Below are 142503 nucleotides of genomic sequence, written 5' to 3'. Positions count from 1 at the left end.
AATGCACTGTCTGAAAGTGTGGTGGAGGCAGGTTCAGTGAGTGTTTAGGATCTGGAATGCACTGCCTGAGAGTGTTGGAGGCAGATTCAGTGAGTGGTTAGGATCTGGAATGCACTGTCTGAGAGTGTGGTGGAGGCAGGTTCAGTGAGTGTTTAGGATCTGGAATGTACTGTCTGAAAGTGTGGTGGAGGCAGGTTCAGTGAGTGTTTCGGATCTGGAATGCACTGTCTGAGAGTGTGTTGGAGGCAGGTTCAGTGAGTGGTTAGGATCTGGAATGCACTGTCTGAGAGTGTGGTGGAGGCAGATTCAGTGAGTGGTTAGGATCTGGAATGCACTGCCTGAGAGTGTGGTGGAGGCAGGTTCAGTGAGTGGTTAGGATCTGGAATGCACTGCCTGAGAGTGTGGTGGAGGCAGGTTCAGTGAGTGTTTAGGATCTGGAATGCACTGTCTGAGAGTGTTGGAGGCAGGTTCAGTGAGTGTTTCGGATCTGGAATGCACTGTCTGAGAGTGTTGGAGGCAGATTCAGTGAGTGGTTAGGATCTGGAATGCAGTGCCTGAGAGTGTGGTGGAGGCAGGTTCAGTGAGTGTTTAGGATCTGGAATGCACTGTCTGAGAGTGTTGGAGGCAGATTCAGTGAGTGGTTAGGATCTGGAATGCAGTGCCTGAGAGTGTGGTGGAGGCAGGTTCAGTGAGTGTTTAGGATCTGGAATGCACTGTCTGAGAGTGTTGGAGGCAGGTTCAGTGAGAGTTTAGGATCTGGAATGCACTGTCTGAGAGTGTTGGAGGCAGATTCAGTGAGTGGTTAGGATCTGGAATGCACTGTCTGAGAGTGTGGTGGAGGCAGGTTCAGTGAGTGTTTAGGATCTGGAATGCACTGTCTGAGAGTGTGGTGGAGGCAGGTTCAGTGAGTGTTTAGGATCTGGAATGCACTGTCTGACAGTGTTGGAGGCAGGTTCAGTGAGTGTTTAGGATCTGCAATGCTCTGTCTGAGAGTGTGATGGAGGCAGGTTCAGTGAGTGTTTAGGATCTGGAATGCACTGTCTGAGAGTGTGGTGGAGGCAGGTTCAGTGAGTGGTTAGGATCTGGAATGCACTGCCTGAGAGTGTGGTGGAGGCAGGTTCAGTGAGTGTTTAGGATCTGGAATGCACTGTCTGAGAGTGTTGGAGGCAGGTTCAGTGAGTGTTTAGGATCTGGAATGCACTGTCTGAGAGTGTTGGAGGCAGATTCAGTGAGTGGTTAGGATCTGGAATGCAGTGCCTGAGAGTGTGGTGGAGGCAGGTTCAGTGAGTGTTTAGGATCTGGAATGCACTGTCTGAGAGTGTTGGAGGCAGGTTCAGTGAGTGTTTAGGATCTGGAATGCACTGTCTGAGAGTGTTGGAGGCAGTTTCTGTGAGTGGTTAGGATCTGGAATGCACTGTCTGAGAGTGTGGTGGAGGCAGGTTCAGTGAGTGTTTAGGATCTGGAATGCACTGTCTGAGAGTGTTGGAGGCAGGTTCAGTGAGTGTTTAGGATCTGGAATGCACTGTCTGAGAGTGTTGGAGGCAGATTCAGTGAGTGTTTAGGATCTGGAATGCACTGTCTGACAGTGTTGGAGGCAGGTTCAGTGAGTGTTTAGGATCTGCAATGCTCTGTCTGAGAGTGTTGGAGGCAGGCTCAGTGAGTGTTTAGGATCTGGAATGAAGTGCCTGAGAGTGTGATGGAGGCAGGTTCAGTGAGTGTTTAGGATCTGGAATGCACTGTCTGAGAGTGTGGTGGAGGCAGGTTCAGTGAGTGGTTAGGATCTGGAATGCACTGCCTGAGAGTGTGGTGGAGGCAGTTTCAATGAGTGGTTAGGATCAGGAATGCACTGTCTGAGAGTGTTGGAGGCAGGCTCAGTGAGTGTTTAGGATCTGGAATGCACTGTCTGAGAGTGTGATGGAGGCAGGTTCAGTGAGTGTTTAGGATCTGGAATGCACTGTCTGAGAGTGTGGTGGAGGCAGGTTCAGTGAGTGGTTAGGATCTGGAATGCACTGCCTGAGAGTGTGGTGGAGGCAGGTTCAGTGAGTGTTTAGGATCTGGAATGCACTGTCTGAGAGTGTTGGAGGCAGGTTCAGTGAGTGTTTAGGATCTGGAATGCACTGTCTGAGAGTGTTGGAGGCAGATTCAGTGAGTGGTTAGGATCTGGAATGCAGTGCCTGAGAGTGTGGTGGAGGCAGGTTCAGTGAGTGTTTAGGATCTGGAATGCACTGTCTGAGAGTGTGGTGGAGGCAGGTTCAGTGTGTGTTTAGGATCTGGAATGCACTGTCTGAGAGTGTGGTGGAGGCAGGTTCAGTGAGTGTTTCGGATCTGGAATGCACTGTCTGAAAGTGTGGTGGAGGCAGGTTCAGTGAGTGTTTAGGATCTGGAATGCACTGCCTGAGAGTGTTGGAGGCAGATTCAGTGAGTGGTTAGGATCTGGAATGCACTGTCTGAGAGTGTGGTGGAGGCAGGTTCAGTGAGTGTTTAGGATCTGGAATGTACTGTCTGAAAGTGTGGTGGAGGCAGGTTCAGTGAGTGTTTCGGATCTGGAATGCACTGTCTGAGAGTGTGTTGGAGGCAGGTTCAGTGAGTGGTTAGGATCTGGAATGCACTGTCTGAGAGTGTGGTGGAGGCAGGTTCAGTGTGTGTTTAGGATCGGGAATGCACTGTCTGAGAGTGTGTTGGAGGCAGGTTCAGTGAGTGTTTAGGATCTGGAATGCACTGTCTGAGAGTGCGGTGGAGGCAGGTTCAGTGAGTGTTTAGGATCTGGAATGCACTGTCTGAGAGTGTGTTGGAGGCAGGTTCAGTGAGTGTTTAGGATCTGGAATGCACTGTCTGAGAGTGCGGTGGAGGCAGGTTCAGTGAGTGTTTAGGATCTGGAATGCACTGTCTGAGAGTGTTGGAGGCAGGTTCAGTGAGTGGTTAGGATCTGGAATGCACTGTCTGAGAGTGTGGTGGAGGCAGGTTCAGTGAGTGTTTAGGATCTGGAATGCACTGCCTGAGGGTGTGGTGGAGGCAGGTTCAGTGAGTGTTTAGGATCTGGAATGCACTGTCTGAGAGTGTTGGAGGCAGGTTCAGTGAGTGTTTAGGATCTGGAATGCACTGTCTGAGAGTGTTGGAGGCAGATTCAGTGAGTGGTTAGGATCTGGAATGCAGTGCCTGAGAGTGTGGTGGAGGCACGTTCAGTGAGTGTTTAGGATCTGGAATGCAGTGCCTGAGAGTGTTGGAGGCAGGTTCAGTGAGTGTTTAGGATCTGGAATGCACTGTCTGAGAGTGTTGGAGGCAGATTCAGTGAGTGGTTAGGATCTGGAATGCACTGTCTGAGAGTGTGGTGGAGGCAGGTTCAGTGAGTGTTTAGGATCTGGAATGCACTGTCTGAGAGTGTGGTGGAGGCAGGTTCAGTGAGTGTTTCGGATCTGGAATGCACTGTCTGAAAGTGTGGTGGAGGCAGGTTCAGTGAGTGTTTAGGATCTGGAATGCACTGCCTGAGAGTGTTGGAGGCAGATTCAGTGAGTGGTTAGGATCTGGAATGCACTGTCTGAGAGTGTGGTGGAGGCAGGTTCAGTGAGTGTTTAGGATCTGGAATGTACTGTCTGAAAGTGTGGTGGAGGCAGGTTCAGTGAGTGTTTCGGATCTGGAATGCACTGTCTGAGAGTGTGTTGGAGGCAGGTTCAGTGAGTGGTTAGGATCTGGAATGCACTGTCTGAGAGTGTGGTGGAGGCAGATTCAGTGAGTGGTTAGGATCTGGAATGCACTGCCTGAGAGTGTGGTGGAGGCAGGTTCAGTGAGTGGTTAGGATCTGGAATGCACTGCCTGAGAGTGTGGTGGAGGCAGGTTCAGTGAGTGTTTAGGATCTGGAATGCACTGTCTGAGAGTGTTGGAGGCAGGTTCAGTGAGTGTTTCGGATCTGGAATGCACTGTCTGAGAGTGTTGGAGGCAGATTCAGTGAGTGGTTAGGATCTGGAATGCAGTGCCTGAGAGTGTGGTGGAGGCAGGTTCAGTGAGTGTTTAGGATCTGGAATGCACTGTCTGAGAGTGTTGGAGGCAGATTCAGTGAGTGGTTAGGATCTGGAATGCAGTGCCTGAGAGTGTGGTGGAGGCAGGTTCAGTGAGTGTTTAGGATCTGGAATGCACTGTCTGAGAGTGTTGGAGGCAGGTTCAGTGAGAGTTTAGGATCTGGAATGCACTGTCTGAGAGTGTTGGAGGCAGATTCAGTGAGTGGTTAGGATCTGGAATGCACTGTCTGAGAGTGTGGTGGAGGCAGGTTCAGTGAGTGTTTAGGATCTGGAATGCACTGTCTGAGAGTGTGGTGGAGGCAGGTTCAGTGAGTGTTTAGGATCTGGAATGCACTGTCTGACAGTGTTGGAGGCAGGTTCAGTGAGTGTTTAGGATCTGCAATGCTCTGTCTGAGAGTGTGATGGAGGCAGGTTCAGTGAGTGTTTAGGATCTGGAATGCACTGTCTGAGAGTGTGGTGGAGGCAGGTTCAGTGAGTGGTTAGGATCTGGAATGCACTGCCTGAGAGTGTGGTGGAGGCAGGTTCAGTGAGTGTTTAGGATCTGGAATGCACTGTCTGAGAGTGTTGGAGGCAGGTTCAGTGAGTGTTTAGGATCTGGAATGCACTGTCTGAGAGTGTTGGAGGCAGATTCAGTGAGTGGTTAGGATCTGGAATGCAGTGCCTGAGAGTGTGGTGGAGGCAGGTTCAGTGAGTGTTTAGGATCTGGAATGCACTGTCTGAGAGTGTTGGAGGCAGGTTCAGTGAGTGTTTAGGATCTGGAATGCACTGTCTGAGAGTGTTGGAGGCAGTTTCTGTGAGTGGTTAGGATCTGGAATGCACTGTCTGAGAGTGTGGTGGAGGCAGGTTCAGTGAGTGTTTAGGATCTGGAATGCACTGTCTGAGAGTGTTGGAGGCAGGTTCAGTGAGTGTTTAGGATCTGGAATGCACTGTCTGAGAGTGTTGGAGGCAGATTCAGTGAGTGTTTAGGATCTGGAATGCACTGTCTGACAGTGTTGGAGGCAGGTTCAGTGAGTGTTTAGGATCTGCAATGCTCTGTCTGAGAGTGTTGGAGGCAGGCTCAGTGAGTGTTTAGGATCTGGAATGAAGTGCCTGAGAGTGTGATGGAGGCAGGTTCAGTGAGTGTTTAGGATCTGGAATGCACTGTCTGAGAGTGTGGTGGAGGCAGGTTCAGTGAGTGGTTAGGATCTGGAATGCACTGCCTGAGAGTGTGGTGGAGGCAGTTTCAATGAGTGGTTAGGATCAGGAATGCACTGTCTGAGAGTGTTGGAGGCAGGCTCAGTGAGTGTTTAGGATCTGGAATGCACTGTCTGAGAGTGTGATGGAGGCAGGTTCAGTGAGTGTTTAGGATCTGGAATGCACTGTCTGAGAGTGTGGTGGAGGCAGGTTCAGTGAGTGGTTAGGATCTGGAATGCACTGCCTGAGAGTGTGGTGGAGGCAGGTTCAGTGAGTGTTTAGGATCTGGAATGCACTGTCTGAGAGTGTTGGAGGCAGGTTCAGTGAGTGTTTAGGATCTGGAATGCACTGTCTGAGAGTGTTGGAGGCAGATTCAGTGAGTGGTTAGGATCTGGAATGCAGTGCCTGAGAGTGTGGTGGAGGCAGGTTCAGTGAGTGTTTAGGATCTGGAATGCACTGTCTGAGAGTGTTGGAGGCAGGTTCAGTGAGTGTTTAGGATCTGGAATGCACTGTCTGAGAGTGTTGGAGGCAGATTCAGTGAGTGGTTAGGATCTGGAATGCACTGTCTGAGAGTGTTGGAGGAGGCAGGTTCAGTGAGTGTTTAGGATCTGGAATGCACTGTCTGAGAGTGTTGGAGGCAGGTTCAGTGAGTGTTTAGGATCTGGAATGCACTGTCTGAGAGTGTGGTGGAGGCAGGTTCAGTGAGTGTTTAGGATCTGGAATGCACTGTCTGAGAGTGTTGGAGGCAGGTTCAGTGAGTGTTTAGGATCTGGAATGCACTGTCTGACAGTGTTGGAGGCAGGTTCAGTGAGTGTTTAGGATCTGGAATGCTCTGTCTGAGAGTGTTGGAGGCAGGCTCAGTGAGTGTTTAGGATCTGGAATGCACTGCCTGAGAGTGTGGTGGAGGCAGTTTCAATGAGTGGTTAGGATCAGGAATGCACTGTCTGAGAGTGTGGTGGAGGCAGTTTCAATGAGTGGTTAGGATCTGGAATGCACTGTCTGAGAGTGCGGGGGAGGCAGGTTCAGTGTGTGTTTAGGATCTGGAATGCATTGTCTGAGAGTGTGGTGGAGGCAGGTTCAGTGAGTGTTTCGGATCTGGAATACACTGTCTGAGAGTGTGGTGGAGGCAGGTTCAGTGAGTGTTTCGGATCTGGAATGCATTGTCTGAGAGTGTGGTGGAGGCAGGTTCAGTGAGTGTTTCGGATCTGGAATACACTGTCTGAGAGTGTGGTGGAGGCAGGTTCAGTGAGTGTTTCGGATCTGGAATACACTGTCTGAGAGTGTGGTGGAGGCAGGTTCAGTGAGTGTTTAGGATCTGGAATGCACTGCCTGAGAGTGTTGGAGGCAGATTCAGTGAGTGGTTAGGATCTGGAATGCACTGTCTGAAAGTGTGGTGGAGGCAGGTTCAGTGAGTGTTTAGGATCTGGAATGCACTGCCTGAGAGTGTTGGAGGCAGATTCAGTGAGTGGTTAGGATCTGGAATGCACTGTCTGAGAGTGTGGTGGAGGCAGGTTCAGTGAGTGTTTCGGATCTGGAATGCACTGTCTGAAAGTGTGGTGGAGGCAGGTTCAGTGAGTGTTTAGGATGTGGAATAAACTGTCTGAGAATGTGGTGGAGGCAGGTTCAGTGAGTGTTTAGGATCTGGACTGCACTGTCTGAAAGTGTGGTGGAGGCAGGTTCAGTGAGTGTTTCGGATCTGGAATGCACTGTCTGAGAGTGTGGTGGAGGCAGGTTCAGTGAGCGTTTAGGATCTGAAATGCACTGTCTGAGAGTGTGTTGGAGGCAGGTTCAGTGAGTGTTTAGGATCTGGAATGCACTGTCTGAGAGTGTGGTGGAGGCAGGTTCAGTGAATGTTTAGGATCTGGAATGCACTGTCTGAGAGTGTGGTGGAGGCAGGTTCAGTGAGTGTTTAGGATCTGGAATGCACTGTCTGAGAGTGCGGTGGAGGCAGGTTCAGTGAGTGTTTAGGATCTGGAATGCTCTGTCTGAGAGTGTGGTGGAGGCAGGTTCAGTGAGTGTTTAGGATCTGGAATGCACTGTCTGAGAGTGTTGGAGGCAGATTCAGTGAGTGGTTAGGATCTGGAATGCAGTGCCTGAGAGTGTGGTGGAGGCAGGTTCAGTGAGTGTTTAGGATCTGGAATGCACTGTCTGAGAGTGTTGGAGGCAGATTCAGTGAGTGTTTAGGATCTGGAATGCACTGTCTGAGAGTGTGGTGGAGGCAGGTTCAGTGAGTGTTTAGGATCTGGAATGCACTGTCTGAGAGTGTTGGAGGCAGGTTCAGTGAGTGTTTAGGATCTGGAATGCACTGCCTGAGAGTGTTGGAGGCGGATTCAGTGAGTGGTTAGGATCTGGAATGCACTGCCTGAGAGTGTGGTGGAGGCAGGTTCAGTGAGTGTTTAGGATCTGGAATGCAGTGCCTGAGAGTGTTGGAGGCAGATTCAGTGAGTGTTTAGGATCCGGAATGCAGTGCCTGAGAGTGTTGGAGGCAGATTCAGTGAGTGTTTAGGATCTGGAATGCACTGTCTGAGAGTGTGGTGGAGGCAGGCTCAGTGAGTGTTTAGGATCTGGAATGCACTGTCTGAGAGTGTGGTGGAGGCAGGTTCAGTGAGTGTTTAGGATCTGGAATGCACTGTCTGAGAGTGTGGTGGAGGCAGGTTCAGTGAGCGTTTAGGATCTGGAATGCACTGTCTGAGAGTGTGGTGGAGGCAGGTTCAGTGAGTGTTTAGGATCTGGAATGCACTGTCTGAGAGTGTGGTGGAGGCAGGCTCAGTGAGTGTTTAGGATCTGGAATGCACTGTCTGAGAGTGTGGTGGAGGCAGGTTCAGTGAGTGTTTAGGATCTGGAATGCAGTGCCTGAGAGTGTTGGAGGCAGGTTCAGTGAGTGTTTAGGATCTGGAATGCACTGTCTGAGAGTGTGGTGGAGGCAGGTTCAGTGAGTGTTTAGGATCTGGAATGCAGTGCCTGAGAGTGTTGGAGGCAGGTTCAGTGAGTGTTTAGGATCTGGAATGCACTGCCTGAGAGTGTGGTGGAGGCAGGTTCAGTGAGTGTTTAGGATCTGGAATGCACTGTCTGAGAGTGTGGTGGAGGCAGGTTCAGTGAGTGTTTAAGATCTGGAATGCACTGTCTGAAAGTGTGGTGGAGGCAGGTTCAGTGAGTGTTTAGGATCTGGAACGCACTGTCTGAGAGTGTGGTGGAGGCAGGTTCAGTGAGTGTTTAAGATCTGGAATGCACTGTCTGAATGTGTGGTGGAGGCAGGTTCAGTGAGTGTTTTGGATCTGGAATGCACTGTCTGAGAGTGTGGTGGAGACAGGTTCAGTGAGTGGTTAGGATCTGGAAAGCAGTGCCTGAGAGTGTGGTGGAGGCAGGTTCAGTGAGTGTTTAGGATCTGGAATGCACTGTCTGAGAGTGTGTTGGAGGCAGATTCAGTGAGTGGTTAGGATCTGGAATGCACTGTCTGAGAGTGTGGTGGAGGCAGGTTCAGTGTGTGTTTAGGATCTGGAATGCACTGTCTGAGAGTGTGTTGGAGGCAGATTCAGTGAGTGGTTAGGATCTGGAATGCACTGTCTGAGAGTGTGGTGGAGGCAGGTTCAGTGAGTGTTTAGGATCTGGAATGCACTGTCTGAGAGTGTGGTGGAGGCAGGTTCAGTGAGTGTTTAGGATCTGGAATGCACTGTCTGAGAGTGTGGTGGACGCAGGTTCAGTGAGCGTTTAGGATCTGGAATGCACTGTCTGAGAGTGTGGTGGAGGCGGGTTCAGTGAGTGTTTAGGATCTGGAATGCACTGTCTGAGAGTGTGTTGGAGGCAGTTTCAGTGAGTGTTTAGGATCTGGAATGCACTGTCTGAGAGTGTGGTGGAGGCAGGTTCAGTGAATGTTTAGGATCTGGAATGCACTGTCTGAGAGTGTGGTGGAGACAGGTTCAGTGAATGTTTAGGATCTGGAATGCACTGTCTGAGAGTGTGGTGGAGGCAGGTTCAGTGTGTGTTTAGGATCGGGAATGCACTGTCTGAGAGTGTGTTGGAGGCAGGTTCAGTGAGTGTTTAGGATCTGGAATGCACTGTCTGAGAGTGTGTTGGAGGCAGGTTCAGTGAGTGTTTAGGATCTGGAATGCACTGTCTGAGAGTGCAGTGGAGGCAGGTTCAGTGAGTGTTTAGGATCTGGAATGCACTGTCTGAGAGTGTGGTGGAGGCAGGTTCAGTGAGTGGTTAGGATCTGGAATGCACTGCCTGAGAGTGTGGTGGAGGCAGGTTCAGTGAGTGTTTAGGATCTGGAATGCACTGTCTGAGAGTGTTGGAGGCAGGTTCAGTGAGTGTTTAGGATCTGGAATGCACTGTCTGAGAGTGTTGGAGGCAGATTCAGTGAGTGGTTAGGATCTGGAATGCAGTGCCTGAGAGTGTGGTGGAGGCAGGTTCAGTGAGTGTTTAGGATCTGGAATGCACTGTCTGAGAGTGTTGGAGGCAGGTTCAGTGAGTGTTTAGGATCTGGAATGCACTGTCTGAGAGTGTTGGAGGCAGATTCAGTGAGTGGTTAGGATCTGGAATGCACTGTCTGAGAGTGTTGGAGGAGGCAGGTTCAGTGAGTGTTTAGGATCTGGAATGCACTGTCTGAGAGTGTTGGAGGCAGGTTCAGTGAGTGTTTAGGATCTGGAATGCACTGTCTGAGAGTGTGGTGGAGGCAGGTTCAGTGAGTGTTTAGGATCTGGAATGCACTGTCTGAGAGTGTTGGAGGCAGGTTCAGTGAGTGTTTAGGATCTGGAATGCACTGTCTGACAGTGTTGGAGGCAGGTTCAGTGAGTGTTTAGGATCTGGAATGCTCTGTCTGAGAGTGTTGGAGGCAGGCTCAGTGAGTGTTTAGGATCTGGAATGCACTGCCTGAGAGTGTGGTGGAGGCAGTTTCAATGAGTGGTTAGGATCAGGAATGCACTGTCTGAGAGTGTGGTGGAGGCAGTTTCAATGAGTGGTTAGGATCTGGAATGCACTGTCTGAGAGTGCGGGGGAGGCAGGTTCAGTGTGTGTTTAGGATCTGGAATGCATTGTCTGAGAGTGTGGTGGAGGCAGGTTCAGTGAGTGTTTCGGATCTGGAATACACTGTCTGAGAGTGTGGTGGAGGCAGGTTCAGTGAGTGTTTCGGATCTGGAATGCATTGTCTGAGAGTGTGGTGGAGGCAGGTTCAGTGAGTGTTTCGGATCTGGAATACACTGTCTGAGAGTGTGGTGGAGGCAGGTTCAGTGAGTGTTTCGGATCTGGAATACACTGTCTGAGAGTGTGGTGGAGGCAGGTTCAGTGAGTGTTTAGGATCTGGAATGCACTGCCTGAGAGTGTTGGAGGCAGATTCAGTGAGTGGTTAGGATCTGGAATGCACTGTCTGAAAGTGTGGTGGAGGCAGGTTCAGTGAGTGTTTAGGATCTGGAATGCACTGCCTGAGAGTGTTGGAGGCAGATTCAGTGAGTGGTTAGGATCTGGAATGCACTGTCTGAGAGTGTGGTGGAGGCAGGTTCAGTGAGTGTTTCGGATCTGGAATGCACTGTCTGAAAGTGTGGTGGAGGCAGGTTCAGTGAGTGTTTAGGATGTGGAATAAACTGTCTGAGAATGTGGTGGAGGCAGGTTCAGTGAGTGTTTAGGATCTGGACTGCACTGTCTGAAAGTGTGGTGGAGGCAGGTTCAGTGAGTGTTTCGGATCTGGAATGCACTGTCTGAGAGTGTGGTGGAGGCAGGTTCAGTGAGCGTTTAGGATCTGAAATGCACTGTCTGAGAGTGTGTTGGAGGCAGGTTCAGTGAGTGTTTAGGATCTGGAATGCACTGTCTGAGAGTGTGGTGGAGGCAGGTTCAGTGAATGTTTAGGATCTGGAATGCACTGTCTGAGAGTGTGGTGGAGGCAGGTTCAGTGAGTGTTTAGGATCTGGAATGCACTGTCTGAGAGTGCGGTGGAGGCAGGTTCAGTGAGTGTTTAGGATCTGGAATGCTCTGTCTGAGAGTGTGGTGGAGGCAGGTTCAGTGAGTGGTTAGGATCTGGAATGCACTGCCTGAGAGTGTGGTGGAGGCAGGTTCAGTGAGTGTTTAGGATCTGGAATGCACTGTCTGAGAGTGTTGGAGGCAGATTCAGTGAGTGGTTAGGATCTGGAATGCAGTGCCTGAGAGTGTGGTGGAGGCAGGTTCAGTGAGTGTTTAGGATCTGGAATGCACTGTCTGAGAGTGTTGGAGGCAGATTCAGTGAGTGTTTAGGATCTGGAATGCACTGTCTGAGAGTGTGGTGGAGGCAGGTTCAGTGAGTGTTTAGGATCTGGAATGCACTGTCTGAGAGTGTTGGAGGCAGGTTCAGTGAGTGTTTAGGATCTGGAATGCACTGCCTGAGAGTGTTGGAGGCGGATTCAGTGAGTGGTTAGGATCTGGAATGCACTGCCTGAGAGTGTGGTGGAGGCAGGTTCAGTGAGTGTTTAGGATCTGGAATGCAGTGCCTGAGAGTGTTGGAGGCAGATTCAGTGAGTGTTTAGGATCCGGAATGCAGTGCCTGAGAGTGTTGGAGGCAGATTCAGTGAGTGTTTAGGATCTGGAATGCACTGTCTGAGAGTGTGGTGGAGGCAGGCTCAGTGAGTGTTTAGGATCTGGAATGCACTGTCTGAGAGTGTGGTGGAGGCAGGTTCAGTGAGTGTTTAGGATCTGGAATGCACTGTCTGAGAGTGTGGTGGAGGCAGGTTCAGTGAGCGTTTAGGATCTGGAATGCACTGTCTGAGAGTGTGGTGGAGGCAGGTTCAGTGAGTGTTTAGGATCTGGAATGCACTGTCTGAGAGTGTGGTGGAGGCAGGCTCAGTGAGTGTTTAGGATCTGGAATGCACTGTCTGAGAGTGTGGTGGAGGCAGGTTCAGTGAGTGTTTAGGATCTGGAATGCAGTGCCTGAGAGTGTTGGAGGCAGGTTCAGTGAGTGTTTAGGATCTGGAATGCACTGTCTGAGAGTGTGGTGGAGGCAGGTTCAGTGAGTGTTTAGGATCTGGAATGCAGTGCCTGAGAGTGTTGGAGGCAGGTTCAGTGAGTGTTTAGGATCTGGAATGCACTGCCTGAGAGTGTGGTGGAGGCAGGTTCAGTGAGTGTTTAGGATCTGGAATGCACTGTCTGAGAGTGTGGTGGAGGCAGGTTCAGTGAGTGTTTAAGATCTGGAATGCACTGTCTGAAAGTGTGGTGGAGGCAGGTTCAGTGAGTGTTTAGGATCTGGAACGCACTGTCTGAGAGTGTGGTGGAGGCAGGTTCAGTGAGTGTTTAAGATCTGGAATGCACTGTCTGAATGTGTGGTGGAGGCAGGTTCAGTGAGTGTTTTGGATCTGGAATGCACTGTCTGAGAGTGTGGTGGAGACAGGTTCAGTGAGTGGTTAGGATCTGGAAAGCAGTGCCTGAGAGTGTGGTGGAGGCAGGTTCAGTGAGTGTTTAGGATCTGGAATGCACTGTCTGAGAGTGTGTTGGAGGCAGATTCAGTGAGTGGTTAGGATCTGGAATGCACTGTCTGAGAGTGTGGTGGAGGCAGGTTCAGTGTGTGTTTAGGATCTGGAATGCACTGTCTGAGAGTGTGTTGGAGGCAGATTCAGTGAGTGGTTAGGATCTGGAATGCACTGTCTGAGAGTGTGGTGGAGGCAGGTTCAGTGAGTGTTTAGGATCTGGAATGCACTGTCTGAGAGTGTGGTGGAGGCAGGTTCAGTGAGTGTTTAGGATCTGGAATGCACTGTCTGAGAGTGTGGTGGACGCAGGTTCAGTGAGCGTTTAGGATCTGGAATGCACTGTCTGAGAGTGTGGTGGAGGCGGGTTCAGTGAGTGTTTAGGATCTGGAATGCACTGTCTGAGAGTGTGTTGGAGGCAGTTTCAGTGAGTGTTTAGGATCTGGAATGCACTGTCTGAGAGTGTGGTGGAGGCAGGTTCAGTGAATGTTTAGGATCTGGAATGCACTGTCTGAGAGTGTGGTGGAGACAGGTTCAGTGAATGTTTAGGATCTGGAATGCACTGTCTGAGAGTGTGGTGGAGGCAGGTTCAGTGTGTGTTTAGGATCGGGAATGCACTGTCTGAGAGTGTGTTGGAGGCAGGTTCAGTGAGTGTTTAGGATCTGGAATGCACTGTCTGAGAGTGTGTTGGAGGCAGGTTCAGTGAGTGTTTAGGATCTGGAATGCACTGTCTGAGAGTGCAGTGGAGGCAGGTTCAGTGAGTGTTTAGGATCTGGAATGCACTGTCTGAGAGTGTTGGAGGCCGGTTCAGTGAGTGGTTAGGATCTGGAATGCACTGTCTGAGAGTGTGGTGGAGGCAGATTCAGTGAGTGGTTAGGATCTGGAATGCACTGTCTGAGAGTGTGGTGGAGGCAGGTTCAGTGAGTGGTTAGGATCTGGAATGCACTGCCTGAGAGTGTTGGAGGCAGGTTCAATGAGTGTTTAGGATCTGGAATGCACTGTCTGAGAGTGTTGGAGGCAGATTCAGTGAGTGGTTAGGATCTGGAATGCAGTGCCTGAGAGTGTGGTGGAGGCAGGTTCAGTGAGTGTTTAGGATCTGGAATGCACTGTCTGAGAGTCTTGGAGGCAGGTTCAGTGAGTGTTTAGGATCTGGAATGCACTGTCTGAGAGTGTTGGAGGCAGATTCAGTGAGTGTTTAGGATCTGGAATGCAGTGCCTGAGAGTGTGGTGGAGGCAGGTTCAGTGAGTGTTTAGGATCTGGAATGCACTGTCTGAGAGTGTGGTGGAGGCAGGTTCAGTGAATGTTTAGGATCTGGAATGCACTGTCTGAGAGTGTGGTGGAGGCAGGTTCAGTGTGTGTTTAGGATCGGGAATGCACTGTCTGAGAGTGTGTTGGAGGCAGGTTCAGTGAGTGTTTAGGATCTGGAATGCACTGTCTGAGAGTGTGTTGGAGGCAGGTTCAGTGAGTGTTTAGGATCTGGAATGCACTGTCTGAGAGTGCAGTGGAGGCAGGTTCAGTGAGTGTTTAGGATCTGGAATGCACTGTCTGAGAGTGTTGGAGGCCGGTTCAGTGAGTGTTTAGGATCTGGAATGCACTGTCTGAGAGTGTGGTGGAGGCAGATTCAGTGAGTGGTTAGGATCTGGAATGCACTGTCTGAGAGTGTGGTGGAGGCAGGTTCAGTGAGTGGTTAGGATCTGGAATGCACTGCCTGAGAGTGTTGGAGGCAGGTTCAATGAGTGTTTAGGATCTGGAATGCACTGTCTGAGAGTGTTGGAGGCAGATTCAGTGAGTGGTTAGGATCTGGAATGCAGTGCCTGAGAGTGTGGTGGAGGCAGGTTCAGTGAGTGTTTAGGATCTGGAATGCACTGTCTGAGAGTCTTGGAGGCAGGTTCAGTGAGTGTTTAGGATCTGGAATGCACTGTCTGAGAGTGTTGGAGGCAGATTCAGTGAGTGTTTAGGATCTGGAATGCAGTGCCTGAGAGTGTGGTGGAGGCAGGTTCAGTGAGTGTTTAGGATCTGGAATGCGCTGTCTGAGAGTGTGGTGGAGGCAGGTTCAGTGAGTGTTTAGGATCTGGAATGCACTGTCTGAGAGTGTGGTGTAGGCAGGTTCAGTGAGTGTTTAGGATCTGGAATGCACTGTCTGAGTGTGTGGTGGAGGCAGGTTCAGTGAGTGTTTAGGATGTGGAATGCACTGCCTGAGAGTGTGGTGGAGGCAGGTTCAGTGAGTGTTTAGGATCTGGAATGCACTGTCTTTGAGTGTGGTGGAGGCAGGTTCAGTGAGTGTTTAGGATCTGGAATGCACTGTCTGAGAGTGTTGGAGGCAGGCTCAGTGAGTGTTTAGGATCTGGAATGCACTGTCTGAGAGTGTGATGGAGGCAGGTTCAGTGAGTGTTTAGGATCTGGAATGCACTGTCTGAGAGTGTGGTGGAGGCAGTTTCAATGAGTGGTTAGGATCTGGAATGCACTGTCTGAGAGTCTGGTGGAGGCAGTTTCAGTGAGTGTTTAGGATCTGGAATGCACTGTCTGAGAGTGTTGGAGGCAGGCTCAGTGAGTGTTTAGGATCTGGAATGCACTGTCTGAGAGTGTTGGAGGCAGGTTCAGTGAGTGTTTAGGATCTGGAATGCAGTGCCTGAGAGTGTTGGAGGCAGGTTCAGTGAGTGTTTAGGATCTGGAATGCACTGTCTGAGAGTGTGGTGGAGGCAGGTTCAGTGAGTGTTTAGGATCTGGAATGCACTGTCTGAGAGTGTGGTGGAGGCAGGTTCAGTGAGTGTTTAAGATCTGGAATGCACTGTCTGAAAGTGTGGTGGAGGCAGGTTCAGTGAGTGTTTAAGATCTGGAATGCACTGTCTGAATGTGTGGTGGAGGCAGGTTCAGTGAGTGTTTTGGATCTGGAATGCACTGTCTGAGAGTGTGGTGGAGACAGGTTCAGTGAGTGGTTAGGATCTGGAATGCAGTGCCTGAGAGTGTGGTGGAGGCAGGTTCAGTGAATGTTTAGGATCTGGAATGCACTGTCTGAGAGTGTGTTGGAGGCAGGTTCAGTGAGTGTTTAGGATCTGGAATGCACTGTCTGAGAGTGTGTTGGAGGCAGATTCAGTGAGTGGTTAGGATCTGGAATGCACTGTCTGAGAGTGTGGTGGAGGCAGGTTCAGTGTGTGTTTAGGATCTGGAATGCACTGTCTGAGAGTGTGTTGGAGGCAGATTCAGTGAGTGGTTAGGATCTGGAATGCACTGTCTGAGAGTGTGGTGGAGGCAGGTTCAGTGAGTGTTTAGGATCTGGAATGCACTGTCTGAGAGTGTGGTGGAGGCAGGTTCAGTGAGTGTTTAGGATCTGGAATGCACTGTCTGAGAGTGTGGTGGACGCAGGTTCAGTGAGCGTTTAGGATCTGGAATGCATTGTCTGAGAGTGTGTTGGAGGCAGTTTCAGTGAGTGTTTAGGATCTGGAATGCACTGTCTGAGAGTGTGGTGGAGGCAGGTTCAGTGAATGTTTAGGATCTGGAATGCACTGTCTGAGAGTGTGGTGGAGACAGGTTCAGTGAATGTTTAGGATCTGGAATGCACTGTCTGAGAGTGTGGTGGAGGCAGGTTCAGTGTGTGTTTAGGATCGGGAATGCACTGTCTGAGAGTGTGTTGGAGGCAGGTTCAGTGAGTGTTTAGGATCTGGAATGCACTGTCTGAGAGTGTGTTGGAGGCAGGTTCAGTGAGTGTTTAGGATCTGGAATGCACTGTCTGAGAGTGCAGTGGAGGCAGGTTCAGTGAGTGTTTAGGATCTGGAATGCACTGTCTGAGAGTGTTGGAGGCCGGTTCAGTGAGTGGTTAGGATCTGGAATGCACTGTCTGAGAGTGTGGTGGAGGCAGATTCAGTGAGTGGTTAGGATCTGGAATGCACTGTCTGAGAGTGTGGTGGAGGCAGGTTCAGTGAGTGGTTAGGATCTGGAATGCACTGCCTGAGAGTGTTGGAGGCAGGTTCAATGAGTGTTTAGGATCTGGAATGGACTGTCTGAGAGTGTTGGAGGCAGATTCAGTGAGTGGTTAGGATCTGGAATGCAGTGCCTGAGAGTGTGGTGGAGGCAGGTTCAGTGAGTGTTTAGGATCTGGAATGCACTGTCTGAGAGTGTGGTGTAGGCAGGTTCAGTGAGTGTTTAGGATCTGGAATGCAGTGCCTGAGAGTGTGGTGGAGGCAGGTTCAGTGAGTGTTTAGGATCTGGAATGCACTGTCTGAGAGTGTGGTGGAGGCAGGTTCAGTGAATGTTTAGGATCTGGAATGCACTGTCTGAGAGTGTGGTGGAGGCAGGTTCAGTGTGTGTTTAGGATCGGGAATGCACTGTCTGAGAGTGTGTTGGAGGCAGGTTCAGTGAGTGTTTAGGATCTGGAATGCACTGTCTGAGAGTGTGGTGGAGGCAGGTTCAGTGAGTGTTTAGGATCTGGAATGCACTGTCTGAGAGTGTGGTGAAGGCAGGTTCAGTGAGTGTTTAGGATCTGGAATGCACTGTCTGAGAGTGTGGTGAAGGCAGGTTCAGTGAGTGTTTAGGATCTGGAATGCTCTTTCTGAGAGTGTGGTGGAGGCAGGTTCAGTGTGTGTTTAGGATCGGGAATGCACTGTCTGAGAGTGTGTTGGAGGCAGGTTCAGTGAGTGTTTAGGATCTGGAATGCACTGTCTGAGAGTGTGTTGGAGGCAGGTTCAGTGAGTGTTTAGGATCTGGAATGCACTGTCTGAGAGTGCAGTGGAGGCAGGTTCAGTGAGTGTTTAGGATCTGGAATGCACTGTCTGAGAGTGTTGGAGGCCGGTTCAGTGAGTGGTTAGGATCTGGAATGCACTGTCTGAGAGTGTGGTGGAGGCAGATTCAGTGAGTGGTTAGGATCTGGAATGCACTGTCTGAGAGTGTGGTGGAGGCAGGTTCAGTGAGTGGTTAGGATCTGGAATGCACTGCCTGAGAGTGTTGGAGGCAGGTTCAATGAGTGTTTAGGATCTGGAAAGCACTGTCTGAGAGTGTTGGAGGCAGATTCAGTGAGTGGTTAGGATCTGGAATGCAGTGCCTGAGAGTGTGGTGGAGGCAGGTTCAGTGAGTGTTTAGGATCTGGAATGCACTGTCTGAGAGTCTTGGAGGCAGGATCAGTGAGTGTTTAGGATCTGGAATGCACTGTCTGAGAGTGTTGGAGGCAGATTCAGTGAGTGTTTAGGATCTGGAATGCAGTGCCTGAGAGTGTGGTGGAGGCAGGTTCAGTGAGTGTTTAGGATCTGGAATGCACTGTCTGAGAGTGTGGTGGAGGCAGGTTCAGTGAGTGTTTAGGATCTGGAATGCACTGTCTGAGAGTGTGGTGTAGGCAGGTTCAGTGAGTGTTTAGGATCTGGAATGCACTGTCTGAGAGTGTGGTGGAGGCAGGTTCAGTGAGTGTTTAGGATGTGGAATGCACTGCCTGAGAGTGTGGTGGAGGCAGGTTCAGTGAGTGTTTAGGATCTGGAATGCACTGTCTTTGAGTGTGGTGGAGGCAGGTTCAGTGAGTGTTTAGGATCTGGAATGCACTGTCTGAGAGTGTTGGAGGCAGGCTCAGTGAGTGTTTAGGATCTGGAATGCACTGTCTGAGAGTGTGATGGAGGCAGGTTCAGTGAGTGTTTAGGATCTGGAATGCACTGTCTGAGAGTGTGGTGGAGGCAGTTTCAATGAGTGGTTAGGATCTGGAATGCACTGTCTGAGAGTCTGGTGGAGGCAGTTTCAGTGAGTGTTTAGGATCTGGAATGCACTGTCTGAGAGTGTTGGAGGGAGGCTCAGTGAGTGTTTAGGATCTGGAATGCACTGTCTGAGAGTGTGGTGGAGGCAGGTTCAGTGAGTGTTTAGGATCTGGAATGCACTGTCTGAGAGTGTGGTGGAGGCAGGTTCAGTGAGTGTTTAGGATCTGGAATGCACTGTCTGAGAGTGTGGTGGAGGCAGGTTCAGTGAGTGTTTAGGATCTGGAATGCACTGTCTGAGAGTGTGGTGGAGGCAGGTTCAGTGAGTGTTTAGGATCTGGAATGTACTGTCTGAAAGTGTGGTGGAGGCAGGTTCAGTGAGTGTTTAGGATCTGGAATGCACTGTCTGAGAGTGTGGTGGAGGCAGGTTCAGTGAGCGTTTAGGATCTGGAATGCACTGTCTGAGAGTGTGTTGGAGGCAGGTTCAGTGAGTGTTTAGGATCTGGAATGCACTGTCTGAGAGTGTGGTGGAGGCAGGTTCAGTGAGTGTTTAGGATCTGGAATGCACTGTCTGAGAGTGCGGTGGAGGCAGGTTCAGTGACTGTTTAGGATCTGGAATGCACTGTCTGAGAGTGTGGTGGGGGCAGGTTCAGTGAGTGTTTAGGATCTGGAATGCACTGTCTGAGAGTGTGGTGGAGGCAGGTTCAGTGTGTGTTTAGGATCTGGAATGCACTGTCTGAGAGTGCGGTGGAGGCAGGTTCAGTGAGTGTTTAGGATCTGGAATGCACTGTCTGAGAGTGTGTTGGAGGCAGGTTCAGTGAGTGTTTAGGATCTGGAATACACTGTCTGAGAGTGCGGTGGAGGCAGGTTCAGTGAGTGTTTAGGATCTGGAATGCACTGTCTGAGAGTGTTGGAGGCAGGTTCAGTGAGTGGTTAGGATCTGGAATGCACTGTCTGAGAGTGTGGTGGAGGCAGGTTCAGTGAGTGTTTAGGATCTGGAATGCACTGTCTGAGAGTGTGGTGGAGGCAGATTCAGTGAGTGGTTAGGATCTGGAATGCACTGTCTGAGAGTGTGGTGGAGGCAGGTTCAGTGAGTGGTTAGGATCTGGAATGCACTGTCCGAGAGTGTGGTGGAGGCAGATTCAGTGAGTGGTTAGGATCTGGAATGCACTGTCTGAGAGTGTGGTGGAGGCAGGTTCAGTGAGTGGTTAGGATCTGGAATGCACTGCCTGAGAGTGTTGTGGAGGCAGGTTCAGTGAGTGTTTAGGATCGGGAATGCACTTTCTGAGAGTGTGGTGGAGGCAGGTTCAGTGAGTGTTTAGGATCTGGAATGCACTGTCTGAGAGTGTGGTGGAGGCAGGTTCAGTGAGTGTTTAGGATCTGGAATGCACTGTCTGAGAGTGTGGTGGAGGCAGGTTCAGTGAGTGTTTAGGATCTGGAATGCACTGTCTGAGAGTGTTGGAGGCAGGTTCAGTGAGTGTTTAGGATCTGGAATGCACTGTCTGAGAGTGTGGTGGAGGCAGGTTCAGTGAATGGTTAGGATCTGGAATGCACTGCCTGAGAGTGTTGGAGGCAGGTTCAGTGAGTGTTTAGGATCTGGAATGCACTGTCTGAGAGTGTTGGAGGCAGATTCAGTGAGTGGTTAGGATCTGGAATGCAGTGCCTGAGAGTGTGGTGGAGGCAGGTTCAGTGACTGTTTAGGATCTGGAATGCACTGTCTGAGAGTGTTGGAGGCAGGTTCAGTGAGTGTTTAGGATCTGGAATGCACTGTCTGAGAGTGTTGGAGGCAGATTCAGTGAGTGTTTAGGATCTGGAATGCACTGTCTGAGAGTGTGGTGGAGGCAGGTTCAGTGAGTGTTTAGGATCTGGAATGCACTGTCTGAGAGTGTGGTGGAGGCAGGTTCAGTGAGTGTTTAGGATCTGGAATGTACTGTCTGCGAGTGTGGTGGAGGCAGGTTCAGTGAGTGTTTAGGATCTGGAATGCACTGTCTGAGTGTGTGGTGGAGGCAGGTTCAGTGAGTGTTTAGGATGTGGAATGCACTGCCTGAGAGTGTGGTGGAGGCAGGTTCAGTGAGTGTTTAGGATCTGGAATGCACTGTCTTTGAGTGTGGTGCAGGCAGGTTCAGTGAGTGTTTAGGATCTGGAATGCACTGTCTGAGAGTGTTGGAGGCAGGCTCAGTGAGTGTTTAGGATCTGGAATGCACTGTCTGAGAGTGTGATGGAGGCAGGTTCAGTGAGTGTTTAGGATCTGGAATGCACTGTCTGAGAGTGTGGTGGAGGCAGTTTCAATGAGTGGTTAGGATCTGGAATGCACTGTCTGAGAGTGTGGTGGAGGCAGTTTCAGTGAGTGTTTAGGATCTGGAATGCACTGTCTGAGAGTGTTGGAGGCAGGCTCAGTGAGTGTTTAGGATCTGGAATGCACATTTCTGAGAGTGTTGGAGGCAGGCTCAGTGAGTGTTTAGGATCTGGAATGCACTGTCTGAGAGTGTGGTGGAGGCAGGTTCAGTGAGTGTTTAGGATCTGGAATGCACTGTCTGAAAGTGTGGTGGAGGCAGTTTCAATGAGTGGTTAGGATCTGGAATGCACTGTCTGAGAGTGTGGTGGAGGCAGGTTCAGTGAGTGTTTAGGATCTGGAATGCACTGTCTGAAAGTGTGGTGGAGGCAGGTTCAGTGAGTGTTTAGGATCTGGAATGCACTTTCTGAGAGTGTGGTGGAGGCAGGTTCAGTGAGTGTTTAGGATCTGGAATGTACTGTCTGAAAGTGTGGTGGAGGCAGGTTCAGTGAGTGTTTAGGATCTGGAATGCACTTTCTGAGAGTGTGGTGGAGGCAGGTTCAGTGAGTGTTTAGGATCTGGAATGTACTGTCTGAAAGTGTGGTGGAGGCAGGTTCAGTGAGTGTTTAGGATCTGGAATGCACTGTCTGAGAGTGTGGTGGAGGCAGGTTCAGTGAGTGTTTAGGATCTGGAATGCACTGTCTGAGAGTGTGTTGGAGGCAGGTTCAGTGAGTGTTTAGGATCTGGAATGCACTGTCTGAGAGTGTGGTGGAGGCAGGTTCAGTGAGTGTTTAGGATCTGGAATGCACTGTCTGAGAGTGTGGTGGAGGCAGGTTCAGTGAGTGTTTAGGATCTGGAATGCACTGTCTGAGAGTGTTGGAGGCAGGTTCAGTGAGTGTTTAGGATCTGGAATGCACTGTCTGAGAGTGTTGGAGGCAGATTCAGTGAGTGTTTAGGATCTGGAATGCACTGTCTGAGAGTGTGGTGGAGGCAGGTTCAGTGAGTGTTTAGGATCTGGAATGCACTGTCTGAGAGTGTGGTGGAGGCAGGTTCAGTGAGTGTTTAGGATCTGGAATGTACTGTCTGCGAGTGTGGTGGAGGCAGGTTCAGTGAGTGTTTAGGATCTGGAATGCACTGTCTGAGTGTGTGGTGGAGGCAGGTTCAGTGAGTGTTTAGGATGTGGAATGCACTGCCTGAGAGTGTGGTGGAGGCAGGTTCAGTGAGTGTTTAGGATCTGGAATGCACTGTCTTTGAGTGTGGTGGAGGCAGGTTCAGTGAGTGTTTAGGATCTGGAATGCACTGTCTGAGAGTGTTGGAGGCAGGCTCAGTGAGTGTTTAGGATCTGGAATGCACTGTCTGAGAGTGTGATGGAGGCAGGTTCAGTGAGTGTTTAGGATCTGGAATGCACTGTCTGAGAGTGTGGTGGAGGCAGTTTCAATGAGTGGTTAGGATCTGGAATGCACTGTCTGAGAGTGTGGTGGAGGCAGTTTCAGTGAGTGTTTAGGATCTGGAATGCACTGTCTGAGAGTGTTGGAGGCAGGCTCAGTGAGTGTTTAGGATCTGGAATGCACATTTCTGAGAGTGTTGGAGGCAGGCTCAGTGAGTGTTTAGGATCTGGAATGCACTGTCTGAGAGTGTGGTGGAGGCAGGTTCAGTGAGTGTTTAGGATCTGGAATGCACTGTCTGAAAGTGTGGTGGAGGCAGTTTCAATGAGTGGTTAGGATCTGGAATGCACTGTCTGAGAGTGTGGTGGAGGCAGGTTCAGTGAGTGTTTAGGATCTGGAATGCACTGTCTGAAAGTGTGGTGGAGGCAGGTTCAGTGAGTGTTTAGGATCTGGAATGCACTTTCTGAGAGTGTGGTGGAGGCAGGTTCAGTGAGTGTTTAGGATCTGGAATGTACTGTCTGAAAGTGTGGTGGAGGCAGGTTCAGTGAGTGTTTAGGATCTGGAATGCACTTTCTGAGAGTGTGGTGGAGGCAGGTTCAGTGAGTGTTTAGGATCTGGAATGTACTGTCTGAAAGTGTGGTGGAGGCAGGTTCAGTGAGTGTTTAGGATCTGGAATGCACTGTCTGAGAGTGTGGTGGAGGCAGGTTCAGTGAGTGTTTAGGATCTGGAATGCACTGTCTGAGAGTGTGTTGGAGGCAGGTTCAGTGAGTGTTTAGGATCTGGAATGCACTGTCTGAGAGTGTGGTGGAGGCAGGTTCAGTGAGTGTTTAGGATCTGGAATGCACTGTCTGAGAGTGTGGTGGAGGCAGGTTCAGTGAGTGTTTAGGATCTGGAATGCACTGTCTGAGAGTGCGGTGGAGGCAGGTTCAGTGTGTGTTTAGGATCTGGAATGCACTGTCTGAGAGTGTGGTGGAGGCAGGTTCAGTGAGTGTTTAGGATCTGGAATGCACTGTCTGAGAGTGTGGTGGAGGCAGGTTCAGTGAGTGTTTAGGATCTGGAATGCACTGTCTGAGAGTGCGGTGGAGGCAGGTTCAGTGTGTGTTTAGGATCTGGAATGCACTGTCTGAGAGTGTGTTGGAGGCAGGTTCAGTGAGTGTTTAGGATCTGGAATGCACTGTCTGAGAGTGCGGTGGAGGCAGGTTCAGTGAGTGTTTAGGATCTGGAATGCACTGTCTGAGAGTGTTGGAGGCAGGTTCACTGAGTGGTTAGGATCTGGAATGCACTGTCTGAGAGTGTGGTGGAGGCAGGTTCAGTGAGTGTTTAGGATCTGGAATGCACTGTCTGAGAGTGTGGTGGAGGCAGATTCAGTGAGTGGTTAGGATCTGGAATGCACTGTCTGAGAGTGTGGTGGAGGCAGGTTCAGTGAGTGGTTAGGATCTGGAATGCACTGTCTGAGAGTGTGGTGGAGGCAGATTCAGTGAGTGGTTAGGATCTGGAATGCACTGTCTGAGAGTGTGGTGGAGGCAGGTTCAGTGAGTGGTTAGGATCTGGAATGCACTGCCTGAGAGTGTTGTGGAGGCAGGTTCAGTGAGTGTTTAGGATCTGGAATGCACTGTCTGAGAGTGTGGTGGAGGCAGGTTCAGTGAGTGTTTAGGATCTGGAATGCACTGTCTGAGAGTGTTGGAGGCAGGTTCAGTGAGTGTTTAGGATCTGGAATGCACTGTCTGAGAGTGTGGTGGAGGCAGGTTCAGTGAGTGGTTAGGATCTGGAATGCACTGCCTGAGAGTGTTGGAGGCAGGTTCAGTGAGTGTTTAGGATCTGGAATGCACTGTCTGAGAGTGTTGGAGGCAGATTCAGTGAGTGGTTAGGATCTGGAATGCAGTGCCTGAGAGTGTGGTGGAGGCAGGTTCAGTGAGTGTTTAGGATCTGGAATGCACTGTCTGAGAGTGTTGGAGGCAGGTTCAGTGAGTGTTTAGGATCTGGAATGCACTGTCTGAGAGTGTTGGAGGCAGATTCAGTGAGTGTTTAGGATCTGGAATGCACTGTCTGAGAGTGTGGTGGAGGCAGGTTCAGTGAGTGTTTAGGATCTGGAATGCACTGTCTGAGTGTGTGGTGGAGGCAGGTTCAGTGAGTGTTTAGGATGTGGAATGCACTGCCTGAGAGTGTGGTGGAGGCAGGTTCAGTGAGTGTTTAGGATCTGGAATGCACTGTCTTTGAGTGTGGTGGAGGCAGGTTCAGTGAGTGTTTAGGATCTGGAATGCACTGTCTGAGAGTGTTGGAGGCAGGCTCAGTGAGTGTTTAGGATCTGGAATGCACTGTCTGAGAGTGTGATGGAGGCAGGTTCAGTGAGTGTTTAGGATCTGGAATGCACTGTCTGAGAGTGTGGTGGAGGCAGTTTCAATGAGTGGTTAGGATCTGGAATGCACTGTCTGAGAGTGTGGTGGAGGCAGTTTCAGTGAGTGTTTAGGATCTGGAATGCACTGTCTGAGAGTGTTGGAGGCAGGCTCAGTGAGTGTTTAGGATCTGGAATGCACTGTCTGAGAGTGTTGGAGGCAGGCTCAGTGAGTGTTTAGGATCTGGAATGCACTGTCTGAGAGTGTGATGGAGGCAGGTTCAGTGAGTGTTTAGGATCTGGAATGCACTGTCTGAAAGTGTGGTGGAGGCAGTTTCAATGAGTGGTTAGGATCTGGAATGCACTGTCTGAGAGTGTGGTGGAGGCAGGTTCAGTGAGTGTTTAGGATCTGGAATGCACTGTCTGAAAGTGTGGTGGAGGCAGGTTCAGTGAGTGTTTAGGATCTGGAATGCACTTTCTGAGAGTGTGGTGGAGGCAGGTTCAGTGAGTGTTTAGGATCTGGAATGCACTGTCTGAGAGTGCGGTGGAGGCAGGTTCAGTGTGTGTTTAGGATCTGGAATGCACTGTCTGAGAGTGTGGTGGAGGCAGATTCAGTGAGTGTTTAGGATCTGGAATGCACTGTCTGAGAGTGTGGTGGAGGCAGGTTCAGTGAGTGTTTAGGATCTGGAATGCACTGTCTGAGAGTGTGGTGGAGGCAGGTTCAGTGAGTGTTTAGGATCTGGAATGCACTGTCTGAGAGTGTGTTGGAGGCAGGTTCAGTGAGTGTTTAGGATCTGGAATGCACTGTCTGAGAGTGCGGTGGAGGCAGGTTCAGTGAGTGTTTAGGATCTGGAATGCACTGTCTGAGAGTGTGTTGGAGGCAGGTTCAGTGAGTGTTTAGGATCTGGAATGCACTGTCTGAGAGTGCGGTGGAGGCAGGTTCAGTGAGTGTTTAGGATCTGGAATGCACTGTCTGAGAGTGTGTTGGAGGCAGGTTCAGTGAGTGTTTAGGATCTGGAATACACTGTCTGAGAGTGCTGTGGAGGCAGGTTCAGTGAGTGGTTAGGATCTGGAATGCACTGCCTGAGAGTGTTGGAGGCAGGTTCAGTGAGTGTTTAGGATCTGGAATGCACTGTCTGAGAGTGTTGGAGGCAGATTCAGTGAGTGGTTAGGATCTGGAATGCAGTGCCTGAGAGTGTGGTGGAGGCAGGTTCAGTGAGTGTTTAGGATCTGGAATGCACTGTCTGAGAGTGTTGGAGGCAGGTTCAGTGAGTGTTTAGGATCTGGAATGCACTGTCTGAGAGTGTTGGAGGCAGATTCAGTGAGTGTTTAGGATCTGGAATGCACTGTCTGAGAGTGTGGTGGAGGCAGGTTCAGTGAGTGTTTAGGATCTGGAATGCACTGTCTGAGTGTGTGGTGGAGGCAGGTTCAGTGAGTGTTTAGGATGTGGAATGCACTGCCTGAGAGTGTGGTGGAGGCAGGTTCAGTGAGTGTTTAGGATCTGGAATGCACTGTCTTTGAGTGTGGTGGAGGCAGGTTCAGTGAGTGTTTAGGATCTGGAATGCACTGTCTGAGAGTGTTGGAGGCAGGCTCAGTGAGTGTTTAGGATCTGGAATGCACTGTCTGAGAGTGTGATGGAGGCAGGTTCAGTGAGTGTTTAGGATCTGGAATGCACTGTCTGAGAGTGTGGTGGAGGCAGTTTCAATGAGTGGTTAGGATCTGGAATGCACTGTCTGAGAGTGTGGTGGAGGCAGTTTCAGTGAGTGTTTAGGATCTGGAATGCACTGTCTGAGAGTGTTGGAGGCAGGCTCAGTGAGTGTTTAGGATCTGGAATGCACTGTCTGAGAGTGTTGGAGGCAGGCTCAGTGAGTGTTTAGGATCTGGAATGCACTGTCTGAGAGTGTGATGGAGGCAGGTTCAGTGAGTGTTTAGGATCTGGAATGCACTGTCTGAAAGTGTGGTGGAGGCAGTTTCAATGAGTGGTTAGGATCTGGAATGCACTGTCTGAGAGTGTGGTGGAGGCAGGTTCAGTGAGTGTTTAGGATCTGGAATGCACTGTCTGAAAGTGTGGTGGAGGCAGGTTCAGTGAGTGTTTAGGATCTGGAATGCACTTTCTGAGAGTGTGGTGGAGGCAGGTTCAGTGAGTGTTTAGGATCTGGAATGCACTGTCTGAGAGTGCGGTGGAGGCAGGTTCAGTGTGTGTTTAGGATCTGGAATGCACTGTCTGAGAGTGTGGTGGAGGCAGATTCAGTGAGTGTTTAGGATCTGGAATGCACTGTCTGAGAGTGTGGTGGAGGCAGGTTCAGTGAGTGTTTAGGATCTGGAATGCACTGTCTGAGAGTGTGGTGGAGGCAGGTTCAGTGAGTGTCTGGATCTGGAATGCACTGTCTGAGAGTGTGTTGGAGGCAGGTTCAGTGAGTGTTTAGGATCTGGAATGCACTGTCTGAGAGTGCGGTGGAGGCAGGTTCAGTGAGTGTTTAGGATCTGGAATGCACTGTCTGAGAGTGTGTTGGAGGCAGGTTCAGTGAGTGTTTAGGATCTGGAATGCACTGTCTGAGAGTGCGGTGGAGGCAGGTTCAGTGAGTGTTTAGGATCTGGAATGCACTGTCTGAGAGTGTGTTGGAGGCAGGTTCAGTGAGTGTTTAGGATCTGGAATACACTGTCTGAGAGTGCGGTGGAGGCAGGTTCAGTGAGTGTTTAGGATCTGGAATGCACTGTCTGAGAGTGTTGGAGGCAGGTTCAGTGAGTGGTTAGGATCTGGAATGCACTGTCTGAGAGTGTGGTGGAGGCAGGTTCAGTGAGTGTTTAGGATCTGGAATGCACTGTCTGAGAGTGTGGTGGAGGCAGATTCAGTGAGTGGTTAGGATCTGGAATGCACTGTCTGAGAGTGTGGTGGAGGCAGGTTCAGTGAGTGGTTAGGATCTGGAATGCACTGTCTGAGAGTGTGGTGGAGGCAGATTCAGTGAGTGGTTAGGATCTGGAATGCACTGTCTGAGAGTGTGGTGGAGGCAGGTTCAGTGAGTGGTTAGGATCTGGAATGCACTGCCTGAGAGTGTTGTGGAGGCAGGTTCAGTGAGTGTTTAGGATCTGGAATGCACTGTCTGAGAGTGTGGTGGAGGCAGGTTCAGTGAGTGTTTAGGATCTGGAATGCACTGTCTGAGAGTGTTGGAGGCAGGTTCAGTGAGTGTTTAGGATCTGGAATGCACTGTCTGAGAGTGTGGTGGAGGCAGGTTCAGTGAGTGGTTAGGATCTGGAATGCACTGCCTGAGAGTGTTGGAGGCAGGTTCAGTGAGTGTTTAGGATCTGGAATGCACTGTCTGAGAGTGTTGGAGGCAGATTCAGTGAGTGGTTAGGATCTGGAATGCAGTGCCTGAGAGTGTGGTGGAGGCAGGTTCAGTGAGTGTTTAGGATCTGGAATGCACTGTCTGAGAGTGTTGGAGGCAGGTTCAGTGAGTGTTTAGGATCTGGAATGCACTGTCTGAGAGTGTTGGAGGCAGATTCAGTGAGTGTTTAGGATCTGGAATGCACTGTCTGAGAGTGTGGTGGAGGCAGGTTCAGTGAGTGTTTAGGATCTGGAATGCACTGTCTGAGAGTGTGGTGGAGGCAGGTTCAGTGAGTGTTTAGGATCTGGAATGTACTGTCTGCGAGTGTGGTGGAGGCAGGTTCAGTGAGTGTTTAGGATCAGGAATGCACTGTCTGAGTGTGTGGTGGAGGCAGGTTCAGTGAGTGTTTAGGATGTGGAATGCACTGCCTGAGAGTGTGGTGGAGGCAGGTTCAGTGAGTGTTTAGGATCTGGAATGCACTGTCTTTGAGTGTGGTGGAGGCAGGTTCAGTGAGTGTTTAGGATCTGGAATGCACTGTCTGAGAGTGTTGGAGGCAGGCTCAGTGAGTGTTTAGGATCTGGAATGCACTGTCTGAGAGTGTGATGGAGGCAGGTTCAGTGAGTGTTTAGGATCTGGAATGCACTGTCTGAGAGTGTGGTGGAGGCAGTTTCAATGAGTGGTTAGGATCTGGAATGCACTGTCTGAGAGTGTGGTGGAGGCAGTTTCAGTGAGTGTTTAGGATCTGGAATGCACTGTCTGAGAGTGTTGGAGCCAGGCTCAGTGAGTGTTTAGGATCTGGAATGCACTGTCTGAGAGTGTTGGAGGCAGGCTCAGTGAGTGTTTAGGATCTGGAATGCACTGTCTGAGAGTGTGGTGGAGGCAGGTTCAGTGAGTGTTTAGGATCTGGAATGCACTGTCTGAGAGTGTGTTGGAGGCAGGTTCAGTGAGTGTTTAGGATCTGGAATGCACTGTCTGAGAGTGTGGTGGAGGCAGGTTCAGTGAGTGTTTAGGATCTGGAATGCACTGTCTGAGAGTGTAGTGGAGGCAGGTTCAGTGAGTGTTTAGGATCTGGAATGCACTGTCTGAGAGTGTGGTGGAGGCAGGTTCAGTGAGTGTTTAGGATCTGGAATGCACTGTCTGAGAGTGTAGTGGAGGCAGGTTCAGTGAGTGTTTAGGATCTGGAATGCACTGTCTGAGAGTGTGGTGGAGGCAGGTTCAGTGAGTGTTTAGGATCTGGAATGCACTGTCTGAGAGTGCGGTGGAGGCAGGTTCAGTGTGTGTTTAGGATCTGGAATGCACTGTCTGAGAGTGTGGTGGAGGCAGGTTCAGTGAGTGTTTAGGATCTGGAATGCACTGTCTGAGAGTGTGGTGGAGGCAGGTTCAGTGAGTGTTTAGGATCTGGAATGCACTGTCTGAGAGTGCGGTGGAGGCAGGTTCAGTGTGTGTTTAGGATCTGGAATGCACTGTCTGAGAGTGCGGTGGAGGCAGGTTCAGTGTGTGTTTAGGATCTGGAATGCACTGTCTGAGAGTGTGGTGGAGGCAGGTTCAGTGAGTGTTTAGCATCTGGAATGCACTGTCTGAGAGTGCGGTGGAGGCAGGTTCAGTGTGTGTTTAGGATCTGGAATGCACTGTCTGAGAGTGTGTTGGAGGCAGGTTCAGTGAGTGTTTAGGATCTGGAATGCACTGTCTGAGAGTGCGGTGGAGGCAGGTTCAGTGAGTGTTTAGGATCTGGAATGCACTGTCTGAGAGTGTGTTGGAGGCAGGTTCAGTGAGTGTTTAGGATCTGGAATGCACTGTCTGAGAGTGCGGTGGAGGCAGGTTCAGTGAGTGTTTAGGATCTGGAATGCACTGCCTGAGAGTGTTGGAGGCAGATTCAGTGAGTGTTTAAGATCTGGAATGCAGTGCCTGAGGGTGTTGGAGGCAGATTCAGTGAGTGTTTAGGATCTGGAATGCACTGTCTGAGAGTGTGGTGGAGGCAGGTTCAGTGAGTGTTTAGGATCTGGAATGCACTGTCTGAGAGTGTTGGAGGCAGGTTCAGTGAGTGTTTAGGATCTGGAATGCACTGTCTGAGAGTGTTGGAGGCAGATTCAGTGAGTGGTTAGGATCTGGAATGCACTGTCTGAGAGTGTGGTAGAGGCAGGTTCAGTGAGTGTTTAGGATCTGGAATGCACTGTCTGAGAGTGTTGGAGGCAGGTTCAGTGAGTGTTTAGGATCTGGAATGCACTGTCTGAGAGTGTTGGAGGCAGGCTCAGTGAGTGTTTAGGATCTGGAATGCACTGTCTGAGAGTGTGATGGAGGCAGGTTCAGTGAGTGTTTAGGATCTGGAATGCACTGTCTGAGAGTGTGGTGGAGGCAGTTTCAATGAGTGGTTAGGATCTGGAATGCTCTGTCTGAGAGTGTGGTGGAGGCAGGTTCAGTGAGTGTTTAGGATCTGGAATGCACTGTCTGAGAGTGTGGTGGAGGCAGGTTCAGTGAGTGTTTAGGATCGGGAATGCACTGTCTGAGAGTGTGGTGAAGGCAGGTTCAGTGAGTGGTTAGGATCTGGAATGCACTGTCTGAGAGTGTGGTGGAGGCAGGTTCAATGAGTGGTTAGGATCTGGAATGCACTGTCTGAGAGTGTGGTGGAGGCAGGTTCAGTGAGTGTTTAGGATCTGGAATGCACTGTCTGAGAGTGTGGTGGAGGCAGGTTCAGTGAGTGTTTAGGATCTGGAATGCACTGTCTGAGAGTGTGGTGGAGGCAGGTTCAGTGAGTGTTTAGGATCTGGAATGCAGTGTCTGAGAGTGTGGTGGAGGCAGGTTCAGTGAGTGTTTAGGATCTGGAATGCACTGTCTGAGAGTGTTGGAGGCAGATTCAGTGAGTGGTTAGGATGTGGAATGCACTGTCTGAGAGTGTGGTGGAGGCAGGTTCAGTGAGTGTTTAGGATCTGGAATGCACTGTCTGAGAGTGTGGTGGAGGCAGGTTCAGTGAGTGTTTAGGATCTGGAATGCACTGTCTGAGAGTGTGTTGGAGGCAGGTTCAGTGAGTGTTTAGGATCTGGAATACACTGTCTGAGAGTGCGGTGGAGGCAGGTTCAGTGAGTGTTTAGGATCTGGAATGCACTGTCTGAGAGTGTTGGAGGCAGGTTCAGTGAGTGGTTAGGATCTGGAATGCACTGTCTGAGAGTGTGGTGGAGGCAGATTCAGTGAGTGGTTAGGATCTGGAATGCACTGTCTGAGAGTGTGGTGGAGGCAGATTCAGTGAGTGGTTAGGATCTGGAATGCACTGTCTGAGAGTGTGGTGGAGGCAGGTTCAGTGAGTGGTTAGGATCTGGAATGCACTGCCTGAGAGTGTTGTGGAGGCAGGTTCAGTGAGTGTTTAGGATCTGGAATGCACTGTCTGAGAGTGTGGTGGAGGCAGGTTCAGTGAGTGTTTAGGATCTGGAATGCACTGTCTGAGAGTGTTGGAGGCAGGTTCAGTGAGTGTTTAGGATCTGGAATGCACTGTCTGAGAGTGTGGTGGAGGCAGGTTCAGTGAGTGGTTAGGATCTGGAATGCACTGCCTGAGAGTGTTGGAGGCAGGTTCAGTGAGTGTTTAGGATCTGGAATGCACTGTCTGAGAGTGTTGGAGGCAGATTCAGTGAGTGGTTAGGATCTGGAATGCAGTGCCTGAGAGTGTGGTGGAGGCAGGTTCAGTGAGTGTTTAGGATCTGGAATGCACTGTCTGAGAGTGTTGGAGGCAGGTTCAGTGAGTGTTTAGGATCTGGAATGCACTGTCTGAGAGTGTTGGAGGCAGATTCAGTGAGTGTTTAGGATCTGGAATGCACTGTCTGAGAGTGTGGTGGAGGCAGGTTCAGTGAGTGTTTAGGATCTGGAATGCACTGTCTGAGAGTGTGGTGGAGGCAGGTTCAGTGAGTGTTTAGGATCTGGAATGTACTGTCTGCGAGTGTGGTGGAGGCAGGTTCAGTGAGTGTTTAGGATCTGGAATGCACTGTCTGAGTGTGTGGTGGAGGCAGGTTCAGTGAGTGTTTAGGATGTGGAATGCACTGCCTGAGAGTGTGGTGGAGGCAGGTTCAGTGAGTGTTTAGGATCTGGAATGCACTGTCTGAGTGTGTGGTGGAGGCAGGTTCAGTGAGTGTTTAGGATCTGGAATGCACTGTCTTTGAGTGTGGTGGAGGCAGATTCAGTGAGTGGTTAGGATCTGGAATGCACTGTCTGAGAGTGTGGTGGAGGCAGGTTCAGTGAGTGGTTAGGATCTGGAATGCACTGCCTGAGAGTGTTGTGGAGGCAGGTTCAGTGAGTGTTTAGGATCTGGAATGCACTGTCTGAGAGTGTTGGAGGCAGATTCAGTGAGTGGTTAGGATCTGGAATGCAGTGCCTGAGAGTGTGGTGGAGGCAGGTTCAGTGAGTGTTTAGGATCTGGAATGCACTGTCTGAGAGTGTTGGAGGCAGGTTCAGTGAGTGTTTAGGATTTGGAATGCACTGTCTGAGAGTGTTGGAGGCAGATTCAGTGAGTGTTTAGGATCTGGAATGCACTGTCTGAGAGTGTGGTGGAGGCAGGTTCAGTGAGTGTTTAGGATCTGGAATACACTGTCTGAGAGTGTGGTGGAGGCAGGTTCAGTGAGTGTTTAGGATCTGGAATGTACTGTCTGCGAGTGTGGTGGAGGCAGGTTCAGTGAGTGTTTAGGATCTGGAATGCACTGTCTGAGTGTGTGGTGGAGGCAGGTTCAGTGAGTGTTTAGGATGTGGAATGCACTGCCTGAGAGTGTGGTGGAGGCAGGTTCAGTGAGTGTTTAGGATCTGGAATGCACTGTCTGAGTGTGTGGTGGAGGCAGGTTCAGTGAGTGTTTAGGATCTGGAATGCACTGTCTTTGAGTGTGGTGGAGGCAGGTTCAGTGAGTGTTTAGGATCTGGAATGCACTGTCTGAGAGTGTTGGAGGCAGGCTCAGTGAGTGTTTAGGATCTGGAATGCACTGTCTGAGAGTGTGATGGAGGCAGGTTCAGTGAGTGTTTAGGATCTGGAATGCACTGTCTGAGAGTGTGGTGGAGGCAGTTTCAATGAGTGGTTAGGATCTGGAATGCACTGTCTGAGAGTGTGGTGGAGGCAGGTTCAGTGAGTGGTTAGGATCTGGAATGAACTGTCTGAGAGTGTGGTGGAGGCAGGTTCAGTGAGTGGTTAGGATCTGGAATGCACTGCTTGAGAGTGTTGTGGAGGAAGGTTCAGTGAGTGTTTAGGATCTGGAATGCACTGTCTGAGAGTGTGGTGGAGGCAGGTTCAGTGAGTGTTTAGGATCTGGAATGCACTGTCTGAGAGTGTTGGAGGCAGGTTCAGTGATTGTTTAGGATCTGGAATGCACTGCCTGAGAGTGTTGGAGGCAGATTCAGTGAGTGTTTAAGATCTGGAATGCAGTGCCTGAGGGTGTTGGAGGCAGATTCAGTGAGTGTTTAGGATCTGGAATGCACTGTCTGAGAGTGTGGTGGAGGCAGGTTCAGTGAGTGTTTAGGATCTGGAATGCACTGTCTGAGAGTGTTGGAGGCAGGTTCAGTGAGTGTTTAGGATCTGGAATGCACTGTCTGAGAGTGTTGGAGGCAGATTCAGTGAGTGGTTAGGATCTGGAATGCACTGTCTGAAAGTGTGGTAGAGGCAGGTTCAGTGAGTGTTTAGGATCTGGAATGCACTGTCTGAGAGTGTTGGAGGCAGGTTCAGTGAGTGTTTAGGATCTGGAATGCACTGTCTGAGAGTGTTGGAGGCAGGCTCAGTGAGTGTTTAGGATCTGGAATGCACTGTCTGAGAGTGTGGTGGAGGCAGTTTCAATGAGTGGTTAGGATCTGGAATGCACTGTCTGAGAGTGTGGTGGAGGCAGGTTCAGTGAGTGTTTAGGATCTGGAATGCACTGTCTGAGAGTGTGGTGGAGGCAGGTTCAGTGAGTGTTTAGGATCGGGAATGCACTGTCTGAGAGTGTGGTGAAGGCAGGTTCAGTGAGTGGTTAGGATCTGGAATGCACTGTCTGAGAGTGTGGTGGAGGCAGGTTCAGTGAGTGGTTAGGATCTGGAATGCACTGTCTGAGAGTGTGGTGGAGGCAGGTTCAATGAGTGGTTAGGATCTGGAATGCACTGTCTGAGAGTGTGGTGGAGGCAGGTTCAGTGAGTGTTTAGGATCTGGAATGCACTGCCTGAGAGTGTGTTGGATGCAGGTTCAGTGAGAGTTTCGGATATGGAATGCACTGTCTGAGAGTATGGTGGAGGCAGGTTCAGTGAGTGTTTAGGATCTGGAATGCACTATCTGAGAGTGTGGTGGAGGCAGGTTCAGTGAGTGTTTAGGATCTGGAATGCACTGTCTGAGAGTGTGGTGGAGGCAGGTTCAGTGAGTGTTTAGGATCTGGAATGCACTGTCTGAGAGTGTGGTGGAGGCAGGTTCAGTGAGTGTTTAGGATCTGGAATGCAGTGTCTGAGAGTGTGGTGGAGGCAGGTTCAGTGAGTGTTTAGGATCTGGAATGCACTGTCTGAGAGTGTTGGAGGCAGATTCAGTGAGTGGTTAGGATCTGGAATGCACTGTCTGAGAGTGTGGTGGAGGCAGGTTCAGTGAGTGTTTAGGATCTGGAATGCACTGTCTGAGAGTGTGGTGGAGGCAGGTTCAGTGAGTGTTTAGGATCTGGAATGCACTGTCTGAGAGTGCGTTGGAGGCAGGTTCAGTGAGTGTTTCGGATCTGGAATGCACTGTCTGAGAGTGTGGTGGAGGCAGATTGAATCATGGCTTTTAATGGATAAGCACCTGAAGAGAAAGTTTGCAGGATGATGGGGAAAGGGTGGAGGAGTGGGACGAGTTGACCTGCTCTCGCAGAGAGCTGGAAGGGACACGGCATGCTGAATGGTCTCCTGTGCTTTAACCATCGAGCTTAATAAACATGAAAAAAATATTTTGCGGTACACTACTCGTCACACCTGCCAACCTGAGAATGACCCGTTTATTTCTACTCTGTTTCCTGTCTGTTAACCAACTCTCAATCCACACCTGTATATTACCCCCAATCTCATATGCCCTAATTTTGTTTACTAACCTCTTGCATGGGACCGTGTCAAAAGCTTTCTGAAATTCCAAATACTCCACATCCACTGGTTCTCCTTTATCTATTTTCTAGTTACATCCTAAAAAACCTCCAACAGTTTGTCAAACATGATTTCCCTTTCATAAATCCATGTGGACACTGCCCAATCCTACCATTATTTTCTCAGTGTCCAGTTATCACATTCTTTATAATCGATTCTAGCATTATCCCTACTACTGATATCAGGCTAACAGGTCTGTCGTTCCCCGTTTTCTCTCCCTCCATTCTTAAATAGTGGGGTTGCATTTGCTACCTTCCAATCTGCAGGAACCATTCCAGAATGTATAGAATTTTAGAAGATGCGTCCACTATCTCTACAGCCACCTCTTTTAACACTCTAGGATGCAGATCAGGCAGCCCAGGGGATTTATTGACTTTCAATCCCATTAATCCTACCAATACTACTTTTTTAAAAGAACAATTCTAATTTCTTTCTGTTCCTCATTCTCACTGGTCCCTTAGTTCTCTAGTATTCCTGAGAGGTTTTTAATATCTTCCTCTGAAGACACAGGGAAAGTAATTGTTTAGGTTCTCTGCCATTTCCTTATTCCCCATTATAAACTATCCTGTGGACTCCCATTTGTTTGTGACTTTTTCCTTTTCACATCTATAAAAAGCTTTTACAGTCCATTTCTATGTTTCACTAGTTTACTTTCATACTCTTTTATGGTCACTCTTCCTGAGAGCTTCCTTTACAATGAGATTAGCCTTTTTCTCATTGCACAATACTAGATCAAAAATTGTATTTGAAAACATGAATCCAGAGCCTTCTGGACTCTTGCTCTTGGCTGCAGAGAACAGTCTACCCCACCCCCTCCCCCTCCCCCCCCCGACTATACTGTCCCCTACTACCACTACATTCCTAGTTACTCCCTCCCCTCTTTAATGGCTCCATGTACCCTGCTGCTATGGTCAGTTCACTCATTCATTCTGCTTCATCCATGCAAGCTGCAAGAATCTCAAACCTCTCCAACAATTGCAAGAGCTGAGGCTCCTCCAGTTCTACCTTCTCACTCCCTATACCTGCCTCACTCGCGGTCACACCCTCCTGTCCCTGTCCACTGACCAAATTAGATGACCTTATGGTAAAGGGTGTGACTACCTTCCGGAACAATGTGTCCAGGTAACTTTCCCCCTCCTGATGTCACTGTCTGCAACCTGGCCTCCAGTTCGATGACAGCCATTAGTAAAGGTGAGGGATAGCAGTCAACCTGCTACCAGATAATGTCAAGTATCTGGTGTCATCTCTGATCTATTACAGCCGAGCCCCAAATCCATATCCCAAACTCCAATAATCAGGAATACAACATCATGATTCAATCATTTATTAGCACAAGGCAAACACTTGGAATCCATCACACGGAAAATAGAAAAAATAAACATTTCTACAAATAAATTAAACCGTTTTCATGGAAAACTGATGTCATTATTAGACCACTGAACAGGATGAAGAGCAGGGTACATATTTTAAAAATAAAACTTTACAATAAATTATTTGATATTAAATACCATATTGCAATAACATACAGTAGTTGGTCAGACTAACATGTAGCACCATGTCCTGGGCTTTCAGCCCCATGCACTGCCCGGGTAGAGTCTCCCTGTCCCCGGGACTGTCTACAATGCCAGCAGGGTAGGAGAGCTGAGCGAGTCGGTGGAGTGCTCGCTGCTGAAGCCGCACGCAGCCGCCTCCGGGTAGCTGAAAGCCGGGGAAGACGAGAGGAAGCCCCCGGGGCTGGCGGGGAGGATGGGGGTACACAGCGGCTCACAGTCTGCAGGCAGCGAGGAATAGAGCGGCTCCCAGTCGGCCAGGCTGATCAAATCCACATCGGGGACCGACCTCCCCGTGTCCAGGCTGCTCAGTAACTCGGCGCTGCTCCCCCGGTCCCGGTCCAGGTCCCGCTCCCGGCCAGCGGGCTCCGAGGCTCCGCTCTGGCTGCTGTCGAGTGGCCGGGGCTCGGGCTCGGGCTCGGGGATCCGGCAGAGTGGCCGGTGAGCGGCCAGGATAAACTGCAGCTTCTCCCTCTCCTTCAGCAGCTCCGCGATCTCCGTCTCCAGAACGGATTTCTCCCCCTCCAACTGCTCCGTCTCCTGTGGACACAAACTGGTCTCAGTCTCCAGTCTCCAGTCACAGTGTCAGTGTCAGGCCAACCCCAAAACTAAATCCCCTCCCCCCCCTCCAGACCCCAAAACTAAATCCCCTTCCCCCCCCCCCACTCCAGACCCCAAAACTAAATCCCCTTCCCCCCCCCAACTCCAGACCCCAAAACTAAATCCCCTTCCCCCCCCCCACTCCAGACCCCAAAACTAAATCCCCTTCCCCCCCCCACTCCAGACCCCAAAACTAAATCCCCTTCCCCCCCCCCACTCCAGACCCCAAAACTAAATCCCCTTCCCCCCCCCCACTCCAGACCCCAAAACTAAATCCCCTTCCCCCCCCACTCCAGACCCCAAAACTAAATCCCCTTCCCCCCCCCACTCCAGACCCCAAAACTAAATCCCCTTCCCCCCCCCCCGCTCCAGACCCCAAAACTAAATCCCCTTCCCCCCCCCCACTCCAGACCCCAAAACTAAATCCCCTTCCCCCCCCCCCACTCCAGACCCCAAAACTAAATCCCCTTCCCCCCCCCCCCCCCAAGACCCCAAAACCCCGGACTCACCGTCTGCAGGCTGTCGGTCAGTTCCCTCCTCCGGTTGCGGCATTTCGCTGCTGCTAGTTTGTTTCGCTCCCTCCGGACCATCCGCTTCTCCTCATCCTCGGGGCTCAGCTGTCAACACGGAGAGAGGGAGTGAGTGAGTGAGTGAGTGAGTGTGAGAGAGAGAGAGAGCCCGACCCTCCCCACCTCCCCAGGGTGCAGCCCCGGCGACAGGGTAAATACAGCCCGGACCCCCGCACACACTCACCTGCTCAGCTTTGCCCCTCCGGCCCGAGTGTTTGGCGATGCCGGCCCGGGGGTAGGTGCCCTGGGCCGGGTTATAGGGATGAGTCCGGCCCCGGGACGGGGCGTTGGAGTACAGGGTTGTCGGCTGCACCATCCACTGTAGCTCCTGGCTGCTGCTGATCGCCGTCACCGTGGGAACGAATGAGCCGCTCAGGTCGGAGCAGAAATCCTGCAGAGAGAGAGAGAGAGAGAGTGTGTTAGACAGAGAGACAGACAGACAGACAGAGAGAGAGAGACAGGGACACACACACACACAGAGACAGTGTTACAGACAGAGAGAGAGAGAGAGAGTGTGTGTTAGACAGAGAGAGAGAGAGACAGGGACACACACACACACACACACAGAGACAGTGTTACAGACAGAGAGAGAGAGAGAGAGAGAGAGTGTGTTAGACAGAGAGAGAGAGACAGGGACACACACACACACAGAGACAGTGTTACAGACAGAGAGAGAGAGAGAGAGAGAGAGTGTGTTAGACAGAGAGAGAGAGACAGGGACACACACACACACACACACACAGACACAGAGACAGTGTTACAGACAGAGAGAGAGAGAGACAGGGACACACACACACACAGAGACAGTGTTACAGACAGAGAGAGAGAGAGAGAGAGAGAGAGAGAGTGTGTGTTAGACAGAGAGAGAGAGACAGGGACACACACACACACACACACACAGACACAGAGACAGTGTTACAGACAGAGAGAGAGAGTGTGTTAGACAGAGAGACAGACAGACAGAGAGAGAGAGACAGGGACACACACACACACAGAGACAGTGTTACAGACAGAGAGAGAGAGAGAGAGAGAGAGTGTGTTAGACAGAGAGAGAGAGACAGGGACACACACACACACACACACACAGACACAGAGACAGTGTTACAGACAGAGAGAGAGAGAGACAGGGACACACACACACACAGAGACAGTGTTACAGACAGAGAGAGAGAGAGAGAGAGAGAGAGTGTGTGTTAGACAGAGAGAGAGAGACAGGGACACACACACACACACACACACAGACACAGAGACAGTGTTACAGACAGAGAGAGAGAGTGTGTTAGACAGAGAGACAGACAGACAGAGAGAGAGAGACAGGGACACACACACACACAGAGACAGTGTTACAGACAGAGAGAGAGAGAGAGAGAGAGAGTGTGTGTAAGACAGAGAGAGAGAGACAGGGACACACACACACACAGACACAGAGACAGTGTTACAGACAGAGAGAGAGAGTGTGTTAGACAGAGAGACAGACAGAGAGAGAGAGAGAGAGACAGGGACACACACACACACAGAGACAGTGTTACAGACAGAGAGAGAGAGAGAGAGTGTGTTAGACAGAGAGAGAGAGAGACAGGGACACACACACAGAGAGTGTTAGACACACACAGAGACAGGGACAGTGTTACAGACAGAGAGAGACAGAGTGTTAGACACACACAGAGAGACAGTATTAGACAGAGACACACACAGAGCTCGGAGCAGAGACAGAGACCCCCTGGGGTAACCTCCCCTCCCCCCTGTTTACAGCCAGAGTTTGTGAATGGAACGCGTGTCACCGCCCCGCCCCGGGCCATTAATAGACCCACGCTGATTGGTCCAGAGCGAGCGCGTCACCAACTCCCAGACGTCACGTTTTACGCAGAGCCGCGTTCGGAGTCTCCATGAATGGTGCAGATTTATCAATGAAGCGGTTACAACCCGCCCGGGGGCAGCCCCGGGTTTGAGGGGAGGGGGAGTGGGGGAGGGGAGGGGAGGGGAGGGGAGGGGAGGGGAGGGGAGGGAGTGGGGAGGGGAGGGGAGGGGAGGGGAGGGAGTGGGGAACAGTCCTGCTCCTCCAGACACTCACATACCTGGGCGCTGCTGGCGGGGCTGCCGATACTGGAGAAGGAATCTCCGGGTGAATAATAATGTGGGTCCCCCATGGAGGGAGAGTTACTGCAGCGAGAAACAGAATCGTAATCGGCAGCAAATCCCTGGTACATGGTGCAGACTCCGGGTGTCGGTGCTGATCCGCGTTAACTCCGGGTGTCGGTGTTACTCGGTGCTGAGTCCGGGTGTCTGTCACTCCGGGTGTCGGTGTTACTCGGTGCTGAGTCCGGGTGTCTGTCACTCCGGGTGTCGGTGTTACTCGGTGCTGAGTCCGGGTGTCTGTCACTCCGGGTGTCGGTGTTACTCGGTGCTGAGTCCGGGTGTCTGTCACTCCGGGTGTCGGTGTTACTCGGTGCTGAGTCCGGGTGTCTGTCACTCCGGGTGTCGGTGTCACTCGGTGCTGAGTCCGGGTGTCTGTCACTCCGGGTGTCGGTGTTACTCGGTGCTGAGTCCGGGTGTCTGTCACTCCGGGTGTCGGTGATATTCTGCTTTGCCTTTCTGTGGTTCTGAGCTCTGGCTCGGCGCCTTTTATAGAGGACGGGCTGAATGACGTACATTGGACTCTTCCATCCGTGCTGGGAGGGTAGGGGGGAATCTCCGCCATATGAACAGCGGCTAGAGCAGCGGCAAAGAGCGGGTCCCAGTCCGAGAGGTTCATGTATAAATTATAACTCCTTATATCAGCATACAGCTGCCATAGCGCCGGGTCTGCCTGCTATTGTCAGTGAAGAGGAGTCAGGAACACCCCTCCTATTGTCTTGGTAGATGCCGCACCGGGAACCCGTGACGTAGATGTCCTTATATGGAATTAATCCGAAGGCAAGACGGGAAGCAGAGTGACGGGAACGGCGGCGGGGGGCGGGGAGGCCAGCAGCGGGGAGCGGGGGGGCCGGCGGCGGGGCTCCCGACACCCGGGGCTCCAGCCCACTGCTGTTTACAATGGAGAAGCCCGGGGAAAGTGTTTGTGATTGATAGCATCACCTGGAGACCTAGCTGCAGCGCCAGCACAGCAAGATCCCAGAGTGCGAGCCCTGGGCACAGGACCGAGCTGCCGTGCCGGAGACATTGGGGACTTGCAGCAAACGCATCAACAGTCACTTGGAGAATTGCAGAGAGCGCCCACACGCAGAGCTTCTCAATCATCGACACATTCCTCTATTTATATCCCATGTGTTTATTTACATTTAAACTCTGTGCTCTCAGCCTGTCTGCTCATTGGAACATATACCGATTGTCAACTCTGTATACCAACTATAATAAATGCACAGTGTAAGCTGTCATTCCCAGGATAGAGTTATACAGCACAGAAACAGGCCCTTCGGCCCATCGTGAAAGTATAAACTGATTATCTTCTAATAGATTGTTTTTCTATTCGTTCTTGGGATGTGGGTGTCACTGGCCAGGCCAGCATTTATTGCCCTTTCCTTATTGCCCTTGAGAAGGTGGTGGTGAGCTGCCTTCTTGAACCTCTGCAGTCCATGTGATGTAGGTACACCCACAGTGCTGTTAGGAAGGGAGTTCCAAGATTTTGACCCAGGGACAGTGAAGGAACGGCGATATAGTTCCAAGTCAGGATGGTGTGTGACTTGGGAATCACCCCATGCTAGCATGCATACACGATATGCACATGCAAATAGAGACAGAAAAGAGCAGAAGAAAAGATAGTGGAGAGGTTTGAGGCAATCTCTGAAGAGGGTTTTTGATACTATGCTTTGAGCTCACTGAAGTCCTTGCTTGTAGGTAGATCTTGCTTCTCGTTGGGGTTCAGTATTCTTAAACCTTGTTCACTGTAGGAGACTTTTCTCTTTTGGGGTTCATATGTCTTCAATGGTTTCCGAAGTTGGAGAGAGCGATGGGAGCAGACAGGAGAGGCTGGCGAGTCAGCTACAAGAGGTCTTTTCAGTGCAGGAGCAAAGAGCTTTCTATCTTCTGTTTCTATCATGGGTGATTTTAATTTGCATATAGACTAGACAAATCAAATTGGCCAGGGTAGCATGGAAGACGAATTTGCAGAGTGCATCAGGGATTGTTACTCAGAACAATACGTTGCAGAACCTACCCGGGAACGAGCGATTTTAGATCTGGTAATAAAGTCATAGAGTCGACCAGCATAGAAACAGGCCCTTCAGCCCACTGTGTCCATGCCAACCATAATGCTTATCTGTACTAATCCCACCTGCCTGCATTAATTCCATATCGCTCTATGCCTTGCTCATTCAAGTACCTGTCCAAGAACAAAGAACAAAGAACAGTACAGCACAGGGAAAGGCCATTCGGCCCTCCAAGCCTGTGCCGATCTTGATGCCTGTCTAAACTAACACCTTCTGCACTTCCGGGGTCCGTATCCCTCTATTCCCTTCCTATTCATGTATTTGTCAAGATACCTCTTAAACGTCGCTATCGTATCTGCTTCCACCACCTCCCCCGGCAGCAAGTTCCAGGCACTCACCACCCTCTGTGTATAAAAAAAGAAAAAAAAAAAAAAAAAAAAAAAAAAAACTTGCCTCGCACATCCCCTCTAAACTTTGCCCCTCGCACCTTAAACCTATGTCCCCTAGTAACTGACTCTTTCACCCTGGGAAAAAGCTTCTGACTATCCACTCTGTCCATGCCGCTTATAACTTTGTAAACCTCTGTCATGTCGCCCCTCCACCTCCGTCGTTCCAGTGAAAACAATCCGAGTTTATCCAACCTCTCCTCATAGCTAATGCCCTCCAGACCAGGCAACATCCTGGTAAACCTCTTCTGTACCCTCTCCAAAGCCTCCACATCCTTCTGGTAGTGTGGCGACCAGAATTGCACGCAATATTCTAAGTGTGGCCTAACTAAAGTTCTGTACAGCTGCAGCATGACTTGCCAATTTTTATACTCTATGCCCCGACCGATGAAGGCAAGCATGCCGTATGCCTTCTTGACTACCTTATCCACCTGCGTTGCCACTTTCAGTGACCTGTGGATCTGTACGCCCAGATCTCGCTGCCTGTCAATATTCCTAAGGGTTCTGCCATTTACTGTATACTTCCCACCTGCATTAGACCTTCCCAAATGCATTACCTCACATTTGTCCGGATTAAACTCCATCTGCCATTTCTCCGCCCAAGACTCCAACCAATCTATTGTTGTATCTTCTGACAATCCTCATCACTATCCGCAACTCCTCCAACCTTTGTGTCGTCTGCAAATTTACTAATCAGACCAGCTACATTTTCCAAATCATTTATATATACTACAAACAGCAAAGGTCCCAGCACTGATCCCTGCGGAACACCACTAGTCACATCCCTCCATTCAGAAAAGCACCCTTCCACTGCTACCCTCTGTCTTCTATGACTGAGCCAGTTCTGTATCCATCTTGCCAACTCACCTCTGATCCCATGTGACTTCACCTTTTGTACCAGTCTGCCATGCAGGACCTTGTCAAAGGCTTTACTAAAGTCCATATAGATAACATCCACTGCCCTTCCTTCATCAATCATCTTCCTCACTTCCTCAAAAAACTCAATCAAGTTCATGAGACATGACCTCCCCTTCACAAAACCATGCTGCCTCTCGCTAATAGGTCTGTTTGTTTCCAAATGGGAGTAAATCCTGTCCCGAAGAATCCTCTCTAATAATTTTCCTACCACTGGCGTAAGGCTCACCGGCATACAATTTCCTGGATTATCCTTGTTACCCTTCTTAAACAAAGGAACAACATTGGCCTCTGGGACCTCACCTGTAGCCAATGAGGATGCAAAGATTTCTGTCAAGGCCCCAACAATTTCTTCCCTTGCCTCCCTCAGTATTCTGGGGCAGATCCCATCAGGCCCTGGGGACCTATCTACATTAATGCTTTGCAAGACACCCAACACCTCCTCCTTTTTGATAATGAGATGACTGAGACTATCTACACTCCCTTCCCTAGGCTCATCATCCACCAAGTCCTTCTCTTTGGTGAATACTGATGCAAAGTACTCATTTAGTACCTCGCCCATTTCCTCTGGCTCCACACAGATTCCCCTCTCTGTCCTTGAGTGAGCCAACCCTTTTCCTAGTTACCCTCTTGCTCTTTATATACATATATAAAGCCTTGGGATTTTTCTTAATCCTGTTTGCCAATGACTTTTCATGACCCCTTTTAGCCCTCCTGACTCCTTGCTGAAGTTCCTTTCTACTGTCTTTATATTCCTCAAGGGATTTGTCTGTTCCCAGCCTTCCAGCCCTTACGAATGCTTCCTTTTTCATTTTGACTCGGCTCACAATATCCCGCGTTATCCAAGGTTCCCGAAACTTGCCAAACTTATCCTTCTTCCTCACAGGAACATGCTGGTCCTGGATTCTAATCAATTGACGTTTGAAAGACTCCTACATGTCAGATGTTGATTTACCCTCAAACAGCCGCCCCCAATCTAAATTCTTCAGTACCTGCCTAATATTGTTATAATTAGCCTTCCCCCAATTTAGCACCTTCACCCGAGGACTACTCTTATCCTTATCCACAAGTACCTTAAAACTTATGGAATTATGGTCACTGTTCCCGAAATGCAACCCTACTGAAACTTATACCACCTGGCCGGGCTCATTCCCCAATACCAGGTCCAGTACAGCCCCATCACTAGTTGGACTATCTACATACTGTTTCAAGAAGCCCTCCTGGATGCTCCTCACAAATTCTGCCCCATCCAAGCCCCTAGCACTAAGTGAGTCCCAGTCAATACAGGGGAAGTCAAAATCACCCACCACTACAACCCTGTTACCTTTACATCTTTCCAAAATCTGTCTACATATCTGCTCCTCTACCTCCCGCTGGCTGTTGGGAGGCCTGTAGTAAACCCCCAACATCGTGACTGCACCCTTCCTATTCCTGAGCTCCACCCATATTGCCTCGCTGCACGACCCCTCCGAGGTGTCCTCCCGCAGTACAGCTGTGATATTCTCCTTAACCAGTAATGCAACTCCCCCACCCCTTTTACATTCCCCTCTATCCCGCCTGAAGCATCTAAATCCTGGAACATTTAGCTGCCATTCTTGTCCTTCCCTCAACCAAGTCTCTAATAGCAACAACATCATAGTTCCAAGTACTAATCCAAGCTCCAAGTTCATCTGCCTTACCAGTTATACTTCTCGCATTGAAACAAATGCACTTCAGACCACCAGTCCCACTCTGCTCCACAACATCTCCCTGCCTACTCTTCCTCTCAATCTTACTGGCCTTATTTACTAGTTTCCCCCTCATTTAAACTCCTGTCTATGACGCTTTCCGCCACCTGCATTCTCCTAAGTGCATCCAGTTGCCGCTCCAACTGATCCATGCGGTCAGTGAGGAGCTGCAACTGGGTACACTTCCTGCAGATGTAGTTGTCCGGAACGCTGGAAGCGTCACAGACCTCCCACATCTCACAGGTTGAAGCACTTCACCCCTCTAACTGACATTTCTAGCACTAATTAATAAATTAATTTAAAATAAATAAGTACTTATTAAATCCTTCCTAAAAATTGTTATAATTAACTATATGGTCCCTAGTGCTAGATTCCTATTAGGCAGGGCTAAAGTGTGGCGAGTCGAAGAGACTTAGCAGTTGGCAGGAAAAAAGACAGAGGCGCAAGTGGAGAGCCAACTGTGTAACAGCCCCGACAAACAAATTTCTCTGCAGCACCTGTGGAAGAGTCTGTCACTCCAGAATTGGCCTTTCTAGCCACTCCAGGCGCTGCTCCACAAACCACTGACCACCTCCAGGTGCTTACCCATTGTCTCTCGAGATAAGAAGGCCAAAGAAAAAAAAAGAGAGAAAAAAAATTTAATATAAATAAATACTTATTAAATCCTTACTAAATTGTTATAATTAACTATATAGTCCCTAGTGCTAGATTCCTACTATAAATATTAAATGCTAACTAAATACAGTAATCTCCTCCCTCTGGTTTAGTTACTCTACTTATTAATTAGCTAATTAGGGTTTTAATCGATTTTGATCAAATAGATGTGGGAAGTCCGTGACACTTCCAGTGTTCTGGACGACTACACTGCAGGAAGTGTACCCAGTTGCAGCTCCTCACAGACCGCATGGATCGGTTGGAGCGGCAACTGGATGCACTTAGGAGCATGCAGGTGGCAGAAAGTGTCATAGACAGGAGTTTTAGAGAAGTGGTTACACCCAAGGCAGAGAGATGGGTGAACACTAGAAGGGGCAGGCAGTCAGTGCAGGAATCCCCTGTGGCTATCCCCCTCTCTAACAAGTATACCGTTTTGGATACTGTTGTGGGGGATGGCCTATCAGGGGAAAACAGCAGCAGCCAGAGCAGTGGCACCACGGCTGGCACTGTTGTTCAGCAGGGAGGGACAAAGCGCAGAAGAGCAATAGTTACAGGGGACTCTATAGTCGGGCACAGATAGGCGCTTCTGTGGACGTGAAAGAGACTCCAGGATGGTATGTTGCCTCCCTGGTGCCAGGGTCAAGGATGTCTCTGAACGGACAGGGGGCATTCTGAAGGGGGAGGGTGAACAGCCAGAGGTTGTGGTACACATCGGTACCAACGACATAGGCAGGAAGAGTGATGAGGTCCTGCAGGGGCAGTTTAGGGAGTTCGGAAGAAAGTTAAAAGACAGGACCTCTAGGGTTGTAATCTCGGGATTACTCCCTGTGCCACATGCCAGTGAGGCTAGAAATAGGAAGATAGTGCAGCTAAACACGTGGCTGAGCAGCTGGTGTAGAAGGGAGGGTTTCAGATATCTGGACCATTGGGATCTCTTCAGGGACAGATGGGACCTGTACAAGAAGGACGGTTTGCATCTAAACTGGAGGGGCACTAATATCCTGGCTGCGAGGTTTGCTAGTGTCACTCGGGAGGGTTTAAACTAGTGTGGCAAGGGGGTGGGAACCAGAGTAGTAGGACAGCAAGTGAAATAAATGAGGGGGAACTAGCAAATAAGGCCTGTAAGACTAAGAGGAAGAGCAGGCAGGGAGATGTTGCGGAGCACAGCGGGACTGGTGGTCTGAAGTGCATTTGTTTCAATGCGAGAAGTAGAACAGGTAAGGCAGATGAACTTACAGCTTGGATTAGTACTTGGAAATATGATGTTGTTGCTATTACAGAGACTTGGTTGAGGGAAGGGCAGGATTGGCAGCTAAATGTTCCAGGATTTAGAAGCTTCAGGCGGGATAGAGGGGGATGTAAAAGGGGTGGGGGAATTGCATTACTGGTTAAGGAGAATATCACAGCTGTACTGCGGGAGGACACCTCAGAGGGGTCATGCAGCGAGGCAATATGGGTGGAACTCAGGAATAGGAAGGGTGCAGTCACGATGTTGGGGGTTTTCTACAGGCCTCCCAACAGCCAGCGGGAGGTAGAGGAGCAGATATGTAGACAGAGTTTGGAAAGATGTAAAGGTAACAGGTGGGTGATTTTAACTTCCCCTATATTGACTGGGACTCACTTAGTGCTAGGGGTTTGGATGGGACAGAATTTGTAAGGAGCATCCAGGAGGGCTTCTTGAAACAATATGTAGATAGTCCAACTAGGTATGGGGCCGTACTGGACCTGGTATTGGGGAATGAGCCCAGCCAGGTGGTCGAAGTTTCAGTGGGGGAGCATTTCGGGAACAGTGACCATAATTCCATAAGTTTTAAGGTACTTGTGGATAAGGATAAGAGTAGTCCTCGGGTGAAGGTGCTAAATTGGGGGAAGGCAAATTATAACAATATTAGGCAGGAACTGAAGAATTTAGATTGGGGGCGGCTGTTTGAGGGTAAATCAACATCTGACATGTGGGAGTCTTTCAAACATCAGTTGATTAGAATCCAGGACCAGCATGTTCCTGTGAGGAAGAAGGATAAGTTTGGCAAATTTCGGGAACCTTGGATAACACGGGATATTGTGAGCCGAGTCAAAATAAAAAAGGAAGCATTTGTAAGGGCTGGAAGGCTAGGAACAGACGAATCCCTTGAGGAATATAAAGACAGTAGGAAGGAACTTAAGCAAGGAGTCAGGAGGGATAAAAGGGGTTATGAAAAGTCATTGGCAAACAGGATTAAGGAAAATCCCAAGGCTTTTTATACATAAATAAAGAGCAAGAGGGTAACTAGGGAAAGGGTTGGCCCACTCAAGGACAGAGAAGGGAATCTACGTGTGGAGCCAGAGGAAATGGGTGAGGTACTAAATGAGTACTTTGCATCAGTATTCACCAAAGAGAAGGACTTGGTGGATGATGAGCCTAGGGAAGGGAGTGTAGATAGTCTCAGTCATCTCATTATCAAAAAGGAGGTGGTGTTGGGTATCTTGCAAAGCATTAAGGTAGATAAGTCCCCAGGGCCTGATGGGATCTACCCCAGAATACTGAGGGAGGAAAGGGAAGAAATTGTTGGGGCCTTGACAGAAATCTTTGCATCCTCATTGGCTACAGGTGAGGTCCCAGCAGACTGGAGAATAGCCAAAGTTGTTCCTTTGTTTAAGAAGGGTAGCAAGGATACTCCAGGAAATTATAGGCCGGTGAGCCTTACATCAGTGGTAGGAAAATTATTAGAGAGGATTCTTCGGGACAGGATTTACTCCCATTTGGAAATAAAAGGACTTATTTGCATGAGGCAGCATGGTTTTGTGAAGGGGAGGTCGTGTCTCATGAACTTTTTTGAGGAAGTGACAAAGATGATTGATGAAGGAAGGGCAGTGGATGTTATCTATATGGACTTTAGTAAAGCCTTTGACAAGGTCCCTCATGGCAGACTGGGACAAAAGGTGAAGTCACACAGGATCAGAGGTGAGCTGGCAAGTTGGATACAGAACTGGCTCGGTCATAGAAGACAGAGGGTAGCAGTGGAAGGGTGCTTCTCTGAATGGAGGGATGTGACTAGTGGTGTTCCGCAGGGATTAGTGCTCGGACCTTGGCTGTTTGTAGTATATATAAATGATTTGGAAAATGTAGCTGGTCTGATTAGTAAATTTGCAGATGACACAAAGGTTGGAGAAGTTGCAGATAGTGATGAGGATTGTCAGAGGATACAACAGGATATTGATCAGTTGGAGTCTTGGGCGGAGAAATGGCAGATGGAGTTTAATCCGGACAAATGTGAAGTAATGCATTTGGGAAGGTTTAATGCAGGTGGGAAGTATACAGTAAATGGCAGAACCCTTAGGAGTATTGACAGGCAGAGAGATCTGGGCATACAGGTCCACAGGTCACTGAAAGTGGCAACGCAGGTGGATAAGGTAGTCAAGAAGGCATATGGCATGCTTGCCTTCATCGGTCGGGGCACAGAGTATAAAAATTGGCAAGTTATGCTGCAGCTGTACAGAACTTTAGTTAGGCCACACTTAGAATATTGCGTGCAATTCTGGTCGCCACACTACCAGAAGGACGTGGAGGCTTTGGAGAGGGTACAGAAGAGGTATACCAGGATGCTGCCTGGTCTGGAGGGCATTAGCTATGAGGAGAGGTTGGATAAACTCGGATTGTTTTCACTGGAACGACGGAGGTGGAGGGGCGACCTGATAGAGGTTTACAAAGTTATGAGTGGCATGGACAGAGTGGATAGTCAGAAGCTTTTTCCCAGGGTGGAAGAGTCAGTTACTAGGGGACATAGGTTTAAGGTGAGAAGGGCAAAGTTTAGAGGGGATGTGCGAGGCAAGTTCTTTACACAGAGGGTGGTGAGTGCCTGGAACCTGTTGCTGGGGGAGGTGGTGGAAGCAGGTACCATAGAGACATTTAAGAGGCATCTTGACAAATACATGAATATGATAGGAATAGAGGGATACAGACCCCAGAAGTGCAGAAGGTTTTAGTTTAGACAGGCATCAAGATCAGCACAGGCTTGGAGGGCCGAATGGCCTGTTCCTGTGCTGTACTGTTCTTTGTTCTTTTATTTTCAAATTCAGTAAAAATTCCCGACCAGCCAATCAGGTCACAGCTTTCCTGTGACATCACTTTCAGTTTTTTTTTACCAGAGGTAAGTTTTTTTATACTTACCAGTCTGGAACTCCACCCTCCAAATCTTCTCCCAGTCAGCTGTGCTCTTTGGAAGTTCTCAGCTCCCCTCACTCTGAGGACAGGTAGGAAATGAAAGAAGTTTCCTCACTCCCTCATCACCAAAATCCCATTTTAACACTCTAATGTAACCCAAGTCAGCACTGTAAGATGGCCCACTTTTATACTGAGTGACTGACTCTAGCCCCTGAAAACTGGTTTAAGCTAATTCTCTAATTAACAAGGTGCAGCTGCAAGCAGAGCCTGAGTGAACCCTGTTTAAAGCTGGTCTAAAACTCACCTTCTCCAACCCAAACAGCAACTGTTAAATTAATCTGCTAAATAAAAGACAGATTAGATTTAAGATAAAATTAACCCTTAATTATCCTCAGTTACCAAACTTCCACTATAGCACTCTAATGCAACCCAAGTCAGCACTCCAGTGCAAACAAAAGAAGCCTCTTAAATGTCGCTACTGTTCCTGCCTCCACCACTACCTCAGGCAGCTCATTCCAGATACCCACTATTCTTTGTGTGAAAAATTTACCCCTTTGATCCCCTTTAAACCTCCTCCCTCTCACCTTAAATCTATGCCCTCTAGTTTTAGTCACCCCTACCATGGGAAACAGACTCTGGCTATCTACCCTATCTATGCCTCTCATAATTTTATATACCTCTATCATGTCCCCTCTCAGCCTCCTTCGCTCCAGGGAAAACAGACCCAGCCTATCCAATCTCTCTTTATAACTCAAACCCTCCAAACCAGGCAACATCCTTGTGAATCTTTTCTGCACCCTCTTCAGCTTCATCACATCTTTCCTGTAGTGCGGCGACCAGAACTGCACACAGTACTCCAAATGCGGCCTAACCAACGTTATGTACAACTGTAACATGACGTCTCAACTCTTGTACTCAATGCCTCGGCCGATGAAGGCAAGCATGCCATACGCCTTCTTCACCACCCTGTCTACCTGTGTTGCCACTTTCAGGGAACTATGTATTTGCACCCCAAGGTCTCTCTGCTTACAACACTCCCCAGGGTCCTGCCATTCACTGTATATGTCCTGCCCTAGTTTAACTTCCCAAAATGCATCACTTCACACTTGTCTGCATTAAATTCCATTCGCCAATCCCTTGCCCACTTTCCCAGTTGATCTATATCCTGTTGTAACCTTAGACAACCTTCTTCACTGTCCACTATACCACCAATTTTGGTATCATCTGCAAACTTACTAACCATGCCCCCTACATTCACATCCAAGTCATTAATATATTTGATAAACAACAGAGGGCCCAGCACCGATCCCTGCGGCACACCACTGGTCACCGGCCTCCAATCAGAAAAACAACCCTCCACTACCACCCTCTGCCTCCTATCACCAAGTCAATTTTGTATCCAATTTGCTAGCTCACCCTGGATCCCACGTGTTCGAACCTTCTGGACCAGCCTACCATGTGGGACCTTGTCAAAGGCCTTGCTAAGGTCCATGTAGACAACGTCCATCGCCCTGCCCTCATCCATCCTCATGGTCACCTCCTCAAAAAACTCAATCAAATTCATGAGACATGATTTCCCACGCACAAAGCCATGCTGACTATCCCTTATCAGACCTTGCCTTTCCAAATGCAAATAAATCCTGTCTCTCAGAATCCCTTCCAATAACTTTCCCACCACTGATGTAAGGCTCACCAGCCTGTAGTTCCCTGGCTTATCCCTGCTGCCCTTCTTAAATAAAGGCACAACATTATCTATCCTCCAGTCTTCCGGTACCTCACCCGTGGCTAACGCTGATACAAAAATCTCTGCCAGGGCCCCAGCAATCTCCTCCCTTGCTTCCCATAGCATCCTAGGATACACCTGGTCAGGCCCTGGGGATTTATCCACCTTAATGCACTTCAAAGCCTCCAACACCTCCTCCTTTGTAATGTTGATATGCTCCAGGATATCGGTGTTCCCTCCCTTGAACTCACTAGCTTCCATGACCTTCTCCACAGTAAATACAGACGAGAAATATTCATCTAAGACCTCGCCCATTTCCCGTGGCTCTACACATAGATTACCACAGTGATCCTTAAGGGGACCTACTCTCTCCCTAGCTACCCTTTTACTCTTAATATATTTGTAGAATCTTTTAGGATTCTCCTTTATCTTATCTGCCAGGGAAATCTCATGGCCCCTTTTCACCCTCCTAATTTCCTTAAGTGTCGTCCTACATCCCCTATACTCCTCAAGGGACTCGCTCGATCCCAGCTGCCTATACCTGACATATGCCTCCTTCTTTGTCCTGACCTGACCCTCAATATCCTTCGTCAACCAAGGTTCCCTAAACTTGCCAGCCTTGCCCTTCCATTTAACAGGAACATGCCGGCCCTGAACTCTTCCTATCTCACTTTTAAAAGCCTCCCACTTGCCAGACGTCCCTTTACCTGTAAACAGCCTCTCCCATTCAACTTTTGAGAGTTCCTGTCTGATGCCATTGAAATTAGCTTTCCCCCAATTTAGGACTTCAAATTGAGGACCAATCCTATCCTTTTCCATAACTATCTTGAAGCTAATAGAGTTATGGTCACTGATCCCAAAGTGCTCCCCACTGACACATCAACCACCTGCCCATCCTCATTTCCTAAGAGGAGGTCAAGTGTAGCCCCTTCTCTAGTAGGGCCATCCACATACTGCTTCAGAAAACTATCCTGGACACACTTAACAAATTCTTCCCCATCTGATCCCTTAGCACTAAGGCAGTCCCAGTCAATATTAGGGAAGTTAAAATCACCTACTATTACAACCCTATAATTCCTACACCTATCTGTGATTTCCCTACATATATGCTCCTCCAATTCCCTCTGACTATTGGGGGACCTATAGTATAATCCCATCAAAGTGATCACCCCTTTCTTGTTTCTAAGTTCTACCCATATGGCCTCGCTGGACATTCCCCCCGGGATATCCTCTCTAAGTACTGACGTGATGTTCTCCCTAATCAATAGTGCAACTCCCCCTCCTCTCTTACCTCCACCTCTGTCACGCCGGAAGCATCGGTACCCCAGAACATTGAGCTGCCAGTCCTGCCCATCCCTCAACCACGTTTCCGTAATAGCAATAATATCACAATCCCATGTCCCGATCCATGCTCTGAGTTCATCTGCCTTACCTGTAAGGCTTCTTGCATTGAACAGCGATTCTCCCCACATTTCTCTACGGTGCTGAAGCTTGGACAACTTATAGATGCCAAATCAAGGCCCTAGAACAACAACATCGCTGTCTTAGGATCTTGCGAATCAAGTAGGAGGACAAAAGAACAAATATCGGTGTCCTCCAAGCCACAGACATGCCAAGTTTAGAGGCCACGATAATCTCACATCAGCTGAGATGGACAACACATGTCAGAATGCCTGACCTAAGACTGCCCAAACAGATGCTGTACTCAGCTACGCCAGGGAGTCCGTTCACACAGGAGACAAAGGAAACGTTTCAAAGACAATCTGAAAGTGTCCAAGACCCATGACGGTCTGCTCTATTAACATCAACACATGGGAAGCAGATGCCCAATAGTGACCAAAATGGCGATCTATTATCAAAAATTGTGTCAAGACCTTTTAATCAACAAGAGCAGCCACTAAGAGAAAACAGCGATGAGAGACAGAAAGAGAGGGCAGATGCTCGAGGCAACAATCTGCCACCACCCCTACCAGCTGACAACTGATGTCCTCAGTGTGGGAGAGCCTGCAAGGTGAAGATAGGGGCTCACAAGCCATCTGTGAACCCACAGCAACCAATGACATCTCACTTCCACCCAGCCATCAACAAGGAAGAACCATCCTCGACACGAGGGATTGCCGATGATAATGATTGGGCAAGCAAAAGTTTCTGCAACTAAATATTGGGAAGACTGAAGCCATTGTCTTCAGTCCCTGCCACATCTCTGTTCCCTAGCCATTGACTTCATCCCTCTCTCTGGCAACTGTCTGAGGCTGAACCAGACTGTTTGCAACCTTTGTGTCATACTTCACCCAGAAATGAGCTTCCAATCACATATCCTCTCCATCACTAAGACCGCCTATTTCCACCTCCATAGCATCGCCCAAATTTGCCCCTTCCTCAGCTCATCTGCTGCCTTTGTTGCCTCTAGACTTGACTATTCCAATTGTCTCCTGGCTGCTATCCCATGTTCCAGCCTCTGTAAACTTGAGGCCATCCAAAACTCTGCTGCTGTTCTGTGGCTCTGCTTCAAATGTTGCGTTATCTTGTTCCTGTGAAGCACCTTGGGATCTGTTATCTGTGGGTCCTTATCCCTGGTGTCTTGACAAATATTTAACCCTCAATCAATATCAGAAAAAAATTGAATATCTGGTCATTATCACATGACATTTTGTGGGAGCTTGCTGTGTGCAATTAGCTGCTGTGTTTTTTTACATTACAACAGTGAGTACACTTCAAAAAGTACTTCAGTCTCTCTAAAGCACTTTTGGAAGTCCTGTGGTCTTGAAAGGCCTATAAAAATGCAAGTCTTTCTTTATTTTATATTCCCATTGAGTGTATACTCCCACGGTACATCCCTCCCATTGAGTGTATACTCCCACGGTACATCCCTCCCATTGAGTGTATACTCCCACGGTACATCCCTCCCATTGAGTGTATACTCCCACGGTACATCCCTCCCATTGAGTGCTTTTTATTTATTCGTTCATGGGATGTTGCCCATCCCTAATTGTCCTTGAGAAGGTGGTAGTGAGCTGCCTTCTTGAACTGCTGCAGTCCATGTGGGGTAGGTACACCCACAGTGCTGTTAGGAAGGGAGTTCCAGGATTTTGACCCAGCGACAGTGAAGGAACGGCGATATAGTTCCAAGTCAGGATGGTGTGTGACTTGGAGGGGAACTTGCAGGTGATGGTGTTCCCATGTATTTGCTGCCCTTGTCCTTCGAGGTGATAAAGGTCGCGGGTTTGGAAGGTGCTGTCTAAGGAGCCTTGGTGCATTGCTGCAGTGCATCTTGTAGATGGTACACACTGCTGTCACTGTGCGTCGATGGTGGAGGGAGTGAATGTTTGTAGATGGGGTGCCAATCAAGTGGGTTACTTTGTCCTGGATGGTGTCGAGCTTCTTGAGTGTTGTTGGAGCTGTACCCATCCAGGCAAGTGGAGAGTATTCCATCACACTCCTGACTTGTGCCTTGTAGATGGTGGACAGGCTTTGGGGAGTCAAGAGGTGAGTTACTCACCGCAGGATTCTGAGCCTCTGACCTGCTCTTGTAGCCACGGTATTTATATGCCTACTCCAGTTCAGTTTCTGGTCAATGGTAGCCCCTAGGATGTTGATAGTGGGGGATTCAGTGATGGTAATGCCGTTGAATGTCAAGGGGAGATGGTTAGATTCTCTCTTGTTGGAGACAGTCATTGCCTATGTGTACATCCCATTGAGTGTTCCTTCCATTGGGTATATATTCTCATTCCTTGTTATTCCTCCTAAGATGCATTACCTCATGAAGTTGCATTTGTCAACCAGTCCATTTCTTATTTTCTTCCTCACTGCTGTCTTTGTGTATGGTTGAACCCAGGTTTGCAGCTCATGGCCTGGTGGAATCTGAACAGACCCTCGATGATCAGGATATTGCTAAGTCAGTGTCCTCTGATGTTAACTCCTTCCATCACTCTATTGATTGTGAGTAGATTTATTCTGTGATTTTTTTTTTGGATAGGATACACCTGGGTCATCTTCATGTTGTGTGGTAATGTGCCGGAGTGGAATATCGACCTGTGGAGTGTGACATTCCAATGCCCCTCCAGCATTGCTTTGCAGCTCAGAGCTGTTTCAGTCTTTATATCAGTGAAAGAAGTGGAGCTGAGGCTGAAGCACAAGCTTTACCCAACTGGAATAAGCTCTGGATAAAGTGCAGACAGTTAGAGAACTGAGAAGATGCTGAGTTCCTAAATCACAGGAGAGGAGGGGGTTTGGAAAGAGAGGGGGAAGGGTCTGGGGTGGTGAATGGATGGATGATGGAGGCAGACAGGGGAATAGGGAGGGCAATGGGGACCGGGAGGGTGTGGTCATGATCAGAGGGTGGGGTGTGGAATTCGGGGTTGGTGGGGATGAGGGGGAGTAGTTGATGGGGTGTGGCGTGGAGAGTGTGAAGCGAGTGGCAGGTGCGGGGGATTTAGAGGAGACAGGAGTGTGGTGGGGAGAATGGGGGTTGTGAGAGGGAAGATGGGAGTGTGTGGAATGGTGTGATGGCGGGGATGGGGGAGTGTGAGGGGGAGTTAGGGCAAGCGGGGCTGTGGGGAGGCAGAGGCATATGGGCTTTGAAAGCTTCTCTGGTTGTCTGTATGAGTTTTCATGGTCGCAGTGCTGTGACAGCCTGCTCCCAGGAATTAATGGCTGCCAGTAACTGCAGTTTGGCAGGAGTGCACAGCCTGCCCTCCCAGACGGGGCCTCTCTAACCGCACTCCCTGACTGACAGCCTCGTGTTTTCTGGGAATCCCTCTCCGGGGGCCCCATAAATAGTCTGAGAGCTCCAATCCTCACCACAACACAGGCCTCGATCACTGGCTGCAGTCCCAGGTATTTGCAGTGATCACAGCCACACATCACATCAACAGTGTTAGCACACAGTGCCCACCCCACCCCAGGGAGAAATCCCTTCTGTGGCTGGGTTGTCAGCAGCTGGTAAACATTAGATTGAAAAGCTGCATTTCCTCTGAATACATCCTTTACAAATGATACTGTATTGTTTAAAAGAACAGCAAGAATGTGAGACCAACATGTGGAATTAATTAGAGCTGAACAAGTAACATAGGAAATATTTAACCAATAACTTTCACTTACAGTAAACCAAGTCCCGTGCCAGCAGTGCAACTTTGCATTCACACAAGGTAATGTCCTGGTAATGTGGGTCTTGGTCATTATATATGCACTGTTTTATTTATTACTAGATACAAGCATAAATTATTTATCATGGTATGGCCATGTGTTAACTGTGTTTGTGCACTCTCATTCTCACCCAACCTTTTGTTTTTATTCATTTGTGGATGTGGGCGTCACTGGTTATGCCAGCATTTATTGCCCATCCCTAATTGCCCTTGAGAAGGTGGTGGTGAGCTGCCTTCTTGAACCGCTGCAGTCCATTTGGGGTAGGTACACCCACAGTGCTGTTAGGAAGGGAGTTCCAGGATTTTGACCCAGCGACAGTGAAGGAACGGCGATATAGTTCCAAGTCAGGATGCTGTGTGACTTGGAGGGGAACTTGCAGGTGGTGGTGTTCCCATGTATTTGCTGCCCTTGTCCTTCTAGGTGGTAGAGGTCGCGGGTTTGGAAGGTGCTGTCTAAGGAGCCTTGGTGCGTTGCTGCAGTGCATCTTGTAGATGGTACACACTGCTGCCACTGTGCGTCGGTGGTGGAGAGAGTGAATGTTTGTCGATGGGGTGCCAATCAAGTGGGTTACTTTGTCCTGGATGGTGTCGAGCTTCTTGAGTGTTGTTGGAGCTGCACCCATCCAGGCAAGTGGAGAGTATTCCATCACACTCCTGACTTGTACCTGTGGACAGGCTTTGGGGACTCTTCTTAAACCCTTCTCCCTTGTCTTGGGAGAGGGACGGGAGGTTGGAGATGGTGCGGTAGTCGGCAAGGACAGAGGTGTCAAGAATTTTTTTTAGGAGATTTGAAGAAGACAGGAACAGTACCTGGTGAGAAAGAACTGTTCACAAAATCACCTAGCATAGGGGCCATGAGGGGTAGTTGGGTGGTCAATAGTTTAGTGGGAATAGGGCCAAGGGAGCAGAGCTCAGAGTGGGCAGGAGGGGAGATAAGAGAGAAACTAGAGAAATGTACAGGTTGAGGGCTAGGGCAGGGGGCAGTCTTAGAGAAAGTTTGGTCTGGTCAACTAGGAGAAAGGTGGGAAGTTGCAGAGGCAGCTGATTGGATGGTCTCAATCTTAGTGTCAAAGAAATCCATGAGCTCCTTGCACTTGTTACTGGAGGTGAGAGGGGAGGAGACAGAGGAGAAGGGTTTAAGTAGATGACTTGCAGTAGGGAAAGAAGCCAGATATTTCATTGTCTTTGTTCCCTAATCACCAACTCCATCCCTCTCCCTGGTAACTGTCTGAGGCTGAACCAGACTGTTCACAACCTTCATGTCATATTTGACCATGGGAGGAGCTTCTGACTACATACCCACGCCATCACTAAGACCGCCTCTTTCCACCTCTGTAACATCACCTACTCCGCCCCTGTCTCAGCCCATCTGCTGCTGAAACCCTCATCCATGCCTCTGTTTCCTCTAGATTTGACTATTCCAATGCACTCCTGGCCAGCCTTCCATGTTCTACCCTCCATAAACTTGAGGACTTCCAAAACTCTGCTCGTGTCCTTATTTGCACCACAACCTGTTCACTCGTCACCCTCTGTGCTCGCTAGCCTACACAGCCCTCCAGTTAAACAACTCCTCGATTTTAAAATTCTCATCCATGTTTTCAAATCCCTCTGTTGCCTGGCTCCTCCTTATCTCTGTAATCTCCTCCAGCCCCACAACCCTCTGAGATACCTGCACTTGTCTAATTCTGGCCTTTTGAGCATCCCTGATTTTCATCACTCCACCATTGGCGACTGCACCTTCAGCTGCCTGGGCCCTAAGCTCTGGAATTCACACCTCTCCGTTTCTCTGTCACTTGTCTCCTTTAAGATGCTCCTTAAAACCTACATCTTTGACCGAGCTTTTGCTCATCTGCCTTAATATCTCCTTATGTGGCTCAGTGTCATATGTTGCTTTGTAACACTCTTGTGAAGCACCGTGGCACATTTTATTACGTTACAGGCACTATATAAATGCAAGCTGTTGTTATTGTTGATATATGCTCAATGGAGGTGATTTATCAATCCTAAGTCCCACTATTTTCTCCATGACTATTTTTTAACTAATATTGAATACAATAGATTCCTTCCCCAGATATACTAGAAACAGTCACAATCCTGTTATCCCTTGAAATCCAGCCAATTCTGACCTTTTCAGGGAAGAAATCAATGCAATGTATACATTGTATGGGAGAAACTCTACCCTCTGCTCCCACAGATAATGAAATTATGCTAAACCTTTACAAATACTCATTAGGCCCCAGATGGAGTATAAGAACATAAGAAATAGGAGCAGGAGTAGACCACACATCCCATCAACGCCACCTTCCAGCACCATCCCCATATCTTTTGGTTCCTTTAATATCCAAATCTCTGACTTGAATATACTGAACGACTGAGCATCCAGAACCCACTGGGGTCGAGAATTCCAAATATTCACAACCCTTTGAGTGAAGAAATCTCTCCTCATTTCAGTCCTAAATGGCTGACCCCTTATTTTGAGACTGCGTCTCCTGGTTCTAGGCTCTCCAGCCAGGGGAAACATATACCCTTCAAACCTCTTGTGAATGTTATATTTTTCAATGAGATCCCCTTTTATTCTTCTAAAGTCTAGGGCATATCAGTCTATTCTACTCAATCTCCTCCCAGGAATCAGTCTAGTGAATCTTCACTACATTCCCTTGAAGGCAAATATAACCTTCCTTAGGGAAGGAAACCTAAACTGTACACAGTACTCCAGATGTAGTCTCACCAAGGCTCTAAGTTTCATCATACCCCAATCCCTTTAAAGAGTCATCGAGTCATTTAGGGCATAGAAGGAAGCCATTCGGCTCTCTGCGGAGCAGTCTGGTCAGCCCCACTCCCCCATTTGATCCCCATAGCCCTGCAAGTTTATTTTCTTCAAGTGCCTATCCAATTTCCTTTTGAAATCGTTGTCTCCACTTCCACCACCCCCGTGGGCAGTGAGTTCCAGGTCATTACACTCACTGTGTAAAAAAGTTCTTTATCACATTCCCCCTGCATCTATTGCCCAAAATCTTCAATCTGTGTCCCCTAGTCCTTGTAAAAGGCTAACAGAGTATTGTGTTCAATTCTAAACACCTCACTTTAGGAAGGATGCCTAGTCCTTGGAGAGGTTGCTGAAGAGATTTACTAGGATGGTACCTGGGATGTGGGACTTCAGTTATGGGGCTTTTCTCGTTATAGCAGAGGAGGTTAATTATGAAGGAATTTGACAGAGTTGAGAAAGAGAAACTGTTTCTAATAGTAGGAATAAAAACAAGAAATGCTGGAAATACTCAGCAGGTCTGGCAGCATCTGTGCAGAGAAAAGTAGAGTTAACGTTTCAGGTCAGTGACAATGGTAGGAGTGTCGGTATCCAGAGGACAGAGATATAGGTTGATGGGCAAAAGATTTGGAGGGAAGATGAGGAGAATTTGTTCATGAAAAGAGTTATTATGGTTTGGAATGCACTGCCTGAAAGGGTGATGGAGTCAGATTCAAAGGGAATTAGATTAATAGTTGCAAAGGAAATATTTGCAAGAGTTTGGGGAGAAAGCAGAGGAGTGGGATTAAATGGATAGCTCTTAAGTATTGCTTTTAAGGATAAAACATAGAAAATAGAAGAAGGAGTAGGCGTCCTCCGCCATTCAAAAAAGATCATGGCTGATTGTCTAATTCAGTTTCCTGTTCCCACTTTCTCCACATATCCCTTGATCCCTTTTGCATTAATATATCTATCTCCTTCTTGAATATATTTAGTGACTTGGCCTCCACTGCCTTCTGTGGTAGACAATTCCACAGGTTCACCACCCTTTGAGTGAAGAAATTTATCCTCATCTCAGTTCTAAATGGCTTACCCATATCCTGAGACTGTGACCCCTGTGCTGGTGCTCAAGATAGGCAATGAAGAAAAGGGAGTGGTGTGCAATACTTGCCTTGATAACTTCATTGAACTTTCTGTGCGTTGTTCTGCAGCCTGTAATAGAGAGGAAAATCAGCCGGGGGTCTGACTGCTGGCCAAGTTACACCTTACTGAAGTTATAAGTTCCACCCAGTGTCTCTCCATGCATTCTGTGTGTTTATATTCTCCCTTCCTCCATCTCTCTCCCCGTCATTGTCTCTGTCTCTTTCCCTCTTCGCTCCTTCCTTTCCCTGACTCTGTGTGTCTCTGTCTCTCTCATTCGCTTACTCTCTGTCTCTTTCTTCCCGTCTCTCTCTCTCTGTCCTTCCCTTCCTCCCTATCCCTCCCTCGCTGTCCCTCCGTCCGTTTCCCTCTCTTTCTATCGCCCTCTTTCTCTCTGTCTATCTTTCCCTCTCTCTTTGTCTTTCACTCTCTTTCCCTCCCTCTCTATCTCTGTATAGAATGGTCGCAGTAGAGAAGAAGGCCTTTTGACCTGTCAACTCTGTGCTGGTTCTCTACAGGAGCTAGTCCCACTCCCCCATTTATTCCCTGTAGCCCTGCAAATTCTTTTTCTCCTGAGGTGCTTATCTTTTGGAAAGTCACAATTTGCCACCACCACAATCTCAGGAAATGTCTTCCAGATCCTAAACACTCACCATGCAAAATTTTTCCTCATGTTGCCTTTGGTTCTTTTGCCATTCATCTTAAATCGGTTTCCTCTCTGTCAATAGGAACAGTTTCTCTGTCAATACTCTGTCCAGAGCCATTATGATCTTGAACACCTCGATCAAATCTTCTCTCAACCTTCTCTTCTCCATGGAAAACAGCCTCAGCTTCCCTAATCTATCCACATAACTGAAGTTCCTCATTCCCAGAACCATCCTCCTGATTTTTTCTGCACTCTCTCTAATGCCTTCACAGACTTGGACACAATACTCCAGTTGATTCTGAACCAGTGTTTTATAAAGATCCACTATAACTTCCTTGTTTTTGTACTCTTATGTGTCTATTTATAAAGCCCAGGACCCATATGCCTTATTAACCGCTTTCTCAACCAGCCCTGCAATCTTCAATGATTTGTGCTCATATACCCCCAGGTCCCTCTGCACCCAACCTCACGCCCTCTCACCCTTTCCCTCTCTTGCTCTGTCTTTCCCTGCCTCTCTTTGCCTGTCTCTCTCTCTTTATCTCCCTCTGTCTCTCTTTGTCTCTTTCTGTCTCTCTCTCTCTGTTTCTCTCTGTCTCTCTTCCTTTGTCTTTCTAATTCTCTCTCTCTCCTCCCTCACTCCATCACCCCCTCTCTGTCGCTACTTTTCTCTCTGTTTTTCTCTCTCTCTCTCTCTCTCTCTCTCTCTCTCTCTATCTCTCTCTATCTCTCTCCCCCCTCTGTCTCACTCTCCCAATCTCTGTCTCTCTGCATTTCTCCATCTCTGTCTCTCTCTCTCGCTCTCACCCTTTCTCTCTCTCTGTATCTCTCTCTTTCTCAGTCACTCTTTCTGTCTCACTCTCTCTGACACTCTCTCTGTCTCTCTCTCTCTCTTGCTCTTCCCCTCTGTCTCTTTCTCTCTCCCTCTCTCTCTGCATCTGTCTGACTCTGTCTCTCTCTCTCTCTCTCTGTCTCTCTCTATTCCTCTCTCTTTATCCCTCTTAGTCTCCCTCTCTGTCTCTCTGTTTTTCTCTCTATCTCTGTGTGTGTGTCTCTCTCTGTGTCCCACTCTCTGTCTATCTCCCTCTCTGTGTTTTGCTCTCTCCCAATGCCTCTGTCTGTCTCTCTCTAGATCTGTTTCTCCTTCTCTCTCAGTCTCTCTACCTCTCTGTCTCTCTTTCTCTCCCCCTCTTTATCAGTCTTTCTGTCTCTCTCTGTCTGTCTACATTGCTCTGTTTCTCTCTGTCTCTTTCTCTCTGTCGCTTTCTCTGACTCTCTCTCTCTCTCTCTCTCACTCTCTCTGTCTCTCCTCACCCTCTCTCACCCTCTGTCTCTCTGTTTTTATCTCTGTCTCTCTCCCTCTCCCTGCCTCTTTACGCTTTCTGTCTCTCTTTCTCCCTCTCTCTCTTTGCCTCTGTCTCTCTTGCTTCTTGGTTGATGAGGGACATAGCGATGATGAAAAAAGTGAGGGTGTATGATGCATGTCAGGTGAACTCATCAAGTGAGAACCTGGCCTTATACAATAATTTGAGAGGGAGGTGAAGAGGAAAATAAGAGCAAAATACTGCGGATGCTGGAACTCTGAAATGAGAACAGAAAGTGCTGGAAATACTCAGCAGGTCTGGCAGCATCTGTGGTGAGAGAAACAGAGTTAACGTTTCAGATCTGCGACCTTTCATCAGTTCTGAGGAGGAAAATAAGACTGGTAAAGACAGAATATGAGAATAGAATTGCAATCAACATAAAAAGGAACCCAAAGATCTTCTACCGGCATGTAAATAGTAAGCAGGTAGTGAGAGGTGGAGTGGAGCCGATTAGGGACAAAGAGGGTAATATATGCTTAGAGGCACAAGGCAAGGCTAATATACTTAATGAGTGCTTTGTATCAGTGTTCACAAAGGAAATGAATTCTGACAAAATATCAGTAAAGGGAGAGAGAGTAGAGGCAATGGATAGGATAAAAATTGAGAGGGGGAAAGGTACTAAAAAGGCTGGTTATGCTTAGGGTAGATAAGTTACCTGGTCTGAATGGCTCGCATCCCAGGTTTCTAAAGGAAGTGGGGATGGAGATAGTGGAAAGGGCTTGGCATAATGTTCCAATCTTCCTGGGAGGTGTCAAAGGATTGGAGAGTGGCAAATGTGACACCTTTATTCAAGAAAAGGTGTAAGGACAGTCCTAGCAACTACAGACCAGTTAGTTTAACATCAGTTCCGAAGAAGGGTCACTGACCCGAAACGTTAACTCTGCTTCTCTTTCCACAGATGCTGCCAGACCTGCTGAGTGAATCCAGCATTTCTTGTTTTAGTTTAACATCAGTGGTGGGTAAGGTTTTAGAAACAATAATCAGGAAAAATATCAATGGACACTTAGAGAGGTTTGAATTAATTAAAAAAAAATAGGAGCAGGAGTAGGCCATTCGGCCCTTCGCGCCTGCTCCACCATTCAATACGATCATGGCTGATCATCCAAACTCAGTAACCTGTTCCCGCTTTCTCCCATATCCCTTGATCCCTTTAGCCCTAAGAACTATATCTAACTCTTTCTTGAATATATTTAATGATTTGGCCTCAACTGCTTTCCGTGGTAGAGAATTCCACAGGTTCACCACTCTCTGGGTGAAGAAATCTCTCCTCATCTCAAGGCTAGGAACAGATGAAGCACTTGAGGAATATAAAGACAGTAGGAAGGAACTTAAGCAAGGAGTCAGGAGAGCTAAAAGGGGTCATGAAAAGTTATTGGCAAACAGGATTAAGGAAAATCCCAAGGCTTTTTATACATATATAAAGAGCAAGAGGGTAACTAGGGAAAGGGTTGGCCCGCTCAAGGACAGAGACGGGAATCTATGTGTGGAGCCAGAGGAAATGGGTGAGGTGCTAAATGAGTACTTTGCATCAGTATTCACCAAGGAGAAGGACTTGGTGGATGATGAGCCTAGGAAGGGAGTGCAGATAGTCTCAGTCATCTCATTATCAAAAGGGAGGAGGTGTTGGGTGTCTTGCAAAGCATTAAGGTAGATAAGTCCCCAGGGCCTGATGGGATCTACCCCAGAATACTAAGGGAGCAAGGGAAGAAATTGCTGGGGCCTTGACAGAAATCTTTGCATCCTCATTGGCTACAGGTGAGGTCCCAGAGGACTGGAGAATAGCCAATGTTGTGCCTTTGTTTAAGAAGTGGGGCAAGGATAATCCAGGAAATTATAGGCCGGTGAGCCTTACGTCAGTGGTAGGGAAATTATTAGAGAGGATTCTTCGGGACAGGATTTACTCCCATTTGGAAACAAACAAACATATTAGCGAGAGGCAGCATGGTTTTGTGAAGGGGAGGTCGTGTCTCACTAATTTGATTGAGTTTTTTGAGGACGTGATGAAGATGATTGATGAGGGAAGGGCGGTGGATGTTGTCTATATGGACTTTAGTAAAGCCTTTGACAAGGTCCCACATGGCAGATTGGTGCAAAAGGTGAAGTCACACAGGATCAGAGGTGAGCTGGCAAGATGGATACAGAACTGGCTCGGTCATAGAAGACAGAGGGTAGCAGTGGAAGGGTGTTTTTCTGAATGGAGGGATGTGACTAGTGGTGTTCCGCAGGGATCAGTGCTGGGACCTTGGCTGTTTGTAGTATATATAAATGATTTGGAGGAAAATGTAGCTGGTCTGATGAGTAAGTTTGCGGATGACACAAAGGTTGGTGGAGTTGCGGACAGTGATGAGGATTGTCAGAGGATACAGCAGGATATAGATCGGTTGGAGACTTGGGCGGAGAAATGGCAGATGGAGTTTAATCCGGACAAATGTGAGGTAACGCATTTTGGAAGGTCTAATGCAGGTGGGAAGTATACAGTAAATGGCAGAACCCTTAGGAGTATTGACAGACAGAGAGATCTGGGCGTACAGGTCCACAGGTCACTGAAAGTGGCAACGCAGGTGGATAAGGTAGTCAAGAAGGCATACGGCATGCTTGCCTTCATCGGTCGGGGCATAGAGTATAAAAATTGGCAAGTCATGTTGCAGCTGTACAGAACCTTAGTTAGGCCGCACTTAGAATATTGCGTGCAATTCTGGTCGCCACACTACCAGAAGGACGTGGAGGCTTTGGAGAGGGTACAGAGGAGGTTCACCAGGATGTTGCCTGGTCTGGAGGGCATTAGCTATGAGGAGAGGTTGGAAAAACTCGGATTGTTTTCACTGGAACGATGGAGGTGGAGGGGCGACATGATAGAGGTTTACAAAGTTATGAGCGGCATGGACAGAGTGGATAGTCAGAAGCTTTTTCCCAGGGTGGAAGAGTCAGTGACGAGGGGACATAGGTTTAAGGTGCGAGGGGCAAAGTTTAGAGGGAATGTGCGAGGCAAGTTCTTTACACAGAGGGTGGTGAGTGCCTGGAACTTGCTGCCAGGGGAGGTGGTGGAAACAGATACGATAGCAACATTTAAGAGGCATCTTGACAAATACATGAATAGGATGGGAATAGAGGGATACGGACCCCGGAAGTGCAGAAGGTGTTAGTTTCGGCAGGCATCAAGATAGGCGCAGGCTTGGAGGGCCGAATGGCCTGTTCCTGTGCTGTACTGTTCTTTGTTCTTTGTTCTTTGTTCTCAGTCCTAAATGGCTTACCCCTTATCCTTAGACTGTGACCCCTGGTCCTGGACTCCCCCGCCATCGGGAACATCCTTCTTGCATCTAGTCTGTCCAGTCCTGTTAGAATTTTGTACCTTTCCAGGAAATCCCCTCTGATTCTTCTAAACACCAGCAAATAGAAGCCTAATCGACCCAATCTCTCCTCATACGTCAGTCCTACCATCCCAGGAATCAGTCTAGTAAACCTTCGCTGCACTCCCTCCATAGCAAGAACATCCTTCCTGCACCTAGTCTGTCCAGTCCTGTTAGAATTTTGTACGTTTCTATGAGATCCCCTCTCATTCTTCTAAACACCAGCAAATAGAAGCCTAATCGACCCAATCTCTCCTCATACGTCAGTCCTGCCATCCCAGGAATCAGTCTGGAAAACCTTCACTGCACTCCCTCCATAGCAAGAACATCCTTCCTCAGATAAGGAGACCAAAACTGCACACAATATTCCAGATGTGGTCTCACCAAGTCCCTGTATAATTGCAGCAAGACATCCTTGCTCCTGTACTCTAATCCTCCCGCTATGAAGGCCAACATACCATTTGACGCCTTAACTGCCTGCTGCACCTGCATGCTTACTTTCAATGACTGGTGCACAAGGACACCCAGGTCTTGCTGCACCTCCCCCTTTCCCAATCTATCAACGTTCAGATAATCTGCCTTCCTGTTTTTGCCACCAAAGTGGATAACCTCAAATTTATCCACATTATACTGCAGCTGCCATGTATTTGCCCACTCACTCAACCAGTCCAAATCACACAGGAGCTTCTCTGCATCCTCCTCACAGCTCACACTTCCACCCAGTTTTGTGTCGTCTGCAAACTTGGATATATTACATTTAATTCCCTCGACTATATCATTGATATATATTGTGAATAGCTGGGGTCCTAGCACTGATCCCTGCAGTACCCCACTAGTCACTGCCTGTCCCTTGGAAAAAGACCTGTTTATTCCTACTCTTTGTTTCCTGTCTGCCAACCAGTTCTCTATCCATGTCAGTGCCTTACCCCAATTCCATGTGCTTTAATTTTGCACGCTAATCTCTTATGTGGGACCTTATCGAAAGCCTTCTGAAAGTCCAAATAGACCACATCCACTGGTTCTCCCTTATCTATTCTATTAGTTACATCCTCAAAAAATTCCAGTAGATTTGTCAAGCATGATTTCCCTTTCGTAAATCCATGTTGACTTTGTCCGATCCTGTCATTGTTTTCCAAGTGACCTGCTATTACATCTTTTATAATGGACTCTAGCATTTTCCCCACTACTGATGTCAGGCTAACCGGTCTATAATTCCCTGTTTTCTCTCTAGCTCCTTTTTTTAAATAGTGGGGTTACATTAGTTACCGTCCAATCCATTGGAACTGTTCCAGAGTCTCTAGAATTTTGAAAAATGACTACCAATGCATCTGCTATTTCTAGGGCCACTTCGTTAAGTACTCTGGGATGTAGATTATCAGGCCCGGGGAATTTATCGGCCTTCAATCCCATCAATTTCCCTTACACTATTTCCCTACTAGTACGGATTTCGTACAGTTCCTCCTTCTCACTAGACCCTATGTTCCCCAACATTTCTGGGAGGTAATTTGTGTCCTCCTTTGTGAAGACAGAACCAAAGTATGTATTTAATTGGTCTACCATTTCTTTGTTCCCCATTATAAATTCTCCCATTTCGGACTGTAAGGGACCCACATTTGTCTTCACTAATCTTTTTCTCTTCACATATCTATAGAAGCTTTTACAGTCAGTTTTTATGTTCTCTGGAAGCTTATTCTCATACTCTCTTTTCCCCTTCTTAATCAATCCCTTTGTCCTCCTTTGCTGAATTCTAAACTGCTCCCAATCCTCAGGTTTGCTGCTTGTTCTGGCCATTTTATATTTCTCCTCCTTGGATCTAATACTATCCCTAATTTCTTTTGTAAGCCACGGTTGAGCCACCCTTCCTGTTTTATTATTGCGCCAGAGAGGAATGAAGAATTATTGTAATTCATCCATGCACTCTTTAAATGCTAGCCATTGCCTATCCACTGTCAACCCTTTAAGTAACATTCCCCAATCTATCATAGCTAACCCGCACCTCATACCTTCATAGTTTCCTTCATTTAGATTCAGGACCCTAGTCTCGGAATCAACTCTCTCACTCTCCATCTTAATGAAGAATTCTATCATGTTATGGTCGCTCTTCCCCAAGGGACCCCACACAACAACATTGTTAGCTAATCCTTTCTCATGACACAATACCCAGTCTAGGATGACGTGTTCTCCAGTTGGTTTCTCAACGTATTGGTTCAAAAAACCATCACGTACGCACTCCAGGAATTCCTCCTATGCAGTATTATTGCTAATTTGGTTTGCCAGATTAAGGAGAGTCAGCACAGATTTGTAAAAGGCAGATCATGCTTGACTAATCTAATTGAATTTTTGAAGAAGTAGAATGCGGTGAATGTTGTTTATATGGATTTTAAGAAAGCATTTCATAAGGTACCACATAAAAGCCTGGTTCACAAAATTGAGGCTCATGGAATAGGAGGGTGTCATAGAATAGAGTTATCGAATCATCAAAGTTTACAGCACAGAAAGAGGCCACTTGGCCGAAATTAAAGGAGCCACCCAGCCTAATCCCAGTTTCCAGCATTTGGTCCATAGCCTTGTCGGTTCTGATACTTCAGGTACACATCCAGGTTTCTGTCTCTACCAACCTTTCAGGAAGTGAGTTCCAGACCATCACCACTCTCTAGGTGAAAAGTTTTTCCTCATCTCCCCTCTAGTCCTTTGACCAATCACTTTCAATCTATGCCCCCTAGTCACTGACCTCTCTGCTAAGGTAAATAGACCCTTCACCTCCACTCTATCCAGGCCCATCACAATTTTTTGCATCTCAATCAGATCTCCCCTCAGCCTTCTCTGTTCCAAGGAGAACAACCCAGCCTATCCAATCTTTCCTCCTAGCTGCATTTTTTACAGTCTAGGGTATATTTCATCCGGCCCTCGTGATTTATTCACTTTCAAGGATGTTAATCTCATTAATACGTCCTCTCTCCCTATGTTTATCACATCCAATACTTCACACTCCTCCTGCCTAACTACAATATCTGCATCACCGCACCCCCCACCTTTTGTAAAGACAGACTCACTGTATTCATTAAGAACCATACCCACATCTTCTGCCTCCACACAATGGAGTCTAATTGGATAAAAATTTGGTTTAAGGCCAGAAGACAGCGAGTTGTAATGATGAATGTGTTTGATAAGGTACCAAATAAAAGGCTGGTTAACAAAATTGAGGCTCATGGAATATGAGGGTCAGTGTCCAATTGGATAAAATAGTTTGACTTATGGACAGAAAACAGTGAGTTGTAATAAAAGGTTCCTTTTCAGACTGAAGGATGGTAGACAGTGGTATTCCCCACTGCTTTTATTTTTGCTACATATAAATGATTTGGATCTTGAAATACAGAGTAAAATCTCAAACGTTGCCGACGACACCAAACTTATGAACCGCCTGCATAGATGGGCTAGCAGAGTGGGCAGAGAGGTGGCAGATGGAATTTAATACCGCCAAGTGTGAGGATGCATTTTGGCAGAAGGAATAGGGAGAGGCAATACATACTTAATGGCACAGTTCTAAAGAGTGTGCAGGAAAAGAGGGACCTGGGGGTTCAAGTGCATCGATCTTTGAAGGTGGCAGGACATATTGAGAGAGTGGTTAGTAAAGCAGATGGGATCTTGAGCTTCATAAATAGAGACATTGAGTACAAAAGCAGGGAAGTTATGCTGAACCTTTATAAAGATCTGGTTATGCCACAACTGGAGTATTGTGTCCAGTTCTGGTCACCACACTTCAGGAAGGATGTGAGGGTCCTTGAGAGGGTGCAGAGGAGATTTACCAGAATGGTTCCAGCAATGGAGGATTTTAGTTACAATGTTAGGTTGGAGAAGGAGATTGAGGGGAGATTTGATAGAGATGTACAAGATTATGACAGGTTTAGATAAGTTAGAGAAGGAAAAACTCTTCCCATTAACTAATGGTACAAGGACTAGGGGACACAGATTGAGTGTTTTGGACAAGAGATGCAGGGGGGAATATGAGGAAGAACTGTTTTACACAGCGGGTGGTAATGACCTGGAACTTGCTGCCCACGAGGGTGGTGGAAGTGGAGACAATCAATGACTTCAAGAGGAAATTAGATGGACACCTGAGAGAAATTGACTTGCAGGGTTATGGGCACGCGCGTGGGAGTGGGACTGATGGGATAGCTCTGCGGTGAGGCAGCATGAACTCGATGGGCCTAATGGCCTTCTTCTGTGTCATAGATGACTCTGTAACTCTATGATTCTCTTTCTCTTTATGACTGTTTGTCTGTCTCTCTCTCTCCCTTTCTCTCTCTATCTCTCTCTCCCTCTCTCTGTCGCTCTCTCTCTGACTCCCACTCTCTCTCTCTCTGTCTCCGTGTCTCTCTATCTCTCTCTCTCTGTTTCCATTTCTCTTTCTCTGTCCCCTCTCTTTCTCCGTCTCCCTCTAACTCTCTCTGTCTCCTGATCTCTCCCTTTCTGTGTCTATCTCTCTGTGTTTCTTTCTCTCTCCGTTTCCATCTCTCTTTCCCTGTCTCTCTCTCTGTCCCTCTGTCTCTCTCAACCTCTCTCTGTCCCCCTCTCTCTGTCTTTCTCTCTCCCTGTCTTTCTCTCTCTCGCTGTCTGTCTCGCCCTCTCCCTCTCATTATCTCTCTCTCCCCCACTCCCTTTCTCTTTGTCCCTCTATCTTTCTGCCTCTCTATCTCGCTCTATTTCTGTCTCAAAGTCTCTCTCTCTCCCTGTCTCTATCACTATCTCTCTCTCTCTCTGTCTCTCTCCCTCTTACTCTCTGTCCTTCTTTGTCTGTCTGTCTCTCTCACTCTCTGTCTCCCTCTCCATGTTTCTCTATCTCTCTTTCTCTCTCTCTTGCTCTCTGTCTCTCCCTCTCTCTCACTCTTCCCTCTGACCTTCTCTCCATCATAAGGTCAGAAGTGGGGATGTTCGCTGATGATTGCACAATGTTCAGCACCATTTGCGACTCCTCAGATACTGAAGCAGTCAGTGTCCACATGCAGCAAGACCTGGACAACATTCAGGCTTGGGTTGGTAAGTGGCAAGTTACATTCCTGCCACACAAGTGCCAGGCAATGACCATCTTCAACAAGATCACTCAAAGGTTATTGCAGAAAATAAAAGCTCATGGTGTAGGGGGTAACATATTGGCATGGATAGAAGATTGGCTAGCTAACAGGAAACAGAGAGTAGGCATAAATGGGTAATTTGCTGGTTGGAAAGATGCAACGCAGGGTGTACCACAGGGATCAGTGCTGGAGACTCAACTTTTTACAATTTATATAAATGACTTGGATGAAGGGACCGAAGGGTATGGTTGCTAAATTTGCTGATGACACAAAGATAGGCAGGAAAGTAACTTGTGAAGAGGACATAAGGAGACTACAAAGGGTTATAGATAGGTTAAGTGAGTGGGCAAAGATCTGGCAAATGGAGTATAATGTGGGAAAGTGGGAAATTGTCCACTTTGGCAGGAAGAATAAAAAAGAAGCATATTATCTAAATGGAGAGAGATTGCAGAGCTCTGAGATGCCGAGGAATCTGGGTGTCCTAGTGCATGGATCACAAAAGGTTAGTATGCAGGTACAGCACATAATTAGGAAAGCTTTTAGAGAGAGAGATACAGCACTGAAACAGGCCCTTCGGCCCACCGAGTCTGTGCTGACCAACAACCACCCATTGATACTAATCCTACATTAACCCCAAATTCTCTACCACATCCCCACCTTCCCTCAATTCTCCTACCACCTACCTATACTAGAGGCAATTTACAATGGTCAATTTACCTATCTACCTGCAAGTCTTTGGCTGTGGGAGGAAACTGGAGCACCCGGCGGAAACCCTCTCATAAGGAAAGGTTAAGCGAGGCTACTCCCTGTTTCCACAGACTAAATCACTTTAAACTGCAGATGATCTCAGTTTAAGAGCTAATTAGATCACCAGGGTTAAATATAACACCACCCCATGTACACCTTGGTGCGATGCAGACTGTCCAAGTTTACCTCAAACAGCTTTTTGGGTGAGAGTTCTAGATTTCCACTCCCCTTTGTGTGAAGAAGTGCTTCCTGAAATCACCCCTGAATGGCCTGGCTCCAATTTTAAAGTTATACCTCCTTGTTCTGGATTCCTCACCACAAGAGGAAATAGTTTCCCTCTTTATCTACCTTACCAAATTCCTTAATCATCTTGAACACCTCAATTAGATCATCCCTTAATCTTCTATACTAATTAAACCTTATGCCCTTTGATTGTGAGATACACTAGCTAATAGAATGTTATTGTTTATCGCAAGGGGAATTGAATACAAAATTAGGCAGGTTATGCTTCAGTTATACAGGGCATTGGTGAGACCACATCTGGAGTACTGTGTACAGTACTGGTCTCCTTATTTAAGGAAGGATGTAAATGTGTTGAAAGCAGTTCAGAGAAGGTTTACTAGACTAATACCTGGAATGGGCAGGTGGTCTTATGAGGAAAGACTGGACAGGCTAGGCTTGTATCTGCTGGAATTTAGAAGAGTAAGAGGTGACTTGATTGAAACATATAAGATCCTGAGGGGTCTTGACAGGGTGGATGTGAAAAGGATGTTTCCCCTTGTGGGAGAATCTAGAACTAGGGGTCACTGTTTAAAAATAAGGGGTCGCCCATTTAAGACAGAGATGAGGAGAATTTTTTTCTCTCAGAGGGTCGTGAGGCTTTGGAACTCTCTTCCTCAAAAGGCAGTGGAAGCAGAGTCTTTGAATATTTTTAAGGCAGAGGTAGATAGATTCTTGATAAGCAAGGGGGTGGAAGGTTATTGGGGGGTAGGTGAGTCGTCAGTTCAGCCATGAACTGATTGAATAGCAGAGCAGGCTCGAGGGGCCGGGTGACCTACTCCTGCTCCTAATTCGTATGTTCGTGAGAGAGAATCTAACCATCTCCCCTTGACATTCAACAGCATTACCATCACTGAATCCCCCACTATCAACATCCTAGGGGCCACCATTGACCAGAAACTGAACTGGAGTAGCCATATAAATACCGTGGCTACAAGAGCAGGTCAGAGGCTCGGAATTCTGTGGTGAGTAACTCACCTCCTGGCTCCCCAAAGCCCGTCCACCATCTACAAGGCACAAGTCAGGAGTGTGATGGAATACTCTCCACTTGCCTGGATGGGTGCAGCTCCAACAACACTCAAGAAGCTTGACACCATAGCATACAAGGCTACAGGTCAAGTGTTGGAAAATGGGATTAGAATAGTTAGGTGCTTGATGGCCGGCACAGACACGATGGGCCAAAGGGCCTGTTTCTCTGCTGTATAACTGTATGACTCTCTGACCATCCAAGACAAAGCAGCCCACTTGATTGGCACCCCATCTACAAACATTCACTCCCTTCTCCACCGACGCACAGTGGTAGCAGTGTGTACCATCTACAAGATGCACTGCAGCAATGCACCAAGGCTCCTTAGACAGCACCTTCCAAACCCATGACCTCTACCAACTAGAAGGACAAGGGCAGCAAATACATGGGAACACCACCACCTGTAAGTTCCCCTCCAGTCACACACCATCCTGACTTGGAACTATATCGCCGTTCCTTCACTGGCGCTGGGTCAAAATCCTGGAACTCCCTTCCTAACAGCACTGTGGGTGTACCTACCCCACATGGACTGCAGCGGTTCAAGAAGGCAGCTCACCACCACCTTCTCATGGGCAATTTGGGATGGGCAATAAATTCTGGCCTGGCCAGCGACGCCCACATCCTGTGAAAGAATTAAAAACAATTCTTTCTGTCCGCCTCTCTCTGTCTCTCTCCCTGTCTCGCTCGCTCTCTCCCTCCCTCTGTCTCACTCTTTCTCTCTGTTACTGTCTGTCTCTCCTTCCATATTTTTCATTCTCTCTCCCCCCCATCTCTCTATCTCTCCCCCTCTTTCTGTCTCTCTCTATCACTATCTCGCAGTCTCTCTCTCTCTCTCTCTCTGTCTTCTCTCGCTCTGTCTGTCTCTCTCTCTCTCATTCTGTCTCACTCTCTCCTACTCTCTGTCAGTCTTTCTCCACTCTCTGTCTCTATCTCTATTCCACTCTCTCAGGCTCTCTCTGCCTCTCCCTCTCTCTGTCTTCCTCTATCTCTCTCTTCCTCTGTCCCTCCTGTGTCTGTCTTCTTCTCTCTGTCTCTCTCTGTCTCCCACTCTCTTTGTCTCTCCTTCTCTCTCTGTTTCTCCCCCTCTCTGTCTCTCTCACACTCTCTCAGTCTTTGTCTCCCTCCCCCTCCATCTCTGTCTCTCTCTCTCCATCCCTTCCCTCTCTCTGCTCCACTTTCTTTATCTCTCTCTCGGGCGATATATCTCTCTCTCTCTCTCTTCCTCCCTATCTCTCTCTGCCTTTCTCTGTCTCTTTCTCCATTTCTCTTTCTCTATCTCTGAGTCGGATCTCTGTGTCTCTCTCTCTCTATTTCTGTCTCTCTCTCTCTCCCTATCCCTATCCCTCCGTCTCTCTCTCTCTCCCTCACCCTCACTGTCTCTCTATCTCTTTATCTCTTTCTCCAACTCTTTCTTACTCTCTCTCTCTGTTTTTCTATCTCACTCTCTGTTTCTCTCTCTGCGTTTCTCTGTCTCACTCTGTTATCTTTCTCTCTCTCTGTTACTCTCTCTCTCTATTTCTCTCACTCTCACTGTTTCTCTCTCTCTTTGTTTCTCTTTCTCTCTTTCTCTCAGTCTCTCTCTCTTTCTCACTCTCAGTTTTCTCTCTCTGTTTCTTTCTCTCTCTCTGTTTCTCACTCTGTTTCTCTCTATCTCTGTTTTCTTTCTGTCTCTCTCTGTTTCTCTCTCTCACTCTCACTCTCTGTTTCCCTCTATCTCTGTTTCTCTCTCTCTCTGTTTCTCTCTCTCTGTTTTCTTTCTCTCTCTGTCTCTCTCTCTGTCTTTCTCTCTCTGTTTTTCTCTCTCTCTGTCTTTCTGTCTCTGTGTTTCTCTCTCTGTCTGTCTCTGTTTTCTTTCTCTCTCTCTGTTTCTCTCTCTGTTTCTCTCTCTCTCTTTCTCTCTGTCTCTCTCTCTCTGTTTCTGTCTCTCTCTCTCTGTTTCTTTCTCTCTCTGTTTCTCTCTCTTTCTCTCTGTCTCTCTCTCTGTCTGTCTCTCTCTCTGTCTGTCTCTCTCTCTGTTTCTGTCTCTCTCTCTCTGTTTCTTTCTCTCTCTGTTTCTCTGTCTCTCTCTCTGTCTGTCTCTCTCTCTGTTTCTCTCTCTCTCTTTGTTTCCCTCTCTGTGTTTCCTTTTTTCTATCTCTGTTTTCTTTCTCTCTCTGTTTCTCACTCTCTCAGTTTCTCTCACTATTTCTCTGTTCTTTCTCTCTCTCTCTCTCTGTTTTCTTTCTCTCTCTGTCTCTCTCTCTGTCTTTCTCTCTGTTTTTCTCTCTCTGTCTTTCTCCCTCTGTTTTTCTCTCTCTCTGTCTCTCTCTCTGTTTTCTTTCTCTCTCTGTTTCTCTCTGTTTCTCGCACTTTCTGTTTCTCTCTCTCTCTTTCTCTCTGTCTCTCTCTCTCTGTTTCTGTCTCTCTCTGGTTCTCTCTCTCTCTCTGTTTCTATCTCTTTCTCTCTGTCTCTCTCTCTTTGTTTCTCTCTCTGTTTCCTTTTCTCTATCTCTGTTTTCTTTCTCTCTCTCTGTTTCTCACTCTCTCAGTTTCTCTCACTATTTCTGTGTTCTTTCTCTCTCTCTCTGTTTCTCTTTCTGTTTCTCTCTGTCTCTCTCTCTCTCTGTTTTTCTCTCTTTTTCTCTCTCTCTGTTTCTCTCGTGCTCTTTCTCTGTTTCTGTCTCTGTTTTTCTTTCTCTCTGTCAATCTCTGTCTCTCTCTGTTTGTCGCTCACTGTTTCTCTCGGTTTTCTTTCTCTCTCTCTCTCCCTCTCTGTTCCTATCTCTCTCTCCGTTTTCTCTCTCTCTCTCTTTTTCTCTCTCTCTCTCTCTGTTTCTCTCCCCCTCTGTTTCTCTCTCTGTTTCTGTCTGTCTCTGTTTCTCTGTCTCTCTCTGTTTCTCTCTTTCTCCCTCTGTTTCTCTTTCCCTCTGTTTTTCTCTCTCTGTTTCTCTCTCTCTGTTTCTCTCTCACTCCCTCTGTTTCTCTCTCTCTGTTTTCTTTCTCTCTCTCTATCGCTTTTACTCTCTCTCTGTTTCTCTCTCTCACTGTTTCTCTCAGTTTTCTTTCTCTCTCAGTTTTCTTTCTCCCTCTCTCTCTGTTTCTCTCTCATTCTGTTTTCCTTCTCTCTCTCTTTTCTCTCTCTGTTTCTCTCAATCTCTCTCTCTGTTTTCCTTCTCTCTCTCTCTCTGTCTCTCTGTTTCTCTCTCTCCATTTCTCTCCCGCTCTGTTTCTCTCTCTGTGTTTCTCTCCCTCTCTGTTTCTCTCTCTCTCTCTCTGTTTCTCTCACTCTCTCGTTCTTTCTGTCTGTCTCCGTCTCTCCCTGAGCACGAGAGAGAGAAAGCGGGTGAGAGATAGAGTGGGAGAGAGAAAGAGAGAGAGAGCGCAGGAGAGAAAGAGAAAGAGAGTGGGAGAGAGAAAGAGAGAGATGGAGAGAGATGGAGAGAGAAAGAGAGAGAGAGAGAGAGAGCGGGGTGAGAGAGAGAGCGGGTGGGAGAGGGAGAGAGAGCGGGACAGAGAAAGAAAGGGCGGCACAGTAGTTAGCACCGCAGCCTCACAGCTCCAGCGACCCGGGTTCAATTCTGGGTACTGCCTGTGTGGAGTTTGCAAGTTCTCCCTGTGTCTGCGTGGGTTTTCTGCCGGGTGCTCCGGTTTCCTCCCACAGCCAAAGACTTGCAGGTGGATAGGTAAATTGGCCAATATAAATTGCCCCTAGTATAGGTAGGTGGTAGGAGAATTGTGGGGATGTGGTAGGGAATATTGTATTAATGTATGATTAGTATAAATGGCTGGTTGATGGTCGGCATAGACTCTCGGTGGGCCGAAGGGCCTGTTTCAGTGCTGTATGACTCTATGAGAGAAAGAGTAGGTGGGAGAGGGAAAGTGTGGGAGTGAGAAAGAGAGACAGTGGGAGGAATAGAGAGAGATAAAGAGAGCAGGGGAGAGAGAAAAAAATAGGGAGAGTGGGAGAGAGAAAGAGTGGGAGGTATACGGAGGGAGAGAGTAGGGGGTATAGAGAGAGCAAGAGGTATATATAGAGAGAGAGAAAAGTGGAAGGAGGAGAGAGTGGGTGTCGTAAATAGTGAGGAGGAATTCCTTAGAGTACAGGATGATATAGATGGGCAGAGAAGTGGCAAATGGAATTTAATCCTGAGAAGTGTGAGGTGATGCATTTTAGGAGGACTAACAATACAATAGATGGTAGGACCCTAGGAAGTACAGAGGGTCAGAGGGACCTTGGTGTACTTGTCCATAGATCACTGAAGACAGCAACACAGGTAGATAAGGTGGTTAGGAAGGCATATGGGATACTTGTCTTTATTAGCCGAGGCATAGAATATAAGAGCAGGGAGGTTATGATGGAGCTGTATAAAACACTAGTTAGGCCACAGCTGGAGTACTGTGTACAGTTCTGGGCACCACACTGTAGGAAGGGTGTGATCGCACTGGAGAGGGTGCAGAGGAGATTCACCAGGATGTTGCCTGGGCTGGAGCATTTCAGCTATGAAGAGAGACTGAAAAGACTAGGGTTGTTTTCCTTAGAGCAGAGAAGGCTGAGGGGGGACATGATTGAACATATTAACATTGAAAGGGAGGAAGTATTAGATGTTATAGCAGGCTTAAAAGTAGATAAATCCCCAGGCCCACATGAGATGTATCCCAGGCTGTTGTGTGAGGCAAGGGAGGTGATAGCAGGGGCTCTGGTATACAAAGTTATGAGGGGCATTGATAGGTTAGATAGGAAGAGACCTTTTCCCTTAGCGGAGGGGTCAATAACCAGGGGGCATAGAGTTAAGGTAAGGGGCAGGAGGTTGAGAGGGGATTTGAGGAAAAAATTTTCACCCAGAGGGTGGTTGGAATCTGGAACACACTGTCTGAAGGGGTGGTAGAGGCAGGAACCCTCACAACATTTAAGAAGTATTTAGATGAGCACTTGAAACGCCATAGCATACAAGGTTACGGGCCAAGTGCAGGAATATGGGATTAGAATAGTTAGGTGCTTGATGGCCAGCACAGACACGATGGGCCAAAGGGCCTGTTTCTGTGCTGTATAACTATGACTCTATGAGAGTGTGAGAGAGAGAGAGGGGGAGCGTGAGGGATAGAGAGAGAAAGTGGGTGGGAAAGACAGAGGGATAGAGTGAAAGCATGAAGGAAAGAGAGGGAGAGCGGGTGGGAGAGAGAAAGAGAGAGAGAGAGCATGAGGGATAGAGAGAGAGAGAGAGCATGAGGGATAGAGAGAGAGGGATAGAGAGAGACAGAGCATGAGGGATTGAGAGAGAGAAGGATAGAGAGAGAGAGCATGAGGGATTGAGAGAGAGAGGGATAGAGAAAGAGAGCATGAGGGATTGAGAGAGAGACGGATAGAGAGAGAGAGTGAAGGATAGACTGAGAGAGGGTTAGAGAGAGAGAGCGTGAGGGATAGAGAGAGAGAGAGTGAGAGCGGGAGGGATTGAGAGAGGGATAGAGAGAGCATGAGGGATAGAGAGAGAGGGATAGAGAGAGAGCGAGGGATTGAGAGAAGGATAGAGAGAGAGAGAGCGTGAGGGATTGAGAGAGGGATAGAGAGAGAGAGCATGAGGGATAGAGAGAGAGGGATAGAGAGAGAGAGAGCATGAGGGATTGAGAGAGAGAGGGATAGAGAGAGAGAGCATGAGGGATTGAGAGAGAGAGGGATAGAGAGAGAGAGCATGCGGGATAGAGAGGGATAGAGAAAGAGAGCATGAGGGATTGAGAGAGAGACGGATAGAGAGAGAGAGTGAAGGATAGACTGAGAGAGGGATAGCGAGAGAGCGGGAGGGATAGAGAGAGAGAGTGAGAGCGGGAGGGATAGGGAGAGAGAGCGGGAGGGATAGAGAAAGCGTGAGATCAGAAGGGGTAGAGAGAGAGTGAGTGTGGGAGGGATAGAGAGAGAGAGAGTGAGAGCGTGAAGGATAGCGAGAGAGAGCGGGAGGGATAGAGATAGAGAGCATGAGATCGGAAGGGGTAGAGAGAGAGTGAGTGCGGGAGGGATAGAGAGAGAGTGGGAGGGAGAGAGAGAGAGTGAGGGCGGGAGGGATAGAGAGAGAGCGGGTGGGATAGAGAGAGTGAGAGCTGGAGGGATAGAGAGAGAGAGCGGGTGGGATAGAGAGAGAGCGTGAGGGATAGAGAGAGGGATAGAGAGAAAGCGTGAGGGATAGAGAGAGAGAAGGATAGAGAGAAAGAGCATGAGGGATTGAGAGAGGGATAGAGAGAGAGAGCACGAGGGATTGAGAGAGAGGGATAGAGAGAGAGAGCGTGAGGGATATAGAGAGTGAGTGAGAGCTGGAGGGATAGAGAGAGCGGGAGGGATAGAGAGAGAGAGTGAGAGCGGGAGGGATAGCGAGAGAGAGCGTGAGGGATAGAGAGAGAGAGCGTGAGATCGGAAGGGGTAGAGAGAGAGTGAGTGTGGGAGGGATAGAGAGAGAGAGCGGGAGGGATAGAGAGAGCATGAGGGATAGAGAGAGTGGGAGGGATAGAGAGAGAGTGAGGGCGGGAGGGATAGAGAGAGTGAGAGCTGGAGGGATAGAGAGAGAGAACGGGAGGGATAGAGAGAGAGAGAGCGGGAGGGATAGAGAGAGAGAGAGAGCGGGAGGGATAGAGAGAGAGAGTGCGTGAGGGATAGAGACGGAGAGCATGAGGGATAGAGAGAGAGCGTGAGGGATAGAGAGAGCAAGAGAGAGAGTGGGAGGGATAGAGAGAGAGAGAGCGGGAGGGATAGAGAGAGAGAGTGTGTGAGGGATAGAGACGGAGAGCATGAGGGATAGAGAGCAAGTGTGAGGGATAGAGAGAGAGAAAGTGGGAGGGATAGAGAGAGAGAAAGTGGGAGGGATAGAGAGACAGGATGGTGAAATGGACAGAAACTCAATGTACAGACGTGTGATGCATTTTGAGAGGACTGATGAAGAAAGACAGTCGACTATAAATGACACAATTTTGAAAAGTGTCGATGAGCAGAGAGACTTTGGTGTCCATATACACCAATCTTTAAAGATGGCAGGACAAGTTGCAAAGGTGGTTAAAAACTGCATGGGTTACTTGTGTGATAAATAGAGGAATAGAATATAAAAACAAAATATTTCATGCGAGAACTTTATAAATGTTTTATTATTTGTTTGATGGGATGTGGGTATTTCTGGTAGGACCTGCATTTGTTGCCCATCACTAATTGCCCTTGAGAAGTGGTTTTGTACAAACTGAGTGTCTTGCTAGGCCATTTCAGAGGGCAGTTAAGAGTTAACCACATTGCTGTGGGTCTGGAGTCACATGTAGGCCAGACCGGGTAAGGATGGCAGATTTCCTTTCTTAAAGGATATTACTGGTTAGGCCTCAGCTGGAGTATTGTGGACAATTCTGGCACCAAACTTCAGGGAATCTGTAAAGGCCTTAGAGAAGGTGCAGAGGAGGTTTCCCAGGATGTTACCAGAGATGAGGGACCTCAATTAAAGGAGAAAGTGGAAAGTTAGGACTGTTCTTGCAACAGAGAAGCTGGAAAGTGGGATTAGGCTGGATAGCCCTTTTTTGGCTGGCACAGACATGATGGACTGAATGGCCTCCTGTGCCATAAACGTTCTTTATTTCTCAGGTCAGGGTTGGTTGTCATCCTTCCATCTGAGAAAGATGATGGACACACAGAAGACAATCCATTTAGGTGGGGTGTCTTCTCTTGGTGCACCTTTGCTGATGGCTGTGAAGGTCAATCCTTGAGAGGCAGGTTCTGCCGCAAGTGCTGCATGTGAAGCTGCCAAGTGACACTGTGAGTTGTTTTTGATGTTGGCGCCTGTTGCCAAGCTGCTGTGGCAACTGGTCATTGTGGTAATGGACACCAGTCCACAAGATGTGTCGCCATTTCCCTCTTTCGCCAGCTAGTGACTCCAAAGTGCAGTAGTCGATGTTTAGAACCTTAGAAGCTGCCTCTGTTTGATTAGTGCCAACACACTTGGGAGCTCTGTCTTTGAGAGGACTGTCACATTTGAGATTTTGTCCTGCCAGGATATACCCATAATGCACTGCAGACAGCAAAGCTGAAAATTATTGAACTTCTTTTCCTGGTAGCTGTAAGTCACCCGTGTTTCACAACCATACAGCAAGGTGTTGAGAACACAGTCCTTATAAACCATCAGCTGGGTCCTAAGGGTCAGCTGGGTGTTATTCGATGCAAGTTGGCCAAAGGTGGTAGCTGCTTTCCCCATGCGTGTATCGAGCTCTGCATCAAATTGTCTGTCACTGTGGACCCAAGGTCGGAGAATTTGCTAACCACTTCCAGTGGGGTGTTATTTAATGTGATCGGGGTGGAGATGCAACACCTTGTCCCATGACCAGAGTTTTCTTACCGCTTATAGTCAAGGCGAACAAGTTACAAGTTACGGGCACGGGAGAGACAGTCCATGAGTCTTTGTAGCTGAATTTCTGTTTGAGCGACTAGCGCAGCATCATCAACATAGAGGAGGTAGATCTCTGATCAGGACGTAATGTGTTTTTGGCTTTGCTTTCAGCCTTTGTAGAGCATGGCATCTGATCTGTGCAAGTCAACTCCTTCCATATCTGCAGGGAAGGCAAAGGTCAGGAGCATGGAGATGAAGATGCCAAACAGAGTGGGGGCTGGGACACAACCCTGTTTCACTCCATTCTTCATTCTGAAACTGTTGGAAGTGGAGTCATGAAACTATATGGTGCAGTGTGGGTTGTCATGGAAGGAGTGCATGAGACTGAAGAGCATAGGTGGACAGCAATTTTTTTCAAAATCTTGTCGAGCCCTGATCTGCTGACTGTGTCGAATGCCTTTGTGAGATCTACAACATTAAGCTAAAGGGGTATAGTCTGTTCCCTGCACTTCTCTTGTAGTTGGTTTATGGAGAAGATCAAATTCACAGTAGATCTGCCGGCACGGAAACCAAACTGAGCTTCTGGGTACACTCAGTCTACAAGTAAATGGAGTCTTTTAAGTATGACCCTAGCAAGGGCCTTCCCCGTGACGCTAAGGAGTGAAATGCCCTTGTAGTTGTTGCAGTCTCCTCTGTCGCCTTGGTTTTTTATACTGTGATGATTTTGGTATCACGCATCTCCTGTGGAACAGATCCTACTTTCCAGCAGAGAAGAAGAGGTCATAAAGGTCAAGAAGTGATGTAATAGTGTTTTTCAAGATGGTAAGAGGTTTTGGTAAAGTTGAGAGAAATACTCTTTCCTCTGGCGAGTGGGCCAATAACCAGAGATCATAGATTTAAAATCATTGGAAAAGGATGTCAAGGGGAGATGAAAGAAACATTTTCACTGAGTTGTTCAGATTTGGAAGCTGATTCCATAAAGAATTTTAAAGGGAGTTTAACAGGGAAAGGTACTTGAGGATGAGAAACTTATAGGGCTACAGACAAATAAAAAGGAGGAGCAAGACGAAGTGCGGCTGCTTTTTCAAATTGTCGCACAGTTCAATGGGTCAAATGGTCGCTTTTTGCACTCCAAGTGTCTATGATTCTACGAATAGGGAGACTACTGAGAGGAATGGGGCAACAGAGGAAATCGGGGAGGAAGAAAGCAAGTGGAGGATGGGGAGGAAAAGATGGAATAGGAAAGGAATAGAGGTGGGGATTGAAGGCTAGAGGTTGTACTGGGGTGGGGCAAGGTAGAATGGGGAATAGAGGGGGAATGGGAAGGATGAAATGGGGTGGATAGAGTGGTAAGAATAGGGGAGAATGGCAAGGACTGGGGGCAGTGGAGATGGGGAGGGGAATAGAGAGGTGGGATGGAGGGAGGGGAGGAATGAATGGAATGGTATAATGGAGTGAAGAGGTTACAGGTGGAGGGCAGCACAGTGGCGCAGTGGTTAGCACCGCAGCCTCACAGCTCCAGCAACCTGGGTTCAGTTCTGGGTACTGCCTGTGTGGAGTTTGCAAGTTCTCCCTGTGACTGCGTGGGTTTCCTTCGCATGCTCTGGTTTCCTCCCACAGCCAAAGACTTGTGGGTTGATAGGTAAATTGGCCATTATAAATTGCCCCTAGTATAGGTAGGTGGTGGGGATGGGAGATGGAAATGGGATTAATGTAGAATTAGTATAAATGGGTGGTTGATGGTCAGCACAGACTCAGAGGGTCAAAGGGCCTGTTTCAGTGTTGTATCTCTCGAAGACTTTATAATGGGTTGCATGTAGGGAAGGGAGGAATGAATGCAGTGGTATAATGGAGGGAAGAGATTACAGGTGGAGGGAGACAAGAATGGGTTGTGTGTAGGGAAAGGGAAAGGGAATGAAGAGTCAAATGGTGTGTCCATGTGTAAAAATGAATTCCAGTTCTGTATTCAGTTGAGCTAGAAAAAACAGCAACAACTAACATTTACATAGCGCCTTTAATGTAGTGAAACATCCCAAGGGACTTCATAGGAAGATTAGCAAACACAATTTTACATCAAGCCACATAAAATATTAGGACAGATGACCAAAAGGTTGGCCAAAGAGGTAAGAGGGGAGAATGGTGGGGAGGTTTAGGAAGGGAATTCCAGAGCTTACAGCTTCCAATAGCAGAGCAATTAAAATCAGGAAATTGCACATGAGGCCAGGATTGGAATAGTGCAGAGATTTCGAAGGGTTATAGAATCATAGAAAGTTTCATAGAAAGTTTAAGGCACAGAAAGAGGCCACTTGGCCCATCGTGTCTGTGCTGGCCGACAAACGATCCACCTATTCTAATCCCACCTTCCAGCATTTGGTCCGTCGCCCTGCAGATTACAGCACTTGAGGTGCATATTGAGACTCCTTTTGAATGAGTTGGGGGTTTCTGCCTCAACTACCCTTTCAGGCAGTGAGTTCCAGACCCCCACCACTCTCTGGGTGAAGAAGTTTTTCCTCATCTCCCCTCTAATTTTTCTACCAATCTTTTAAATCTATGCCCCCTCGTCACTGACCTCTCTGCTAAGGTGAATAGACCCTTCACCTCCACTCTATCCAGGCCCCTCACAATTTTGTACATTTCAATCAGATCTCCCCTCAGCCTTCTCTGTTCCAAGGAGAACAACCCCAGCCTATCCAATCTTTCCTCTTAGCTGCATTTTTCCAGTCCTGGCAACATCCTCATAAATCTCCTCTGTACCCTCCCTAGTGCAATTACATCTGTTCTGTAATGAGGTGACCAGAACTGCACACAGTACTCAAGTTGTGGCCTAACCAATGAGTTATACAGTTCCAGCATAACCTCCCTTCTCTTATATTTTATACCTCGGCTAATAAAGGAAAGGATTCCATATGCCTTCTTAACCACCTTATCGACCTGTCCTGCTACCTTCAGGGATCTGTGGACATTCACTCCAAGGTCCCTCACTTCCTCTACACTTCTCAGTATTTTCCCATTAATCGTGCATTCTTTTGCCTTGTTTGACCTCCCCAAATGCATCACTTCACACTGGAGTATACACGGGATGGTTTTCTGGACCAATACATTGAGGAACCAACCAAAGAACAGGCCATCCTAGACTGGGTATTGTGTAATGAGAGAGGAATAATTGACAATCTAGTGCGAGACCTCTTGGGGATGAGCGACCATAATATGATAGAATTCTTCATCAAGATGGAAAGTGATGTAGTTGATTCTGAGACTAGGGTCCTGAATCTTAATAAAGGAAACTATGAAGGTCTGAGGCACGAGTTGGTTATGATGGATTGGGAAACGTTACTTAAAGGTATGATGGTGGATAGACAATGGCAAACATTTAAAGAGTGCATGGATGAACTGCAACAATTGTTTATCCCTGTCCGGCGCAAAAGTAAAACGGAAAGGTAGCCAAACCATGGCTTACAAGGGAAATTAGAGATAGCATTAGATCCAAGGAAGAGGCATATAAATTCACCAGAAAAAACAACAGACCTGAGGATTGGGAGCAGTTTAGAATTCAGCAAAGAAGGACCAAGAGATTGATTAAGAAGGGGAAAATAGAGTACGAGAGTAAGCTTGCAGGGAACATAAAAACTGACTGTAAAAGTTTCCCGAGGTATGTGAAGAGAAAAAGATTGGTGAAGACAAATGTCCCTTACAGTCAGAAACAGGGGAATTTATTATGGGGAACATAGAAATGGCTGACCAACTAAATACATACTTTGGTTCTGTCTTCACAATGGACACAAATATCATACCAGAAATGTTGGGGAACACAGGGCTTAGTGAGAGAGAGGAACTGAAGGAAATCATTATTAGTAGAGAAATGGTGTTGGGGAAATTGATGGGATTGAAGGCCGATAAATCCCCAGGGCCTGATGGTCTGCATCCCAGAGTACTTAAGGAAGTGACCCTAGTAATAGTGGATGCATTGGAGAGATTGAGTCGGTTAGCATTATATTTGCTGGAGTTCAGAAGAGTGAGGGGAGATCTCATAGAAACCTATAAAATTCTAACTGGACTTGACAGGGTAGATGCAGGAAGGATGTTCCTGATGGTGGGAGAGTCCAGAACCAGGGGTCATAGTCTAAGGATACGGGGTAAACCTTTCGGGACTGAGATGAGGAGAAATTACTTCACCCAGAGAGTGGTGAGCCTGTGGAATTTGCTACCACAGAAAGTAGTTGAGGCCAAAACATTGTATGTTTTCAAGAAGGAGTTAGATATGGCTCTTGGGGTGAAAGGGATCAAAGCGTATGGGGGAAAAGCGGGAACAGGTTACTGAGTTGGATGATCAGCCATGATCATAATGAATGGTGGAGCAGGCTCGAAGGGCCAAATGGCCTACACCTAATTTCTATGTTTCTATGACCCCAGCTATTCACAATATTTATTCACGATATAGATGAGGGAATTAAATGTCATATATCCAAGTTTGCAGATGACACAAAACTGGGTGGGAGTGTGAGCTGTGAGGAGGATGCAGAGAAGCTCCAGTGTGATTTGGACAGGTTGAGTGAGTGGGAAAATACATGGCAGATGCAGTATAATGTGGATAAATGTGAGGTTATCCACTTTGGTGGTAAAAACAGGAAGGCAGATTATTATCTGAGCGGCGATAGATTGGGAAAGGGGGAGGTGCAGCGAGACCTGGGTGTCCTTGTAAACCAGTCGCTGAAAGTAAGCATGCAGGGGCAGCAGGCAGTTAAGAAGGCAAATGGTATGTTGGCCTTCATAGCGAGAGGATTTGAGTACAGGAGCAGGGATGTCTTGCTGCAATTATACAGGGCCTTGGTGAGGCCACACTTGGAATATTGTGTGCAGCCATGATCATAATGAATGGTGGAGCAGGCTCGAAGGGCCAAATGGCCTACTTCTGCTCCTATTTTCTATGTTTCTTTGTTTCTCCAAGTTGAATTCCATTTGCCACTTTTCTGCCCATCTGACCAGACCATCAATATCTTCCTGCAACCTACAGCTATCCTCCTCACTATCTACCACACGGCCAATCTTTGTGTTGTCTGCAAACGTCTTGATCATGCCCCCTACATTTCCATCCAAATCGTTAATATACACCACAAAAAGCAGGGGATCCAGTACTGAGCCCTGCGGAACGCCACAGGAAACAACCTCCAGTCGCTAAAACAGCCGTCAACAATTACCCTTTGTTTCCTGCCACTGAGCCAATTTTGTATCCACCTTGCTGCATTTCTTTGGATTCCATGGGACTTTATTTTTTTAACCAGTATGCCATGTGGGACCTTGTCAAAAGCCTTGCTAAAATCCATGTTGTGGGGATGGAGGAGATTATAGAGATAGGCAGGGGGTGAGGCCTTGGAGGGGTTTGAAAAAAGCATGAGAATTTTAAGATAGAGGTGTTGCTGGAGTAGGAACCAACGTCGGTCAGCAAAGACAGGAGTGATGGGTGAATGGGACTTGTGAGTCAGGATACAGGCAGCAGAGTTTTGGATAAGCTCAAGTTTACGGAGGGTGGAAGATGGGAAACCAACCAGGAGAGCATTGGAACAGTCAAATCAAATCACGTAACAAAGGTGTGGATGAGGTTTTCAACAGCAGGTGGGATGAAGCATGGGTGAAGTTAGGTGATGCGATAGAGATGGAAGTATGCACTTGTGGACACAATGTTGATATGGCTGGTCCAGTTAACTATCTGGTCACTGGTGACTCCCCAAGATGTTAATGTTCTCAGACTCGCTGGTGGTGTTGTTGAAGGTCAAAGGGGAAAGGCTGGGCTTTCTCATGTTGCAGATGGTCATTGACTGGCATTTGTCAGTTAAGCTGAACACTGGACTCATCAGCGAAAGCCCCATTCCTGATCTTATGGTGGAGGGAAGGTCATTGATGCAGCAGGCTGAATGTAATTGGGTCAAGGACATGACCCTGAGGCATTCTTGCAGTGATATCCTGAGGCTGTGAGAAATGGTTACAAACAATCACAACCACCTTCCATTGCATCAGGAATGACTCCAGTCCCTGGAGAGTTTTCCAATGACCCCTGCCTCCCCACCCCCCCCCCACCCCCACCCCATTGCCTTCAGTTTTGCTCCTTGTTGCCACACTCAGTCAAATGGTGCCTTGATGTTGAAGGCAGCTACTCTTACCTCGCCTCTGCTATTCAGCTGTTGCATCATATCTGGATCAAGACTATGATGAAGTCTGGAGCCAGGTATCTGAGCATCAGGCAAATCGTGCTTGACCAATCTAATTGAATTTTTTAATGAAGTAACAGAGAAGGTTAATGAAGGGAGAGCAGTGGATGTTGTTTATATGGATTTTAAGAAAGCATTTGATAAAGTACCACATAAAAAACTGGTTAACAAAATTGAGGCTCATGGAATAGGAGGGTCAGTGTCCAATTGGATAAAATAGTTTGACTTATGGACAGAAAACAGTGAGTTGTAGTAAATGGTTGTTTTTCAGACTGAAGGATGGAAGACAGTGATGTTCCCCAAGGGTCAGTGCTGGGACCACTGCTTTTTTTGCGATATATAAATGACTTTGATATTGGAATACAGAGTAGAATTACAAAATTTGCTGACAACACCAAACTTGGAGGAGTGCCAAACAGTGAGGATATGAACCACCTGCAACAGGACATAGATTGGCTAGCAGAATGGGCAGAGAGGTGGCAGATGGAATTTAATACTGACAAGTGTGAGGATGCATTTTGGCAGCACAAATAGGGAGAAGCAACACTGACATCTACCCATAAATGTGGAAAATTGCCCAGGTATATCCTGTACACAAAAAGCAGGACACATCCAACCAGGGAGGAATGATGCTACACGAATGGCTACATGTAGGATAGAAATCCGCCCTGTCTGCAGCTCAGAGCATGGCACCTACATGCCAGGCTCAGTCAGTAGTACAGTCTGAGCTTCCCTCACCTTTGGATTCAGCACCCCTGTTGTGACATGTGTTGTTGTTTGGCAATGCTCAATATTTGCCTCATGATCCTCCAGGTTAAGAGGGCACACAATGTGCGGGAAGCATCCGGGACTGGTGGAAGAGTGCCTGACATGCAACCGCTGACACAGGCCGAGGAGGAGGCCCTGGAACTAGCTGCCATCCCGGGAGAATGTGCCATTGTGGAAGAGGAGCTCAGGGTCCTGGGTGAACAGACAACCATTTGATGAACACAATGATTACTTAGAACATTTTATTGTTTGAGACAATGCTGTCATAATCGTTACTTGTGCACCGTAAAGACTGACAGTGTGCTCTTCACATTGTCTCTTGCAGGGCGACACCCTGATTCTGAACTGCAGGCCCTGCAGACTTCCCTCCCTCTGAGGAAGAGATAAGTCAGAGGACACAACATCCCATGACACTCCTGCACCTTCCACCTGTGCAGATACACTCACCTTGGTGGGAATCTCTTCAGCTTTAGAGTCTGGGTCACAAGGTGGTGAGAGCACTGAACACACGCCTGGCCAGCTGGCTGAGGCTGAGACAGCCGAGGCCCCTGACAGTCGGACAACAGTGGGTGTCCAGGCCCATGCTGAGCACCAGGCTGTTGATGATCGTCTGTTATCGACAGCACAGGGCATGCTGGAACTGGAGGAACAATCAAAGCAACATCTGGTGGAGATGCCACAGGCCAGGCGCAGCTTTGAGCGGACGATGGGGAGTCCATCCAGGCCATGACAGCTGCCATGTCCAAGGCATTTGAGTGCATGGCTTCATCCATGGAGACGACGGCGGCCATCTTGGAGAGCCAGATTGCAATGCACCGCACTGACCTGTAACCCTCACTGCAGCCATGAGCTGGCAAGAGAGGGACCAGGGGCTTGGAGACTGTTCCTGCTCCTGGTCCTTCCCGGGAGAGCAGAGAGGTTCCTACAAGCCTGGAGATAGAATCATAGAAAGTTTAAGGCACAGAAAGAGGACACTTGGCCCATCGAGTCTGTGCCGGTCGAAAAACGATCCACCTATTCTAATCCCACCTTCCAGCATTTGGTCCGTAGCCCTGCAGATTAGGGCACTTGAGGTGCATATCCAGACTCCTTTGGAATAAGTTGAGGGTCTCTGCTTCAACTACCCTTTCAGGCAGTGAGTTCCAGACCCCCACCACCCTCTGGGTGAAAAAGTTTTTCCTCATCTCCCCTCTAATGTTTCTACCAATCAGTTTAAATCTATGCCCCCTCGTCACTGACCTCTCTGCTAAGGTGAATAGACCCTTCACCTCCACTCTATCCAGGCCCCTCACAATTTTGTACATTTCAATCAGATCTCCCCTCAGCCTTCTCTGTTCCAAGGAGAACAAACCCAGCCTATCCAATCTTTCCTCTTAGTTGCATTTTTCCAGTCCTGGCAACATCCTCGTAAATCTCCTCTGTACCCTCTCTAGTGCAATTACATCCTTTCTGTAATGAGGTGACCAGAACTGCACACAGTACTCAAGTTGTGGCCTAACCAATGAGTTATACAGTTCCAGCATAACCTCCCTGCTCTTATATTCTATACCTCAGCTAATAAAGGAAAGGATTCCATATGCCTTCTTAACCACCTTTACTGACCTGTCCTGCTACATTTAGGGATCTGTGGACATTCACTCCAAGGTCCCTCACTTCCTCTACACTTCTCAGTATTCTCCCATTAATCATCTATTCCTTTGCCTTGTTCGACCTCCCCAAATGCATCACCTCACACTTCTCCAGATTGAATTCCATTTCCCACTTTTCTGCCCATCTAACCAGACCATCAATATTTTCCTGTAGTCTACAGCTATCCTCCTCACTATCTACCACACGGCCAATCTTTGTGTCGTCTCCAAACTTCTTGATCATGCCTCCTACATTTACGTCCAAATCGTTAATATACACCACAAAAAGCAGGGGACCCAGTACTGAGCCCTGTGGAACGCCACTGGAAACAGCCCTCCAGTCGCAAAAACACCCATCAACAATTACCCTTTGTTTCCTGCCACTGAGCCAATTTTATATCCACCTTGCTGCATTTCCCTGGATCCCATGGGATTTTACTTTTTTAACCAGTCTGCCATGTGGGACCTTATCAAAAGCCTTGCTAAAATCCATGTAGATCACATCAACTGCACTACCCTCATCTATCTTCCTTGTTACTTCTTCAAAAAATTCAATCAAGTTGGTCAAACAAGATCTTCCCTTAACAAATCCATGCTGACTATCCTTGATTAACCTGTGCCTTTCAAAGTGACAGTTTATCCTGTCTCTCAGAATAGATTCCAATAATTTGCCCACTGCTGAGGTTAGACTGATTGTCCTGTAATTATTTGGTCTATCTCTTGATCCCTTTTTAAACAGAGGTACAACGTTAGCAATTCTCCAATCCTCTGGCACCACACCTGTATCCAGTGAGGACTGGAAAATGATGGTCAGATCCTCTGCTATTTCCTCTATTGCTTCTTCTAACAGGTTGGGGTACATTTCATCCAGCCCTGATGATTTATCAATGTTCAAGGATTCTAATCCCATTAATACGTCCTCTCTCCCTATGTTTATCACATCCAATATTTCACACTCCTCCTCCTGAACTACAACATCTGCATCGTCCCCCTCTTTTGTGAAGACAGACGCAAAGTATTCATTAAGAACCATACCAATATCTTCCGCCCCTACACATAGTTTACTATGGTGGAGAAAAGCCTTTGCACGATATCTGGGGTTCCCCCTTAAGGTGATTCCAGTGTGGACACCGGCCCGTCAGCCTCTGTGCCGGTGAGTCAAGCTCCAAAAGCCACGACGTCTGAGGAGAGTTCTGCACTGGCATAGGAAGCAGCCGGGGTCCTCCAGGCCTCGTGCGCACAGAAGACAACCGCCGAAGTCATCCAAAGCCAAAGGGCAATCTGATCAGCAGCCTTCCTCCAGTCAGGCTGCTAGTGCAGAAGTGGCACCGCGAAGGAGCATCCGCAAGTGTTTCAAAAAGACACCATGACACAAATGGATTTTCACGGGTGACACGGCAATGTATAATTTTCTGTCACTAAATGTGTTTCACTAATGTGTATTGTTTTTACTGTGTGAATGACGTGTGCTGGCATGTATTGATCATGTCTCCTCCCATTACATCATTGGCCTGACAGAACTGCCAATGTATGGAATAACATCATTGCCATGTCAGTATTACTCATGTGCATCTCCACGGATACAGTAACATGGACAATGGCTCAGTTTGCTGCTGCCAGTAATGGTGGAGACAAAGATGTTACAGATGTGGAGGGGTGCATAGGTGAACAAAGGTGGTGTGTGGCGTGCAGAGCACATGGTGTACTTCAGGGCCTGGAGAAGCACTGAGCAATAAGGCGTTCATCCTTTGCTTGCTGCTCGCCCTGCCTGCACTACCTGGATGCTGTCCATCCTCCCATGCACTTTCCTGCTGCAAGCCGTCTGCATCCTCATTGTCCGAGGAGGAGTCCTGCTCACGTCTCTCTTCACCCTACATGGCCAACCCCCTACTTAGTGCAAAGTTGTGCAGAGCAGAGCAAACAGCAACTATACAAGTAACCCTTTCTGGTGTGTACTGTAGGGCCACACCCAATCTATCCAGACAGTGGAACTATATCTACAGCATGCCGATCATCTGATCATTGGTGATTCTTGTCGCACTGGTTGTATCTCTCCTCTGCATCACTGGTGGGGTTTCTCACTGGCATCAGGTGTCATGTCTGCAATGGGTAGCCCTTGTCTCCAAGAATGTACCCCTCGATCTGAGCCAGTTCAGTAAACAGCAGCGGCACCTGGGACTGGCACAGGATGAAGGTGTCATGGCAGCTGCCTGGAAAGCGGGCACAGACTTGCATAAAGCTTTTCCTGTGATCACATACCAGCTGCACGTTAAGCGAGTGGAAGCCTTTTCGGTTGAGGTATGCAGCTGGTCGCCCGACGGGAGCCTTGATGGCCACGTGGGTACAGTCTATGACCCCTTGCACCTGAGGGTATCCCACAATGGAGCCAAATCCGATGCCCCTCCGGGCCTGGCTCCCAGGCTCCATCCTGAAGCGTGCAAAATCACCATGCGGAACAGGGTATCGGTGACCTCCCTGATGCCGCGGTGCACTGCTGACTGTTTGACCCCACATAGGTCCATGGTGGGTCCCTGAAATGATGCAGAGGCATAGAAATTAAGAGCTGCTGTCACTTTGAGGGCCACAGGCACAGGATGTCCACCGAAGCCCATCGGCTGCCGTTCATCATTCAACAGTGCACAGAGATGTGTCACCGCCTCTCTCAACATCCCCAGTCGCCTCTGACACTGGGGCTCAAACATCCGCAAGTATGTCCTGTGTGGCTGTCAATGTGCGGTGATCTGTAGTGGTGAGTTCACATTGGGGGCTGCTGCTGCTCATGATCAGGGGATTCCACAAAGAGCTGCACCTTCCTCTTGGTTCTGCCTCTGACAGATATGGCTCCTCGCAGAACGTGAATCAATGAAGACAGGGGATACCATCCCCATCTCAATATTGTAGTTAAACTCGGTTTCTTCAGAACTTCAGAGGCACCTAACAGGACAAAGAATGATGTGGATTGGTAGTTCTGGTGCATTCACGCATCACCTATATGGTGTGGCATGGCATTGGCTGTCTTAGCTTTCACTAAGAGTGCGGCAGGATGACCACATCCATATTGTTGCAGTAGCTTGGATAGGCCCAGAGTGACATTACTTTCAACCGCCTACCGTTTGTGGCCCCCACCTCACACAAAGGGTTCCTGGAGTGCCATTGTTCCTTCACTCCCCCAAGCATTCGTGGTGCCTCCGTACATGAATGCAGAGTTAAGCCTCGTTTTATACTCTCCCCCACCCACCTCCGTACATTTTTTTAAAATTCATTAATGGGATGTGGGCGTCACTGGCCAGGCCAGCATTTATTGCCCGTCCCTAATTGCCCTTGAGAAGGTGGTGGTGAGCTGCCTTCTTGAACCACTGCAGTCCATGTGAGGTAGGTACACCCACAGTGCTGTTAGGAAGGGAGTTCCAGGATTTTGACCCAGTGACAGTGAAGGAACTGCGATATAGTTCTAAGTCAGGATGGTGATGAATGCAGAGTTGAGCCCCCTTTAACACCCTCCCCCACCCATCTCCGTACATGAAGGCAGAGTTGAGACTCGTTTCCAACACTCACCTTCACAGGCTCCAAGCTCTGCAACCTCTGTTCCACCGGCCTTTTTAAATTCATTCATGCGATGTGGGCGTCACTGGCCAGGCCAGCTTTTATTGCCAATCCCTAATTGCCCTTGAGAAGGTGGTGGTGAGCTGCCTTCTTGAACTGCTACAATCCAAGTGGGGTAGGTACACCCACAGTGCTGTTAGAAACATAGAAAAATAGGAGCAGGAGGAGGCCATTCGGCCCTTCGAGCCTGCTCCGCCATTCAATACGATCATGGCTGATCATCCAAACTCAATATCCTGGTCCCGTTTTCTCCCCGTATCCCTTGATCCCTTTAGCCCCAAGAGTTATATCTAACTCTTTCTTGAATATATTTAATGATTTGGCCTCAACTGCTTTCTGTGGTAGAGAATTCCACAGGTTCACAACTCTCTGGGTGAAGAAATCTCTCCTCATCTCAGTCCTAAATAGCTTACTCCTTATCTTTAGACTGTGACCCCAGGTCCTGGACTCCCCCGCCATCAGGAACATCCTTCCTGCATCTAGTCTGTCCAGTCCTGTTAGAATTTTGTACCTTTCTAGGAAATCCCCTTTGATTCTTCTAAACTCTAGCGAATAGAAGTCTAATCGACCCAATCTCTCTTCATACGTCAGTCCTGCCATCCCAGGAATCAGTCTGGAAAACCTTCACTGCACTTTCTCCATAGCAAGAACATCCTTCTTCAGATAAGGAGACCAAAACTGCACACAATATTCCAGGTGTGGCCTCACCAAGGCCCTGTATAATTGCAGCAAGACATTCCTGCTCCTGTACTCGAATCCTCTCGCTATGAAGGCCAACATACCATTTGCCTTTTTTACCGCCTGTTGCACCTGCATGCTGACCTTCAGCGACTGATGTACGAGAACACCCAGGTCTCGCTGCATATTCCCCTCTCTCAGTTTATAGCCATTCAGATAATAATCTGTCTTCCTGTTTTTGCTACCAAAGTGGATAACCTCACATTTATCCACATTATACTGCATCTGCCATGCATTAGCCCACTCACTCAACTTGTCCAAATCACCCTGAAGCCTCTCTGCATCCTCCTCACAACTCACCCTCCCACCCAGTTTTGTGTCATCTGAAAATTTGGAGATATTACATTTTGTTCCCTCATCTAAATCATTAATATATATTGTGAATAGCTTGGGTCCGAGCACCGATCCCTGCAGTACCCCACTAGTCACTGCCTGCCATTCGGAAAAAGACCCATTTATTCCTACTCTTTGTTTCCTGTCTGCCAACCAATTTTCTATCCATCGCAATACACTACCCCCAATCCCATGCACTTTAATTTTACACGCTAATCTCTTATGTGGGACTTTGTCAAAAGCCTTCTGAAAGTCCAAATAAACCACATCCACTGGCTCCCCCTTATTAACTCTACTAGTTACATCCTCGAAGAATTCTAGTACATTTGTCAAGCATGATTTCCCTTTTGTAAATCCATGCTGACTCTGTCCGATTCTACCACTGTTCTCTAAGTGCTCTGCTATAAAATCTTTGATAATGGACTCTAGAATTTTCCCCACTACCGACGTCAGGCTGACTGGTCTATAATTCCCTGCTTTCTCTCTACCTCCCTTTTTAAATAGTGGGGTTACATTAGCTACCCTCCAATCTGTAGGAACTATTCCAGAGTCTATAGAATCTTGGAAGATGACCACCAATGCATCCACTATTTCTAGGGCCACTTCTTTAAGTACTCTGGGATGTAGATTATCAGGCCCTGGGGATTTATCGGCCTTCAATCCCATCAATTTCCCCAACAACATTTCTCTACTAATACTGATTTCCTTCAGTTCCTCTCTCTCACTAAACCCTGTGTTCCCCAACATTTCTGGTATGATATTTGTGTCCTCCTTTGTGAAGACAGAACCAAAGTATGCATTTAGTTGGTCAGCCATTTCTTTGTTCCCCATAATAAATTCCCCTGTTTCTGACAGTAAGGGATCTACATTTGTCTTCACCAATCTTTTTCTCTTCACATATCTATAGAAACTTTTACAGTCAGTTTTTATGCTCCCTGTAAGCTTGCTCTCGTACTCTATTTTCCCCTTCTTAATCAATCCCTTGGTCCTCCTTTGCTGAATTCTAAACTGCTCCCAATCCTCAGGTCTGTTGTTTTTTGTGGCAAATTTATATGCCTCTTCCTTGGATCAAATGCTATCTCTAATTTCCCTTGTAAGCCATGGTTTGGCTACCTTTCCCGTTTTACTTTTGCGCCAGACAGGAATAAACAATTGTTGCAGTTCATCCATGCACTCTCTGAATGTTTGCGATAGCCTATCCACTGTCATCCCTTTAAGTAACGTTTCCCAATCTGTCATAACCAACTCGCACCTCAGACCTTCATAGTTTCCTTTATTAAGATTCAGGACCCTTGTCTCAGAATCAACTACGTCACTTTCCATCGTGATGAAGAATTCTATCATATTATGGTCGCTCATCCCCAAGGGGTTTCGCACAACTAGATTGTCAATTATTCCTCTCTCATTACACAATACCCAGTCTGGGATGGCCTGTTCTCCAGTTGGTTCCTCAACGTATTGGTCCAGAAAACCATCCCATATACACTCCATAAATTCCTCCTCTACGGTATTGTGACTAATTTGATTTGCCCAATCTGTATGCAGATTAAATTCACCTATAATTACAGATGTTCCTTTATCACATGCGCCTCTAATTTCCTGTTTAATGCCATTCCCAACATCACCATTACAGTTTGGGGGTCTATATACAACACCCACTAACAGTTTTTGCCCCTTAGTGTTTCTCAGCTCTACCCATACAAATTCCACATTGACAGAGCTAATATCCTTCCTCACTATTGCGTTAATTTCCTCTTTAACCAGCAATGCAACTCCACCGCCTTTTGCTTTTTGTCTGTCCTTCCAAAATACTGAATATCCCTGGATGTTCATTTCCCATCCCTGGTCACCTTGCAGCCATGTCTCTGTAATCCTTCATACCCATTTACATCTATTTGCACGATTAATTCATTCACTTTATTGCGAATGCTCCGCGCGTTAAGACACAAAGCCTAAGGCTTGTCTTTTTAACATTACTTGTCCCCTTCCCACTATTTTTCATGTGTCCCTGTTTGATTCTGGCCCTTGATTTCTCTGTCTATCACTTTTCTTATTTCCCTTACTGTCTTTTGATCTTGTCTCTGATCCCCCCTCCTCTGACTCCTTGCAAAGGTTCCCACCCCCCTGCCATTTTAGTTTAAATCCTCCCCAACCACTCTAGCAAATATTCCCCCTAGGACATCAGTCCCAGTCCTGCCCAGGTGTAACCTGTCCAGTTTGTACTGGTCCCACCTCCCCAGGAACCAGTCCCAATGTCACAGGAATCTAAACCCTCCCCCTCACACCATCTCTTCAGCCACATATTCATCCGATATATCCTGCTATTTCTACTCTGACTAGCACGTGGCACTGGTAGTAATCCTGAGATCACTACCTTTGAGGTCCTACTTTTCAACTTACTTCCTCGCTCCCTATATTCTGCTTTTAGGACCTCATCCTTTTTTTTACCTATGTCGTTTGTACCAATGTGTACCACGACCACTGGCTGTTCACCCTCCCCCTTCAGAATGTCCTGCAACCGCTTTGAGACATCCTTGACCTTAACACCAGGGAGGCAACATACCATCCTGGAGTCTTGTTTGCAGCCACAGAAACGCCTGTCTATTCCCCTTACAATTGAATCCCCTATAACTATTGCATTCCCACACTTTTTACTCCTCCCTGTGTAGCAGAGCCAACCGCGGTGCAACGAATTGGGCCGTTGCTGCTTTCCCCTGAGAGGCCATTCCCCCCAACAGTATCCAAAGCAGTATATCTGTTTTACAGGGGAATAGCCACAGGAGATTCCTGCACTGCCTGCCTAGTCCTCTTGCTCTGCCTGGTGGTCACCCATTCCCTTCCTGCCTGTGGAGTCTGAGCCTGCAGTGTGACCACCTCTCTACATGTGCTATCCACGATACTGTCCGCCTCGTGGATGCTCCACAGTGTCCCCAGCCGACGCTCCAGCTCCGAAATCTGGGCTTCCAGGAGCTGCAGGCGGAGACACTTCCTGCACACATGCTGGTCCGGACACTGGAAATGTTCCTGGCTTCCCACATAGAGCACGAGGAGCACACCACGGCTTTGAGCTTTCCTGTCGTGACTTAATCCTTTAAATTAAACCTTTTGGAAGATGCTTAATATCAAATAATATCAATTACTCTCGGGCCCTTCTTCCCTGGTCCTTGTTACTATGGAACTCCCTAAAAAACACTACTTACTACATATGAAAATAAACTGTAAACCTTTCTTACCTGAGATACATACCCAGTTATTTAGAGCTATTCCCTAACAGCAGTTACTCACCAACCAATCACCTTGCAGCTTTCCTGAGATGTCACTGTTGACTTTTTTTCAAACTCCAGTGCGCCTGGACTGCTCTCACGGAAGGTAAGAGACTGGGCCTCGATCCCCCAGGTTCGATTTATAGGTTCCGTGACAGTGAAGGAACGGCGATATAGTTTCAAGTCAGGATGGTGTGTGACTTGGAGGGGAACTTGCAGGTGGTGGTGTTCCCATGTATTTGCTGCCCTTGTCCTTCTAGATGGTAGAGGACGCGGGTTTGGAAGGTGCTGTCTAAGGAGCCTTGGTGCATTGCTGCAGTGCATCTTGTAGATGATACACACTGCTGCCACTGTGCGTCGGAGGTGGAGGGAGTGAATGTTTGTGGATGGGGTGCCAGTCAAGCGGGCTGCTTTGTCCTGGATGGTGTCGAGCTTCTTGAGTGTTGTTGGAGCTGCACCCATCCAGGCAAGTGGAGAGTATTCCATCACACTCCTGAATTGTGCCTTGTAGATGGTGGATAGGCTTTGGGGAGTCAGGAGGTGAGTTACTTGCCGCAGGATTCCTAGCCTCTGACATGCTCCTGTAGCCATTGTATTTATATGGCTACTCCAGTTCAGTTTCTGGTCAATGTTAACCCCCAGGATGTTGACAGTGGGGGATTCAGCGATGGTAATGCCATTGAATGTCAAGGGGAGATGGTTAGATTCTCTCTTTTTCGTCAGTATTTACAGTAGAGAAAGAAAATGTTGTCGAGGAGAATACTGAGATACAGACTACTAGGCTAGATGGGATTGAGGTTCACAAGGAGGAGGTGTTAGCAATTTTGGAAAATGTGAAAATAGATAAGTCCCCTGGGCCAGATGGGATTTATCCTAGGATTCTCTGGGAAGCCAGGGAGGAGATTGCAGAGCCTTTGTCCTTGATCTTTATGTCGTCATTGTCGACAGGAATAGTGCCGGAAGACTGGAGGATAGCAAATGTTGTCCCCTTGTTCAAGAAGGGGAGTAGAGACAGCCCTGGTAATTATAGACCTGTGAGCCTTACTTCAGTTGTGGGTAAAATGTTGGAAAAGGTTATAAGAGATAGGATTTATAATCATCTTGAAAAGAATAAGTTCATTAGCGATAGTCAGCACGGTTTTGTGACGGGTAGGTCGTGCCTCACAAAGCTTATTGAGTTTTTCGAGAAGGTGACCAAACAGGTGGATGAGGGTAAAGCCGTGGATGTGGTGTATATGGATTTCAGTAAGGCGTTTGATAAGGTTCCCCACGGTAGGCTATTGCAGAAAATACGGAAGTATGGGATTGAAGGTGATTTAGTGCTTTGGATCAGAAATTGGCTAGCTGAAAGAAGACAGAGGGTGGTGGTTGATGGCAAATGTTCATCCTGGAGTTTAGTTACTAGTGGTGTACCGCAAGGATCTGTTTTGGGGCTACTGCTGTTTGTCATTTTTATAAATGACCTGGATGAGGGTGTAGAAGGGTGGGTTAGTAAATTTGCAGATGACATGAAGGTCGGTGGAGTTGTGGATAGTGCCGAAGGATGTTGCAGGTTACAAAGGGACATAGGTAGGCTGCAGAGCTGGGCTGAGAGATGGCAAATGGAGTTTAATGTGGAAAAGTGTGAGGTGATTCACTTTGGAAGGAGTAACAGGAATGCAGAGTACTGGGCTAATGGGAAGATTCTTGGTAGTGTAGATGAGCAGAGAGATCTTGGTGTCCAGGTACATAAATCCCTGAAAGTCGCCATTCAGGTTAATAGGGCTGTTAAGAAGGCATATGGTGTGTTAGCTTTTATTAGTAGGGGGATCGAGTTTTGGAGCCACGAGGTCATGCTGCAGCTGTACAGAACTCTGGTGCGGCCGCACCTGGAGTATTGCGTGCAGTTCTGGTCACCGCATTATAGGAAGGATGTGGAAGCTTTGGAAAGGGTGCAGAGGAGATTTACTAGGATGTTGCCTGGTATGGAGGGAAGGTCTTACGAGGAAAGGCTGAGGGACTTGAGGTTGTTTTCGTTAGAGAGAAGGAGGAGGAGAGGTGACTTAATAGAGACATATAAGATAATCAGAGGGTTAGATAGGGTGGATAGTGAGAGTCTTTTTCCTCGGATGGTGATGGCAAACACGAGGGGACATAGCTTTAAGTTGAGGGGTGATAGATATAGGACAGATGTCAGAGGTAGTTTCTTTACTCAGAGAGTAGTAGGGGCGTGGAACGCCCTGCCTGCAACAGTAGTAGACTCGCCAACTTTAAGGGCATTTAAGTGGTCATTGGATAGACATATGGATGAAAATGTGATAGGTCAGATGGTTTCACAGGTCGGCGCAACATCGAGGGCCGAAGGGCCTGTACTGCGCTGTAATGTTCTATGTTCTATGTTCTATATTCTTGTTGGAGATGGTCATTTCCTGGCACTTGTGTGGTGCAAATGTTACTTGCCACTTATCAGCCCAAGCCTGGATATTGTCCAAGTCTTGCTGCATTTCTACATGTATTGCTTCAATATCTGAGGAGTCGCGAATGGTGCTGAACATTGTGCAATCATCAGCAAACATCCCCATTTCTGACCTTATGATTGAAGGAAGGTCATTGATGAAGCAGCTGAAGATGGTTGGACCCAGGACACTACCCTGAGGAACTCCTGCAGTGATGTCCTGGAGCTCAGATGATTGACCTCCAACAACCACAACCATCTTCCTTTGCGCTAGGTATGACTCCAGCCAGCGGAGGGTTTTCCCCCGATTCCCATTGACCTCAGTTTTGCTAGGGGTCCTTGATGCCATACTCGGTCAAATGCTGCCTTGATGTCAAGGGCAGCCACTCTCACCTCACCTCTTGAGTTCAGCTCTTTTGTCCATGTTTGAACCAAGGCTGTAATGAGGTCAGGAGCTGAATGGCCCTGGCGGAACCCAAACTGAGCATCACTGAGCAGGTTATTGCTGAGCAAGTGGCTCTTGATGGCACGGTCAGTGACACCTTCCATCACTTGACTGATTGAGAGTAGACTGATGGGGCGGTAATTGGCCGGGTTGGATTTGACCTGCTTTTTCGTACAGGACATACCTGGGCAATTTTCCACATTGCCGGGTAGATGCCAGTGTTGTAGCTGTACTGGAACAGCTTGGCTAGGGGCGTGGCAAGTTCTGGAGCACAGGTCTTCAGTACTATTGCCGGAATATTGTCAGGGCCCATAGCTTTTGCAGTATCCAGTGCCTTCAGTCGTTTCTTGAAATCACACGCAGTGAATCGAATTGGCTGAAGTCTGGCATCTGTGATGCTGGGGGCTTCAGGAGGAGGCTGAGATGGATCATCAACTCGGCACTTCTGACTGAAGATTGTTGCAAATGCTTCAGCCTTATCTTTCACACTGATGTGCTGGGCTCCCCCATCATTGAGGATGGGGATATTTGTGGAGCCACCTCCTCCAGTTAGTTGTTTAAATGTCCACCACCATTCACGGCTGGATTCGGCAGGACTGCAGAGCTTAGATCTGATCCAAAATAAAAACAAGAAATGCTGGAAATATTCAGCAGGTCTGGCAGCATCTGTGGAGAGAGAAGCAGAGTTAACGTTTCAGGTCAGTGACCCTTCTTCAGAACCGGCAAATATTCGAAATGTAAAAGGTTATAAGCAAGTAAAGCAGGGGTGGGGCAAGAGATAAGAAAGGAGAAGGTGTTGTTTGGACAAGGCCACATAGCTGACCAGAAGGTCGTGGAGCAAAGGCAAACAATATGTTAATGGTGTGTTGAAAGACAAAGCATTAGTACAGAGAGGGTGTTAATGGACTGAGAGTTGAACAGCCGCAAGTACAAACATGAAAAAAAAACAGTGGGTAAGCAAACTGAACAAACTAAAATGAAATAAAACAAAATAAACACAAAAAAAAAATTAAAAAGGAAAAAGAAAAAAATAACTAAAAATGAAAGTAAAATGGGGGGCTGTCATGCTCAGTCCGGCAGGCTGTCGTGTGCCTAATCGGTAAATGAGATGCTGTTCCTCGAGCTTGCGTTGATGTTCACTGGAACACTGCAGCAATCCCAGGACAGAGATGTGAGCATGAGAGCAGGGGACTGTGTTGAAATGGCAAGCAACCGGAAGCTCGGGGTCCTGCTTGCAGACTGAGCAGAGGTTCTGATCCGTTGGTTATGGGATCGCTTAGCTCTGTCTATCGCATGCTGCTTATGCAGTTTGACATGCAAGTAGTCCTGGGTTGTAGCTTCACCAGGTTGACACCTCATTTTGAGGTATGCCTGGTGCTGCTCCTGGCATGCCCTCCTGCACTCTTCATTGAACCAGGGTTGGTCTCCTGGCTTGATGGTAATGGTAGAGTGGGGGATATGCCGGGCCATGAGGTTACAGATTGTGGGTGAGTTCAATTCTGCTGCTGCTGATGGCCCACAGCGCCTCATGGATGCCCAGTTTTGCATTGCTAGATCTGTTCGAAATCTATCCCATTTAGCACAGTGATAGTGCCACACAACACGATGGAGGGTATCCTCAATGTGAAGGCGGGACTTTGTCTCCACAAGTACTGTGCGGTGGTCACTCCTACCAATACTGTCATGGACAGAAGCATCTGCGGCAGGCAGATTGGTGAGGTTGAGGTTAAGTATGTCATCACCTACCGCAGACCCAGTCTCGCAGCTATGTCCTTTAGGATTCGGCCAGCTCAGTCAGTAGTGGTGCTACCGAGCCACTCTTGGTGATGAACACATCATCAGCTCTGAAGTCAATATTGAGGAATCCCAACTGTATACCACTGTGCCGCCACCTGTGCTAGGTCTGTCCTGCCGGTGGGACAGGACATACCCGGGGATTGTGATTGCAGTGTCTGGGACATTGTAAGGTATGATTCCGTGAGTATGACTATGTCAGGCTGTTGCTTGACTAGTCTTTGCCGGGTGGTCCGTCCGGTTTCATTCTTTATTGACTTTGTTGCGGTTAGGTACAACTGAGTGGCTTGTTAGGCCATTTCAGAGGGCATGTAAGAGTTAACTACATTGCTGTGGGTCTGGAATCACATGTAGGCCAGACCAGGTAAGGACAGCAGATTTCCTTCCCGAAAGGACATTAGTGAACCAGATGGGTTTTTATAACAATCGACAATGGTTTCATGGCCATCATTAGACTAGCTTTTAATTCCAGATTTATTAATTAAATTCAAATTCCACCTTCTGCTGTGGTGGGATTTGAACCCATGTCTCCAGATCAATACCCTGGGTCTCTGGGTTACCATAATAAAAGCAAAATACTGTGGATGCTGGAAATCTGAAAGAAAGACAAGAAACACTGGAAATACTCAGCAGGTCAGGCAGCATCTGTGGAGAGAGAAGCAGAGTTAACATTTCAGGTCAGTGACCTTTCTTCAGTTCTGAAACATTAACTCTGCTTCTCTCTCCACAGATGCTGCCTGACCTGCTGAGTATTTCCAGTGTTTCTTGTCTTTCTTTCAGATTTTTAGCATCTGCAGTATTTTGCTTTTATGAATAAAACACAGTGGGTAGGTACAGTAGAAACAAAGTGAACAAACTAAAATAAAATAAACACAAAAAAGAAAAGAAAAAAGAAAAAATAATTAAAGATAAAAGTCAAAAGGGGGGCCCATCATGCTCTGCAATTATTGAACTCAATGTTGAGTCCAGCAGGCTGTTGCGTGCCTACTCAGTAAATGTGTCTTTCACCGCACCATTAACATACCCTTTGCCTTTGCTCCATGACCTTCTGGTCAGTTATTCTCTGTGACCTTGTCCTATCAACACCTTCCATTTTGTTATCTCTTGCCCCACCCCCGCCTCACTTGCTTACAACCTTTTACTTTTCTAATATTTGCCAGTTCTGATGAAGGGTCACTGGCCTGAAACGTTAACTCTGCTTCTCTCTCCACAGATGCTGCCAGACCTGCTGAGTATTTCCAGCATTTCTTGCTTTTATCTCTGGGTTGCTAGTCTGGTGACAATTCCAAATTTGGTGGTCGGCAATGGGAAGGCACGTGAGAGACGCCAGTTCAGCTCAATATTCGAAACTGATCACTAACTTGCAGTGGGATGATAATTCAGCATGGTATTTAAATTGGGGTCCCGTTGCCAAGTGGCGGTGGGGGGCCGCAATAGGACCTCGCCACCACCAGCAATATCGGGCCAGGCCCTCCCGGCATAACGATGCTGTACTGCGGGAGGACACCTTGGAGGGGTCGTGCAGCGAGGCAATATGGGTGGAGCTCAGGAATAGGAAGGGTGCAGTCACGATGTTGGGGGTTTACTACAGGCCTCCCAACAGCCAGCGGGAGGTAGAGGAGCAGATATGTAGACAGATTTTGGAAAGATGTAAAGGTAACAGGGTTGTAGTGGTGGGTGATTTTAACTTCCCCAATATTGACTGGGACTCACTTAGTGCTAGGGGTTTGGATGGGGCAGAATTTGTAAGGAGCATCCAGGAGGGCTTCTTGAAACAATATGTAGATAGTAAAACGAGGGATGGGGCCATTCTGGACCTGGTATTGGGGAATGAGCCCGGCCAGGTGGTCGAAGTTTCAGTCGGGGAGCATTTCGGGAGCAGTGACCATAATTCCATAAGTTTTAAGGTACTTGTGGATAAGGATAAGAGTAGTCCTCGGGTGTAGGTGCTAAATTGGGGGAAGGCTAATTATAACAATATTAGGCAGGAACTGAAGAATTTAGATTGGGGGCGGCTGTTTGAGGGTAAATCAACATCTGACATGTGGGAGTCTTTCAAACGTCAGTTGATTAGAATCCAGGACCAGCATGTTCCTGTGAGGAAGAAGGATAAGTTTGGCAAGTTTCGGGAACCTTGGATAACACGGGATATTGTGAGCCTAGTCAAAAAGGAAAAGGAAGCATTTGTAAGGGCTGGAAGGCTAGGACCAGACGAAGCACTTGAGGAATATAAAGACAGTAGGAAGGAACTTAAGCAAGGAGTCAGGAGGGCTAAAAGGGGTTATGAGAAGTCATTGGCAAACAGGATTAAGAAAAATCCCAAGGCTTTTTATACGTATATAAAGAGCAAGAGGGTAACCAGGGAAAGGGTTGGCCCACTCAAGGACAGAGAAGGGAACCTACGTGTGGAGCCAGAGGAAATGGGCGAGGTACTAAATGAGTACTTTGCATCAGTATTCACCAAAGAGAAGGACTTGGTGGATGATGAGCCTAGGGAAGGGAATGTAGATAGTCTCAGTCATCTCATTATCAAAAAGGAGGAGGTGTTGGGCGTCTTGCAAAGCATTAAGGTAGATAAGTCCCCAGGGCCTGATGGGATCTACCCCAGAATACTGAGGGAGGCAAGGGAAGAAATTGCTGGGGCCTTGACAGAAATCTTTGCATCCTCATTGGCTACAGGTGAGGTCCCAGAGGACTGGAGAATAGCCAATGTTGTTCCTTTGTTTAAGAAGGGTAGCAAGGATAATCCAGGAAATTATAGGCCAGTGAGCCTTACGTCAGTGGTAGGGAAATTATTAGAGAGGATTCTTCGGGACAAGATTTACTCCCATTTGGAAACAAACGAACTTATTAGCGAGAGACAGCATAGTTTGTGAAGGGGAGGTCGTGTCTCATGAACTTGATTGAGTTTTTTGAGGAAGTGACGAATATGATTGATGAAGGAAGGGCAGTGGATGTTGTCTATATGGACTTCAGTAAAGCCTTTGACAAGGTCCCTCATGGCAGACTGGTACAAAAGGTGAAGTCACACGGGATCAGAGGTGAGCTGGCAAGATGGATACAGAACTGGCTCGGTCACAGAAGACAGAGGGTAGCAGCGGAAGGGTGCTTTTCTGAATGGAGGGCTGTGACTAGTGGTGTTCCACAGGGATCAGTGCTGGGACCTTTGCTGTTTGTAGTATATATAAATGATTTGGAGGAAAATGTAGCTGGTCTGATTAGTGAGTTTGCGGACGACCCAAAGGTTGGTGGAGTTGCAGATAATGATGAGGATTGTCAGAGGATACAGCAGGATATAGATCGGTTGGAGACTTGGGCGGAGAAATGGCAGATGGAGTTTAATCCGGACAAATGTGAGGTAATGCATTTTGGAAGGTATAATGCAGGCGGGAAGTATACAGTAAATGGCAGAACCCTTAGGAGTATTGACAGGCAGAGAGATCTGGGCGTACAGGTGCACAGGTCACTGAAAGTGGCAACGCAGGTGGATAAGGTAGTCAAGAAGGCATACGGCATGCTTGCCTTCATCGGTCGGGGCATAGAGTATAAAAATTGGCAAGTCATGTTGCAGCTATACAGAACTTTAGTTAGGCCACACTTAGAATATTGCGTGCAATTCTGGTCGCCACACTACCAGAAGGACGTGGAGGCTTTGGAGAGGGTACAGAAGAGGTTTACCAGGATGTTGCCTGGTCTGGAGGGCTTTAGCTATGAGGAGAGGTTGGATAAACTCGGATTGTTTTCACTGGAACGACGGAGGTGGAGGGGCGACATGATGGAGGTTTACAAAGTTATAAGCGGCATGGACAGAGTGGATAGTCAGAAGCTTTTTCCCAGGGTGGAAGAGTCAGTTACTAGGGGACATAGGTTTAAGGTGCGAGGGGCAAAGTTTAGAGGGGATGTGCGAGGCAAGTTCTTTACACAGAGGGTGGTGAGTGCCTGGAACTTGCTGCCGGGGGAGTTGGTGGAAGCAGATACGATAGAGACGTTTAAGAGACATCTTGACAAATATATGAATAGGAAGGGAATAGAGGGATACGGGCCCCGGAAGTGCAGAAGGTTTTAGGTTAGGCAGGCATCAAGATCGGCGCAGGCTTGGAGGGCCGAATGGCCTGTTCCTGTGCTGTACTGTTCTTTGTTCTTTGATGCATGGCAGCCCATTCCCGGAGGCATTTTCTAGCCCCCGTCACGTACCCCGATGTCAGGGGATCTGTAAAATTCAGCTCTCTGTGTCCAATCCCAGAACCACAAAGCTACCATAACTCATGTGCTAACATCCTGGGATACTGTTGACAAACATTGCTGGTTCTTGGGGGAATTACCCAGGAAATGGAAGAGGAACATTTTAGAATCCTCCTTTGAATACATGTTGCATAGCTGATTGTGTGTGACATCGTGGTGTGCTAGAATGTGTGTGTGGGAGTGTATTGGCAGGTAAAGAAGTTTTCAGCATTAGAAAGCCCTCCAGCTTCACCCTGCCCCACTCTGTCCACTGACGGAGGGTGACAAGCAGGACATCTTCAAACTGACTCAGCCTAATATGAGGGAGTGTTTCCTGAGAGTCTTTAAGCAGAGAAGAAGTTGAGATCAAGTATAAGCAGCAGAGCCCTGCCCATCTCCATATTATGTGTGAGTCAGTGATCACACACGTAGCTTGTTTGGCTGGACTGTTTTGCGGGTTCAGTGTTCCAAACAATTCCAGTTTGAAATGGCAGTCAGAATCTGTTCTTCAGTATGGACTTGTGTATGCAGCTTGGACAGAGCTGTTTTCAGAGGGTTTATCCTTTAGCCTTTAGTCACTGTTTTAACAGGATGAGAGGTAACTCTTGTGGCCTACACCATTTGTCCAGTATGAGGTACAGAGAAATTCTGGCTAGCCTTCTTCTGGCAAGATGCCTGATGCTGTTCAACTTTTTCTCAGCTGTAGACATGTCCTGGCATATATGTGACTTCAATCCAACACCAATGATGTTGGCTCTTAACTCTTGTTTGAAGTGGTCTAAGTGCAGTGATTTCTGGTAATGCCACCTCCTACTAGGTGAGGCTGTTACTGGCAAACCCTCTGGTTGATGTCGAGGTAATCTGTATTTATTTTGTTTTTAGAGATACAGCATTGAAACAGGCCCTTCGGCCCACCGAGTCTGTGCCGAACATCAACCACCCATTTATACTAATCCTACACTAATCCCATATTCCTACCACATCCCCACCTGTTCCTATATTTCCCTACCACCTACCTATACTAGTGACAATTTATAATGGCCAATTAACCTATCAACCTGCAAGTCTTTTGGCTGTGGGAGGAAACCGGAGCACCCGGAGGAAACCCACGCAGACACAGGGAGAACTTGCAAACTCCACACAGGCAGTACCCGGAATCGAACCCGGGTCGCTGGAGCTGTGAGGCTGAGGTGCTAACCACTGCGCCACTATGCCGCCCTTTATATATCACCTTTAATGTAATAGAATGTCACAAGGCACTTTACAGGTGTGTTTGAAGCATAATTGGACACTGAGCCATGTAAGGTGATATTAGGGCAGATGGCCAAACGTTTGGTCAAAGAGGTAGATTTCAAGGAAAGTCTTAAAGGAGGTGGAGAGGTTTAGGGAGGGAATTCCAGAGCTTTGGGTCCAGGCAGCTGAAGGCCCGGCCACCAATGGTGGAGCAAATAAAATAAAGGATGCTCTCGAGGCCAGAATTAGAGGAGTGCAGATATCTTGGAGCTTTGTGGGACTGCAGGAGATTACAGAGATAGGGAGGAATGAGATCATGGAGGGAATTGAAAACAAAGATGAGAAATTTAAAATCAAGATGTTGCTTGACTGGGAGCCAATGTAGGGGTTAAAAAGAGTGAGGAAATTAAGAAAATTAATATCAGCAGAGAAAAAGTATTCAAAGAATCACAGAATCACAGAATAATACTGTGCAGAAGAGGCCCTTCGGCCCATCGAGTCTGCACCGATGCATTAAAACACCTGACCTGTCTACCTAATCCCATTTGCCAGCACTTGGCCCATAGCCTTGAATGTTATGACGTGCCAAGTGCTCATCCAGGTACTTTTTAAAGGATGTGAGGCAACCTGCATCTACCACCCTCCCAGGCAGGGCATTCCAGACAGTCACCACCCTCTGGGTAAAAAAGGTCTTCCTCAAATCCCCCTTAAACCTCCTGCCCCTCACCTTAAACTTGTGACCCCTCATAACTAACCCTTCAACTAAGGGGAACAGCTGCTCCCTATCCACCCTGTCCATGCCCCTCATAATCTTGTACACCTCGATCAGGTCACCCCTCAGTCTTCTCTGCTCCAGCGAAAACAACCCAAACCTATCCAACCTCTCTTCAAAGCTTAAATGTTCCATCCCAGGCAACATCCTGGTGAATTGCCTCTGCACCCCCTCCAGTGCAATCACATCCTTCCTATAATGTGGTGACCAGAATTGCACACAGTACTCCAGCTGTGGCCTTACCAAAGTTCTGTACAACTCCAACATGACCTCCCTGCTTTTGTAATCTATGCCTCGATTGATAAAGGCAAGTGTCCCATATGCCTTTTTCACCACCCTATTAACCTGCCCTTCTGCCTTCAGAGATCTATGGACAAACACGCCAAGGTCCCTTTGTTCCTCGGAACTTCCCAGTGTCAGGCCATTCATTGAATACTTCCGTGTCACATTACTCCTTCCAAAGTGTATCACCTCTCACTTTTCAGGGTTAAATTCCATCTGCCACTTTTCTGCCCATTTGACCATCCCGTCTATATCTTCCTGTAACCCAAGACACTCAACCTCACTGTTAACCACTCGGCCAATCTTGGTGTCATCCGCGAACTTACTGATCCTACCCCCCACATAGTCATCTATGTCGTTTATATAAATGACAAACAATAGGGGACCCAGCACAGATCCCTGTGGTACGCCACTGGACACTGGCTTCCAGTCACTAAAACAGCCGTCTGTCATCACTCTCTGTCTCCTACAGCTAAGCCAGTTTTGAATCCACCTCATCAAGTTACCCTGTATCCCATGTGCATTTGCTTTCTTGATAAGTCTCCGATGTGGGACCTTGTCAAAGGCTTGGAGAAATTTAAGGGACTAAAATCTGACAAATCTCCAGGACCAGATGGCCTACACCCAAAAAGAGTTGCTGCAGAGATAGTGGATGCGCTAGCTATGATTTTCCAAAATTCCTTAGATTTGGGAATGGTCCCATCAGATTGGAAGTTGGCAAATGTCACACTGCTTTTCAAGAAAGGAGGGAGAGAGAAAACAGAGAACTACAGGCCAGTTAGCCTGACATCAGTCATTGGGAAAATGCTGGAATCTATTATTAAGGAAGTCTTAACAATGCACTTAGAAAAGCACAGTATGATGAGAACAAATCAACATGGTTTTACTAAAGGGAAATCCTGTTTGACAACTTGAGTAGAGTTTGTGAGGATGTAACTAGTAGAGTAGATAAAGGGGAACTAGTATGTTGTGTATCTGGATTCCCAAAAGGCATTCGATAAGATGCCACACAAAAGGTTAATTGGCAAGATAAGGGCTCATGGTGTTGGGGGTAATATATTAGCATGGATAGAGGATTGGTTAACAGACAGGAAGCAACGAGTAGGCATAAATGGGGCATTTTCAAGTTGGCAGGCAGTAAATAATGGAGTGCTGCAAGGATCAGTGCTGGGGCCTCAGATATTTACACCCTATATTAATGATTTATGAAGATACAGAGAGTAATGTATCTAGGTTTGCTGTGATACAAAGGTAGGTGGAACAAAGGTAGGTGGAAAGGTAAGCTGTGGGGAGGACACAGAGAGGCTACAAAGAGATATAGACAGGTTAAATGAGTGGGCAACAAGATGGCAAATGGAGTATAAGTGTGAAATTGTTCACTTTGGTCATAAGAATAGAAAAGCAGAATATTTTTTAAAAGGTGTGAAACTTGTAAGTGTTGATTAAAGAGACTGAGGTGTGCTTGTACAAGGAATGCAGGAAGTTAACATGCAGCAAAAACAAGAAATGCTGGAACCACTCAGCAGGTCTGGCAGCATCTGTGGAAAGAGAAGCAGAGTTAACGTTTCGGGTCAGTGACCCTTCATCGGAACTAGCAAATATTCGAAAAGTCACAGATTATAAGCAAGTGAGGTGGGGGTGGGGCAAGAGATAACAAAGGAGAAGGTGCAGATTGGACCGGGCCACATAGCTGACCAAAAGGTCACGGAGCAAAGGCAAACAATATGTTAATGGTGTGTTGAAAGACAAAGCATTAGTACAGATTAGGTGTGAATATACTGAATATTGAACATCAGCAAGTGCAAACCTGAAAAAAAACAGTGGGTAAGAAAACTGAACAAACTAAGATGAAATGAAATAAATGCAAAAAAAGATTGTAAAAAATGTAAAAAAGAATGTAAAAAAAAAGGTAGAAAAAATAACTAAAAACGAAAGTGTAATGGGGGGCTGTCATGCTCTGAAATTATTGAACTCAATGTTCAGTCCGGCAGGCTGTAGTGTGCCTAATCGGTAGATGAGATGCTGTTCCTCGATCTTGCGTTGATGTTTACTGGAACACTGCAGCAATCCCAGGACAGAGGTGTGAGCATGAGAGCAGGGGGGAGTGTTGAAATGGCAAGCACCGGAAGCTCAGGGTCCTGCTTGCGGACTGAGCGGAGATGTTCCGCAAAGCGGTCACCCAGTCTGTGCTTGGTCTCCCCAATGTAGAGGAGACCACACTGTGAGCAGCGAATACAGTATACTACATTGAAAGAAGTACAAGTAAATCGCTGCTTCACCTGAAAGGAGTGTTTGGGGCCTGGGATAGTGAGGAGAGAGGAGGTAAATGGGCAGGTATTACACCTCCTGCGATTGCAGGGGAAGGTGCCCTGGGACGGGGACGAGGTGGTGGGGGTAATGGAGGAGTGGACCAGGGTGTCGCGGAGGGAACGATCCCTTCGGAATGCTGACAGGGGAAGGGAGGGGAAGATGCGACTGGTAGTGGCATCACGCTGGAGGTGGCGAAAATGGCGGAGGATGATCCTTTGGATATGGAGGCTGGTGGGATGAAAAGTGAGGACAAGGGGAACCCTGTCACGGTTCTGGGAGGGAGGGGAAGGGGTGAGGGTAGAGGTGCGGGGAATGGGTCGGACACGGTTGAGGGCCCTGTCAACCACAGTGGGGGGAAATCCTCGGTTGAGGAAAAAGGAGGTCATATCAGAAGCACAGTCATGGAAGGTAGCATCATCAGAGCAGATGCGTCGGAGACGGAGAAACTGGGAGAATGGAATGGAGTCCTTACAGGAGGTCGGGTGTGAAGAAGTGTAGTCGAGTTAGCTGTGGGAGTCGGTGGGCTTATAATGGATATTGGTAGACAGCCTATCCCCAGAGGTGGAGACAGAGAAGTCGAGGAAGGGAAGGGAAGTGTCAGAGATGGACCATGTAAAGGTGAGAGAAGGGTGGAAATTGGAAGCAAAGTTGATAAAGTTTTCTAGTTCGGGGCGGGAGCAGGAAACGGCACCGATACAGTCATCAATGTACCGGAAAAAGAGTTGGGGGAGGGGGCCTGAGTAGCACTGGAACAAAGAATGCTTGACATATCCCTCAAAAAGACAGGCATAACTAGGACCCATGCGGGTACTCATAGCGACACCTTTTACTTGAAGGAAGTGCGTGGAGTTGAAGGAGAAGTTGTTCAATGTGAGAACAAGTTCAGCCAGGTGGAGGAGGGTGGTGGTGGATGGGGACTGGTTGGGCCTCTGTTCCAGGAAGAAGCAGAGAGCCCTCAAACCATCCTGGTGGGGGATGGAGGTGTAGAGCGATTGGACGTCCATAGTGAAGAGGAGGCGGTTGGGACCAGGAAACTGGAAATTGTCAAAATGACGTAGGGCGTCAGAAGAGTCACGGATGTAGGTGGGAAGAGACTGGACCAGCGGAGAAAAGATAGAGTCAAGATAGGAAGAAATAAGTTCAGTGGGGCAGGAGCAGGCTGACACAATGGGTCTGCCGGGACAGTCCCGTTTGTGGATTTTGGGAAGGAGGTAGAAGCGGGCTGTCCGGGGTTGTGGGACTATGAGGTTGGAAGCCGTAGAGGGAAGATTTTCAGAGGAGATAAGGTCACTTTTTTTTTACATTCTTTTTTACATTTTTTACAATCTTTTTTTGCATTTATTTCATTTCATCTTAGTTTGTTCAGTTTGCTTACCCACTGTTTTTTTCAGGTTTGCACTTGCTGCTGTTCAATATTCAGTGTATTCACACCTAATCTGTACTAATGCTTTGTCTTTCAACACACCATTAACATATTGTTTGCCTTTGCTCCGTGACCTTTTGGTCAGCTATGTGGCCTGGTCCAATCTGCACCTTCTCCTTTGTTATCTCTTGCCCAACCCCCACCTCACTTGCTTATAATCTGTGACTTTTCTAATATTTGTCAGTTCCGAAGAAGGGTCACTGACCCGAAACGTTAACTCTGCTTCTCTTTTCACAGATGCTGCCAGACCTGCTGAGTGATTCCAGCATTTCTTGTTTTTGTTTCAGATTTCCAGCATCCGCAGTATTTTGCTTTTAAGTTAACATGCAGGTTCAGCAAGCAATTAGGAAATGGCATGTTGGCCTTTATTGCAAGGGGATTAGAGTACAGGAATAAGGAAGTGTTGTACAGGGTTTTGGTGAGACCACATCTGGTTTCTGAACCCGAGACACTACACCTGTATTGTCTCCCACCCACCCTCCTCCTCTAACCAAAAAAAAAGGACTCGGTGGTGTGTAGATAAGGTAAGGCTTTTTCTATTTCTCTTTTTTTTATCGTGTGATTGGTTAAAAACTTTTCGTTCCTTTTTCATTTAAATAAGTTTAAGCTTAAGATTAAAAATGGCAGGAGATCTCAGACCCGTGTTATGCTCCTCTTGCTCAATGTGGGAGCTCAGGGACACGGCTGATGTCCCTGACTCCTTCACGTGCAGGAAATGTGTCCAGCTGCAGCTCTTGTTAGACCGCATGACGGCTCTCGAGCTGCGGATGGACTCACTTTGGAGCATGCGCGATGCTGAGGAGGTCGTGGATAGCACGTTTAGCGAATTGGTCACACCGCAGATTAGGATTGCTGAGGGAGAAAGGGAATGGGTGACCAAAAGGCAGAGAAAGAGCAGGAAGGCAGCGCAGGTGTCCCCTGCGGTCATCTCCCTCCACAACAGGTATACCGTTTTGGATACTGTTGAGGGAGATGGCTCACCAGGGGAAGGCAGCAGCAGCCAGGTTCATGGCACCGTGGCTGGCTCTGCTGTTCAGAAGGGCGGGAAAAAGAGTGGATGGGCTATAGTCGTAGGGGATTCGATTGTAAGGGGAGTAGATAGGCGGTTCTGTGGTCGAAAACGAGACTCTCGAATGGTATGTTGCCTCCCAGGTGCACGGGTCAGGGATGTCTCAGATCGGCTGCAGAAAATTCTGAAGGGGGAGGGTGAACAGCCAGTTGTCGTTGTGCACAGAGGCACCAATGATATAGGTAAAAAACGGGATGAGGTCCGACAAGCAGAATTTAGGGAGTTAGGAGCCAAGTTAAAAAGTAGGACCTCAGAGGTAGTAATCTCAGGATTGCTACCAGTGCCACGTGATAGTCAGAGTAGAAATGAAAGAATAGTCAGGATGAATGCGTGGCTTGAGAGATGGTGCAGGAGGGAGGGGTTCAGATTTTTGGGACATTGGGACCGGTTCTGGGGGAGGTGGGACTATTACAAATTGGACGGTCTACACCTGGGCCGGACTGGAACCAATGTCCTTGGGGGTGCTTTTGCTAATGCTGTTGGGGAGGGTTTAAACTAATGTGGCAGGGGGATGGGAACCAAATGAGGTCAGTGGAGAGTAAGGAGGTAGTAACTAAAGCCTGTAAGGAACTAGATAATGAAGTCAGCGTGACTAAGGGAAAGAGTAGGCAGGGAGCAGATGATGAAAGCAAAGGGACTGGTGGTCTGAGGTGCATTTGTTTTAATGCAAGAAGTGTAATAGGTAAGGCAGATGAACTTAGGGCTTGGATTAGTACCTGGGAGTATGATGTTATTGCTATTACTGAGACTTGGTTAAGGGAAGGGCATGATTGGCAACTAAATATCCCAGGATATCGATGCTTCAGGCGGGATAGAGAGGGAGGTAAAAGGGGTGGAGGAGTTGCATTACTGGTCAAAGAGGATATCACAGCTGTGCTGAAGGAAGGCACGATGGAGGACTCGAGCTGTGAGGCAATATGGGCAGAACTCAGAAATAGGAAGGGTGCGGTAACAATGTTGGGGCTGTACTACAGGCCTCCCAACAGCGAGCGTGAGATAGAGGTACAAATATGTAAACAGATTATGGAAAGATGTAGGAGCAACAGGGTGGTGGTGATAGGAGATTTTAATTTTCCCAACATTGACTGGGATTCACTTAGTGTTAGAGGTCTAGATGGAGCAGAATTTGTAAGGAGCATCCAGGAGGGTTTTCTAGAGCAGTATGTAAATAGTCCAACTCGGGAAGGGGCCATACTGGACCTGGTGTTGGGGAATGAGCCCGGCCAGGTGGTTGAAGTTTCAGTAGGGGACTACTTTGGGAATAGTGATCACAATTCCGTAAGCTTTAAAATACTCATGGACAAAGACGAGAGTGGTCCTAAAGGAAGAGTGCTAAATTGGGGGAAGGCCAACTATACCAAAATTCGGCAGGAGCTGGGGAATGTAGATTGGGAGCAGCTGTTTGAAGGTAAATCCACATTTGATATGTGGGAGGCATTTAAAGAGAGGTTGATTAGCGTGCAGGAGAGACATGTTCCTGTGAAAATGAGGGATAGAAATGGCAAGATTAGGGAACCTTGGATGACAGGTGAAATTGTGAGACTAGCAAAGAGGAAAAAGGATACATAATAGGATCAGGGAAAACCCTAAGGCTTTCTATAGGTATATCAGGAATAAAAGAATGACTAGAGTTAGATTAGGGCCAATCAAGGATAGTAGTGGGAAGTTGTGTGTGGAATCAGAGGAGATAGGGGAAGTGTTAAATGAATATTTTTCGTCAGTATTTACAGTAGAGAAAGAAAATGTTGTCGAGGAGAATACTGAGATTCAGACTACTAGGCTAGATGGGATTGACGTTCACAAGGAGGAGGTGTTAGCAATTTTGGAAAGTGTGAAAATAGATAAGTCCCCTCGGCCAGATGGGAGTTATCCTAGGATTCTCTGGGAAGCCAGGGAGGAGATTGCAGAGCCTTTGTCCTTGATCTTTATGTCGTCATTGTCGACAGGAATAGTGCCGGAAGACTGGAGGATAGCAAATGTTGTCCCCTTGTTCAAGAAGGGGAGTAGAGACAGCCCTGGTAATTATAGACCTGTGAGCCTTACTTCGGTTGTGGGTAAAATGTTGGAAAAGGTTATAAGAGACAGGATTTATAATCATCTTGAAAAGAATAAGTTCATTAGCGATAGTCAGCACGGTTTTGTGAAGGGTAGGTCGTGCCTCACAAAGCTTATTGAGTTTTTCGAGAAGGTGACCAAACAGGTGGATGTGGGTAAAGCAGTGGATGTGGTGTATATGGATTTCAGTAAGGCGTTTGATAAGGTTCCCCACGGTAGGCTATTGCAGAAAATACGGAAGTATGGGGTTGAAGGTGATTTAGAGCTTTGGATCAGAAATTGGCTAGCTGAAAGAAGACAGAGGGTGGTGGTTGATGGCAAATGTTCATCCTGGAGTTTAGTTACTAGTGGTGTACCGCAAGAATCTGTTTTGGGGCCACTGCTGTTTGTCATTTTTATAAATGACCTGGAAGAGGGTGTAGAAGGGTGGATTAGTAAATTTGCGGATGACACGAAGGTCGGTGGAGTTGTGGATAATGCCGAAGGATGTTGTCGGGTACAGAGGGACATAGATAGGCTGCAGAGCTGGGCTGAGAGATGGCAAATGGAGTTTAATGCTGAAAAGTATGAGGTGATTCACTTTGGAAGGAGTAACAGGAATGCAGAGTACTGGGCTAATGGGAAGATTCTTGGTAGTGTAGATGAGCAGAGAGATCTTGGTGTCCAGGTACATAAATCCCTGAAAGCTGCCATTCAGGTTAATAGGGCTGTTAAGAAGGCATATGGTGTGTTAGCTTTTATTAGTAGGGGGATCGAGTTTTGGAGCCACGAGGTCATGCTGCAGCTGTACAAAACTCTGGTGAGACCGCACCTGGAGTATTGCGTGCAGTTCTGGTCACCGCATTATAGGAAGGATGTGGAAGCTTTGGAAAGGGTGCAGAGGAGATTTACTAGGATGTTGCCTGGTATGGAGGGAAGGTCTTACGAGGAAAGGCTGAGGGACTTGAGGTTGTTTTCGTTGGAGAGAAGGAGGAGGAGAGGTGACTTAATAGAGACATATAAGATAATCAGAGGGTTAGATAGGGTGGATAGTGAGAGTCTTTTTCCTCGGATGGTGATGGCAAACACGAGGGGACATAGCTTTAAGTTGAGGGGTGATAGATATAGGACAGATGTTAGAGGTAGTTTCTTTACTCAGAGAGTAGTAGGGGCGTGGAACGCCCTGCCTGCAACAGTAGTAGACTCGCCAACTTTAAGGGCATTTAAGTGGTCATTGGATAGACATATGGATGAAAATGGAATAGTGTAAGTCAGATGGTTTCACAGGTCGGCGCAACATCGAGGGCCGAAGGGCCTGTACTGCGCTGTAATGTTCTAATTCTAAAAAAATAAGGTCTGGGCGGCTGAAGAAAGACGAAGCTTTGAAAGAATATCGGGAATGTAGGCGCAATCTGAAATGAGGAATTAAGAGGGCTAAAAGGGGTCATTAAATATCTTTAGCAAACAGGGTTAAGGAAAATCCCAAAGCCTTTTATTCATATATAAGGAGCAAGAGGGTAACTGGAGAAAGGATTGGCCCACTCAAGGACAAAGGAGGAAAGTTATGCGTGGAGTCAGAGAAAATGGGTGAGATTCTAAACGAGTACTTTGCATCGGTATTCACCGAGGAGAGGGACATGACGGATGTTGAGGTTAGGGACAGATGTTTGATTACTCTAGGTCAAGTCGGCATAAGGAGGGAGGAAGTGTTGGGTATTCTAAAAGGCATTAAGGTGGACAAGTCCCCAGGTCCGGATGGGATCTATCCCAGGTTACTGTGGGAAGTGAGAGAGGAAATAGTTGGGGCCTTAACAGATATCTTTGCAACATCCTTCAACACGGGTGAGGTCCCGGAGGACTGGAGAATTGCTAATGTTGTCCCCTTGTTTAAGAAGGGTAGCAGGGATAATCCAGGTAATTATAGACCGGTGAGCCTGACGTCAGTGGTAGGGAAGCTTCTGGAGAAGATACTGAGGGATAGGATCTATTCCCATTTGGAAGAAAATGGGCTTATCAGTGATAGGCAAAAGGTTTTGTGCAGGGAAGGTCATGTCTTACCAACTTAATAGAATTCTTTGAGGAAGTGACAAAGTTGATTGATGAGGGAAGGGCTGTAGATGTCGTATACATGGACTTCAGTAAGGCGTTTGATAGGCTGGTGGAGAAAGTGAAGGCGCATGGGGTCCAAGGTGTACTAGCTAGATGGATAAAGAACTGGCTGGGCAACAGGAGACAGAGAGTAGCAGTGGAAGGGAGTTTCTCAAAATGGAGACGTGTGACCAGTGGTGTTCCACAGGGATCCGTGCTGGGACCACTGTTGTTTGTGATATACATAAATGATTTGGAGGAAAGTATAGGTGGTCTGATTAGCAAGTTTGCAGACGACACTAAGATTGGTGGAGTAGCAGATAGTGAAGGGGACTGTCAGAGAATACAGCAGAATATAGATAGACTGGAGAGTTGGGCAGAGAAATGGCAGATGGAGTTCAATCAGGGCAAATGCGAGGTAATGCATTTTGGAAGATCCAATTCAAGAGTGAACTATACAGTAAATGGAAAAGTCCTGGGGAAAATTGATGTACAGAGAGATTTGGGTGTTCAGGTCCATTGTTCCCTGAAGGTGGCAACGCAGGTCAATAGAGTGGTCAAGAAGGCATACAGCATGCTTTCCTTCATCGGACGGGGTATTGAGTACAAGAGTTGGCAGGTCATGTTACAGTTGTATAGGACTTTGGTTCGGCAACATTTGGAATACTGCGTGCAGTTCTGGTCGCCACATTACCAAAAGGATGTGGATGCTTTGGAGAGGGTGCAGAGGAGGTTCACCAGGATGTTGCCTGGTATGGAGGGCGCTAGCTATGAAGAGAGGTTGAGTAGATTAGGATTATTTTCATTAGAAAGACGGAGGTTGAGGGGGGACCTGATTGAGGTGTACAAAATCATGAGAGGTATAGACAGGGTGGATAGCAAGAGGCTTTTTCCCAGAGTGGGGGATTCAATTACAAGGGGTCACGAGTTCAAAGTGAAAGGGGAAAAGTTTAGGGGGGATATGCGTGGAAAGTTCTTTACGCAGAGGGTGGTGGGTGCCTGGAACGCATTGCCAGCGGAGGTGGTAGACGTGGGCACGATAGCGTCTTTTAAGATGTATCTAGACAGATACATGAATGGGCAGGAAGTAAAGAGATACAGACCCTTAGAAAATAGGCGACAGGTTTAGATAGAGGATCTGGATCGGCGCAGGCTTGGAGGGCCGAAGGGCCTGTTCCTGTGCTGTAATTTTCTTTGTTCTTTGTTCTTTGAATACTGTGTGCAGTTTTGGTCTCCACATTTAAGAAAGGATATACTTGCACTGGAGGCAGTTCAGTGAAGGTCCACTAGATTGGTCCCTGGGATGAGGGGGTTGTCCTATGATGAGAGATTAAGTAAATTGGGCCGATATTCTCTGGAGTTTAGAAGAATGAGAGGTGCTGTCATTGAAAAATATAAGATTCTGAAGGGGCTGGATAGGGTAGATACTGAGAGATTGTTTCTGCTGCTCGGGGAATCTAAAACACGAAGGCACAATCTCAGGATAAAGGGGCCAATCATTCAGGACTGAGATGAGGAGAAATTACTTTACTCAAAGGGTTGTGAATCTTTGGAATTCTCTACCCCAGAGGGTTGTGAATGATCCATCATTAAATACAATCCAGCATTTTTTGTTTTTATTTCAGATTTCCAGCATCTTCAGTATTTTGCTTTTAGATGACTGTGTTTTCGGATGTTGTCGCTGAAGGGCAGCATGTAGATGTGAAATAGGAAGGGGCCAAGGATAGATTCATGGGGGACTCCAGAGGTAACGGTGTGAGAGCAGGAAGAGAAGCTATTGCATGTGATTCTCTGGCTATTAGATGATAAGAATGGGACCAGATGAACCCAGCTTGATAACAGTGGTGGAAGGATGGTGTAATCAACCGTGTCAAAGACTGCAAACAGGACGAGGAGGGATAGCTCACAATCCCATAGTATGTCACAGCGTCACAGAGTCATTTACAGCTCAGAGGGGAGGCCATTCTGCCCATCGAGTCCGTGCCAACACTCCACGGTGCAATTCAGTCAGTCCCACTTCCCTGTCTGACCCCGTAGTCCTGCAAGTTTATTTCCTTCACGTGCCCATCCAATGTCCTTTTGAAATCATTTTCTCCACTTCCACCACCCTCGTGGACAGCGAGTTCCAGGTCATTACCACCTGCTGCATATTGAAGTTCTTTCTCACATCCCACTGCATCTCTTGCGTAAAATCTTCAATCTGTGTCCCTATTCCTTGCACCATTAGTTAATGGGAACAGTTTTTCCTTGTCTGACTGACCTAAGCCTGTCATAATCTTGTACACCTCGATCAAATCTTCCCTCAATCTCCTTTTGCTCCAGGTCGAACAAACCCAGCGTCTCCAACCTAACCGTGTAACTAAAATCCTCCATCCCTGGAACCATTCTGGTAAATCTCCTCTGCACCCTCTCAAGGACCCTCACATCCTCCCTGAAGTGTGGTGACCTGAACTGGATGCAATACCTAACCAGACCTTTATAAAGGTTCAGCATAACCTCCCTGCTTTTGTACTTAATGCCTCTATTTATACATACATATGAACATGCGAATTAGGAACAGGAGTAGGCCACTCAGCCCCTCGAGCCTGCACCACCATTCAACAAGTTCATGGCTGATCTGATTGTAACCTCAACTTTACATTCCCACCTCCCCCCAATAATCTTTCACCCCCTTGCTTATCAAGAATCTATCCATCTCTGCCTTAAAAATATTCAAAGACTCTGCTTCCACTGCCTTTTGAGGAAGAGAATTCCAAAGACTCACAACCCTCTTCGAGAAAAAATTTCCCCTCATCTTTGTCTTAAATGGGTGACCCCTTAATTTTAAACAGTGACCCCTAGTTCTAGATTCTCCCACAAGGGGAAACATCCTTTCCACATCCACCCTGTCAAGACCAGTCAGGATCTCTTCTTACATCATGGTCAACCACTTGGGAGAGGAAAGGGTGTTTGGAAATGGGGCAGTAGTTTACAAGGACAGTGGTGTGAAGAATTTTTTTTTGAGGAGAGGGGTGATGACGGCAGATTTAAAGGAGAGAGGGACAACACCTGAAGAGAGAAAACCGTTAACAATGTCAGCTAAGATAAGGACCAGGAGACTAAATTGTGTGGGAATAGGGTCAAGGGAGCAAGAGGTGTGTCTCATTGAAAGAATCATAGAAAGTTTAAGGCACAGAAAGAGGCCACTTAGCCCATCGTGTCTGTGCTGGCCAAGAAACGATCCACCTATTCTAATCCCACCTTTCAGCATTTGGTCCGTAGCCCTGCAGATGACGGCACTTGAGGTGCATATCCAGACTCCTTTTAAATGAGTTGAGGGTTTCTGCCTCAACGATCCTTTCAGGCAGTGAGTTCCAGACCCCCACCACCCTCTGGGTGAAAAAGTTTTTCCTCATCTCCCCTCTAATTATTCTACCAATCACTTTAAATCTATGCCCCCTCGTCACTGACCTCTCTGCTAAGGTGAATAGACCCTTCACCTCCACTCTATCCATGTCACTCAAAATTTTGTACATTTCAATCAGATCTCCCCTCAGCCTTCTCTGTTCCAAGGAGAACAACTCCAGCCTATCCAATCTTTCCTCATAGCTACATTTTTCTAGTCCTGGCAACATCCTCGTAAATCTCCTCTGTACCCTCTCCAGTGCAATTACATCCTTTCTGTAACGAGGTGACCAGAACTGCACACAGTACTCAAGTTGTGGCCTAACCAATGATTTATACAGTTCCAGCATAACCTCCCTGCTCTTGTATTCTATACCCCGGCCAATAAAGGAAAGGATTCCATATGCCTTCTTAACCACCTTATATCCTGCTACCTTCAGGGATCTGTGAACATTCACTCCAAGGTCCCTCACTCACTTCCTCTACATTTCTCAGTATTTTCCCATTAATTGTGTATTCTTTTGTCTTGTTTGACCTCCCCAAATGCATCACCTCACACTTCTCCAAGTTGAATTCCATTTGCCACTTTTCTGCCCATCTGACCAGACCATCAATATCTTCCTGTAACCTACAGTTATCCTCCTCACTATCTACCACACGGCCAATCTTTGCGTCGTCTGCAAACTTCTTGATCATGCCTCCTACATTTACGTCCTAATCGTTAATATACACCACAAAAAGCAGGGGACCCAGTACTGAGCCTTGCAGAACGCCACTGGAAACAGCCTTCCAGTCACTAAAACACCCGTAAACAATTACCCTTTGTTTCCTGCCACTGAGCCAATTTTATATCCACCTTGCTGCATTTTCCTGGATCCCATGGGATTTTATTTTTTAACCAGTCTGCCATGTGGGACCTTATCAAAAGCCTTGCTAAAATCCATGTAGATCACATCAACTGCGCTACCCTCATCTACCTTCCTTGTTACTTCTTCAAAAAATGCAATCAAGTTGGTCAAACAAGATCTTCCCTTAACAAATCCATGCTGACTATCCTTGATTAACCTGTGCCTTTCTAAGTGACAGTTTATTCTGTCTCTCAGAATAGAGTCCAATAATTTGCCCATTACTGAGGTTAGACTGACTGGCTTGTAATTATTCGGTCTATCCTTCACTCCCTTTTTAAACAGAGGTACAACGTTAGCAATTCTCCAATCCTCCGGCACCACACCACTATCCAGTGAGGACTGGAAAATGATGGTCAGACCCTCTGCTATTTCCTCTCTTGCTTCTGTTAACAGCCTAGGATACATTTTATCTGGCCCTGGTGATTTATCAACTTTTACGGATGCTAATCCCATTAATACTTCCTCTCTCCCTATGTTTATCACATTCACACTCCTCCTCCTTAACTACAATATCTGCATTGTTCCCCTCTTTTGTGGAGACAGATGCAAAGTATTCATTAAGAACCATAGCAACATCTTCCGCCCCTACTCATCGGTTAACCTTTTGGTCTTTTATGGGCCCTACTCTCTCCTTAGTTATCCTCTTACTCTTAATGTATTGATAAAACATCTTTGGGTTCACCTTGATTTTTGCTTGCCAATATTCTTTCATGCCCTCTCTTTGCTTTCCTAATTTCCTTTTTGATTTCACCCCTCCATTTTTTATACACCTCTCGGCTTTCTGTAGTATTGAGTTCTCAGTGTCGGATATAAGCTTTCCTTTCTGCCTCATCTTACCCTGTAGGCTCCTTGACATCAGTGGGGCTCTAGATTTGGCCACCTCACTCTTTTTCTTTGTGGGAATATGTTTACCCTGAACCCCTTGAATCTCCCCTTTGAATGCCTCCCACTGTTCTGACACTGATTTACCTTCAAGTAATATTTCCAGTCCACTTTCGCTAAATCACTGCTCAGTTCAGTTTAAATTGGCCTTGCCCCAATTGAGAACTCTAACTCCTGTTCTATCTCTGTCATTTTCCATTATTATGTTAAAGCTGACTGAATTATGATCACTATCACCAAAATGCTCTCCCACTGCCACTCCTTTCCCCTGCCCATCTTCATTTCCTAAAACTAAGACTAAAACTGCGCCCTCTCTTGTTGGACTTGCTCTATACTGGGCAGAAAAGTTCTCCTGAATGCACCTCAAGAATTCTGCTCCCTCAATTCCTTTCACACTAAAACTATCCCAGTTAATATTGGGGTAATAAACAGCCAGGCGCTGTGCAAATGACTACTGGCAACACCTATGCAGTCAGATTCAGCTGGCCTGCGACACTGGAAACATCAGAGGAATGTACGATGGTATTAAGAGAGCTTTTGGACCAACCATCAAGAAGATCGCCCCCCCTCAAGTCTAAATCAGGGGACATAATCACTGACCAACGCAAGCAAATGGACCGCTGGGTGGAGAACTGTACTCCAGGGAGAATGTTGTCACTGAGACTGCCCTCAATGCAGCCCAGCCTCAACCAGTCATGGATGAGCTGGACATACAGCCAACCAAATCGGAACTCAGTGATGCCATTGATTCTCTAGCCAGCGGAAAAGCCCCTGGGAAGGACAGCATTACCCCTGAAATAATCAAGAGTGCCAAGCCTGCTATACTCTCAGCACTCCAGGAACTGCTTTGCCTGTGCTGGGACGAGGGAGCAGTACCACAGGACATGCGCGATGCCAATATCATCACCCTCTATAAATACAAAGGTGACCGCGGTGACTGCAACAACTACCGTGGAGTCTCCCTGCTCAGTATAGTGGGGAAAGTCTTCTCTCGAGTCACTTTAAACAGGCTCCAGAAGCTGGCTAAGCGTGTCTACCCTGAGGCACAGTGTGGCTTTCGAGCAGAGAGATCCACCATTGACATGCTGTTCTCCCTTCGACAGCTACAGGAGAAATGCCACGAACAACAGATGGGGTGGCACAGTGGCGCAGTGGTTAGCACCGCAGTCTCACAGCTCCAGTGACCCCGGTTCAATTCTGGGTACTGCCTGTGTGGAGTTTGCAAGTTCTCCCTGTGTCTGCGTGGGTTTTCTCCGGGTGCTCCGGTTTCCTCCCACATGCCAAAAAGACTTGCAGGTTGATAGATAAATTGGCCCCTATAAATTGCCCCTAGTATAGGTAGGTGGTAGGGGAATATAGAGACAGGTGAGGATGTGGTAGGAATGTAGGATTAGTATAAATGGGTGGTTAATGGTCGGCACAGACTCGGTGGGCCGAAGGGCCTGTTTCAGTGCTGTATCTCTAAATCTAAAAAAAAAATCCCTCTACGTTTCTTTCATTGATCTCACCAAAGCCTTTGACCTCATCAGCAGACGTGGTCTCTTCAGACTACTAGAAAAGATCGGATGTCCACCAAAGCTACTAAGTATTATCACCTCATTCCATGACGATATGAAAGGCACAATTCAGCATAGCGGCGCCTCATCAGATCCCTTTCCTATCCTGAGTGGTGTGAAACAGGGCTGTGTTCTCGCACCTGCACTTTTTGGGATTTTCTTCTCCCTGCTGCTTTCACATTCGTTCATGTCTTCAGAAGAAGGAATTTTCCTCCACACAAGATCAGGGGGCAGGTTGTTCAACCTTCCCCGTCTAAGAGCGAAGACCAAAGTACGGAAGGTCCTCATCAGAGAACTCCTCTTTGCTGACGATGCTGCTTTAACATCTCACACTGAAGAGTGCCTGCAGAGTCTCATCGACAGGTTTGCGTCTGCCTGCAATGAATTTGGCCTAACCATCAGCCTCAAGAAAACGAACATCATGGGACAGGACGTCAGAAATGTTCCATCCATCAATATTGGTGACCACGCTCTGGAAGTGGTTCAAGAGTTCACCTACCTAGGCTCAACTATCACCAGTAACCTGTCTCTAGATGCAGAAATCAACAAGCGCATGGGTAAGGCTTCCACTGCTATGTCCAGACTGGCCAAGAGAGTGTGGGAAAATGGCGCACTGACACGGAACACAAAAGTCCGAGTGTATCAGGCCTGTGTCCTCAGTACCTTGCTCTATGGCAGCGAGGCCTGGACAACGTATGTCAGCCAAGAGCGACGTCTCAATTCATTCCATCTTCGCTGCCTTCGGAGAATACTTGGCATCAGGTGGCAGGACCGTATCTCCAACACAGAAGTCCTCGAGGCAGCCAACATCCCCAGCATATACACCCTACTGAGCCAGTGGTGCTTGAGATGGCTTGGCCATGTGAGCCGCATGGAAGATGGCAGGATCCCCAAAGACACATTGTACAGCGAGCTCGTCACTGGTATCAGACCCACTGGCTGTCCATGACTCCGTTTTAAAGACATCTGCAAACGCGACATGAAGTCCTGTGACATTGATCACAAGTCGTGGGAGTCAGTTGCCAGCGTTCGCCAGAGCTGGCGGGCAGCCATAAAGGTGGGGCTGAAGAGTGGCGAGTCGAAGAGACTTAGCAGTTGGCAGGAAAAAAGGCAGAGGCGCAAGGGGAGAGCCAACTGTGTAATAGCCCCGACAACCAATTTTATCTGCAGCATCTGTGGAAAAGTCTGTCACTCTAGAATTGGCCTTTATAGCCACTCCAGGCGCTGCTTCACAAACTACTGACCACCTCCAGGCGCTTACCCATTGTCTCTTGAAACAAGGAGGCCCAAAGAAGAAGAAGATTGAGGTAATTAAAATCCCCTACTTTTACTGCCCTATTGTTCTTGCACTTCTCAGAGATTTGCCTACATATCTCCTCTTCTATCTCCCTCTGACTGTTTGGGGGGTCTATTGTACACTCCCAGCAGTGTGATTGCCCCTTTTTTGTTCCTTAGCTCAATCCATACGGCCTCATTTGATGAACCTTCCAACACATCATCCCTCCTCACAGCTGTATTGGTTTCCTTGACCAAAATTGCTACTCCCCTCCTTTCTTATCCCCCTCCCTATCGCGTCTGAAAACCCTGAAACCAGGAACGTTGAGCTGCCATTCCTGTCCCTCCTTAAGCCATGTTTCTGTAATAGCTATGATATCATACTGCCACATGTCTATCTGTGCCCTCAGCTCATCTGTTTTATTTGCTATACTCCTTACATTGAAATAGATACCCTTGAGCACTGCCAAACTCTTTCTTTTATTTTCTAACCCTTGTTTCCTCTGTCTTCCAGACTCATCCATTAATTTTCCACCTTCCATTTTCATTTCTGATTTTGTCCCAGCTGAGTCTACCCTCAGGTTCCCATCCCCCTGCCAAACTAGTTTAAACCCTCCCCAACAGCACTAGCAAAACGTCCCGTAAGGAACTCAGTCCCGGCTCTGTTCAGGAGTAAACTGTCCGGCCTGTACAGGTCCCATCTCCCCCAGAGGCAGTCCCAATGTCCCAGGAATCTAAAGCCCTCCCTCCTGCACCATCTTTCCAGCCACACATTCATCTGTCTTATCCTTCTATTTCTATACTCACTTGCACGTAGCACAGGGAGTAATCCGGAGATTACTACTTTTGAGGTCCTGCTTGCTAATTTCCGACCTAGCTCCCTAAATTCTGACAGCACGACCACATCCCTCTTTCTATCTATGTCGTTGGTTCCAACGTAGACCACGACTGCTGGCTGTTCACCCTCTCCCTTCAGGATGCTCTGCAGCCGCTCAGTGACATCCTTGACCCTGGCACCAGGGAGGCAACACACCATCCTGGATTCACGTCTGCGGCCACAGAAACGCCTGTCTGTTCCCCTGACTATTGGATCACTTATCATTATGGCTCTTCCAGTCTTCCCTGTACCCCCCTGTGCAGCTGAACCACCCGTGGGGCCATGGACTTGGTTCTGGCTGCACTCCCCAGGTGAAGCATCACTTTCCTCAGTATTCAGAACTGAATACCTGTTGGAGAGTGAGATGCACTCAGGGGTCTCCTACACTCGCTGCCTGATTCTTTTTGACTGTCTAGTGTTCACCCATTCCCTCTCTCCCTGCATATTCTTAAGCTGTGGGGTGACCACACCTATAAATGTGCTGTCCATATAGCTCTCATCATCATAAATGCACCGCAGTGTCACCAGCTGCTGCTCAAGTTCCAAAACCCAGAGCTCAGGCTGCTTCAATTGACGACACTTCCTGCACAAATGGTTCTCCAGGATACGGGAAGCATCCTGGAGCTCTCACATAGCACAGGAGGTGCACACTTGAGGTTGAAACAACCCTGCCGTTGCTTTATTTATTAGTTGACCCTTTGCTACTGCTAAGAAAAGAAACCTTACCAATAGTACAACACCTTAGAATTATTAATAAAACCTTACTAGTGCTGATAAATCCTACTAAAAATCAATACAGTTCACTTGTTAAGATAAACCTTACTCAAGAAAAACTGCTACTCACTTGTTGCTTATTATTAAGCTATTTACAAACACACCCTAACAGTAATGTACTAACCCAGCTATTTAGAGTTATTCCCGAACAGCAGTTACTCACCAACCAATCACCTTGCAGCTTTCATGTGATGTCACTGTTCACTTTGTTTTCAAACTCCGGTGTGCCTGGACTCCTCTCCACTCCTCTCCCGGAAGGTAAGTGCTCTCGGCTGCAATGCTCAGGCTGTATTTATCGGCTCCTCGCTCCGTGTTCCTCCCACATGTCCACTCCTCTCTGCTGTTTTCCCGGAAGGTAAGTGCTCTGGGCCGCGATCCTCGGGCTCTATTTATCCGCTCCTCACTCCGTGTTCTTCCCGTATGTCCGCTCCTCTCCACTGCTTCCCCGGAAGGTAAATGCCTTCATGGATAAGATGAGTTCAGAGAGGGTATGAGGGAAGATAGGAGAGAAACGAAGGATGGAGTTCATGGCTAGGGTAGGGGGGAGCATTAGAGGAGGTTTGGCCTGGTGGGTTAGTAGAAAGGAGAGATGCAGCAGAGGCAGCTGATTAAATGGTCTCATTCTTAGTGACAAAAAAGTCCATGAGCTCCTCGCATTTTTTGTAAGAGGTGTATGTCCAGGGGAGTGGGGTTTGCAGTTAAGGAAAAAAGCAGGGGGTTATCTTTGCATTTCAGGAGGCTCAGTAAAGCGGCTGTGGTTCTGCTGGGTCAGCAGTGTCACTCCATGTCAACCTTATGTTGAATGTCCACACTCCTGACTTGTGCCTTGTAGATGGTGGACAGGCTTTGGGGAGTCAAGAGGTGAGTTACTCACCGCAGAATTCCCAGCCTCTGACCTGCTCTTGTAGCCACGGTATTTATATGGCTACTCCAGTTCAGTTTCTGGTCAATGGTAACTCCCAGATTGTTGATAGCGGGGGATTCAGCGATAGTAATGCCGGTAAATGTCAAGGGGAGATGGTTAGATTCTCTCTTGTTGAAGATGGCCTGGAACTTGTGTGAGAAGCTCCTGCAGTGATGTCCTGGAGCTGAGATGATTGGCCTCTAACAATTACAATCATCTTCCTTTGCGCTAGGTATGACTTCAGCCAGCAGAGGGTTTTCCCCCAATTGCTGTTGACTTCAATTTTACGAGGGCTCCTTGGTGCCACATTCCATCAAATGCTGGCTTGATGTCAAGGGCAGTCACTCTCACCTCACCTCTTGTGTTCAGCTCTTTTGTTTATGTTTGACCATGAGATCAGGAGCTGAGTGGCCCTGGCGGAACTCACACTGAGCATTAGTTAGCAGGTTGTTGCTGAGTAAGTGTTGTTTGATAGCAATGTCGACAAAACCTTCCTTCACTTTATTGATGATCGAGAGTAGGCTGATGGAGCGGTAATTGGCTGGATTGGATTTTTCCTGCTTGTTGTGGACTGGACATACCTGGGCAATTTTCCAAATTGTCGGATAGATGCCAGTGTTGTAGTTGTACTGGAACAGCTTGGCTAAGGGTGTGGCTAGTTCTGGAGCACAGGTCTTCAGTACTATTGCCGGAAATATTGTCAGGGCCCATAGCCTTTGCAGTATCCAGTGCCTTCAGTTGTTTCTCAATATCACGCGGAGTGAATCGAATTGTCTGAAGACTGGCACCTGTGATGGTGTTGACCTCAGAAGGAGGCAGAGGCACTGATTATACAGAATACCTGAACCTGCATTCACAGTCTCTGATGCTGCACATTCACAGTCTTCCGTGAGTGGCCTGGATTTCATGAAGCTCTGAGGCAACCTGTGAACAGGCCAGTGAGGCACTGAATGTAATGATGCAACACCAGTTTATGTCACAGCCCACGGAAAGCTGAACTTAAAGAGGAAGGATTTCTCTCAGTTGCGCAAGAATGAACGCACACAGTGTTCCGCTTCTTCCGGTTGCAAGCTTGTGAGCAGATGTAGGCACTGAAATTAGTTTGATAGCTGTGCGTAAAGTGATCACATTGCACCATATATACAACAGTGTATGTGGGAATGGTGGGAAACTAGCCTAATTACTGCAAGACTAATATTTTAATATCTGTACTGATAAACATCAGGAAATAAGTGGCATCTGTAGACTCTGGAACAGTTCCTGCGGATTGGAGGGTAGCTAACGTAACCCCACTATTTAAAACCACAGTGGCGCAGTGGTTAGCACCGCAGCCTCACAGCTCCAGCGACCCGGGTTCGATTCCGGGTACTGCCTGTGTGGAGTTTGCAAGTTCTCCCTGTGTCTGCGTGGGTTTTCTCCGGGTGCTCCGGTTTCCTCCCACATGCCAAAGACTTGCAGATTGATAGGTAAATTGGCCATTATAAATTGTCCCTACTATAGGTAGGTGGTAGGGAAATATAGGGACAGGTGGGGATGTGGTAGGAATATGGGATTAATGTAGGATTAGTATAAATGGGTGGTTGATGGTCGACACAGACTCGGTGGGCTGAAGGGCCTGTTTCAGTGCTGTATCTCTAAAAAAAAAGGGAGGTAGAGAGAAAACAGGGAATTATAGACCAGTCAGCCTGACATCGATAGTGGGGAAAATTCTAGAGTCCATTATCAAAGATTTTATAGCAGACAACTTAGAGAACAGATATAGAATCGGACAGAGTCAGCATTGATTTACGAAAGGGAAATCTTCTTTGGCCTCCTTGTCTCGAGAGACAATGGGTAAGTGCCTGGAGGTGGTCAGTGGTTTGTGCAGCAGCGTCTGGAGTGGCTATGAAGGCCAATTCTAGAGTGACAGACTCTTCCACAGGTGCTGCAGAGAAATTTGTTTGTTGGGGCTGTTACACAGTTGGTTCTCTCCTTGCACTTCTGTCTTTTTTCCTGCCAACTGCCACACTTTAGCCCCGCCTTTATGGCTGCCCGCCAGCTCTGGCGATCGCTGGCAACTGACTCCCACGACTTGTGATCAATGTCACCAAACTTCATGTCGCATTTGCAGACGTCTTTAAAGCGGAGACATGGACGGCCGGTGGGTCTGATACCAGTGGCGAGCTCGCTGTACAATGTGTCCTTGGGGATCCTGCCATCTTCCATGAGGCTCACATGGTCAAGCCATCTCAAGCGCTGCTGGCTCAGTAGGGTGTACATGCTGGGGATGTTGACTGCCTCGAGGACTTCTGTGTTGGAGATACGGTCCTGCCACCTGATGCCAAGCATTCTCCGGAGGAAGCAAAGATAGAATGAGTGGAGACGTCGCTCTTGGCTGACATACGTTGTCCAGGCCTCGTTGCCGTACAGCAAGGTACTGAGGACACAGGCTTGATACACTCTGACTTTTGTGTTCCATGTCAGTGCGCCATTTTCCCACACTCTCTTGGCCAGTCTGGACATAGCAGTGGAAGCCTTTCCGACGCACCTGTTGATTTCTGCATCGAGATACATGTTACTGGTGATAGTTGAGCCTAGGTAGGTGAACTCTTGAACCACTTCCAGGGCGTGGTCGCCAATATTGATGGATGGAGCATTTCTGACGTCCTGTCCCATGATGTTCGTTTTCTTGAGGCTGATGGTTAGGCCAAATTCATTGCAGGCAGACGCAAACCTGTCGATGAGACTCTGCAGGCACTCTTCAGTGGGAGATGTTAATGCAGCATCGTCAGCAAAGAGGAGTTCACTGATGAGGACATTCTGTACTTTGGTCTTCGCTCTAAGATGGGCAAGGTTGAACAACCTGCCATCTGATCTTGTGTGGAGGAACATTCCTTCTTCTGAAGACTTGAACGAATGTGAGAGCAGCAGGGAGAAGAAGATCCAAAACAGTGTAGGTCAAGAACACAGCCCTGTTTCACACCACTCAGGATAGGAAAGGGGTCTGATGAGGCACCGCTATGCTGAATTGTGCCGTTCATATTGTCATGGAATGAGGTGATGATACTTCATAGCTTTGGTGGACATCCGATCTTTTCTAGTAGTCTGAAGAGACCACGTCTGCTGACGAGGTCAAAGGCTTTGGTGAGATCAATGAAAGCAACGTAGAGGGGCATCTGTTGTTCGCGACATTTCTCCTGTAGCTGACGAAGGGAGAACAGCATGTCAACGGTGGATCTCTCTGCTCGAAAGCCACGCTGTGCCTCAGGGTAGACATGCTCAGCCAGCTTCTGGAGTCTGTTTAAAACGACTCGAGTGAAGACTTTCCCCACTATGCTGAGCAGGGAGATTCCACGGTAGTTGTTGCAGTCACCGCGGTCACCCTTGTCCTTATATAGGGTGACGATATTGGCATCGCGCATGTCCTGAGGTACTGCTCCCTCATCCCAGCACAGGCATAGCAGTTCCTGGAGTGCTGAGAGTATAGCAGGCTTGGCACTCTTGATTATTTCAGGGGTAATGCTGTCCTTCCCAGGGGCTTTTCCGCTGGCTAGAGAATCAATGGCATCACTGAGTTCCGATTTTGTTGGCTGTATGTCCAGCTCATCCATGACTGGTAGAGGCTGGGCTGCATTGAGGGCAGTCTCAGTGACAACATTCTCCCTGGAGTACAGTTCTAGGTAGTGCTCAACCCAGCGGTCCATTTGCTTGCGTTGATCATTTCCCCTGATTTAGTCTTGACGGGGGGGCGTTCTTCTTGATGGTTGGCCCAAAAGCTCTCTTAATGCCATCATACATTCCTCTGATGTTTCCGGTGTCGGAGGCCAATGAATACAACTGCATGCTTGACAAATCTACTTGAACTCTACAAGGATATAGCTAGTAGAGTTGATGAGGGGGAGCCAGTGGATGTGGTTTATTTGGACTTTCAGAAGGCTTTCGACAAAGTCCCACATAAGAGAATAGCGTGTAAAATTAAAGCGCATGGGATTGGGAGTAGTGTATTGTGATGGATAGAAAATTGGTTGGCAGACAGGAAACAAAGAGTTGAAATAAACAGGTCTTTTTCCGAATGGCAGGCAGTGACTCGTGGGGTACTGCAGGGATCAGTGCTAGGACCCCAGCTATTCACAATATATATTAATAATTTAAGTGAGGGAACTAAAGCTCGTCTAATGATGACCATGAAACCATTGTCGATTGTTGTAAAAACCCATCTGGTTCATTAATGTCCTTTAGGGAAGGAAATCTGCCGTCCTTACCTGGTCGGGCCTACATGTGACTCCAGACCCACAGCAATGTGGTTGACTCTTACATGCCCTCTGAAATGGCCTAGCAAGCCACTCAGTTGTATCTAACCGCTACGAAGTCAATAAAAAGGAATGAAACCGGACAGACCACCCGGCATCGACCGAGGCAACGGAAACGACAACAGCAAACCCACCCCTGTCAACCCTGCAAAGTCCTCCTAACTAACATCTGGGGGCTTGTGCTAAAGTTGGGAGAGCTGTCCCCCAGACTAGTCAAGCAACAGCCTGACATAGTCATACTCACGGAATCATACCTTACAGACAATGTCCCAGACACTGCCATCACCATCCCCGGGTACATCCTGTCCCACCAGCAGGACAGACCCAGCAGAGGTGGCAGGACAGTGGTATACAGTCAGGAGGGAGTTGCCCTGGGAGTCCTCAACATTGACTCCAGACCCCATGAAGTCTCATGGCATCAGGTCAAACATGGACAAGGAAACCTCCTGCTGATTACCAGCTACCGCCCTCCCTCAAAGAACAAAGAACAGTACAGCACAGGAACAGGCCATTCGGTCCTCCAAGACTGCACCGATCTTGATTCCTGCCGAAACTAAAACCTTCTGCACTTCCGGGGTCCGTATCCCTCTATTTCCATCCTATTCATGTATTTGTCAAGATGCCTCTTAAACGTTGCCATCGTACCTGCTTCCACCACCTCCCCCGGCAGCAAGTTCCAGGCACTCACCACCCTCTGTGTAAAGAACTTGCCTCGCACATCCCCTCTAAACTGTGCCCCTCTCACCTTAAACCTATGTCCCCTAGTAACTGACTCTTCCACCCTGGGAAAAAGCTTCTGACTATCCACTCTGTCCATGCCGCTCATAACTTTGTAAACCTCTGTCATGTCGCCCCTCCACCTCCGTCGTTCCAGTGAAAACAATCCGAGTTTATCCAACCTCTCCTCATAGCTAATGCCCTCCAGACCAGGCAACATCCTGGTAAACCTCCTCTGTACCCTCTCCAAAGCCTCCACGTCCTTCTGGTAGTGTGGCAACCAGAATTGCACGCAATATTCTAAGTGTGGCCTAACTAAAGTTCTGTACAGCTGCAGCATGACTTGCCAATTTTTATACTCTATGCCCCGACCGATGAAGGCAAGCATGCCGTATGCCTTCTTGACTACCTTATCCACCTGCGTTGCCACTTTCAGTGACCTGTGGACCTGTACGCCCAGATCTCTCTGCCTGTCAATACTCCTAAGGGTTCTGCCATTTACTGTATACTTCCCACCAGCATTAGACCTTCCAAAATGCATTACCTCACATTTGTACAGATTAAACTCCATCTGCCATTTCTCCGCCCAAGTCTCCAACCGATCTATATCCTGCTGTATCCTCTGACAATCCTCATCATTATCCGCAACTCCACCAACCTTTGTGTCGTCCGCAAACTTACTAATCAGCCCAGCTACATTTTCCTCCAAATCATTTATATATACTACAAACAGCAAAGGTCCTAGCACTGATCCCTGCGGAACACCACTAGTCACAGCCCTCCATTCAGAAAAGCTCCCTTCCACTGTTACCCTCTGTCTTCTATGACTGAGCCAGTTCTGTATCCATCTTGCCAGCTCACCTCTGATCCCATGTGACTTCACCTTTTGTACCAGTCTGCCATGAGGGACCTTGTCAAAGGCTTTACTGAAGTCCATATAGACAACATCCACTGCCCTTCCTTCATCAATCATCTTCGTCACTTCCTCAAAAACTCAATCAAATTAGTGAGCAGGACCTCCCCTTCACAAAACCATGCTGCCTCTCGCTAATAAGTTCGTTTGTTTCCAAATGGGAGTAAATCCTGTCCCGAAGAATCCTCTCTAATAATTTCCCTCCCACTGACGTAAGGCTCACCGGCCTATAATTTCCTGGATTATCCTTGCCACCCTTCTTAAACAAAGGAACAACATTGGCTATTCTCCAGTCCTCTGGGACCTCACCTGTAGGCAATGAGGATGCAAAGATTTCTGTCAAGGCCCCAGCAATTTCTTCCCTTGCCTCCCTCAGTATTATGGGGTAGATCCCATCAGGCCCTGGGGACCTCTCTACGTTAATGCTTTGCAAGACACCCAACACCTCCTCCTTTTTGATAATGAGATGACTGAGACTATCTACACCCCCTTCCCTAGGCTCATCATCCACCAAGTCCTTCTCTTTGGGAAATACTGATGCAAAGTACTCATTTAGTACCTCGCCCATTTCCTCTGGCTCCACGAATAGATTCCCTTTTCTGTCCTTGAGTGGGCCAACCCATTCCCTGGTTACCCTCTTGCTCTTTATATACATATAAAAAGCCTTGGGATTTTCCTTAATCCTGTTTGCCAATGACTTTTCATAACCCCTTTTAGCCCTCCTGACTCCTTGCTTAAGTTCCTTCCTACTGTCTTTATATTCCTCAAGGGATTCATCTGTTCCTAGCCTTCCAGCCCTTACGAATGCTTCCTTTTTCTTTTTGACTAGGCTTACAATATCCCGTGTTATCCAAGGTTCCCAAAACTTTCCAAACTTATCCTTCTTCCTCACAGGAACATGCTGGTCCTGGATTCTAATCAACTGACATTTGAAAGACTCCCACATGTCTGATGTTGATTTACCCTCAAACAGCCGCCCCCAATCTAAATTCTTCAGTTCCTGCCTAATGTTGTTATGATTAGCCTTCCCTCAATTTAGCACCTTCACCCGCGGCCTGCTCTTATCTTTATCCACAAGTACCTTAAAACTTATGGAATTATGGTCACTGTTCCCAAAATGCTCCCCTACTGAAACTTTGACCACCTGGCCGGGCTCATTCCCCAATACCAGGTCCAGTACGGCCCCATCCCTCGTTTTACTATCTACATATTGTTTCAAGAATCCCTCCTGGATGCTCCTTACAAATTCTGCCCCATCCAAGCCCCTGGCACTAAGTGAGTCCCAGTCAATATAGAGGAAGTTAAAATCACCCACCACTACAACCCTGTTACCTTTACATCGTTCTAAAATCTGTCTACATATCTGCTCCTCCACCTCCCGCTGGCTGTTGGGAGGCCTGTAGTAAACCCCCAACATCGTGACTGCACCCTTCCTATTCCTGAGCTCCACCCATATTGCCTCGCTGCACGACCCCTCCGAGGTGTCCTCCCGCAGTACAGCTGTGATATTCTCCTTAACAAGTAATGCAACACCCCCGCCCCTTTTACATTCCCCTCTATCCCGCCTGAAGCTTCTAAATCCTGGAATATTTAGCTGCCAATCCTGTCCTTCCCTCAACCAAGTCTCTGTAATAGCAACAACATCATAGTTCCAAGTACTAATCCAAGCTCTAAGTTCATCTGCCTTACCTGTTATACTTCTCACATTGAAACAAATGCACTTCAGACCACCAGTCCCGCTGTGCTCCGCAACATCTCCCTGCCTGCTCTTCCTCTTAGTCTTACTGGCCTTATTTACTAGTTCCCCCTCATTTATTTCACTTGCTGTCCTCCTGCTCTGGTTCCCACCCTCCCGAGTGACGCTAGCAAACCTTGTAGCCAGGATATTTGTGCCCCTCCAGTTTAGATGCAACCCGTCCTTCTTGTACAGGTCCCATTTGTCCTTGAAGAGATCCCAATGGTCCAGATATCGGAAACCCTCCCTTCTACACCAGCTGTTCAGCCACGTGTTTAGCTGCACTATCTTCCTATTTCTAGCCTCACTGGCACGTGGCACAGGGAGTAATCCCGAGATTACAAGCCTAGAGGTCCTGTTTTTTAACTTTCTACCTAATTCCCTAAACTGCCCCTGCAGGACCTCATCACTCTTCCTGCCTATGTCATTGGTACCGATGTGTACCACAACCTCCGGCTGTTCACCCTCCCCCTTCAGAATGCCCCCTGTCCGTTCAGAGACATCCTTGACCCTGGCACCAGGGAGGCAACATACCATCCTGGAGTCTCTTTCACGTCCACAGAAGCGCCTATCTGTGCCCCTGACTTTAGAGTCCCCTATAACTATTGCTCCTGCGCTTTGTCCCTCCCTGCTGAACAACAGTGCCAGCCATGGTGCCCCTGCTCTGGCTGCTGCTGTTTTCCCCTGATAAGCTATCCCCCCCAACAGTATCCAAAACGGTATACTTGTTAGAGAGGGGATAGCCACAGGGGATTCCTGCACTGACTGCCTGCCCCTTCTAGCAGTCACCCATCTATCTGCCTGCACCTTGGGTGTAACCACTTCTCTAAAACTCCTGTCTATGACACTTTCTGCCACCTGCATGCTCCTAAGTGCATCCAGTTGCCGCTCCAACTGATCCATGCGGTCTGTGAGGAGCTGCAACTGGGTACACTTCCTGCAGATGTAGTCGCCCGGAACGCTGGAAGCGTCACGGACCTCCCACATCTCACAGGTGAAGCACTTCACCCCTCTAACTGACATTTCTAGCACTAATTAATAAATTAATTTAAAATAAATAAATAGTTATTAAATCCTTACTAAATTGTTATAATAACTATATGATCCCTGGTGCTAGATTCCTACTATAAATATTAAATGCTAACTAAATACAGTAATCTCCTCCCTCTGGTTTAGTTACTCTATTTATTAATTAGTTAATTAGTGTTTTAATCAATTTTTATCAATGTTTTTTTTTCAAATTCAGTAAAATAAATTCCCTACCAATCAGGTCACAGCTTTCTGTGACGTTACTTTCAGTTTTTTTTTTACCAGAGGTAAGTTTTTTTATACTTACCGGTCTGGAACTCCACCCTCCAAGTTTCTCCCAGTCAGCTGTGCTCTTTGGAAACTCTCAGCTCCCCTCACTCTGAGGACAGGTAGGAAATGAAAGGAGCTCCTCGCTCCCTCCTTACCGAACTTCCTCAGTTACCAAACTTCCACTGTAGCACTCTAATGCAACCCAAGTCAGCACTCCAGTACAAACACAGTCAGCACTGTAAGATGGCTCACTTTTATACTGACTCACTCTCGCCCCCTGAAAACTGGTTTAAGCCACTTCTCTAATTAACAAGGTGCAGCTGCAAGCAGAGCCTGAGTGAACCCTGTTTAAAGCTGGTCTAAAACTCGCCTTCTCCAACCCAAACAGCAACTGTTAAGTTAATCTGCTAAATAAAAGACAGATTAGATTTAAGATAAAATTCACCTTTAATTATCCTCAGGTACCAAACTTCCACTGTAGCCCTCTAATGCGACACAAGTCAGCACTCCAGTGCAAATCAGCTGATGACTCAGTACTCCTCCATGTTGAACACCACTTGGAGGAAGCACTGAGGGTGGCAAGGGCACAAAATGTACTCTGGGTGGGGGACTTCAATGTCCATCACCAAGAGTGGCTCGGTAGCACCACTACTGACCGAGGTGGTCGAGTCCTAAAGGACAAAACTGTTAGATTGGGTCTGCGGCAGGTGGTGGGGGAACCAACACGAGGGAAAAACATACTTGACCTCGTCCTCACCAATCTGCCTGCCGCAGATGCATCGGTCCACGACAGTAACGCTAGGAGTGACCACCGCACAGTCCTTGTAGAGACGAAGTCCCGCCTTCACATTGAGGATACCCTCCATCGTGTTGTGTGGCACTATCACCGTGCTAAATGGGATAGATTTCAAACAGATCTAGCAATATAAAACTGGGCATCCATGAGGCGCTGTGGGCCATCAGCAGCAGCAGAATTGTACTCAACCATAATCTGTAACCTCATGGCCCGGCATATCCCCCACTCTACCATTACCATCAAGCCAGGAGACCAAACCTGGTTCAATGCCAGGAGCAGCACCAGGCATACCTCAAAATGAGGTGTCAACCTGGTGAAGCTACAACACAGGACTATCTGCGTGCCAAACTGCGTAAGCAGCATGCGATAGACAGAGCTAAGCGATCCCATAACCAACAGATCAGATCTAAGCTCTGCAGTCCTGCCACATCCAGCCTTGAATGGTGGTGGACAATTAAACAACTAACTGGAGGAGTTGGCTCCACAAATATCCCCATCCTCAATGATGGGGGAGCCCAGCACATCAGTGTGAAAGATAAGGCTGAAGCATTTTCAACAATCTTCAGCCAGAAGTGCCGAGTTGATGATCCATCTCGGCCTCCTCCTGAGGTCTCCAGATGCCAGACTTCAGCCAATTCGATTCACTGCGTGTGATATCCAGAAACGACTGAAGGCAGCGGATACTGCAAAAGCTATGGGTCCTGACAATATTCCGGCAATAGTACTGAAGACCTGTGCTCCAGAACTTGCCACACCCCTAGCCAAGCTGTTCCAGTACAGCTACAACACTGGCATCTACCCCGCAATGTGGAAAATTGCCCAGGTATGTCCTGTACACAAAAAGCAGGACAAGTCCAACCCGGCCAATTACCGTCCCATCAGCCTACTCTCAATCATCAGTAAAGTGATGGAAGGTGTCATCAACAGTGCCATCAAGTGGCACTTGCTTAGCTATAACCTGCTCAGTGACGCTCAGTTTGGGTTCCGCCAGGGCCACTCAGCTCCTGACCTCATTACAGGCTTGGTTCAAACATGGACAAAAGAGCTGAACTCAAGAGGTGAGGTGAGAGTGACTGCCCTTGACATCAAGGCAGCATTTGACCGAGTATGGCATCAAGGAGCCCTAGCAAAACTGAGGTCAATGGGAATCAGGGGGAAAACCCTTCGCTGGCTGGAGTCAGACCTAGCGCAAAGGAAGATGGTTGTGGTTGTTGGAGGTCAATCATCTGAGCTCCAGGACATCACTGCAGGAGTTCCTCAGGGTAGTGTCCTAGGCACAACCATCTTCAGCTGCTTCTTCAATGACCTTCCTTCAATCATAAGGTCAGATGTAGGGATGTTCGCTGATGATTGCACAATGTTCAGCACCATTCGTGACTCCTCAGATACTGAAGTAGTCCGTGTAGAAATGCAGCAAGAACTGGACAATATCCAGCCTTGGGCTGATAAGTGGCAAGTAACATTCACACCACACAAGTGCCAGGCAATGACCATCTCCAACAAGAGAGAATCTAACCATCTCCCCTTGACATTCAACGGCATTATCATCACTGAATCCCCCACTATCAACATCCTAGGGGCTACCATTGACCAGAAACTGAACTGGAGTCGCCATATAAATACCGTGGCTACAAGAGCAGGTCAGAGGCTGTGAATTCTGCGGTGAGTAACTCACCTCCTGACTCCCCAAAGCCTGTCCACCATCTACAAGGCACAAGTCAGGAGTGTGATGGAATACTCTCCACTTGCCTGGATGGGTGCAGCTCCAACAACACACAAGAAACTCGACACCATCCAGGACAAAGCAGCCCGCTTGATTGGCACCTCATCTACAAACATTCACTCCCTCCACCACCGACGCACAGTGGCAGCAGTGTGTACCATCTACAAGACGCACTGCAGCAACACACCAAGACTCCTTAGACAGCACCTTCCAAACCCGCGTCCTCTACCAACTAGAAGGACAAGGGCAGCAAATGACGCCCACATCCCATGAAAAAATAATAAAAAATCTCCAAATTTGCAGATGACACAAAACTGGGTGGGAGGGTGAGGTGTGAGGAGGATGCAGAGAGGCTTCAGGGTGATTTGGACAAGTTGAGTGAGTGGGTTAATGCATGGCAGATGCAGTATAATGTGGATAAATGTGAGGTTATCCACTTTGGTAGCAAAAACTGGAAGGCAGATTATTATCTGAATGGCTATAAACTGAGAGAGGGGAATATGCAGCGAGACCTGGGGGTTCTCATACACCAGTCACTGAAGGTAAGCATGCAGGTGCAACAGGCGGTGAAAAAGGCAAATGGTATGTTGGCCTTCATAGTGAGAGGATTAGAGTACAGAAGCAGGGATGTCTTGCTGCAATTATACAGGGCCTTGGTGAGGCCACACCTGGAATATTGTGTGCAGTTTTGGTCTCCTCATCTGAGGAAAGAAGTTCTTGCTATAGAGGGAGTGCAGCAAAGGTTTACGAAACTGATTCCTGGGATGGCGGGACTGAGATCTGAGGAGAAATTGAGTCGGTTAGGATTATATTCGCTGGAGTTCAGAAGAGTGAGGGGAGATCTCATAGAAACCTATAAAATTCTAACAGGACTTGACAGGATAGGTGCAGGAAGGATGTTCCTGATGGTGGGGGAGTCCAGAACCAGGGGTCATAGTCTAAGGATACGGGGTAAACCTTTCAGGACTGAGATGAGGAGAAATTACTTCACCCAGAGAGTGGTGAACCTGTGGAATTCGCTACCACAGAAAACAGTTGAGGCCAAAACATTGTTTGTTTTCAAGAAAGAGTTAGATATAGCTCTTGGATCTAAAGGGATCAAAGGGTATGGGGAGAAAGCGGGAACAGGTTACTGAGTTGGATAATCAGCCATGATCATAATGAATGGCGGAGCAGGCTCGAAGGGCCGAATGGCCTACTCCTGCTCCTATTTTCGCTGTTTCTATCTCTATCATCAAAATTGGTTCACAATTAATGTCACATTAACAGATGGAAAGGAAATCTTGGCAGTGTTCCTTCAATTTTCACGATGCACAGGACCCACAGAGAGTACTGTACACTCCAAACACTTTAAACACACATAGTGGTGCTCATTTTGTGAGGAACACTTTGTAACAGGTTACATTTTAAACCAAACTGAATAATTGCCTATCATTGCTAGTGAACATAAAACACAAACCATGAAAGCTATGGGAGGGTTAATGTACCAGAGGGAGGGGCTTCAATGGGAGTTAATGTAGCAGAGGGAGGATCTTCAATGGGAGTTAATGTACCGGAGGGAGGGGCTTCAATGGGAGTTAATTTACCAGAGGGAGGGGCTGCAAAGGGAGTTAATGAACCGGAGGGAGGGGCTTCAATGGGAGTTAATATACCAGAGGGAGGGGCTTCAATGGGAGTTAATGTACCGGAGGGAGGGGCTTCAATGGGAGTTAATGTACCGGAGGGAGGGGCTTCAATGGGAGTTAATTTACCAGAGGGAGGGGCTTCAATGGGAGTTAATGTACCAGAGGGAGGGGCTTCAATGGGAGTTAATTTACCAGAGGGTGGGGCTTCAATGGGAGTTAATTTACCAGAGGGAGGAGCTTCAGTGGGAGTTAATGCACCAGAGGGAGGGGCTTCAATGGGAGTTAATTTACCAGAGGGAGGGGCTGCAAAGGGAGTTAATGAACCGGAGGGAGGGGCTTCAATGGGAGTTAATATACCAGAGGGAGGGGCTTCAATGGGAGTTAATGTACCAGAGGGAGGGGCTTCAATGGGAGTTAATTTACCAGAGGGTGGGGCTTCAATGGGAGTTAATTTACCAGAGGGAGGAGCTTCAGTGGGAGTTAATGCACCAGAGGGAGGGGCTTCAATGGGAGTTAATTTACCAGAGGGAGGGGCTTCAATGGGAGTTAATTTACCAGAGGGAGGGGCATCAATGGGATGTAATGTACCAGAGGGAGGGGCTTCAATGGGAGTTAATGTACCGGAGGGAGGGGCTTCAATGGGAGTTAATTTACCAGAGGGAGGGGCTTCAATGGGAGTTAATTTACCAGAGGGAGGGGCATCAATGGGATGTAATGTACCAGAGGGAGGGGCTTCAATGGGAGTTAATGTACCGGAGGGAGGGGCTTCAATGGGAGTTAATTTACCAGAGGGAGGGGCATCAATGGGATGTAATGTACCAGAGGGAGGGGCTTCAATGGGAGTTAATGTACCGGAGGGAGGGGCTTCAATGGGAGTTAATTTACCAGAGGGAGGGGCTTCAATGGGAGTTAATTTACCAGAGGGAGGGGCATCAATGGGATGTAATGTACCAGAGGGAGGGGCTTCAATGGGAGTTAATGTACCGGAGGGAGTGGCTTCAATGGGAGTTAATGTACCAGAGGGAGGGGCTTCAATAGTAGTTAATGTACTGGTGGGAGGGGCTTCAACCGGAGTTAATGTACCAGAGGGAGGGGCTTCAATTGGAGATACTGTACTGGTGGGAGGGGCTTCAATGGGAGTTAATGTACCAGAAGGAGGGGCTTTAATGGGAGTTAATGTACCGGAGGGAGGGGCTTCAATGGGACTTGATGTACTGGAGGGAGGGGCTTCAATGGGAGTTAATT

At 47.8% G+C, this 142503-nt stretch overlaps 1 protein-coding gene and 1 long non-coding RNA gene across 2 annotated transcripts; both read right to left on the bottom strand.

The window, feature by feature from the left end:
- Positions 1-35974: 35974 nt before the first annotated feature.
- On the bottom strand, positions 35975-39994 carry LOC137363977 (protein c-Fos-like). Its single transcript, XM_068027467.1, has 4 exons — positions 39461-39994; positions 37570-37776; positions 37326-37433; positions 35975-36756 (listed from the first exon to the last, which is right to left on the bottom strand). The coding sequence occupies exons 1-4, from the start codon at positions 39590-39592 to the stop codon at positions 36283-36285; spliced, it is 921 nt and encodes a 306-aa protein (XP_067883568.1). The 5' UTR covers positions 39593-39994; the 3' UTR covers positions 35975-36282.
- A 9425-nt stretch (positions 39995-49419) lies between these two features.
- Positions 49420-129085, bottom strand: LOC137363976 (uncharacterized). Its single transcript, XR_010972867.1, has 4 exons — positions 127421-129085; positions 60195-60235; positions 52569-52658; positions 49420-49492 (listed from the first exon to the last, which is right to left on the bottom strand). It is a non-coding gene; the product is annotated as an uncharacterized lncRNA (long non-coding RNA).
- Between the last annotated feature and the right edge of the window lie 13418 nt (positions 129086-142503).

This window comes from Heterodontus francisci, unplaced genomic scaffold (genome assembly GCF_036365525.1).
Source record: "Heterodontus francisci isolate sHetFra1 unplaced genomic scaffold, sHetFra1.hap1 HAP1_SCAFFOLD_872, whole genome shotgun sequence".
Lineage (NCBI taxonomy): Eukaryota > Metazoa > Chordata > Chondrichthyes > Heterodontiformes > Heterodontidae > Heterodontus > Heterodontus francisci.
This window is presented reverse-complemented; position numbering and strand designations above follow the sequence as displayed.

Excerpts from the sequence above, each read along its gene's own strand:
- LOC137363977 (XM_068027467.1), bottom strand. The coding sequence starts at position 39,592 with ATGTACCAGGGATTTGCTGCCGATTACGATTCTGTTTCTCGCTGCAGT. Across the intron at positions 37,777-39,460 it reads GCCCCGCCAGCAGCGCCCAG|GATTTCTGCTCCGACCTGAG; the intron begins GTATGTGAGTGT and ends CTCTCTCTGCAG. Across the intron at positions 36,757-37,325 it reads TGACCGACAGCCTGCAGACG|GAGACGGAGCAGTTGGAGGG; the intron begins GTGAGTCCGGGG and ends TTGTGTCCACAG.